The sequence below is a fragment of the Thamnophis elegans genome, chromosome 11, assembly GCF_009769535.1.
Source record: "Thamnophis elegans isolate rThaEle1 chromosome 11, rThaEle1.pri, whole genome shotgun sequence".
NCBI classification, from domain to species: domain Eukaryota; kingdom Metazoa; phylum Chordata; class Lepidosauria; order Squamata; family Colubridae; genus Thamnophis; species Thamnophis elegans.
In genome coordinates, this window is record NC_045551.1 from 40386556 (window position 1) to 40530734 (window position 144179).

Consider the following 144179-nt stretch of genomic DNA (forward strand, 5'->3'; position numbering starts at 1 on the left):
CTGGTCAGAACCTGCTAAATACCACCTCTGCTTTTCCAAATAATGAGATTGAAAAAAGGGTAGATAATAGCTCCGTAAAAATATTTGTTTTGCTTTCAATACATTATTTTGTTTCAACAATTAATCTTATTTCTAGTTGGATAGATCATATTGCATTAATATATAGTAATGCATGTGAAGATAGTTTTATTAAAGCCAATGGCCCATTCATTATTACAATACCCTTTTTATTTAGGTGCACTGCAACAAATTTAACAATCAACTTGCTTGTTAGACTGAGAAAAATACTGATATTAAAACATATTTGATGCCTCATTTAGCACAAGTAATAATACTTTGTGTCTAATGACCAACTTACAGTAGATTTTATTTCCATACTATCAATGAAAATGAAAGTACCATAATAATGACTATATTTGATCATTATTTAAATTATGGTTGTCAGGAAAAATATAATAAAAAGCCTAGTCTTTGTTCAAAACCTTTAGAGAGTTGACAGTTGTGATAACAAAGACACAATGATTTCAAAGGAACATAAAGAAATGAGAACACAGCATTGTGTTTAGACAAGTGTTTTTCAAACTTGACAACCACAAGTTGTGTAGATTTCAGCTTCCAGAATTCCCCAGCCATCAATTCTAAGAGTTGAAGTCTATACAACTTAAAATTACCACATGTAAAAAAAAACCCCACTGGTTTAGACAATACGTGCTAAAAACAATATGGAATCAAATATATTTACTGGAATAAAATCTACAAGAAATTGAACTTTACCAAACAAAAATTCTTTGTAAAAGGCAATGTCAGAAGAATTGCTGGCTTATCCACTGCGCAAGGAAAAAGACCAAAGAACAATTATTTCTATATAGAAATTCTTTATTGGACACCCAAAGAATTTGTCTTGGTGCATATGCTCTCAGTGTACATAAAAGATACATTCATTAAGAATAATAAGGTACAACACTTAATGATAATCATAGGATGCAAATAAGCAATCAAATCATATTAGGAAACAATCAGTATAAATCGTAAGGATACAGGCAACAAAGTTACACTCATATAGTCATAAGTGGGAGGAGATGGGTGATAGGAATGATGAGAAGATTAGTAGTAGTGCAGACTTAGTAAGTAGTTTGATAGTGTTGAGGGAATTATTTGTTTAGCACAGTGATGGCTTTTGGGGAGAAACTATTCTTGAGTCTAGTTCTTCTGGTGTGCAATGCTCTTTAGCATCATTTTGAGGGTAGGAGTTGAAACAGTTTATGAGATGGACCCAAACATCTTTCCACAATGAAATAAGTATAACCATTTGCCAGTTATTGTTCCAAATTACATAGTCAATAGAATACAGAAAAGACTGAAAAAGTTTGAGTAAAATCTTATTCACAAAATTTACAGGATGACAAAAGAAGTAGTTTATCAACACATAACTGAAGAGGAAATGGAAGATTCAAGATAAAAAGGATTCAATATAAAAAAACTGAAACTGATTGAAGCTGTAACTCTCACACATGTAATATACTACTCTATAAGACTTTCCAGGAAATTCTGGCTAAACTTTTATCTCAAGTAATGAATGAGATTCAGGAAGATGAAGAAGCTCCTATGTCAGGGAAAAGCAGTTTTGTTTCTTTGATTTGCTGTTTAAAGAAAGAAAAAATTCAACTTTCTCTGATTCACATAGTCCTATTTCTTTCTTTGAACACAGGAAACTGTTTATAGCAGTACTTGCTAAAAGAATAAATGTTTTTTTTAAAAAACTAGAATGATGCATCCTGATTAGTCTTCATTTATCCTGAAGAGATGAGAAACAATATTATACATATTTGGCATGTTATTGACAAGATCAGTTTAAAACATTAAAAGGGACTGTAATTGTACTTGATGCAGAAAAACCATTGATAATATGAACTGCTTCTTTATCTATATTTCTACAAATTCTGCCCATAGAAAAACCCATCCACACTCCCTGCGTAGCCTCCTCACTTATCTTGTTCATTTGTTCTTCAGGTCCCAAAGTCATATAATGAGAATAGATGGATCTAGAAAAGTCCGAACATTTCAGTGGTCTAAAATGCATTAAAATTGTACTGCAGGATGTTCAAAATGTCAGGTTTCTTCCTTCTTCCTTCACCACAGTTGAGAACTTGCAGGGATGGTCAGAACAAACAACCACACTCATAGACTCTGCTTGAATACTTGGATTGTTACTACATTTGGGGCTCATTGCAGTCTGAGAGTCATCTAAAATGTGCTGAAATGGTACAGTTAGTCCCTGTTGAACAACCGCTCATTCAACGACTCTTTGGAGTTACAGTGGTGTTCTCTCTGGTAACGCTATGCTGCTAACTAGGGCATACAAAACCTTTGCCAGATCTATCCTTGAATACTGCTCACGTGCCTGGAACCCACACTGCATTTCGAACATTAAAACATTAGAGAGGGTCCAGAGGTATTTTACAAGAAGAGAACTCTGCTCATAATAAAATTCCATATACCACCAGGCTTGAAATTTTAGGCTTGGAGAACCTTGAAATACGCCGTCTACATTCCAACCTGAGCTTAGTGCACAAGATAATCTGCCATAATGTCCTACCAGCTAATGGCTACTTTTACTTCAACTGCAATAACACAAGGGCTATCAACAGATACAAACTAAATATAGTTTGTTTTAATCTTGATTGCAGGAAAAACGATTTCATCAATAGAGTAGTAAATGTGTGGAATACCCTACCTGATCCTGTTGTTACTTCCTCTAACCCCCATACCTTTTGCCTTAAGCTGTCTACCGTGGACCTTACATATTTCTTAAGAGGTCCCTAAGGGGGCATGCATAAGCACACTAGCATGTCTATACCATCCTTATCCTACTCTCCCATTTATATGTACTCTTTTTATGTGTTTATGGCTATGCTTTACTTATTTATATCCATTTATTTGTGCCATTTTTTCATGTGTTTTCATAGTTGTTTCCTTGTACTTGTTGACAAATAAACAAACAATGGCATTGTACAAGGGGGTTTCATATCGAGTAGAACTCCTGTATTTTTACCAAGATAACCACCTGGATGAAAAATATAAAATAATTGCCAAGTGATGGGCCCCAGGCTGCTCAATATGCTGGTAAGGGAGAACAGATAATGTTTCAGAGCACTAAGGGTGTTTATGGCGTGGTTAGATTAAAGTCTTTGTGATGTCTAGTTGTTTATGTTGCCATAAGGAAAATCTGAAGCTGAATGTACAGAATTACCGTGGTAACACAGAACCTAGTAAGTATGAACATAGGAAAGCTCAACACAGTGTAATATAAAATGAAATGATTAGGATATTTCATTCAGAAGATCACAGTGTTTATTACTCAGGATATAGGACCACAGTGGCTTATGAGGTTAGAACCCTGGGCTGAAAATTGGCAGGCTCATGTTTGAGAGCCATTGCTGCCATGGGGCAGGGTGCACACCCATCACACACTACAGCTTCTGCCAACACAGCGGTTCGAAAACAGGCAACTGTGAGTTGATAAATGAGTACCACTTCAGTGGGCAACTTCAATCCTGGAATTATTAGTATTACTCTGGATATGAAAAACAAAGAAGTAACGGTATTGCTTTCAGAGTTAGAAGAGGTATAATAAGAACAATACTTGGCTACAATGCATTCAATACAGTAGTGAAATTCAATTTTTTTTACTACCGGTTCTGTGGGCATGGCTTGGTGGGCATGGCAGGGAAAGGATACTGTGAAATCTTCATTCCCATCCCACTCCAGGGGAAGGATACTGCAAAATCTTCATTCCCTCGAAAACTCCTGGAGGAAGGATATTGCAAAATCTCCATTCCCACCCCACTATGGGGCCAGCCAGAGGTGGTATTTGCTGGTTCTCCGAACTACTCAAAATTTCCGCTACCGGTTCTCCAGAACCTGTCAGAACCTGCTGAATTTCACCCCTGATTCAATAACTGAATATTGTCAATTAGAGTTAATAGACAACCCTTTAAAATAACCATCATTCAAGTTTATCTTCCAACTATAAACTCTAATGTTAGAAGAGGAGATTTATGAGCATTATGACCAAGTTCATAAAAATGCTCTCAAGATGGTCTGCTTGTGATTGGAGACTGGTATGCCAAAGCTGGAAATATGAAAGAGGAAAACGTAATTGGATTGTATGAAACAGAAGACCAGCAAAACAATTACTGCTATTCGCATTATTTTTGCAAGCTAACATTGGCTTCAGACAACCAAAACAATGCTTCTGTATGTGGACATTTCCAGATGGAGTATAAATCAAATTAACTATATTATTTCTAAAAGGAGGAGTTCAATTATAACATCAAAGGTACCAGCTGCTGGTATGGAACTTCTCATATGCAAACTCCAAGCTAGATTAAAGCAAAAGAAAACCATTCCCCCCAGTCTTGAGCAAATATGCACCATTTTCAAGAAGAACATTGGGAATTGATTTGAAATCCTGACACTCATTGACACAGATTTAGAGGAATTAGGAGCAGACTTAAATATATTGTGAAGGATGAATGTAAAAAGAGACTGCCCAAAAAGAGAGAGAGAGAGAGAGAGAAAGCCCAGAAGAAAGGAAACTGAATGTCAGAACAAACCATTCAAATCGCCAAGAAGAAAAAAAGAATCCATGGCCAAGAAAAACAAAAATCTCAGGAAGGAACTGAACAAAGAGTTTTGGAGAGCTGTTAGAAAAGACAAGAAGCAGTATTACAACAACATCTGTAAAAACATTGAAGATAAAAATAGACATAGAAGAACAAGGGACGTGTTTCAAAAGTTCTCTGAACTGTGAAGAGGCTCCAACCTTGAATTGATATGCTAAAGGAGGCCAACAGACAAATAGTAACCAATTCAAAAGAGATCAAGCAAAGGTAGAAGTATACTGAAACACTGTACAGTAAATATCCAAGATACCTTAGAGCAGGGATGGCGAACCTATGGCACGCATGCCACAGGGGGCATGCAGAGCCATTTGTCAGGGCACGCAAGGCGTTGCCCTGTCATCTGGCCAGCGTGCATGCGGAAGTTTGGGAATGGACTTCCGGTTTGCTCATAGGGCAGGTTTTAGCCTTCCAGAGCCTTCAGTGGCCTTCCAGGGGCTTCCCTGAAGGCTCTGGAGGGCAAAACCAAGCCTACAAGCAAACAAACTTCCGGTTTGTTCATAGGGCTGTTTTTAGTCCTCCAGAGCCTTCAGGGACCTTCAGGAGGCTTATAAAGCCTCTGGAGCCTGGGGAGGGTGAAAAAAGCATGCAAAAAAGGGGGGAGCGCTGGTCATGCATACATGCACACTGGGGGTCGTGCATTGCATGATGGGTGTGCCATCACTGCCTTAGAGGATATTCCCTTCTTATAAAAATCTCTAGTACTAGAAGATAAAGTTCTAACAGTTTTCACTAGAGGCTCAAGTGATTAGATTCAAATTATCATACTTCATAGACATTATGCAAAGACGTAGCTTTCTCTTAAGGCTCTATTGCTCAGTAAGGTGGAAGAAAAGAGAAGAAGAGGATGACCAGCAGTAAAATAAATTGACTTAGTTACAGTGGCAACAAGTGCACCATTGGAAAAACCTGAAAGAGCAAGGGTAGATGGTCACCGAGAAAATTTACATGGTTGCTAAAAGTTGACATTGCCATAATGACACATAATCAATCAATCAATCAATCAATCAATCAATCAATCATTTTCTTTGAAAAGTCCACAGATAGGATGCAGTACATTCATTTGCAGGAAGAAATTTCTGATGGACCGGAACTACTACTTTTAGGACAGGGCATGTAATTTACCGTATATACTCGAGTATAGGCCGACCCGAATATAAGCCGAGGCACCTAATTTTACCACAAAAAACTGGAAAAGTTATTGACTCGAGTATAAGCCTAGGTTGGGAAATGCAGCAGCTACCGGTAAATTTCAAAAATAAAAATAGATACCAATAATGTTTTTGAATATTTATTTCAAAGAAAAACAGTAAACTAGCGGTGTATTCAATGAAATACTTCACTCACCTCATGATGCTGATGTCCCGCTGTGATGATGATGTCCCATGCAGCCGCGGGAGCGATGTCCCGCCTCCTATGACACACAGCACAGTGATTCCTATCATTGGATCACTGTACCAGAGGAGGTGGGACATCGCTATGTGGCTGCTTGCCATAACAAGGAGGAGGTGGGACATCGTTGCAGAGCGGCAGGAGGGGGAGGAAGGGGAATCGTAAGACAGCCCTGCATTACATTAGAACGTGAGGAGGGGGGATGGTGCGGTGTGCGCTGCGCGGCAAACTGACACAGAGGGAGAGGAAACTCAAAGGGGCACCGGGCCATTCACGAGTGTCACCCAGCGGCATGGCCCCGCCCCTTTTTCTCCTCCATTTCGGGCAAATTTTTCACTGACTCGAGTATAAGCCGAGGCGGCTTTTTTCAGCCCAAAAAGTGGGCTGAAAAACTAGGCTTATACTTGAGTATATACAGTATAAGGGATTCGATGGCTCAGTGGCTAAGACGCTGAGCTTGTCGATCAGAAAGGTCGGCAGTTCGAATCCATAGAGCCATGTAATGGAGTGAGTTCCCGTTACTTGTCCCAGCTTCTGCCAACCTAGCAGTTCGAAAGCATGTAAAAATGCAAGTAGAAAAAACAGGGATCACCTTTGGTGGGAAGATAACGGTGTTCTGTGCGCCTTCGGCATTTAGTCATGCCGGTCACATGATCACAGAGGTCTTCTGACAGCGCTGGCTCTTCGGCTTTGAAATGGAGATGAGCACCAGCCCTAGAATTGGGAACGACGAGCACATATGTGCGAGGAGAACCTTTACCTATGTAATTTATGACTGGTTGAGTCTGCTGAAAGTTGTTCTTCATCAGGAGACTCACAGCTCCCCAATTCTGTGGCATGAGATGGCTGGTTCTGGATTAATGGAGGCAGTTCTCAGGAATACAGATAAGGTTAGAAAAACATTAACTGTGAGCTTATGAACTTTAATTACATAAGTTTTCCAGTATGGGGAAAAAAAACAGAAATTGCTATATTACCCATGAACTTTAAAAAGGGGAGGGGATCAGTGCAGAGGTCATAAGTAAGTTGTCATATTTATTAAAGGATTGGAGTTGTCTGCTTTTGTATCTTCTTTGTACCGTGTTATCTGGTTTCCCTCTTAACATGTCCTAACAACTTCAGTAAAGAAACTTGTAGTTTCTTCTACAAGAGGGTACTGAGTTAAAAGTTCTAAATGCATACCAGTAAGTTTTGAATGAGATGATATTTACATCCCTCAATGTTTTATGCAGTTTTGTTGTCTTCTATAATTCATGTTTTTGCTGCCGTGAAATTTTAACGGGCAATTACATGTATCCCTAATAAAGAGAAATAGAACATTAAGCATGACAACCCTTGATAAATTGTCAAGTGCCTGTGCCTCACATTCTCAAACAAACATGGTATTTTTAAAATTAGCTTGAACCTGAATTTATAAGCTACCCAATGAAAATCAGATTGCAAGTCAGATGATCTGATTTTGTTTATTAAGCCATGCATTCAGCCATGAAGTCTCCTAAGTGTGAAGAAGGTTACATACCAAAGGAAGACTGGGCCCCAGAGCTTCAAAAAAGTGTTGATGTGTTGCTGTTGTTTTTCAAGCGGTGGTGTCATATTTTGATTTCATCATACAAAAAACACTGGTCATTCCATATTTCAGTAACATGGTAAGCCTTAGCACTGATAAATAAACTTGCATAATAATGGATAAGGTAAAGGTAAAGATAAAGATTCCCCTTGCACATATGTGCTAGTTGTTCCCAACTCTAGGAGGATGGTGCTCATCTCCGTTTCAAAGCCAAAGAGCCAGCGCTGTCTGAAGGCTTCTCCGTGGTCATGTGGCCGGCATGATTAAATGCCGAAGGTGCATGGAACACTGTTACCTTCCCACCAAAGGGGGTCCTATTTTCTACTTGCATTTTTACATGCTTTTTAACTGCTAGGTTGGCAGAAGCTGGGACAAGTAATGAGAGCTCACTCCATTATGCGGCACTAGGGATTCGAACCTCCGAACTGCTGACCTTTTTGTTTGACAAGCTCAGTGTCTTAGTCAGTGAGCCACCACATACCCATAATGGATAAAGGATGGTATAAATATGCTAAAAAGCACTTTTCTATACTTGATTGCGTTTTGCTAAAACAGCTACAGCTACTTGACAAAAAGAGAAAATACTTAGATGGTCAATAGTGTCCTAACACAGCGATGAAACAATGGAGACTGGTTAATTTAGCTTGTGAGCGTTTGATTCCCAAAAGTGGTAGGTCCAAGTACAACTCAAAATCTCGTCACGGCAATTCATATTAGAGAAGATTTTCAATCCCACCTCTTTGCAATTGCTTCTGCTGTAATTTCCTAATTATGTGACTGTTGTGCTCTAGGATGTCTCCAACATATTGTCATAGATCAAATGTCATAGGATCCGTGTCAGCATAGCATATTCAGTACTGTGAGGGCTTTCCACCCCCTCACTATTAATGCAGGGCTGTTACTCTTTGTATATGGATAATGTTCTTGTTTACTCATTTCTTACAAACTCTCTAATAGAATCCATAGTCCACAGAATAGTATCCTGGTGAAACCATATACTTGTCACAGGGGCTTTTCCAGTGATGATCAAGTGTGTGTTTCTGTGGCTTTCTCAAAGCTTGCTGAGAACACCCACAAAGTTTATTGCTCTTGACCTGCAGTGCAGTGATTATAGGACTAATGGTAATATCTGTAGAGGTCAAATCCTTTTATTCCTAAGGTCAGTAACAAGAATGGTATAATACCATCAATTTATTTCAAAGGCAATGCAAATAAAAACTACTAAAATTGTATCAATAAAATAATGAGTTATTAGAAGAAATTTAAAAAGGCAACTAAGTTTTAAAAAACTATTAGGCAAATAGCTAGGAAATTGCTAAGATACAGATGCCATTTACATTGTTATGTTATTGTAATGTTAATCGTTTTTAAATTGTTTAAGAGTCAGTTGTAAGTAAATGTGCAAGTTTAAATCAAGACCATGCGCACAATTTTTCGGCTGCCCAACCGGTAGTAATGCAGGCAGGAACCCACCCCTGCCCTATGAGTGATATGTGTCTTCCTCAATTTCAGGTCGTCTATTAGAGACCTGGGAGTTTGAAGGTTCTGTGCAATATCTTCACTGTTTCTAGCACTGCACTCATGTGAACAGAGAGGTCTGATATTGTTCCTGGGTTCTGTCCGAGCAATTCCTCGACTTAAAAATCACTGCTCCAAGTGCTCTTACTATCATTGGGACCACTTTGATCTTCACATTCCACATTCTCTCCAGTTCCTCCTTCAGACTGATCATAGATAGGTAGTTGTGTGTGTGTGTGTATGTGTATTTAAAAGTGGATAAAATATTAATAATATAATAATGCAATCTCCTGGTGAATACCAATGATGATCAAGCAAAATTTAGTTATATTCCTGAAAGTTTTGAGGACTTTGGACATTGTATTTACAAAATTGGGAAAAATAGGATCAGCATCAATTTTGCGGTGCTTGGCAATTAAGAGAGATATGATTATATCTTTGCACCAATTAGAATAAGAAGAGTAATGAGGGAAACTGTATGCTACTGATTGGATTTCTCCCTGTGGACATAGATATAGACTGTCTTGTACGGGCATGCCACTTGCTGTTTAATTTTCTTCTAGAATTGCTAAAAGCAAGATATCAATTCTGACTAATCTAAAAGCTGATGTGTGTTTTGGACACGGGATGTTAAAGACCTACCTGGCTGCTTAGAATGGTCTCTCTGCATACCTACATGATAGATTTTTGAAGTAGAGGTTAGGTTCTTCTGTAGATCAAAATTGTAAATCCGCTGTTTGTCTCTGGCTGAATTTAGTCAATTGAGATCAAATACTGTGTCGAGTATATAAAATCCTAGATTGGAAAATATTTCAATTAGCATTAAAGGAATAGAATTATCCTGCTGGGTCAAGTCAAAGGGTTTTAAATAATAAAAAAAACAGAACAAAGAACAAATCCTGTATTTCATCTAGCAGAATTGCTTTTAGGCCAATAGCAAAATTAATTTTGCTACCAGTGTTAATAAGAAATTGGAAACGCATCTGAGCATGCACCGCAAGTACCTTTGGAATTTGATTGCGCAGTTACTACAATGAAATGCATCGGAGAAGGACGCTTTCCTGGATGGGCAGAGAACCAAAAGAGCATGAAGATAAAGAAAAACCTTAGTTGGCAAACATATAGAAGACTGTGATCCAAGGAATCAGGACAATGAAGAAACTTCAGTGCCAATGGAAACAGAACTCCACGACAGTCTGTTCCCATAGACCAGTGTTTCTTAACCTGAGCAACTTTGATAGGTGAGGACTTCAGCTCCCCAGAATTCCCAATATTGACGTTCACACCTCTTAAAGGGGCTGAGATTGAGAAACACTGTTCTAGAGAATGACTGCCAGTCACCTGAGAAAACCATGTCACAGAACATTGGAATGTTTGGAATGTTTGGAATGTTTATTTAATTTGTATGCCGCCCCACTCCCGAGGGACTCAGGGCGGCTAACAACCAAAAGGGGGGAGGGGATACAAATAAGACAAAAGACAGACAAAGTAAAAACAACAGTAGTCACAACATTTCAAGTGGGGCTGGAAATTCTTCAGCCCCAGGCCTGCCGGAACAACCAGATCTTTGTGGCTTTGCGGAAAGCCTGGAGGGTGGTGAGGGTCCGGATCTCCACGGGGAGATCGTTCCAGAGGGCCGGAGCAGCCACAGAGGATGCCCTCCCCCGGGGATTTGCCAGTCAGCACTGGCTGGCGGATGGAATTCGGAGGAGGCCTAATCTGTGGGATCTGATCGGTCGTAGGGAGGTAATTGGCGGGAGGCGGTCTCTCAAGTACCCAGGTCCGATACCATGTAGGGCTTTAAAAGTAACAACTAGCACCTTGAAGTGTCCGGAGTCCAATAGGCAGCCAGTGCAGCTCGCGGAGGATAGGTGTAACGTGGGTGTACCAAGGTGCACCCACTATCGCTCGCGCGGCTGCATTCTGGACAAGCTAAAGTCTCCGAATACTCTTCAAGGACAGCCCCATGTAGAGCCCGTTACAGTAGTCCAGTCTTGAGGTCACAAGGGCGTGAGAGACTATTCGAAGGGCCTCCCTGTCCAGGTAGGGTCGCAATTGGTGCACCAGGTGAACCTGGGCAAATGTCCCCCTGGTCACAGCCGACAGATGATGTTCTAAAGTCAGCTGTGGGTCCAGGAGGACTCCCAAATTGCGAACCCTTTCTTTTTTTTCTTTTTGTTTTGAGAATATTTTATTTCCATTTTCATTTTCATACACTCACATGTATACTATACATAGCCAACACCATACAGCATTAAGCAATAATTACATCAGTTCCTCTTGTCAACAATGCCCCAGAAAATAGAAACCCAATATAGCTCTTCCGCTCTCCATACACCTCTTTCTTCCACCACCCTCCAACTTTCTATCATCCCTCCATCATCCCCCTCTACCCTACTTCCCCTCCCCCTCTACCACTCCTCTCTCCACATCCACTCCCCCCCATCCTTCTCACCTTCCCCCCCACCCTCTCTCCCATCCCTCTCTGCCCATCTTTCTTATTTCCCACTCCTCCTCTCCTTGGTGTATTTCCGTTACATGTCAATATACTTGGCCTATCCTATTTTTAAAGAAAAATAAAAAAACAGTATACATGTGGAGTCACATTACATTGAAATCTAACACATCTTATCTAACCTGATATATATCCCTCCCCCCCGACCCCTCACAACCGTCCCCCACCCGACTTCCCAGAACCCGTACACGGTATAGATTTTTAACAAACACAGTCTAAAATATATTGAGAAAGAAAAGAATAAGAAATTAATAACATCTCTACATTGATCTTAGCTCCTCCTTGCTAAGCTAACTTTAAACAATTTAAATCATTCCTGATCTTAAGCATAGCTGGAATTTCTTAGTCCCGTATTTATTTTGTATATAATCAATCCATTTTTTCCAGTCTCATTTATATCTCTCATTTGAGTGGTCTTTAAGATATGCAGATATTTTAGCCATCTCGGCTAAATTTGTGACTTTCAATGTCCATTCTTGAATTGTAGGCAGGTCTTCCTTCTTCCAGTATTGCGCCACCAACAGTCTTGCTGCCGTTATTAAGTGCAAAATCAAGTTAATCTCTACCGCTGTAGAGTCAGTAATTATACCTAACAAGAATAACTGAGGAGTAAACTTTATCCTTCTTTTAAAAATATTTTGCATAATCCACCATATTTTTATCCAAAATGCCTTAACCTTTTGGCAAGTCCACCATATATGGAAATATGTAGCATCGAGAGAACCACATCTCCAACATTTGGGTTGTAAATTGTGAATCCTTTCGGAGGGGCGTAGAATTTCACCCCCCAGTCTGAGAGATGGAGTACATGGCCAATTTTTGGGAGGAAGCATCAATAGCCACTCAGTCTTGTCGGGATTGAGTGCAAGCTTGTTCATTCCCATCCAGACCCTGACAGCCTCCAGGCACTGACACATCACTTCAACCGCTTCACTGAGTTGGCACGGGGCGGACAGATAGAGCTGAGTATCGTCCGCATATTGATGGTATTTTATCCCGTGCCGACGTATGATCTCGCCCAGCGGCTTCATGTAGATATTAAATAGGAGGGGGGACAGGACCGAACCCTGCGGCACCCCATAATTGAGGGGCCTGGGGGTCGATCTCTGCCCTCCGACCAACACCGACTGTGACCTATCTGAGAGGTAGGAGGAGAACCACCGAAGAACGGTGCCTGGGTCAACAAAATAGAAGAACCAGAGAAAAAAGGGGTATGTGATGGTGTTAAATGTTCCTCTGTGAAGAGGAACTGAACAGCTCTATGTACTCAATATGGTGTTGTGCCTTTATAATGTATAGAATGACAGAAAGGGCACCAAGGCTATTCAAACCCACTGACAAGGATCTTTTCATTTGTCCATGTGAGAATGAATGACAAAAAATCCTGAAAGGAATCTCTGGAGACTATGAGACTTTGGACGTGAAAGTGAAGGAAATAGCAGCAAATAGATTTTTCATCAATGTTTCAACTTCAGGGTCATGGTGAAAGAAAACACAATCCTGGAAGTCAAAATCTGGCAACACAAAAGGTGTCACCGGGGATCTTGACAATGGTTTGTGCCAGTTTCTCAATCTCTGCAACGTTAATACACATCTTAATATTGGAAAAGTTGAGAAACAAGTGGTCTATGCCATTAAAGATTTTTAGAAGAAGCATCTTAGGGGGAAAAAAGCAAGGAAGGAAATATTTGGCAGCTGGTTCACAAACTTCATTAGAATAGTATAAAATTAGAACAGGGAGATTGCAAAAGCTCAGAATCAAATATGTGGCTACTGTATGGATGAATGCCAAGAAAGTAGAAGACAAAAGCAATGGGATGGGCAGAATGAAAACTTGGGAGTTTTGCAGAAAACAAGAGTGATAGGTGGTATTCAAAGTTTTAAATTATTGTGGGAAATAAACAGAGAACTAGAGATCTTAATTAAGATGATAAACATGTTAGAAGCAATCTTGAAACTTGATGGAATGATACTCATGAGTTGCCAAGTACTGAAAAATACAATTCAAAAGGATAATTTAATTGATCTATAGTGGTGGCCATCTCACAGTCCCAACAGACAGGTGCATATTCTTCTCAGAATCTAAAAATATGCTTAAAATTGAGAAATCAGAGCATGGCAACCATGCCGAGAATATAACAATAGCAATAGGATTTATATACCACTTCATAGTGCTTTAAAGACCTCTCTAAGCGATTTGCAAAGTCAGAATATTGCCCCCAACAATCTGGCTCCTCATTTTACCCACCTTGGAAGGATGGAAGGATGAGTCAACTTTGAGCCAGTGAGATTTGAACTGCTGAACTGCAGCTAGCAGTCAGCTGAAGTAGCCTACAGTACTGCACTCTAACCACTGCGCCACCTCAAGAAACAAAAGTCTCGTTCATTATAGTATCTTTCTGTATCAGATTATTAGTCTTTCAAAGAAATATACAATAATGAGGATTTCAGTTATGCTGACATCTGGTGGGGATGTAACTCTGGAAAGAGTCAGAAGTTTATGGTAATTCTTTTCTTACTGACAACTTTGTCAGAAGGCAGATGAAAGAACAAAGGGGTCTACTATCCTGAATCTAAACCCCATCAACAGGGAAGAACTGGTTGAAGAAATAAAGGTGATTACCTGGAGGAAAGTAATTGTGTCATCCTTGAATTTATATCTAGATAATGGATGTAGATTATGTTTTTATAGTCTACAAAAAGCCTCATGTCTGTTTGCAACCTTCAATTGGGTGAACTTGGAAGCCATAAGGCAATAATTATTGAAACAAGGTAACTCAAATAGGCAATCTTTTACAATGCTGAGACCCATGACATATCACATATGAGAAAGTTGTGGTCACTTTAGAGCCATGTGGTTGCACTCAGATTCTCAGGTTTCCATGCTCCCAGACAGCTTTCCGGAAATCAATGGGAAACCCATCAAGTACTGTGATTACAGACACTTCCTGCAACCTTCCCCATAGAAAGTCTTTGCTTGTAAGAAGCAAAGGGAGAAAGTCAATGGGGAAACTGGCAGGGAAGAGTCCCAAGTTGCCCATGTCTCCCCCACCCCTTCCCCAATCCTGTGCTCATGCCAGCCACTTGCACAACCCCTCATTCCCTCCCCCATTCAGCAGTAGCCAGTTATTACCTGCTGACTTCAGGCTTGTAACTTCTGGTTGACTTTGTGATCCTCATGGGAAAGTTGGTAGGAAGTCTAAACTCCGGATGTCACAGGAAGGGGGAGAGGGGGAAGGGAGGAAAAGAAACAAGACTTCCAATGCTTCCTGCCAGTTTCACAAAAGGAAACTCAATGGGGAATCTGATGGGAAGTCAGAAGTCACTCCTACTGGTTGTTTTTTCCCCTGCCCATGGTTTCTTTATTTAGGTAAGGAAATATCTCTGAAGTGACGACCCAATGGGTCATGGGTTGTCTATATGTATATGTGTCTAGGCAGAAAAAGCCTGATAGAAGAGGGTGGATGTGTATTCACTCTCAGAAATTAGTGCTGGATTATTTAATAAAATATGCACTCTTCTTTATAGGACTATATTGATCATTTATAAAACATTTACTTTTTTCTAAATGTGCAGAGATTAAAATATATGTTCAGAATCCAGTGCATTCAAGACTAAAGGAAAAACAAAAGGAATAGTAACACAGATGTAAACTGGATTATTCAATTTGTTTAATTTATTCCGTAATATCACAACTGTACAACTTTCATACATACATAAGGAAATGCATATCGACTACATCATGGCATGTAGATGCATTTCCAATTATAATACAATTAAGTGCAACTCCACTTGAAAATGTACATTTGTACAACTTATACAAAGTAAAGACTGCTACACTATTATTCTGTGACAGTATAAAGCCTTGATTTATGTTAAGTTTCACTACTAAACCATTTTCTGGTTAAATACAAAATATACTAAATCATTTTTAAAAGGCCTTTCTGGTAGTTGGCCAGTATATAAAATATGTTGTGTAAAATTTAACCGTCTGCATTTTAAAAAATAAGCTTGTAACATGTTGTCATTGAGAGCTATTAAGAGTGACACATTTAACAGGAGCCATGCTGTAACTTCTTTTCTTTTGCTATTGCATCAATCACCATCAGAAAAATTCACCCTGATATAAACATCTGTCTTAGAAACCAAAACCCACTGAAAGCAATGGTCTGTAAGATGTATTAATAGGGTGTATGGTGATCTCTCATAGTTTTAGAATTATTTTAACTGAAACAAAGAACACATACTTCCAAGTAAATAGCCATAAAACCAATTCAGAGTGAAGTGTGTCTAAACCAACTAAAATAAGGTGGTTTAAGCACTCTAGGCTCTTCATTTGATTGTACTTTTCATTGAACTTGCAAAGTAATGCTGCTTTATTCAAACTACAGAATAATTTTCTGGAAAAACAAGACCACATTCTTCTACAAGGAAGAATGGAAATGTTATTCACGTTTCCATCTACATTTTCACTGGTGAAGTCTTACCAGCTTGTGAAAATATGTTTTTTATAAGATGAACCTGAACATTATTACATGTTAACATTATTATTTTGCTCTATGCCTTGACCAACAGTTCATTTTTTGCTAACAACTGTATCAAAGGAAAAAAAACCAAACGTTTTTCCTACTGCCATTCCTATGACAAGAATGGTTTGATGTATAAATCCTTTAAAAATATACATTTTACAATCCTGCAACCTCAACAAAAAGGTGAGGCAGGAAATAAATATCAGTTCTCAGGGCTTTATTTGCTTCTGATCTATAAACTACCTGTTGTAAGCTCTTTCTTTTTTAGATTTCTCCAGGGCTTTGTCCATTGTTTTCTCATTTTCTCCTCTACATTTGGGACAGTACCACTTGCCTTTGGGTTTATGATTGAGTCCCACACAAGAGAAGTGAAACCATTCAATTGGGCATTCATCATTGTCACAGCCTATCATTTCTCCATAGGAGACCTGGTTACACAAACAATAGGTTGGTTCATTGGGATCAATGGGCAGGTCTGCAGGGGAAGCCTCCCTCTCTGCTTTGGTCTTAGACCTCTTCTTTTTCTTGGAAGTTTTTGCTTTCTTCTCCTTTGGTGTTCCTGAAGTGATGTCATCATGATCATGATTATTAGAAGCATTCTCACGGTTTTCATTATTTCTTTGCCTCCTAGATCGCTTATTGTTGGGCTTTTCTGCCTGAGTCAGTGTTTCATTCTTTGATTTATCTTGATTAGCCTTACCACTATTTCCAGTAATGTCATTGGTCTCTTGACAGGTTTCAAATAATTCTACATGACTATCAACTTGTCTAGTTCTGTTCTCGACGAGTTCTACCATTTGGCTGACAATCTGGATCTTTTCATCTCCCAGTTCTTGACTTCGTATCAGTGCCCTTTGAATACAATGCAATAATCTTCTCTTTTGTACTGCATCTGTTTCCCGTTTGAATTTTTCATAATAGTCATCGAGTTCTTTTAAGATCTCTGTAAAGAAAGAAAAAGGTTATTATTTGTCAGCTTTGTACACAACACAGATTTGATTAAGCGTCATCAAACAGGTTTGCTCAAATAAAAAACTCCCAAAACCTTTCATCATGTAACTTGCTCTACTTCTAAGCACCACTATTTGGAAAAAGAGATGTGTAATTTCTTCTAAATCGAGCTTGACTGCTGCTGATTTCATGAACATGTCTTTTTGGTTTTCCTGGCAACAGTACAGAAGTGGTTTCTTACTGCTTTCATCCAGAATGATTTTTTATGAATTTCATTATCTAGCCTATAGCTCTTTTACTGTATTACTTGGAAGTCTCATATCAGATTATTTATTATTAGCATATGGCATTGTTACATTAACCAGGACACCACAATATTATTGCAGAGTAATAGTTTGGGTGGCAAGGTATCAGATCTGTTGTAGGAAACAAGGTGCGCCACAGGAGGGCAAGCTGGCTTCACACAAGAAAGACAAGCAACTCTTCCTGCAGCATCACCTCTCCCTCCCCATAGCTGCCATGCAAACAGATGGTACAGCCGTGAAGATTCAGAGCCGGCAGGAATCTGGTGCACAGAGCATCAACTCGTCTCCCTACCAAAGTGGTACCTATTTATCTATATGTATAGAACATGCTTTTGAACTGTTAAGTGGACAGAAGCTGAGGCAAGTGACGGGAGCTTACCCCGACACGCAGTGCTAGGATTCGAACCGCTGGAGCAGAGACCATCTCCAGTGTCATTAAGCCAATGAGCCATGGCACCTCTTCACATTCAGATGCTAACCAAGCACAAACCTGTTTACTTTTCCATCCCAGACAAAATCATCCAGGGACTGTGGCATACTGAGATATAAACTGGAGCCTGGAGATAAAAATATTGGTGGTATAAATTGCTGGTAAGCAAACAAAAGAAGCATTCCCTTGTTTCTACTAAACTTGTTGCTTCAAGATTTTACTCAGCGGTTCTGCTTCAAGTCACCATAGTTTATTTTGCTCATTATTTAGATATACGCTTCTATTTGTATAAAGCAGTGTTTCCCAAAGTGTGGTATGCGTACCCCCAGGGGTACGGGAAGTTTGGTGGGGGTACGCATTAAGTCGAAAAAAAGGAACAGACTATTGGACGTGGAACCGCATCTCAGATTAAAATTAACAACCAGGGAACCAAATTATGATCTGTCATCTCAACATAAACAATTTCATCCTTCTCATTGAATCAAATAAATGTTCTTTATAATATAACTTTCGTTTATTTTGCGTATGTACCAAAAAAATAAAAAATAAATATATTTTGATTTTTATTAAAGCATGTTTTTTATGAGGGGTACTCAGCGTTACAAAAATTATAGAAGGGGTACACATATGTCAAAAGTTTGGGAAACACTGGTATAAAGTAAAAAAGGTAAAACTGACTTGAGCTTCTTGGTCACTCCATGGACATGTAGTTCTTTTAAAGCATCACAGTAATAGTTTACAACTGTCTTCTTTCATTTCTTTTTGGGGGGAGCAGGGGTTTTCCCAGTACTGGGAATTTCCTGGTGGCCTCCCATCTAATTTCTACTTATTAAGTAATTTAGCTTTTAAAATCAGCAAGGTTGTGAGGTACTGCCACCTAGCTGAGCCGTTAATGTATTATTCGCCTCTAAAATATAATATGTGATGTAATAATTCATACGATGTAAACACTGCATTTTATTATCTTTGCTTCTGTTGATTATATGCTGCGCAGATTTAGCCACCGTTTTTACTCTGAAATCCGAGCAGTCTTTTGAACTATTTGTAAGCCATCTTGAGGAAATCCATGGGGGTTTCCAAGGCCAGAATATGTCCGTCTCTTTTAAATCAAGAGGGGGCAAAACATAGGAAAAAAATATAATATCCATTTCGTGTAATTTACATGCAAAAATCTATCCTGCTGACTTTCGTTCTCAAACATAAAGCAGCGCCATTCTTGAAACTGAGGCGACCCCTCTCTCTCTCCCTCGTGAAGGCCGTTCGTTCCGTCCGTCCCCGTCTTTATTTTAGACCAGGGCTTCAAGGGGTCCTCTACGTATCAACCCAGCGAGCGAAACGAGACATACCATTGGGCAAAAGGGAAGAGAGCAAAAATAGATTTGCCCCTCTCTTGCTTCGGGAAAAAGAAAAAGCCGCCGCTGGCCAGCTTAGCGCGTCCCTTCCTCAACCGCCAAGTCCCGGCCGGAGCCTGAAGTAAATTAATGCGCGCGCGGGGGGGACGAAAGAGAGCAGACACCGCCCCCACCCCGCTTCCAGGGCAACAGCCAATTTCGCGGATAAAGGGGCGGGGCCATCCCAGAGCACAAGAGGCCTCCCCGCAGCCGCGGCGTCGCTGAGAGGGTGGAGCTGAACCAGCAGGGAGCGGGAAAACAAGGACCCTCAGGCCCCGCCCCGTCGCCGGGAGTGTGCGCTCGCGTCCGCTCCCACATTCGAAAAAGACCTTCTTCGTCCCAGCTGCTTCTCTTATCCTCAGCCAATCAGAAGCGCCTCCCTTGTCTCTCCCTCCCCCCCGTCTCCTTTTCAGGCAACGAAGCCACTCCCCTCCCCGTCCCTCCCACAGGATGCGATTTCGAGGACCATTGTTCTTAGAAGGGAAGTGGCGGTAGGCGTGAGTGCGTGTATGTCTGTTTTTCTCTTTACGTCTGTCTTTAATAGAACGTACGTGAAGAGCAGGAACCGTCCAACCGTCCAATCAAAGTTTGGCAACTCCCACCACAGCCCGCCTGTGTCGAAACCGTCCAATTAGAATAAGGAATTATACCAATAGCCCACCTTCCAGCTAAAAACTATTCCCACCAATCAGGAGGGAAAGCCCCAAACCAACCTCCACCTCCTTGAATGCCAATGTTCCAATCAGGTCCCGAGGGCGGGCAGACGACAGCCTTCATCTACCACATCAACCCATTAGTCACCGCACGCCTTCAACTCTGCCTTCAACTAAGCAAGCCAATCAATCGCAGAGAAGCAGCCGGGGCAGTTCGAACTATTAGAAGAAACCTCCGCCCTGCCGCTCCCCCCCTCGCCTCATCCTCCACCCTTCGGTCTGTCAGCGTCACTACGAAGCGAAGATCGGTAGAGGGGATACTAATCATTGAGCAACAGGGCGGGGCCAAAGCGGCTTCCTGAGGGAAGCTCCACCAATAATGGCAAAGGAGGCGTGGCGAGTACAATCGGGGAATGACGAGGAGCTATAAAAGCCCTGTGACGGCGCTTTTCACTCTCTTCTTTTAGAGCCCAAGCGCAGAGGCGTCTCCCTTTAGCGCAGTCGAGTGTGCACCGCGGGTTGAAATGCCCGCCCTTGTCCTTCAACCCTCCTCTCTTCCGTATTACCCCTCCTCAAACAGCCGTTCATACCCGCAAGTTGACGCTTGTCTCTTCCCCTTCTCTCTCGCCTTTCTTACACACTCTCGCCTGCCTTTTTGGCGCGTCTTACGGAGGGACGGCACATTATTAAGTCCTCACTACAAAACAAATACTTGCTGCTCCTATAGTACTCCTCCCTAAGCGCCGCAAACCCGACCCGGTTCCCCTCTCCTCCTCCAGTTCACCGGTGGAAAATGAGTTTGAACGTGCCAGGGGCACTCCGTTGTCACCTCCGCTAGCTGCCGTCGCACTCTTTTCGCCGCTCTCCACCCCTTTTACCTCTCACAGCACCCGGTGACAAAGGACTTCTCCAGCTCTTTAACTCCAACCACCATTTCCCGGGTTGCAGAGTGAGAGAGGGAGGGAAGGATCTAGCCTCCCCTCCGCAAGAGCTGCAAAACGCGGCAGGAGTTTGGGAAGGGGGAGGCCCTCCGCACATCCCCAGCCCACACGGGATTTATATAATCGGTTCCCATCACTTTCCACTCCTTCTCCCTGCAGAATTTGGGCGAGAGCAGCCCGTTTTTGAAAACAAATCATTGAAAAAAAGAAGAGGGAACGAAGGCTACAAGCCCGGCCCACCCCTCGCACACTCCAGCTAATCCGCCCGCCCGCCCTCTCTCTCTCTTACTAGCACCCTCTCCTACTACAGCCATTGCGAATACTAGAAATTCCTCAATGTGGTGCCCCGGTCAGTCTCTCTCGGCTTCTTCCTCGCCGCTGTCCCACCGTCCCCCAAAGCAGCCCCTCTTTGCCGGGGGAAGAGGAAGAAACAGCTGCCTCCGTGCCCCACGCGTCCGGATTTTCCTGCCCCTCCTCTGCCCCGCTTCGGTGCCGCCGCCTTTTTGTCCAGCATTTTTTACACCTAAAAAGCCAAGTCCTCGCTTCAGAGCGGAGGACCGAAAGGAAGACCTTTTGTTCCGCCCCGAGAGGGGGGAAAAGAACTGGGTATCCCTGCAGAGCAAACCCCCCTTCTCTACTCTCCTTGCTTTCCGCTCCTCTTCTCACTAATAAATAATCCTGATAATAAAAGCCACCCTCTGCTTCAAGCTCGGGGGGGACGCAGGGAAAAGGGACCCAAGAGACCATCTCTACAAACAAGGCAAGCCGAGGTGGCTTCTACAGACTCTCGTCCACCAACACATAAAGGAGAAAGCTCTTTACCTTGGTATTTGGCATCAATTTCCCTCATCAGGGAGACATTTCTCTGCAGATCGAAAGGCAGCGATTCGATCGAGTCCAGGTAATCCTCCACATAGTTTGCTAAATGGAGCTGCTCTCCGTTGGCAGGATTCAACATTTTCATCCGGCCGAAAATTGTGGGTATATGTATGTGTGTGTGTGTGTGTGTGTATCTCGTCCTCTCACCCCAATGGGCGAGAGTTTTCCTTTCCAGCACAGCAGCCCCAATGGCAGAGACTCAGTCCTCCGCCGCCTCGGTGCCTCTCTCCGGTTCCTCGATCCAACCGAGAAAAAAAAGAACCACCAGAAAAGCTACATCTGAATCTTTTCTTCCCCGAACAGGCAGTCCACACAGTCCGCGAGTCTCTCCAGCGGCAGTAGCAGCTGATTGAATGGCTGTCGTTGTCGGTAACTCACCAAGGAGGTGGTAGGAACAATCGGAGGGATGTGTGTGCGTCTCCGTGTGAGTGTGTGGACAAGAGAGGGGAGGGTGGAAAGGGAGAAGACGGGTCTAAAAAAAAAAAAATACACAGATCTCCCCCGGCAGACAAGTAAGATCCGCGCGGTAAAATTGCCTGGCAGAAGGAAGAAGCCGCGTCTCCCAGTGCGTGCCGCTGCTCCTGTGCACTGCCGGTGATCTTAATGCAGCTTGCTCTGTACGCCGCACTTGATCCAACGTGGAAAACCCAAATACCAGTTTCAAACACTTGGGAAACATTCAACCCCGCCAGCTAGTGCGCGTGCGCAGCACTCCCATTGCAACCCCCCCTCCCGCTCCGCAAGAGCGGCGGCGGCAGCAACACCCGGGACTCCTGCTCAATGCGCCGCTTTCTCTACAGTTGTGCTGGGCTCTCCCTCCTCCCCAGAAGGAAGTGAGACCGCGGGGGCGGGGGAGCTGCACGGGGATGGGGTTTTGTGCATGCCCAGCCAAATACAGCTTTCTGACGTAGTCATGTCTCGGAGCGGAGTGGGGGGGGGGTGTCGTAAACGCAATAGTCTTTCCTTCTCCCTTAAAAAAAAAAAAGATGGGGGGGGGGCTGCGCTGCGCCGCCTCCGCCGGAGCGGGAACTCGGGCCGCGTTGGCCATAAGGCAAAACAAGAGAGAGAGAGACGTCTGAAGTTGGTTGCCAGCTTTTGAACGCCTCCGCCGGAGCCTTTGGATCGCTCAGCACCGCCGACCAGACAACGAGCAATGCTGGTAAGAGTTGGGATGGTTGGTTTTGGGTTTGTCGGTTCCCATGGCATAAACTTGGCAGAACTTGCGGCAAAAAAGGGCTATGGTCCTTGTCAGCCTGGGCATCAAGCTGTATTGATGGCCAGAGAGGAAGGGATGTAGCCCTTGGCTCCCGTCCGCCTCTCCTCTGCATTGTTTCGTTTCTCCCAGTTTGCAGGAGTTTCCCGAGTTAAAAGGAGACCGTCTCCTTCCCTGCTTGAAGTTAGCCACGGCCTCTATTATTATAATCCCAACACTGACAACAGGATGGCCCAATCCGCCGCCAGGCTGTTTCCCACCCCTTTGCTTTCTAATCCAGTCACAGGCTGCGGGTTGCAGAGCCGGAAAAGAGGAGGCAAGTAAAAAATCGGTGCATGCGCAAATTGATGACTTGTGAATAAAATGGAGGGCGAAAAGATGCAAAAAAAGTACACTACATTTCGCTGTACCTGTTTCCTTTTTTAAAAAAATGCCTTTCCTTTTTTTGTGATGCCGCATGCGCTCGGATAATGGCTATTGGACTCCGTGGAGGGGTAGCCCCCGTGCTTTTTAAGATTGCCTAATCTGAAAATAAAAGCACTCAGCCGCAGAAAACAAGACTATCTAAGTGGAACAAGCTGGTTGCTTTCCTCAGCCCTGATGATACTTACTATTTGAATTTATCCAACTGCAGTACCCTCCTAAGCTCAAATCCATGTTCAGATCCCCAGGTAGTCCTGCTGTCTGGAAACTAGATTTAGGTTGATGTAAAGATAAAAATTGAACAAAGAGAGAAAACATCTGGAAACAGCTTTAAAGCCAATAGTTAACTCCAAAAATATATTTAGTTAGCAGTAAATGTAATTGTCAGATGCCTGCATAAAAACAACTGCCTTGAAAATGGTTGAGGATGTAAAACTGACAGGTGGAAGAAAAGGGATGCCTTGCTGAAATAGGCAGTATAGTGAAGAGTCATTCTTAAATTTTCAGATCATATTTGTTCACTGAATGTTGAAGGGATATTGAGTTGTTTTTACAATCATCATATTCACATATTACACCTTAAAAGTTAACTGTGTTTGTAGGCAAACAGGTGTGTGGTGGCAAATTTTTATTTTTTGACATATAGACTTAAAAATGTAAGATTTTGAATAGCTATACTGCAGATATATAGATTGCAATATAGATTGCAAAATGAAGATTTGAATAGATTCATTTTTAGACTGCCTTGATCACTTTATACATATCTCAAGGAGGCAAATTGACATTATACTCCTTCCTCTTCCACAACAACCATGTTAGGTGGATTGGATCTGAGGGAGAGTGACTGGCTCAAAGTCACCCAATTGATGTTCATGCCTAAGGCAAGACTACAACCCAGTCTCTTGGTTTCCAGATCAGTACATTAATCATTACACTGTAGTGTAGATAGTGACAAAGTGTTTATTTTACATTCTCATCACAGGTGAGAAATAGTATCCTCTCTGGTGCAGATGATCGTCACTGAAATAGCTACCCTTCAGTCCATAGAGAAAATAGCAGTCTATGTAAAAGAAAGAGGTGCATCACCTGCTTCTCTTGAATAGAGATTGTAAAAGTAACCTCCAGGAAATAAAAATACTATTTTTTTAAAAAAATCAAGGGAACCACTATTAATGACCTTGGAAGTCACTTCCCCTCAGCCCAGCTCACTTCACAGGGTTGTTGTTATGGGAAAAATAGGTGGAAGGTATGCTGGATATGTTCACTGTCTTGAATTATTTGTGAAAATAATAAAGGCAGGGTATAAACAAATGCTGAATCTCATGTCTGAATTTTTTTTGCCTGCTGCAGACAATCTGCACACAGATTCATGTGATATCTTTGCAGTGATTATGCTGTGGGTACCTAGCAGTTTGAAAGCATGCAAATGCAAGTAGATATATAGCTAGCACTTTGGTGGGAAGACAACAGCGTTGCGTGTGCCTTTGGCATATAGTCATGCATGCCACATGACCATGGAAGCATCTTCTGACAACACTGGCTCCATCTGCTAAGAAACTGAGATGGGCACAATCCACTAGAGTAGGACATGACTTGACAGGAGAAATCTTTACAAAAATTCACAGAAGCAATTGTCAACCATTTGACTGAAAACCTAGACCCATTTGGTGCTTTAAAAAAATTGAGATGCCAAAACAAGTAGCTGTAATCAATCAGCATGCAAAACCTGCAGACAAAAGGAATAAGCACAAGCAATTTTACTCTTTCTAAACTAGTTAATAGGGGAAAATAGCACAATTTTTTTCCCTAACATATAAGAACCAGAAAAAAGGAGTGGGGATAGAACTAGCCCTTTTTGTTTCATACCAAGTCTCAGAAGAGAAGGAATGGATTTGCCCTCGCCTAAGTAAGTATGTTTCTCAGTAGACACAATTTCACTCTGCTGCTTAAGCCACAACCATACATATGGTAACAGGAAGGGAGGAGTTTTTATAAATGATAAACCGCATGTGTTCAGTGTTTTCTATTGTAAGATTTGCTGCTTCTGAGTTTCCTATAAATAGTTGGTATAAAATCTTCTGAAAAATCATAAACCTTGAAAGCTTTAAATAGTGCTTACGGGTTTATAGGAACTTATTTTTGTGTGGGGCAATTAACTACAATATTTGTGTGACTTCAAGATAAAGATCGATAATTATTATATTGAATGAGACTTTTCTCAATTTGGGAAACTTTTTCTGACTAATCTGTAGACTTAGATATAATTTCCATTTCAAAGAAGAAAAGCAGACCTGCAAACTGGTATCTTAATTCAACTTGATTTGTTTAATCAGAAATAGATGTATAAGATGCTTTGTATTAATAGTTTTAATATACTTTATTAGCTACACTCAAGTCAATTTTAGTAAGATTTGTGTCTGTTCAGTACTTTAGACTATAGATGCATAGATGCACACATTCATACATATGATCTAGGATTAAAGATGCAGGATGGACTACAAACCACAGCTATTGTCTACAGGCTCAATAATTATTTGCTTCAAAGTTTTGGGATAATTCTGGGATATAAATGATTGCAATAAATATTTTCTTTTTGGTAATATTTTTTTATTTCTACAGATGCATAAATTGTTTTAACTGTAAACCATTCTGGCATGTCTAAATAAAATTAGAGAATATGAATAAAATTAAAGCACACTTCCAGTGTATTAGTAACTCAGTAACTTCAATGGTACTTATGATCATATATATATTGCGATTCATTCTGAATTACATCAAGCAAGGCATCACAAATGTGTGTGTGTGTGTGTACAGGTAGTCCTCGACTTACAACAGTCAATTAGTGACTTTAAATTTACAACTGCACTGAGAAAAGTGACTTATGACTGTTTTTCAGTTACGGCTTTTGCCTAGGCAGGGGGGTTGGACTAGAAGACCTCCAAGGTCCCTTCCAGCTCTGCTATTGTACTGTATTGTATTTGCATGATGTGATCAAAATTCAGATGCTTGGCAACTGGTTCATATTTATGACCAGTGCTGTGTCCCAAGGTCATGTGATCACCTTTAGCAGCCTTCTAACAAAAGTCAATGAGGGAACCAGATTCACTTAACAACCGGGTTATTAACTTATTAACTGCAACAGTCCGATAGGCATGACACGGCATTCTGGGTTCCTGCTGTTTAAACCCACAGTCTTAAGCTGCTGTTCAGAGCCTTTATTTCTCATATTCCTCGAAGAAGCTCACGGTGGCAGACGGTGGGATTCAACCATCACTTCCATCTCGCTAAAAGTCTGAGTAGCACTTAAAAGCCACGCTGTCCGAAATCATGCAGTAACCCCGAAACTGAATAGGGGCTGAAGCAGGATTTTCTCCTGCCAAGATTCCACCCAAGGAATTTTATCAGCGAGTATTATTTCCGAATAAAGCTGTGGAGATTTGCATTATATTTCAGATTTTAAAAGGGCGAATACCTACATCTGTGGTAGGTAACTACAACCACTTACCGCTTGCCCATACACATACACACACACACGTACGGTGTTTTCCCTCCCCTTGCAATTCAGGCTTACTCAGAAGCAATGCCCCGTGCGCTTAATCGGATGCCTTCCCTGGACAACGTTGCACCAGTTTTACTTTCAAGTCTCCGCGGGGGACTATTTCGCGAGTTAACACGGGAAGCCACGCAACTTTCAAGGTCACCGGCAAGTCTGGAAAGGGAGTTTAGGGGGAGAATCGTGTAATGTGTGAAAGCCATCATCCCGCTGTTGTCGACCGCTTCCTCCGCCTCTCCCTTACTAACGTAGGCAAAGAACCACGAAAGCTCCTCCTTTTCCTGCCGGACTCCGCCTGTAGCTACCGCTCTCCTCAGCGGCAAACAACCGGCGCCGGCTGTTCCTACCGCCGGAGTAGGCTGTGCGGCGCTTCCTTCTGCCGGAGAGCTGCGGCGCCGAGAGAGCCCCTCCCTCTGGCTGGGAGGAGGGAAGGGAGAGAGGGAGGAGGAGGAACAACGCGCCGGGGTCTCGCAGTTGTCTGGGCTGCGCGTGTCTGGATTGGCTTCGGTGCGAGCAATAGAAGAGGAGCCGGTGCCGCGGCGGCGTCCCCGCCGCAACGAGAGCATGTTTTGCGCTCCTTTGCTAGCCCGGCCTGGCGGGAGCTGCCTGAACGCCACCGCTTCTCCTTTGCAGCGGCTGGACGTGCGTCGGTGGTTGACTTCGGCGGCCATCGGGGCTCCGCCTGCCGCTCCAAGGAAGCGCCAGCCGCTGGGGGAAGGCTCCCGCAGGAGAAGGTGCACTGCGGGTACCCCGGAGGTCGGGACGAAGTGGATCAAGCCCAACGGCCAAGACACCGGGATCCAGATCTACAACAGCTTGAGCAGAAGCAAAGAGCCCCTTATCCTGGGAAATGCCAACGTGGTGACTTGGTAGAATAATTAGAAAATTGTCAAATCTGCCCTGGGCTACTGCTAAATTTTCAGATCATCTCTCCTCCTCTTGCAGCTTATAGAAGCAATGAAATAAACCTATTTTGTTGCTGATGGAGATGTAATAAATGGGCGGTGCGGGGCAGCCTCCCCTATTGAAGGTTTTTTTGACCCAGGGCTTGTAAAACTACAGGCCTTCTCAATGGGAAGCAAAAGCAGTACAGTAGTACAAAACTGGATTGGTCAATTAAAAAAAAAACAGAACAATTTATTTCTCCCACTTCTATAAAAAAAAGTTAGTAGAATAGATTTGGGCTCTTATTGGGGATTGCAGTTTAGGCCCTAAAATGGCAGCGTTTTGGCTTGTGGAATTTGGAATTTCATCTGTCCCCAAGACCTTAGTGGCCTTCTGCTGAACATGACCTTGTAGTGAAATAGGCATACAGTATCTACCTTCCAAATAAAAAAGAACCCTGTCAGATAATGGCCAAGCAGGTGGGTTAAGACCTGGAATATTAGCAGAGGCCAAGGAGTAGTTACAGATGAAAAAAAATTCATGTGCCAGCTTCTGGTAGAATAAAGTGTACCATATCTGACCTGAGAAATTAGGGACTGCAATTAGATGGCAGGAAATAATTTGAATGTCCATATCTACTGTCGTCTAGTGATCTTCCGAAGCTTTGCTCAGATATTCTATATTTAAAGCAGAAACAGAAAAGCAGAAAATGTAAAGATATCATTAAATAACATGTGCTAACAGATTTGTTGGCCTAGAAGTAAGTGATCAATTCCTGACCACTTTACAGATATATTAATATCATTTACTTGGCCAAAACAGAAAAATTGGTTTGTCATTGTCTTTATCCAGGGACCCCTAACTCACCTTCTACTTTATCATCTAAGATTGACTAGGTGGTACTATCTAATTTGTGGTGTAGTGATGTGTAGTATGCATAATTAGTTTTTTTTACCTACCATGATTGCGAATTATTTGGAAGACTTAATGTAAGGCTGGTTTAGACAAAGAAATGGGTAAAAATAAAAACCGAACTCTTGAGGCTTTCTGGAAGTACCTTATTGTTTGCATATCAAAGATGGTGATTCTTAAATCCTCCTGGGCTTGAAGCAAGCTCCCAATCTAGAAGTGATTTAGTTATTGCAGGTTGTCATTCTGCCTTTATAACCTCTCCTCTGGAAAATTGCTATTGTTCACAGGCCCTAATTAAGATGGTAAATTTTTAGCAGGTTTAGTGTGGCCAATAAGATATGACTCTTAAAATATATTTCTTAGTGAAGTTTCCCTAGCAAGATCACCATAACCAGATTATGTCATCATCCAGGGTCAGTCATTGTGGCTGATGTTGAACTTTTAAAAACTGTTCAGTGATGTAACTTTTCTACTTGTATCTCTGATTTTTGTCACTTTAATTTGATTTGCAGGTACAGCTGTGGACCTACTGTATATGATCATGCACATCTTGGGCATGCTTGGTGAGTTTTAATTTTATTTACATTTGCACCTCACAAACTTCTCTAAATATAGACTATAATTAGCAGCAGCATCCATAGCAAATTGTCTTGCATAGTAAAACGTTGACATTTGTGTGGTGCATGCAAATGCCATTGCAGCCTTTTTTTGTAACATCTGCTCAAATTGCAGATGTGCGACAATGTTGCCATTTTTTATTATTCATTTATTAGATATTTATCTTGTCCTTGATCTCCCCATAAATGACCATTTTATTGGATAAATTAGCATTGATTAGCTCTTTCAACAACAACAAAAAAAAACGGGAGTTAGTTGAGTTAACCCTGATATTTTATTTATTTATAATGAAAGACTCATTAGGTTCACTAATCTCAGGAAATTACATAGAGAATTGCCAAAGACATGTAAATGGATGAAGATGAGATATAGCATGATAGATGACTGATCAGGGAGGTTTGCAGAGTAGTGTCTATGACACATGATCAAAGCCCTGCCCCTTTTTATGTTTGTTGTGACGACACCTTGTCTTTTCTAACACCCACTTACATCCCCTTCACATTCATTACCTTTGCTCTAAAGCAAAGGAAAGCTGAAATAAGATCATAACACAGTTGTGTTTTCACTTAGCAATCACCTTACTTAATGACCAACTTGCTGGTTTAAATTGTAGTCACTAAATTAGGACTATCTGTATTTTCTAAGTTAGAAGTGATTGCCTTGTTTCAACAGTAATGGAACTTCAAGGAAAATTATAAAATTACTAAACTACTTATTTATCAGCAACTTAGGCCTGTTTATTTAGGGCTTAATCAAGATAAGGGGCTTGTCTTATGTTGCATGTTAAAGAAAGTTTACCATTCTGGTTATTGCATGTTAATAGTGGAGCTTATTTCAGAATTTATAGGTGTAAGATTGCTTTGTAAAGAAATTAAAAAAAACATCATATTTAATAATAGCTATAGTTAAAAATAGATGAAGTTTGTATAGAAATGCCACTGTCTCTTAAATTTTGTAGCCTGTTTGCCTAGAATTCCTTTCTGTGCATTTAACAGTTCAAACGTCAGATAAAGTTACGGAGGGGGTTAAAAAAAGTTGTTGTGGGATCTTATACAATCTGGAGGATTTGCTGTTGATTGACCTGATTCCCAATTGTTATCTGTATCTCCTCCTTTACCTAACAAATGAAATCTTAAGAACATAGGATAATAATTTTTGTGTCAAATGGATAAAATTTTTGCTCAGTTCCTGGCTTTATAATTATTTAATTTCAATTGTAGATGATTTTAAGCATCTATCAGAGACAGATGTGTGTTTATTGCACATTTGATATCTAATTAAAAAGCAGTATAGAATCCTGAAGCTTTCTTATTGCAAAAAAACCCCTACATTTTATGTCACAGTAAATCTTCCAATGTACCATAAGATTCGGTTGTTCTAATATATATTGGATATATTCAGAGAGCTGAAAATGATGATCAAACTTTATAAAACCTGTCCTGCCCTAACACATTCATGATTTTTCCCTTTGTATTTTAGTTCCTATGTAAAATTTGACATAATTCGAAGAGTAATGACAAAGATATTTGGAAAGGAAGTAGTGATGGTGATGGGGATTACAGATATAGATGATAAAATAATTAAAAGAGCAAATGAGGTAAGCGTATCAGTCTACTTTACACATATTTTAGAATGTATATCTACTTTGTATTGTGTATTACTTTATACATGTTTTATTACTTGGTATATAAAATCTGTCCTGAAATGTGTGTTCCTCTTGTATTGTGCTATTTACAACATATCCAAGTTAAATAGTAAAATACAATTGATCTGTTTGAATTGATTTTTACATAAGCTGAAAATACTTGAAACCCTTGAAATTTATTTGTTTATTTAGTGAACATATTGGTAGGTCACTGCAATCAAAAACTACTCAAAAACACAACATAAAACAAACCCCAAATAGAAACAAAAAATACAAGTACACTAGAGTACAAAAGTAGAAAGAGAATCAAATATGGCAATAACAAATCAAATTTGGAGGAAGCTCTCTGACAAAAGTCATATTTTAGAAGCTGGTAGAAAACTAACAAGGGGACGCGATGGTTCAGTGGCTAAAACACTGAGTTTGTCAATCAGAAAGGTTGGCAGTTCGAATCCCTAGCGCCAAGTAACGGAGTGAGCTCCTGTTACTTGTCCCACTTTCTGCCAACCTAGCAGTTCAAAATCATGTAAAAATGGAAGTAGAAAAATAGGAACCACCTTTGGTGGGAAGGTAACAGTGTTCTATACGCCTTTGGCATTTAATCATGCCAGCCACATGACCATGAGATTTCTTCAAACAGCCCTGACTCTTGAAACGAAGATGAGCACCAACCCCTAGAGTCAGGAACGACTAACACATATGTGCAAGGGGAACCATTACCTTTACCTAGAAAAGCAACAGAAAAGGAGCCAGCTTGATTTCCACAAGGAGGCTTTTCCAGACAATATTCAATATGTAGCACAGGGATGTCAAACGGGCGGCCCGTGGGCTGGATGTGTCATATGCAGGCCACATCAACCTCAGCTCTGCAAAGGGAAGAAATACCATGTGACGGCAATGTGATGCAGCATATTTGATACCTGTGCTGTAGTAGAAAAGCGTCCTCAGCTGCTTTATTTAATATTAATATTTATTTATAATAAATAAATCCTGATTTATTTATTACATTTATCTTTGTTGTTTTCCAATGAAACATTCTGCTTGGTTCAGAGAGACCATGATGGAGAAGTTTCTCTTAATTGCAGTTAAGAGATGGAATGGGATGCCATGAGGCAGAGTTTCGTGCCTGGCTTTATGCCTAAAGTGGGACTAGAACTTCCAATCTCCCAGTTTCTAGCCTGATAGCCTCAAGCACTACCCCAAACTATTTCTTTGCTTTTCCAATATAAGGCACACATAACATTCATGCTACAGAACCATAACATTCAAGACAGGCTACCAGTTTCCTGTTAGGAAACAATTCAATTAGTGTTGCTTGGTAAACAATGTATTTATTTATTTGTCTCTTACACAAGGGCATTTATCATGGTAGGTTTGGCATTAAGTGGCTGGGATATTTTATTTTCTGAAACAATGAATTCCAGAGATGAACTTGAAAAGTGGTGGTGTTTGTAGTTCCATTGTTTTAGGAATACTTCAGAAAGAAAGCCCAATCAACTAAAATTACATAAACAGTGGAAAGCCATCATAATGATCGTGGTGAGCAATCAGGCTTGAATTTGAAGTGAAAATCCTCACTTGAAATGACCTTCTCCTGGCTTGCAATGTCACAGTTGCTCTATCAAATGATTTGGAGAATCCTTCCAAGTAAGTGAGCAACCCCTACAACAATTGCAGGATGAGGAGGTCAAAGCTTAATGTCAGGGGAATATTTTTTGTCTGATTTATAGATCAGCACATTTTTAATTACTCCATATTATTACTTTAATTATGCTAGGTTACAACAATAATTGGGGCCAGGAACTCTGTTGCTAAGTGATGCAATCATAAAGCATGATATGGAATGACTGCATTACATAGCAAGGACAATTCTGGCAATCCCAGTTGCTATTGTGAAATGAGGACTGTGCAGGTCATTAAGCTAGGATCTCATGTCATCAGAAATTCCTGACTTTGCTCATAGGAAGCTAGTAGAGAATGCCAGAAATAATGATTATATGGCCAGGGGACCCTCTGATGACTAGAACTCCAAGGACCAGTCATATTATTTATGGCTTCATTCAGCAGCACTGAACACTTGCTGAATAAATGGTTATAGATCAAAGCCTACTTGTATATATTTCAAATATAAATACACTATATTGCCAAAAGTATTCGCTCACCCATCCACATAATCAGATTCAGTTGTGAGCGACTGAATCTGATTCAGATTCAATATAGTGTATATATACATACATACATATTGATTGATTGATTGATTGATGGACAACCCATGACTTGTTGGGTCATTGATTCAGAAATACTTCCTTATTGAGTGCCTTCAACAGTGGCAGAGTTTCTAATATAATGAAAAAGTTCTGCCTTGAAAGTAATCCGAGTTGAATTGTATAGCGCAGCCAGACAAGGAATTTCATGTTTATGACATTTTGGATTGCATCATAAAATACCTAATGGTCATCTTTATGTCATAAAATGTTTTATAACATTTGTCAAATTTCAATTCCATGAGAGTCATGGGTTCCGGATTTTGGATGCTTTCTATAAGTTAGTTCATTTGAGCTACCCTGGTTGAAAAAGTTTTGCCCTATTATGCATCAATTAACCTAAAGGTTAAGGAATCAGAGTATTAATATTATATAGATAGATGTATAAAATTAGTAATTATTAAATTACTAATAGTAATTTAATAATTACTAATAGTGTGCAGCAGCTGCCAAAAAAGCCAACACAGTTCTAGGCTGCATAAACAGGGGGATAGAATCAAGATCACATGAAATGTTAATATCACTTTATAATGCCTTGATAAGGCCACACTTGGATACTGCATTCAGCTTTGGTCACCATGATTTAGAAAAATGTGGAGACTCTAGAAAGAGCGCAGAAAAGAGCAACAAAGATGATTAGGGGACTGGAGACTAAAACATATGAAGAACGGTTGCAGGAACTGGGTATGTCTAGTTTAATAGAAGGATTAGGGGAGACATGATAGCAGTGTTCCAATATCTCAGGGGTTGGGTTGCCACAAAGAAGAGGGAGTCAAACTATTTTCCAAGGCACCTGAGGGTAGAACAAGAAGCAATGGGTGGAAACTAATCAAGGTGAGAAGCAACTTAGAACAGAGGATAAATTTCCTGACAGTTAGAAAAATTAATCAGTGGAACAACTTGCCTCTAGAAGTTGTGAATGCCCAAGACTGGAAGTCTTTAAGACGATGTTGGATAGCCATTTGTCTGAAACGGTATAGGGTTTCCTGCCTAGGCAGGGGGTTGGACTAGAAGACCTCCAAGGTCCCTTCCAACTCTGCTATTGTATTGTAAATCATAAAAGTCCTGTTGGAATGGATCTTGGAGATTCTCTAGGCCAGTATTTTTTAAACCTTTTAGAAGAACAGTTGGGGAGACCTCTTAGGCATACCTTGATTTCATAACTTCTGTGAGCTCTTGATACATGACTTAATCATTTGTTTTTTTTTTATAGATGGAGATCTCCCCAGAAACCCTTGCTCGTTTTTATGAGGAGGACTTTAAACAAGATATGGCTGCCTTAAAGGTATAAACATTTAATTGATATGCTTTAATGTTGAATATAAAATTTATTTTGTTGCAGAGCTGCTAGGACCAATAGGTGGAGAACTCCTTTTGGCTCATGGGATGCCTTAGTTGTAATAGCAGTTGTTGAACCCTCTTTATTTAGCTTTGTAACTATACTTTAAAACCTTTAAGAAAAAAATTATAGGTACAACAGTGGATAGGTTGTGGCTGATATCTGTTTCTGAGAACCTTAACAACAAAAGAAAAAAACAAAATAAGTGGAAGCAGCATCTGTATGGAATGCAGATGAAGTGGAGGGCAAGCAGCGAAGTAGGTAGAGTTGAAAAGAAAGACAATGTCTGCTGATTCAGAGAAAGGGACATTTAAGTTAGGGAAATGAGGGAAAAGCTAAAAGAGAGCAAACAATGCCAGGAGACAGACAAAGGAAAAGGGGCTAAGCAGGTGAACAGATACTAAAGTTGGAAAGATAAGAAGAAGGTGAGATTGAAGAAGAGAGGAAATAGTGGAGGGAAAATGAGGTGGAAATAATTGAATCATAGGCTTGGAAGAGAAGGCCTTGTAGTCCAAACTCTGCTCAGACCATCCCAGGCCTGGGAATCTGGAAGTGTTATCAAGTCTTTGCAACATTTAGATTGATTTGTTATTGTTGGGTTTGATTTTATCCCCAGTTACAGATGACATGTGCATTGTTGTATCTACACTTTCATGGTTTTTATGCTGTTTTAATTATTGTTAGCTGCCCAGAGTCATGAACTTGAGATTGTATCTTAAAAGATTAAATCATGGCAACGGGACCAAAGTTTATTAAAACTGAGTCTGTATGACAAGAGTTAATTCTTTCCAATGACTATCTGATTCTCTGCCTACCCAGATTTTCATTTTGACTGAAAAGGTTACATGAATGAGTAACAAAACGTCTCAGTTTTAATAAACTTTGGTCCAGTTGTCATGATTTAACCTTTTAATATACTCAGTTCCTAATCGATAATCTCCTTTAGAGATGGTCCGTTGCTCTTGTATCACTTTAATCATCTCCTTAATATATAGTTATTAATCATCTCCTTAATATATAGTTCTCTTTTTTTTTACATAGGTCCTTCCTCCCACAATTTATATGAGAGTAACTGAAAATGTTCCTCAGATAATTTCTTTTATACAACAACTTGTTACTAATGGATATGGTTATGCAACTCAACAAGGTAAGACTTCCCAATCTTAATGGTAGTCCTGTGATGTGTTTGCAGTTGTTAGTATGTTGCTTTGGAATTGCCTGGGGCATCCCTGGCCCACCTGTATAGATAAGGTGAGTGTTAGTAACACTGTTGCATTCGTGCATTCGTGCTAACTTTTTTATTGATGAGATTGTGATGCATGGCTTGTTGAAAGACAGTATCAAAGGAGGCAGTATAGGATAACAGGCTAAATTGCTAAATGAGGGCTTATCCACCCCTGCAGCCTTTCCTCTGGCTTCTCTATCACTTTGTACATTCCTTACCACCCACCACCCTTTCCTTCTTTCTCTTTGCTTGCAGCTTACTATTTTACTGGCAAGGCACTTTGGAAATAATTGGGTGTAGAAACATGGATAAACCATTTTTAAGAAACAAATTGACCTAACACCAGATTTATCATTGAACAAACAGTAACTGATTCTAATTTTTGCTTGTAGAATATGCTTCCCTTCACTGATCTCGGAGACTGAGAAATCTGCATCCTTGGCATGGTCTTTGCTTCAGTGTGTTTTGTCCCTTAATGTATTCTTGTCTCTTGGGTCTGCTATGAAATTTTTCCTGCTTTGGTACTGAAATGTGGGCAGCTTAGGCTACCTGCCATCATCTCCAGGGAACAGAATACCCAGGAACATTGCTTTGCATCTTGTGTATAATATGGGCTAGCCTGAATTGTTGCCAAAAGTAGAGGCATTGATCAATGATTCCCTTGAGCAATATACCAATTTTCCCCATCTTTATAATAAGATCAAATTGTTTATTTCCGACAGGTAATGTTTATTTTGATGTCCGTTCTAGGGGAGCCAGATACGGAAAGCTAACGAATATTTATCCTGAGACCCAAGAGGAATTTGGTATGTTATTGACGGTTACTGACGTTTGTACAAGTTTATTTATTTTCTTACTATACATACTTCTTCACTAAGATTCTAGAAAGTTTGCAAATGCCATAAAATAATCTTAACATTAACCAACCCAGGGTAAAGCAGTAACGGCAATATAGCAAAAATAAGAGGACTGACTACCTTAAAAAAACGTGTTTCCTGTAGCCTTTCCTAGAACTGTAGACTTGACCAGTTGTAGAACTATTTCCATAACGTAAGATTTCCCCACAAGTTAACTTTATAATTATCTTGGCAGATGCATAACTGAGATAAGACTATGTTTCCTATAGTTTGTGTCATGAAAATAATTTACATTTCTGTGAACTCATTGGATTCCATAAGAATTTTGATAGTAACTAAATTGCATAAATAAAATGAGTAGAACCAAATTGGAAACGATGAAAATTACAAACCAGCTTCATTATTATGAGCCGAGGCGGCTCAGTGGTTAGAGCAGTGATGGCTAACCTTTTTGTTGTTGGGTGCCAAAAATGCGAGGGCATATGGGTGCAATAGCGCACGCGTGTGCCAGCACCCATAATGCAACACCCCCCCTTACATGCGCATGCATGCACAACACCCCCCCACACACACTACTAGCCTCCAAGCTGAGCTTGGTATTTCCTCTGAGGGGCCAGGGAAAGCCTTCGGAGCCTGGGAAGGACAAAAATGGTTGTGGCCCAGTAGTTGGGAACCCCTGGAGTAATACTTTCTTTAATTATCCACTGCTGGATCAATAACTATTCTTTTACATTTACTATAACTTGATATTTTCAGCATTAGAGAACATATCCCAGCAATTTAAATGGGAAATTGGAAGACTCAAGAAAGATAAGGGTGTGTGTACCCCATTCAATCCTGATCTCTTATTCTTTTATTTTCATTCTTCAGTTTCATTCCAATGCACAATGCTAGCTACTGCTAATAATTCTATCTAAATTGAATTGACATTGAAAGTTTAATGCCTGAGTTAGCAGTAAGATAACCTGCACAGACAATAGGTGGTGCTCACAGATCTAGACTTTTTAAATTGTGGACATGTAGTTCTTAACTGACAACCACAATTGGGGCCAAAGTTTCTGTTATTAAGTGATTCACTGCAGTTGTTAAGGGGATCATGTCATTTATTGAATCTGACTTCCTTGATTGACTTGGCATGTCGGAAGCTGGCTGGAAAGGTCACAAATGATGATCACATGACTGATGCTGCAGCTGTCATAAATACATGCCAGTCAAAATGCCTGAATTTTGATCACGTTACCACAAGGATGCTGTGAATCATAAAGTCCTATGACTGGTCATAATTCCACCCCCCCAGTGCCATTGTAACTTTGAACAGTCACTAAATGAATGGTTGTAAATCGAGAACTCCCTGTATTTGGGATTCCTTCTTGTCATTCAGCTAAATGAGGCCCATGATGTCTTCACTACAAGTCCTGATGGATTTCTTTCAAACATTGAATTCTGAATTTTCTCTTTAATCATATCATCACTACTTGTTACTTGCAGGGTTTAGTGATAAGCGCTACAAGAAGGATTTTGCTCTCTGGAAGGCAGCCAGACCTCATGAGATATGCTGGGATTCCCCCTGGGGGAAAGGAAGACCTGGCTGGCACATTGAATGCTCTACAATATCAAGGTCAGCTCTTTTTCATTTCCTATTCTTGCTTCTGTTCAAGAACACGCTAAGCAGTGCTGGCAGAAACCCTACAGGCTCAGTGTGGGATGTCAGTTGTTTATTTTATTTACTTATTTAAAACATACAGCTGTTCATTTTATATCAAACGCTGGGTGGTTCCTAATCAGGAATGAAAACAATATGAGTAATAAAGCAACATAAAACAATGCTAATAACTATTAAAATCACAAACATGTTTTTATTTGTTAAAAACATAAATTAATAGGAATTGCAGATTGGGACAGTTCTAAATGCACACTTGGAAACAGACTCATCTGAATGGCATGATGGCTAACAAAAGCCAACAGCTTTTTGTCTCCTTTGCAGCTTGAAATCTAAACTAACTGCTGTGGTCCATAGCATTGTCATCCTGAATGTTGATTGATTGATTGTGACATACGTCTCTTGTGTTGAAGCCAAACTTGTGGATTATTGTGGGGACTGCAATAAAAGAATGGGAAGGTGTTGACAGACTTTTATGTGGGTTATGAAAATGAATGTTGAGTGGTGTTTCAGTAAAGAATTGATTTCATGTTTTATATGCCTTATGTCTTTGTACTGAACCCATCAAATTTGTTGAAAGTGGTGGGGGAAGGCAGTTTAGATATTTGCTGGATCCTCTCCCAGTTCAATTTCCTTGTGCCTGGTGAAAGGAAATGCCTCAAATAAGACAGCTTATAAAGGCAGAATTGTATATTTTGCAAATAGCTCTGTGTCCCCTTTTGTCTAGAAAAATCCCTTGCAGCAATTATGTTTATAAGGACCAAAGTGTTATTTGTCCTTCATAATGTAAAGAAGACATCAGAAAGCGTAGCTTTTCCAGGAACTGCTCAATTAAATTAATGTGAGGTAATGGATGAAGAGAAAATAGTTCCAATCCAGTTTAATATATAAGTAATATACAATCCAGGGACGCAGTGGCTAAGACACTGAACTTGTCGATCAGAAGGTTGGCAGTTCAGTGGTTTGAATCCCTAGCGCTATGTAACGAGGTGAGCTCCCTTTACTTGTCCCAGCTTCTGCCATCCTAGCAGTTCAAAAGCACGTAATAAATGCAAGTAGAAAAATAGGGACCACTTTGGTGGGAAGGTAACAGTGCTCCATGCGCATTTGGCGTTTAGTCATGCTGGCCACATGATCACAGAGATGTCTTTGGACAGCGCTGGCCCTTCGGCTTAGAAACAGAGATAAGCACCACCCCTAGAGCCAGAAACAACTAGCATGTATGTGCGGAGGAACCTTTACCTTTACCTTTATCTTAATATACAATCCATTAATATTCAGTATAATTAAATCTATATTAAAGTCTGTAAGGTTGAAAATGCTAATGTAAAAGTAATATTGATGTGAGCCAGATATTTCTTTACTGTATCATACATTTTAGCACAATCTGGGCCTTTAGAGGCAATCTAGCATTTCCTTTTGACAATTTGGATGCTAACAGTGAGGCTACACTTTTGAATTAAACATAAGGTTGTAGAAAATCAGATCTACCACAGTCTGGACATATTGCAACATCCAAGTAAATAGCTTTAAAAAAAGATGTGAATAATAAATTCCCAGGCTGGCTCCCAATTTTCTATTGATTTGAAGCAGAAGTTTGAATATCAATTTTTATTAATTTATTAACATTTCCTTAAATCTAATCATTGTTCATTTGTTTGTTTTAATTATTATTTTAATAGTCTAGTGTTTGGGGGTCATTTGGATATCCATACTGGTGGTATAGATCTGGCATTTCCTCATCATGAAAATGAAATAGCTCAATGCGAGGCTTATCATCAGTGTGAACAATGGGGAAATTACTTTCTACATTCTGGTAAGTCCTAGTTTAAATACACTTTTAAATTTTTTACTCCTTTTATTTAAATATCAGGATTCAGGAAATTATATGGCTATGAAGGACAGTTAACTTTGTGAAGAACACATTAAATAAATCAAGATAATACAGTGACTATCATAAAGTGTGCTTATTTCATGGCCTACAAGATGTTTCCTTGTTGGAACTATTGAGGTTGCTTATATCTCGTGATGTTCTACCATATGGGATACAAGTTTAGGCAGGTTTTATAGAATGGGTCACTTTAATAGCCTGGAGCTCTAGCTGTCCTTTCCAAGGATAAACAGTGCAGGGCTCATCCATCCATTTGGATGGTTAGCATTAGAATTTAAGACAAAAGTTTACTTGCACCCTGATTTCCAGAACTGATGGAAATTCATAAAAGTTAATTTTGCTGTCCCCTTTCTCTCTCAACATCCTTCAAGGCTTGTGGCATTTGGAGATTCTCTTAAAAATACGTAAGGACAAAGAGCTACTCAAAACAGAGCAGTAGCACTTTGCTAGAATGGAATTTTGTTACACAAGACACTTCTGCCCAGTTTTATACCTTACTACTGCATCCTCTTGTACTGCTGGCCACTTTGCTCAAGAGGGACTGTAAAATTCCTTGGAATCACTGAGTCGATAGGAACATACATGACGATGGATATTAGAAAGTGAGATAGGCAGTACCTAAATTTGATAAATAAATAATATTGAGATTCAAGCCATTATATTCTTGGAAATATTTACATAGAAATACTACAAGACATATTCTGAGTTCTGAGCAAAGAGGAAGGAAGGAAGGACTTATTTCTGAAAAAAATGGTAATATTTCTGCAAATATTTTCATTGTGTTTTTGTCCTCCATAAATGCCGTTAAATGATAAACTCTATCTTCAGACTGCCTGAGTCCCAGAAAATAAAAACGGTACTTGCCCTTTGCATTTGAGAGGGGGAAAATACAAAGCTAAAATTGAATAATAGGAAACACCTTGGGGAGGTAGGGGTAAACAATCTCATTCCTTTGTCCTTGCGGGAGATGGGTTTTTGCAATAGGCTATAGCCTCTTTGATAACCAATTTATGAATAGGAGCACCAAGCTATGGCAGCCATTTTGTGAGAGCTTCCATTATATTTTCCAAAATATTGAATGCATATGTCGGCCCCAAATCATGGCATATCCAGATTTGTAGAGGAAAATTGGTTATCTTTAAAAAAAGAAGATACCTACATTTGAGAATACACATACTCAGGGTAATTCTTTTAAATATTTGTTTAATTTAGATTTTGAATGTAATACTTCTGCAACAGTCCAAATGTCTAGGGCAGTTGATGTATATTTGATCACTTAATGACATCACACAAGTGACATATGTTTAACAGACATTAAATTTTGAATGGCTAATTTCCCCCAAGTCTTTTAAAAGTGTTCTGAGTTTTTCAGCATGTAGTTCTTACACATTGTTTTACTGTTCTTGTAGTAGTTTAGGAAATAGCAGACCTTTTAGTGTTACAATTGGTGAAAGATTCAGAATTTTACAAGAGAAAAGATTGGATGTTGGTTTAAATTGATATAGTAATTTTTAAATATTTAATGTCTTTAACTAATATGCATATCTTAATGTATGTTTGCCACCTTGAATTATTTATAAAAATAATAAAGACTAGGATGAAAATAACATTAAGATAATGCATATCTTAATGTATGTTTGTCACCCTGAGTTATTTATAAAAATAATAAAGACTGGGATGAAAATAAATAAACCAGGACAGAAGCTGCTATATTCATTAAATTGTATGGTTTTTAAAATTTCTACAAAGTTTCTATAACGGTGTGAATTAATAATTGGCTATAATTATTAGTTTGAGAAAATAAATGATCAGTGTTCTGTAACAGAATATAGAATTAAAGTAAACTTACTAATAATATCTTATAGCTGTTTTTACAATATTTATGAAATGTATTGATGGATAAAACATACCCTACTACATATTATCAAATGTTGGAATCAAACAATACTGAGACAACTGTAAGTTCTTGAACTATAGCCTATAAAATAAATTTGAATTGGTTTCTATCTCAGGAAGTGTGTTATTTTTCCCGACTAAACAATATACAAAATGTTTCATGGAATGTTATCTAAAGGAGTAACTTTTTTGCCATTAAATATATCCTATGATTAATGAATTGATAGAAAATGAGAAGTTTTATTATCTCTCTATTTGGCAGTATTTAATTACTTAAATTTTATCATAAAACACATCCTTAAGTCAATTACTAAAAATCTATTTTTATCTGTGGGAGATTTAGAATTTTTCTTACTATTTATTGGTACATAAAAACAATGGCTACATATTTAAATATGAGTGTTGAAGCAGTCACATTTTTTGTTTTCCTGTCTCCTATTAAGAAAAATAACTTTCTTTTGTCTTTCCTAATTCTGGAGCACTTTTTGTTTTTAAAACAAAGCAGCAATTTTCTTTTTCATTCCAGGGCATCTGCATATTAAAGGGAGTACAAAAATGTCAAAATCGTTAAAAAACTACATTACAATTAAGGTACAAGTAAACCTACGTTCTCTTTCTGGGCAAAACTGTACCTGCAAGGATTTGAACTGTGCAAAAGGTGGGTGGGAATTGGCTTGTGGAGGCTACTGTGAAGAGAGTTTGAACACAGGAGAATTGGGATCCTTTCTTGAACAAATTTGATGGGCATCTAAGACAAATATATATAAAGGCAGATAGAGTAATAAGAGCTTCCGGTTTCTGTTCTTTAAAGTTGGGCAGAATCCTTAAAAATGAACAGTACAGTCCTATGCATTATTATGCAGCATTTACTCTCTTGAGGCCACTGAGGCAAAGGGTCAAATTGTATGTTTAAAAAAGAGAGCATTGCTCTGTTTGCTGTGACTGCATGTCCCCTTTCTTGCAAATTCAAGATACAAAATATACCACAGTATCTGCAATTATTTGTCAGCAGTTTTCTGCCTTCAGCAGTTTTGGTAATTGCCTTCTACGTCTCTTACTTTCCTTACTATCCATCTCTTGTTCCTCTTATCCAAGAATAAGCTTTGTTCCCTGTTTGATTCTCTGAGCGATCCTATTAGACACAATATATAAAATAGCACTGGTCAGCTGACTTGCCACTAAATGGTGCTGGCCTTTTTCACTGAGGAAATTGTATCCCTTTCACTTTGGACTATAATAGAGTGAAATTAGTTACCATGCGCCAATATGATATATATTTTCAGTGTGCTTTATCCTGTGGTTGCTGAATAACTGTATGATGTTTAATGTATTTTACATTTCTAAAATGTTAATGTTTCTGAAAAGACGAGCAGACCCTCTTGTGGGAATGGAAAAGGGCATTCATAGTGACTGTATCATGATGGGCTTTTGCTGTCTTGCAATTCCACATCTCTGTACCCATAAGAAGTAGAACTATGCTTTGTTTTCAGCAACAGCCCCAAATGCTTTGTCAGATTTTATGCTTTGAGGTTTAAGGATGATTGTAGAAATGGAAGAGGAACTTTAAAAAGAGGAGAAAGAGTTGTGGAGGCAAAAGTCTTCCAGCTGAATCCCAGAAGCCTTTCCTGGGGTTAGAAACATAGTATGTATATGCATTATTTACCATGTGGGATGACACACACTCTTTTTGGCAGTGTGCCTAGCTCTCATTGTGCTTGTATTTGTCTTTCTTTGCTTTTGTCTATATCACAGGTGTCAAACTCAAGGCGTGTGGGTCAGATCCAGCCCGCAATGTGGTTGGATCTGGCCCACGGAGCCATCCTGGAAAATGTAAGGGGCCTGCTTGGGTCACCTTGGCTCAGTCTACTCACGTCACTTTGGCCCAGTCTAGTAGCGTCATACTGGCCACGGCCAACCAGCAAACCACACTCTGATGTGGCCCTCAATGAAATTGAGTTTGACACTCCTGAGATAGATAGATGATAGATAGATAGGCAGCCAGGCAGGCTGGCACACACACACACACACACACACACACGAAAAAATATCAGTTTTGCTAATTGGTGTGGACAGATTTGTTCCAGTTCAAAACCTGAATAATCATTAGATCTAAGAACAAATATTGGCATGCCTGCATGAACATGAAGTTGATAATGTGCTACTTTTTAATTTAGAGGTTGGGATGTGATGGAAAGCATTTGAATTCTGAAATGGGGTCCATAATCCATGCCTCACCAAATTCTTCATAATCTAACTCTCTTAACAGAATGAAGAATGAGTCTCTTTCCTCTCTCTTTTTGTTTGTTTCCTTAGGATTTTCTAAAAGAATTTTCATCCGATCAGTTCAGAATGTTTTGTTTGCGGACCAAATATGGCTCAGGTAAGAACACTTCTTGGACTAAAGATGATTTTACAAGATATATATTGTTTATGAAGTTGCAATTAGATGCTTATTTTATGTGCATGCCTCTGAAATAAATACTTTTGTTTTAAAATGTTTTCAGTGGAGAGTTTTAAATTTTCAGGTCATTTTATTTCATTCTTAATTTCAGCTAAACTTTAAAATGTATAATTTTTCCAGCTGGCAACTGAAGAGAAAGGCCCTGTTCTATTTTCATAGCGAAATTGATAAAGAGTTCAGGTTTTGACTGATGCACGAGTATTTGATGACTTCTTTGGTGAAGTTGGGGTTTAAATCTGTGTTCTGTTTACAATTCAAAAAATGGCCCATTTAATTTCATTGGCAGATTTCAGTAATGAAACACATTTTCAGTACCTTGGAAAAAATCTGCATATCATAGGATTGTTGTAGGAAGAAATTCAGCAAATGTCACTTAGAGCAGGGGTCCCCAATCTCCATCCTGGCCATGAAAAAGGTGGGCATGCGCGAAACTGCATTTGTGGAAGTGGTGTGTGTGTGTGCAAAACCATCTCCCACTGCCTGTGCCAGTCCGCCCAGCTGGAAAGGTTGGGGATAGCTGTCTTAGAGGCAAAGCAGGACATAGAATAAATCTAAGGATTTTTATTTTTTAACAGCAAGACTACAGTGTCACATTGATTGGCTATTTACTAAAATCTGAAATGGAACATCAGTGACATTGTTGCTTTTATTTGCAATAGATGCACATGGAGAGGCACATAAAAATATCTGATTGTATATTTGAAACGCACACCAAACATATCTCCTCATCTGTGTTCTTTGATCTAAAGCAGATATAACAAGCAAATCATGCCAAATCAGGAATGAGAACAAAGTGAAGTTTTTCAAGAATTTCTGTATGAGAGCTTTGTAAAATCTGTCAAAATAGGGCTTATCAATGGTGGCCCTGAAGCATTATTCCTTCTTCTTTGATCCAGAGTCAGCACAAAAATCCATTTGTATCTGAAAAAGGTGTCCCCCCAGCCCCCCATTATTATATGTGTTCTGTCTCTGACGCCTAATCACTATGTCTACTTACCCTATCTGTCTAATCACCATGCATACATTCACACAGCCTTTTTCTCTTGCTTGCTTGTTCAATCTCTGCTTTATTGTTGACTAACTGATAACTTGGAGTTGTCCGGGTATTTATTTATAGAGAGAAAATGTCTGGACCAAACGTAATTTTTAATGTAAGATTTTCCCCCTTACCAGAGGGAGCCCTTTTATGGAGTACTGTGAAGCCGTTTCCATGGCAACTCCACTGCGCTGTGCAGTAGAAGTCATTTTACAGCAGTATAGTAGAAGCCATTTGAAGGCACAACAGGCTGTATCGTAACAGAACACAGACCCTGAGGGGTGTTAGGGGTGTCTTACCCCCACAATATTTGTTTCCAGAGAGTAAGTCATCTGTGTACCAAGTTTGGTTGAAATTGCTTGAGGAGTTCCAGAGTTATGCTGGAACACACACACACACACACACACACACACACACACACACACACACACACACAAACAAACAAACAAACAAACAAACACAGAGCCATTTTTATATGTATATAGATTGTGTACTTAGTCTCACCCTCCCGCCTTGTGTCACCTATTCATTCACCATACAAAACCAGCCTCTCCCATTCAGACAAGCCATCTTTTTGGGTATGACAATAATGCTGCCTAATGCTTTTGGTCAGTCAAGCTCACGTCATATACCTTAGTTCCCCCCAAAGCCAGTATCATATAATTCACTTATTATAATATCATAATGGTAAGTTAATCAGTATCTTGAGAATAAGCAAGCTGAGATTGAGGGAAACACTTAGGATATGTTACCTAGGCAAAAAATTCTAAAATATTTTCAAGTCAAGATAACATTTATTTATATATTTTTATTTTTAAATGAACACAAACGGACAAAAACAAAAAACACAAAACCATCTTCCATTACAAATTGTAGAAAGTGTGATGGTTGGTTACAAAAACTTCCGTGCGTCCCTTCCATAGTCATCACCTATAATTCATATTGAATCACATATTTTTAAATCAAGTATGCAATATTTATATATATTGCTTTCATCATACCTCAACCTTCATTTGTCTGTAATTGTTTTTACATCCTTTTATATGAAATATTCCAATTTAAAGCAAAACTACATAATGACATTCCATTAACTCCTCCCAACATCCTACAATAAAATTGCATCTTTATAACATGTTCTAAATAAAAAAATGATTGTTTAATTTCTAAACTTCCTTTCATAGTCTCCATTTGCAATTTATATAGAATTTCCTCTTAACAAACCAATACATATATATGCATTATCACCATCAATCATTTATTTAACTATAACCATTATCACTTCATTTTATACATAATACTCTAAATTTAACTAAATTTTACTAAATTGTTATTATCAGCTTTCATTACATCAACCTGTGTCTTTCCAGTAATAGTGCAGGCTTATGTCTTTTGCCATTTGTAGCATTAGCATTCTGATTAATTTCTTGGTAAGTCTTATATAGACTTCTCTTCGCAAGTTATTGTTCATTTTATTTCTTATGTAAACTCGAAACCCTCCATTTGCTTCTTCAATCAGCTTATCTTTAGTTATCACTCGTGCGTCTGATAAAGTTTCTCTCCTTACTTCCATCAATTTTTCTCTCTTTTCTTCTTCTGTACTTTGAAGTCTGGGATAGAGTTCCAGACCATCTATCTCCCCTTTCCACTCTTTTCATTTCCAGCCAAGCTCAGTTTACTATAAATATCAACAGTTTTCTTGTTTCTTTGATTATTTTTCCCTTCAATTTTTAGAATTCTGTCCTCCACTTTTTCCATTTGATAAACATCCTCAATTTTTTCATCAAATTTTACTGTGCTGCGTTCTATATTCTCCAATCTCTTCTCAATTTTTTCTGTTACTGCTAAGGTCTTTTGAATTCCAAACATAATCATTTGCAATGTTAAGGTTTCTTTTTCTTGTTGCACAATTTTCCAATTTGTAAACACTGCCCCTATAACATTCGAAGCTTTTAGATTTGAAGCGAGTTATAATCTTTCAAAGTCAAGGTCTCTCCTCTCTCCACTCCAGCTATTGAAAGAGCTCCCAAAGAGCACCTGTATAAACAACCCGTGCTCTTCCCACTAACACTCACAGTAAACAAGCTGAGAGACCTTGAAGTGTAAAACAAATGATCAAAGGGGAAAAAAAAACAATATTTCCTGCCTCCAGTCTCCAAGTGGCAGTGTTACTTCCTTTCCTTCTAGTGTTACAGACCTCTTTGTATTCCTTTTAATATCTTCTTTATAATGCAAACTTACAGAGAAAAGAATAAAAAAACTTCTTAAATGGAGAAAAAAACCATCCAGTCCAGCATTGTAAAAGTAAAGGAAAAAATTCTTAATCCATTGGTATATAAAAAGAAATAAAAAGTAGTAGAAAAAAAACTAATCCATTCAGTTTAAAAAATAGGAAATATTTGCAAAAGTTCCATCCATGAAAAAAGATTTTAAAAAATAAGGATAATACACTGTCTAACGTAGCTTAATTTCGCCACTTTCTTCTGTTTTCAAATTTAATTTAACTTTGATTTTTTTGGGGGGTAATCTCTTGTCTAATAATAAAATTTCCTCACCAAATGGCACACTTTCTCTTTCCGCTTTCCTCCTGTCTGGAGCTGTCCCAACTTCAGCAGCTTCAGTGGCTGCCTTCTATCGCCGGCAAGAAGAATTGCAGAATTCTGTTGTTATAGCCAGTCTCAATAAAGTATGGTTTTAACCTTCCTATGGAGTTAATTTCCTGGTCAGGTCTATTTGGGGAGCTGATAATCTCTATTTCTCAGTCACATAGTTATTAGGAATGTGGAGACTTTCTCTGATTCGATCCAAGGCATTAGTACATTTTGTTTAGTGATCAGTGATTAATTGCTGCTTTGTGACACCTCCCCTCCTCCCCAGCTTCAGCAAATCAGTTTTTGGAGGAAAGCATTTCAAACACTAAAACAAAATAAGAAAATGTGGGATGCTCTTCCTATTTTTCAAAAGTAGTCTTGTCTACACCAGTGAATAGCTTTAAAAACTGTTTTAGAACAAGATGATTATTAGTTCCAGATTTCCCCAGTGACTTCCTCCTGAAAGCTAATGTTTTCCATTCTCTTTAAATAGGTCTGGTAGAGTTACAAGAAAGGTAATAGAAAGACTGAAGAAATTCCTTCAAAAACCATTGATTTGTTGGCTAATCCAGTTAATCCAGTCCAATTTATTAGTGGATAGTAATAAAGATTCCTCCATGCATTCACTCTATCTTTTGCGCCTAAGCAATAAACCTACTGTATATTTTAGTCAAAGCTATTAAATGCTGTGAAACATTTACATCTTTGACACTGGACTCAGTAGCATTACAGTACTTTTTCTTTGAGCCTACTGTGGAATCAGAGGTAGATTTCTGACGGTTCACCCCGGATCAGGTGGACCGGTAGTGACAGCAACGGGAAGCTCCGCCTGGACGCTTCTGCGCATGCACATGAGCAAACCGGTAGTAAAATAAATTGAAACCCACCACTGCCTGGAATGTGAGGAGGACCAAAAAATCTGTTTTATTGCACATCTTGTTTCCATTTATTCATGGAAATTGGGTGACGCTAAAATAGATGAAGTAACAAGGAAGGGACGTTTACAAATATTTTCTTTTAGTGCTACTTAGAGCAATCAATTTGCTAATAAGTGACCAGAAGAATAATTTGCAACATCTGGACTGTTAATTCTTTTATTACTATTTCGCCTATGTACCTTGAAGAATTTCCAAAGAAGGAAATCTGATGACACAGAATATTACTTGTTTTGATCTTATTTATGTATTGTATCTCTTTCAGGCATTTATATTTGTTTATTGTTCCAAATATTGTTAAAGATGCTGCTATTTTTTTTAGTTTAGTTCTAGTATTCTATAGAACAAATTCTACCAAAAATGGAATTAACGGGGAGATATATGTAATAACAAAAGATCTACTTTCTTTGACGGAATAAGATAGTGTTCTCATCTGTTTTGATAATTTTCGATATATGCCAAGAAATCCTCTAGTGAGAAATTTTGGATAGAGAAAGAGGCAGGAAAAGCACAGTATTGTTTTGTTCAATTTTGTTCTATTTTCTGATATTGCCACACACTCTATATTAATCCATATAATTAAATTTATTTTCTTAGGCGTGGAATATAGTAATGATACCATGAATGATGCAAAGAACATCCTTCACATAATACATTCTTTTATAAGCAGTGCCAATGCCTACATGAAAGGACAGTTTGACTGTGATGCCATTAGGGAAGATGAACTTTGGGAGAAGTAAGTGCTATATTCTCCTTTATAATTTGCATTTGTGATTGATTTGGTGCCTTATGGATAAAAACAACACCGTAGAGATCTGAAGAGAAGCTGCTTCAAGCAGCAGGCATAATTTTAAGATATTTCCTTGTAATTAACTTTGGCATGTAAAACTAATATATAAGGGTAACAATTTATTTAGTATAGCCTTTATTGTCATTGTACATCATGTATACATTGAAACTGGTTTAATTTGAGAATTTAGTATGAGTTGTCTGCTTGTTGGGTACCATAGACTGCAAGTGGGAAAGTAATGGACTCTATTTTTAGTTCATTTTCCTCTATGTATGTGGGCAGCATACATCTTCTGAAGGCTCACCTTTGTGCATTTTTGTGCAATGCCATGGATGCCCAAATATTAAAAGTAAATTAATAACAAATTTTAGTAAATCTCATGTGAAAGCACCAACAACTTGCATGATTCAGCCACTTCATTTTTTTTAAACAAAGAGCCATCTAGTGGTGGTTTGGGCATCTCAATGCTTACAAGTGCCAGGTTCTTAACGCTCTAGGTCTATGTTAACAATTCCAAAGTTATCTTGTCTAGATCTAAAATATGAGTGATGAAATAGCTTTTGTTTTGTGTCCGAATAAACAAAAGTAATTCTTCACTTTTGTTTATTTTTTAAGTAGGACACTATCATGAGTGAATTGGTGTATTGCTGAACAGCAACTTCTAGCATTCTTAGCCAGCGTGCATTTCATTCATCATAACACAGATATACACATTACACACGCATGCCTAGAAGAGGGATAATTGTAGAAAATCCCTGTGGTTTCCATTTAAAGCAGTTTTTCAGTTTGACATCTGAATCGAAGTATTTTTATGTGCTGACTGGCTTATAGCAATGAGACAAAGTTTTGTTTCCAGTATCTTACCTTCTCCATTTTTCTTCAAGACTAGATCTTACTAAGACAACAGTAGAGGCCGCATGTGCCGATGACTTCGACACTCCCAGGGCTATTCGTGCAATTTTGGACCTCATTCACTATGGCAACAGACAGCTTAAAACTGTCACTAAGGTAACCCATTATGATACAAAGATCAGAAAGCGACAGTTGTCTAATTCTATACTGACTGAAATCAGTGTATTATTTTTCTAGAATAAGTGATCAGGAAAAAAAAAACAGTAACACATTTCATTCTTATAACAGGCTTTATACGTACTGCATTTGCAGAAAGTCAAAATTAAATTTGCTATGCTTCAAATTGCTCAAATTTTATTTTGGTCATTACTGTGCTGGATTTGTAGCAGCTTAGAAAGGATTCTGTTTTCTTTGCTAATCATTGGATTTTATTATTTCTCATTCTGGAGAGGCCTTTCCTATCTCCCCCCTCCTCAAACGGTGGTTGATTGTGAAGGGTTTTTAAAAGCTTCCCCTGCATTTGTTGCACAGCTTTGTAAACCAGAGATCACAAAATTCTTCTGCTCGTTGACATCTTCATGAAGTTTCAGAGTGTTCATCAATACCCAAAAATGTATTATATGAAAATAATTTAAGAAATATTTTAAGTTAATCAGATTGTGAATAATATTAATAAAGTCGAGAGCTATACTGGTGGTAGTGTGTTCTACTGGGAGGGTCACTCATGCTAGGCATGGCTTCACGGGAGAGCGATGTATGTTTCAGTCTATTTAATATGGTGATAAAACAGGAAAGTATCCTATGCTGAATTGATCTTTACCCAAGTCAAAAAGGACTGCATCAGAATTTAAAAGAATAAATTTAACAGAATAACAGTTGGAAGGGGCCTTGGAGGTCTAGTCCAAACCCTGCTCAAGCAGGAGACCCTATACCATTTCAGACAAATGATTAATCCAGTCTGCTTTTAAAGTCTCTAGTGATTAAGCACCCACAAGTTCTGAAGCCATTCCACTAATTTATTGTTCTCACTGTTAGGAAATTTCTCCTTAGTTCTAGATTTCTTCTCTCCTTGATTGGTTTAGATTAGAACTCCCCTCTTCTTTATGGCAACCTTTTAGATATTGGAGCACTACTATCATGTCATCTCTAGTCCTTTTCACTAGACTAGACATATCAAATTCCTGCCACTGTTCTTCATATGTTTAGTCTCCAACCCCCTAATCATCTTTTTTGTTCTTCTCTGCACTTTTTCCAGTGTTTCAACATCTTTTTAATATTCCAGTGACCAAACTGGGTGCAGTATTTCAAGTGTGGTCCTACCAACGCACTATAAAGTGGTACTATCACTGCATGTGATCTTCATTCTATCCCTGGGTTAATGCAGCCTAGGATTGCATTGGCTTTTTTGACAGCTACAGCATACTGCTGGCTCATATTTAAGTGATGGCCATTAGGGCTCCAAGAGCCTTCTCGCAGTTAATGCTATTGAACCAATTTTCACCTAATCTGTACCTCTGCATTTGGTTTTTCTGGTAGTGTAAAAGCTTACTTTTCTCTCTATTGAATTTCATTTTGTTGGATAGGGCCCAATGTTCAGGTTTGTCAAGATCCAGATGGATCTTGAGCCTATCTTATGGGATGTTGGCTATTTCTTCTGAAAATTTGGACTTTGTCCATAGCATTTTGGTGGTCCACTGGTAGTCCACTTTGCTAAAGAATGAAATAAGATTTGTTTGGCATGCTGTTTGGCTTCTGGTTATAAATTTGCTTGCTTCTAGGCGTTCCAGATCCATTGCTTGATTATCTTTTCCAGGATCTTCCCAGATATTGATGGCAGGCAGATTGGTCTGTAATTTCCTGGATCTATTATTTTCCCTGCTGAAGATTGAAACCACATCAGCTCCTTTTCAATCCTCTGGTAGTTCCCCAATGTTCCAAGATTTCGAAAGATATGGTTCAATGGTTCCAAGATCACGTCTGCCAACTCCTTCAGAACTCTGGGATATAATCCATTATGTCCTGATGATTTGAACTTGTCTAGAGTGGAGAGATGTTCTCTTACAATTTTCTTGCCTATATTAATTTGAATTCCTAGTGTGTCTTTTAAGGTTCCGTCTTTGGTAGATTAGACTATTTTGTGTGTTTGTGTGTGTGTGTGAAGACAGATGCAAAGAAAGAATTAAGTAGCTCTGCTTTCTCCCTGCTGCCTGTCATTTCCTTGCCATCTTCTCCCATAAGTGGACTGATTGTTTCTTTGACTTTTTTCTTGGTTTTTATATGTTGAAAGATTTTTTAAAATTATTTTTGACATTTGTTGCAAGTCTTACTTCATTCTGAGCTTAGCTTTCCTGACTTCATTTTTGCAGATTCGGGCTATATGCTAGTATTGTGCCTTAGTTATGTGAGCCAAAGTCGAGGATTACCCATAGTTAGATATTTTTAAATATGGTTTTAAGAGAATTGCTTTTATGCATCTCGTGTTGTCCTATCTCCCTTATTATCGTAGCTCCCCTTGTTACCATTCAGAATTTTCCATTCTTGGATAAAGAGAGTTTAGGAAAGGTTTAAGATAACACAATTTCTGCAAAATTGCTTTCCAAACTGGTTGCAAAATGCTTCGTTTGCATCTTGAGTTCCTTTGCTGAAACCTTGGTCACCAAAGTAACTGGTTGCAGTTATTCCAGCTTTTTCTTTGTATCTATTTTGAAATCAGGAAACAAGTTCCCCTAGAAGTGCTATTGTGTTTGGGGCCATAGTCTCCTACCTGATGGAATTTTTTAACACGGTTGGAGTCACCTTTGCTGAAAGCCAGGTAAGACAACAGTCCACTTACAACACCTTTTGAACTTACAATGGCACTGAAAAAGGAGACTTGTGACCATTTTTCACCAGACCTTTGCAGCATCTCCATGATCACACAATCAAATTCAGATGCTTATCAACTGAGTCATATTTATGACAGTTGCAGTGTCCTAGAGCAGTGGTCTCCAATCTTGGCAACTTTAAGACCTTTAATTTAAAATTGGGATGATGCTTTGAGATTCAACACTCTTTCCTGTGGGAATGGGACAACTTGCCACAGCCAACTTGCTGTGGGCAACTCACCATGGACAACTCGCCACAGAGTAACTTGCTGGAGGACAACAATTCTACTTAATTATTTAAAATAATTTATTTTTTATTTTTACCCTTCACATTTCACCCTGTTGCTCTTTCTGCATCCTTTTTTAATGATTCTGTCCCACCAGCTCTTTGATATTAGTGTAACTCTTCCCGCAGCAAATTGTCCTGTGAGCAGAGGTGGGTTGCTGCCGGTTTGGTCGAACCGGTCGTGGAATTCAGGCCTGGGTCGCAGAACCAGCAGCTGCCACACCTCTAAACAGGTTCCCTCGCTGCTGCTTGGGCGCCGCCATATTGGATTTTAGTGACTGCGCATGCAGACTTCAGTGTAAATTGTTCTGTGTGCGCACGCACAACAATTTACATTGAACAGCGCATGTTGTGCCCGAGTTGTAAACCGGCAGTAATGCCATAATAACCTACCCCTGCCTGCAATTAATTGGCTGTAGCAAGTTGGCCGCAGTGAATTGTCATAGACTTCTTTCCTGTTGCATCATTGTAGTTATAACTGACTTTTATTGGCACATATACTGTATATTAGTGGTCTTGATTTTAACTTTACCATTATTATTATTTTCATTTTATATTGTGTTCCTCCAAAAGCACCCAGAATGCTGTACAATAACAGTGAAAATCAGTCTTTAATAAAAGCAAACTTGTGATTTATAGATTCTCCCTGAACACAAGCATTCAGCTTTGCTTTCCAGTGTGATAGATGAACTTGTGAGCTTCCGGATCAAAGTGCGCAATTTTGCCCTTGCTACCCCTGATGCTGAAGAAAGTCCATCTGCACCAAATGCTGATCTCTCAGAAGAAGCAAAACGGCAACAGAAAGAGAGAAGGCGGCAACAGTTGCAGGAGAGAATGCCTCTTCTGCTAGCATGTGATCGCCTGCGCCAAGACTTGGCTATATATGGCATCAACATAAAGGTTTGTCTCCGCATTGTCCAAACTCTGATCATTTTTATTTTCCTGACTGTCTAGGCAAGCCTAGAAATACAGCTCCAGCTGTACTTTTCCTTCACACTGAAAACAGGCAGTGCCCTTTTTTCTGCTCCATAAAGATAGATTCCCTTCGTGGCACGACAAAACCGCGCTCGACTAAAGCGCGCCTGATTAAACCGCGTCGCTGATGTCATCAACAGGGCGACAACAGCGAGCGCGGAGAAAGAAGGGCACTTTAAATAGCGCTTTGAAAGCAAGCCGATTCAAGTTAAGGTAAGGGTTAGGTTTAGGTTTAGGGTTAGGGTTAGGTTAAGGGTTAGGGTTAGGGTTAGGTTTAGGGTTAGGTTAAGGGTTAGGATTAGGTTTAGCGTTAGGTTTAGGGTTAGGTTAAGGGTTAGGATTAGGTTTAGGGGGTTAGGTTTAGGGGTTAATTTTAGGTTTAGCGTTTACAGCGTGCTTTTTTCTCCGCGCTGTTGTCGCGCTGTGATGACGTCAGCTACGCGGTTTCGTCGAGTGCCCTTTAGTCGAACGCGGTTTTGTGGTGGAACCGATTCCCTTCACACATACATGCTAGTCATTCCCGACTCTAGGGGGAGGTGCTCATCTGTTTCAAAGCTGAAGAGCCAGCGCAAACCGAAGACATCTCCGTGATCATGTGGCCGGCATGACTAAACGCTGAAGGCGCACGTAACACTGTTACCTTCCCACCAAAGGTGGTCCCTCTTTTTCTACTTGCATTTTTACATGCTTTTAAACTGCTAGGTTGGCAGAAGCTGGGACAAGTTAATGGGAGCTTGCTCAGTTACATGGCGCTAGGGATTTGAACCACTGAACTGCCAACCATTCTGATCGACAAGCTCAGCGTCTTAGCCACTGAGCCACCGCATCCCTGCTCCATACTGTAACATAAAAAATCTTAAGTGTAGGTCTGACCTGAATCCCTATGTTTGATTGAAGAATGTTGTCTCTCAGTAATGCTGAGCTAGCTGCTTTTGCAGCTGTTCTATCTGGGAACAGCATGGTTAAGATTAGAGGGGCTCCATTGTTTTGAAGGGTCATTGGGAAATTTTAAATATTTGCATAGCCCTGTAATTGCACAGAAAGAAAGGGCATAGGGTTCCACAAAACTACTTGTTCAAGCAGCTTTTTCTTTTCTTTATCTGCCTAGATACCAGAATGGGTGGCCAGGGGTCACTCAACATTTTTAGAGAGAAGCTCCTCCCGGCCACCAGATTTTTTTAAATTGAGGAATAAGCGCTTCTGAAAAATAAGGAGTGTTTATTCAGTCACATCACATATATATTTATTCAATTCCTGCTAAGGGAGAAAGCCAGAAAAAAGATGAACGTTGAGCAGTACATACTGTACAAGGAGGTCATCTGGTAGAAATAAAGATAACTGGTTTCAGAGTTATTCCAAGTGAAACGTATTATCTCTATTGATATTGCACTCTAGAAACTATTTAGCATATCAATTATTGGGAATTGTTTTGCTAAAGCCTGTAATGTTAAATTAAAAGCATCTAGTTAATGTTAATGTTAACCTGAAAGCACAGGGAAAGCAGAAGATTTGTAGATCTGGGGAAAGATAGGGTGTTTCTGGGGAAAAGTATAGCCCATCACTTAAGTTTGTTAAGCTATGGAAAACTTGAATGATGAAGTAAGGTTTATGTGAAGTCTAAAATGTTATCAGTAAAACATTACCCTCAAGACAGAAAATACCAGTCATACAAAATAACACAAGGGATCCAACATACTGCAGTCTAACAGGTTTTTATTTTTATTTTCAAAATAGCATTGTCAATAAGAAATTAAGCATTCTGAGTTTGTACTTTAAAGGCTACTTTCTACTTTCTTCATAGTCAACTTTAGTAATTAATTACCTGAACTAATATTGAGTCTTGTGGATCAGTGATCCTTTCCTGAAATATATAATTACACAAGTGGAAAAATACAATTGTTTCCATTATACTGGAATGATACAATCACATTAAAAATGTGGGATTTAATCTAAGCCATTTGTTAAAAGATTAAATGAAACATTAAAAGTCTGAAGTTTGGCCAAACCTGAATATTTAAAACTAATTTGATTTATTCAGCTGATATTTTTATAATTGAATTACAGCTGTCATAACCACTGTTTGACTTCTACAGATTAGATCTGCAAAAGTAATAATATGGGAAGCTGGTTTTCTCCATATTTGAATCTACATATTTGAAATGAGGGCTAAAATAAGTTTTGATATTTCTGGCTAAGCATCCTTGTATATAGTCTTCCAAATTCAGATGTGATTAATGCAATTCTCTGCCTTTTCTCTCTTATCTCCACCCCATCCCCCAAAATATTTATAGGATAGAAGTTCTACTTCTACATGGGAACATGAACAAAATCAATAATGAAGTGGAAAAGCACTGATAAAGACAGATGTACATTTGGAGTGATTATAATCATTTTTAAAGAAAAGCCAGACCAAAAGATAAAGACTATTGCCCCTGGATTGCTGGACTTTTATTCTAAAGCAATTTAAATAAAATATTGTCAAAAAGCCCTAGTTTGGTGATTTGAGAAATACAAGTGTTGATTTACTGATTGAGATCTGTTTTGTCTGCTTCACTGGCTGCGTGAGAATTTAGTTACTTCAAATGAGTCTTCTACAATAGTAGAAATTATCTAGTTAAATCTTTGTCAGCTCTAATGATTCAAGCTTATTCCCATCTGTTATAACAATATGGTTGAAATGACATAAAGTATGGTTTAGTTTAACATAACCAAAAGTACCAAATGAAGTGAATTTTTGAGAAGAGGGATGAATTATAGATTTTATATTTTAAAATCATGTCTACTTTGTCATCATTAACGGAATTTCACATTGGATTTTTCTTTGGCTGATACCAAACGAGCATTTCAAGAACTGAAGCACAGAGTATGGTCTGTGGAAGTTGAAGCTGTCCTCAGCAGGTGCCTTGTTCCCTACAGTGTTAAGAAACATCCAGGTGAAGAGAGGCAATGGCAAAGCAGATACATTTGGGCTTTTTGAAGACGGCATATTTTAAAAAAATTTTAAGAGTAGGTAGAAAAAGTCAAGTAACAAGCACGGCAGAGATGGGTTGCTCCCGGTTCAGCCCGGATCAGGCGAACAAGTAGTAGCAGTGGCGGCAGGCTCCACCCACCTTCCCCAACGCTTTTGTGCATGCACATGAGCTAACCAGTAGCGCTGGGATTTGCAACCATTTATTAAGTACGGGTTGGAAAGTGTAGGAGCAAGGGGCATTAAGAAAAGTTTCCCAAAATAGGCAGGTCCCTTAAAGTATCTGGGGTTCAGTGCTCTTCGTTGGTTCATTCCCTCAAAAAGAAGAAAGAATGTTTTCATGGAGTATGAAGGATACAATACTTGCCCAGAAAATGTTGGATGACACTTCTTTTCAGGAAGGCCCTTCTGCCTTAGCTGCTGTAGCCCCCCATGAATGACCATATGATACTGACTGACTGATTACATTGATCAGAAATAGAAAAGGTTTAGGTAGTGTTTCTGCAGAATTCCCTGAGCTTGAGTGTATCCGTTTCAAATGTTGCTACTATTTATAGACATTTCTGTTTAGGCTATTTTGATTCATGTTGCCTATAGAAAAGCAAGCAAAAGAAGGATGAAATCATAATAAACATTCTGTTTACAGAATTAGCAATTTTAGGGGTTTTCTCTCTGCTGTGTAACCTTTTCCCAATTCCTCAAAACAAAAACAAACAAACAAAAAAAAACCAACCCACACATATACAGTCATGTGAAAAAGTAAGTATATCCATGTAGGAGGGGTTTTTTTGGACATGTACGTGGACATAACATTTTCAGTATATAAAGTTGATGTCATCATCATCATTTTAGCCATTGTTTATCCACTGCAGGATGAAGGGCTATTCTGCATGTTTCCATCCAATATGGTCTGAGCTTTCTTTTGCCAATTGGGCCTGCAATACTTGCTGATGTTGTAGCTCCATCTTGTTTTAACATCCACGAAAGAGCCCTAAAACAAGATGGAGCTATGACATAAGCAAGTATTGCCCAATTGGCAAAAGAAAGCTGAAGATGCCTCATCCTGCAGTGGATAGACAATGGATAGAATGATGATACCAAGTTTATATACTGAAAATATGTCTACGTATACGTGAAAAAAAGCTGATGTAACTGAAAAATATGAAAAATAGATATTGCAATAGTTTATTCAATTCAAAAATTAACAAATATGCCATTTCTTTCTATTAAACCTTTAGCAGAAAACACTATCATTGTCTACCAATCTGTTTTTCCATTCCTCATCCAGAATTTTTTTCAGCTGTGCAATATTTGAAGGTTTCCTGTATGCATATCCCATTCAAGGACTTTCATTTTTTCTCTCCAACTATTTGGTAGATTCACAAGCAATAGCATTTAAGATTTATATACTGCTTCACAGTGCTTTACAGCTAAGCGGTTTACAGGCAGCCTATTGCCCCCAGCAATCTTGGTCTGCGTTTCACCAACCTCGGAAGGATGGAAGGCCGAGTCAACTTTGAGCCAGTGAGGATCGACTGTTTACGGTCATTGTCCAATTGCTTGGCCATTTTTTCAAATCCCCTCCCAGATTCATAGGCATCTATAACCTTATTTTCTGAATGCCTCAGAGTACTTGAAGAGCAAATAAAACGGAAAGCAGAATGAAATGTTGGTTTTAATAAGACAAGTTTCTCCCTGATCCAGTCATTATAAGTAGTCTTCAACTTATGACCGCTTGTTTAATGATCACTTACTGACTTACCACTGGTCCTTGCTGTTGCAGCATCCCCAAAGACACAATCAAAAACCAAGCCCTTGCCAATTGGCATGTATTTATGATAGTCACAGTATCCTAGTGTCAAATTATGAGTTTCCCAGCCAGCTTCCAACAAGCAAAATCAATCGGGGATGCAGATACACTTAACAATTGTATGATTCACTTAAAAACCAATTGATAACATAAAATGTGACTCGCTTAATGACCATCTCACTTAGCAGCAAATGTTCTAGTCCTAATTGTGGTTGCAAGTCAAGGCTTACCTTGTGTTCTAATCATTGTCCCCTACTCTCTTGTAACTAAAGTTTAATTTTGGAGCTTAATGTAGAAGTGTATTTACTTTTTCCACATGCAAAATTTGCATTCCTGTTAATATCAATTACACGTATCATTACTACAAATGCAAATGAGGCATATTTGTTATATCCCCTTTAGCAATATCATTGGAATAAAACTCAAATATCCATGTTGAAAAGGTTAAAAAAAATCGATGGGATGCATTTACTTGATTATGTGACCATAGGCATATTTATACAGGTAGTCCTCAACTTACCATAACGGAGCCCAAAATTTCTGTTGTTAAGTGAGACACTGTTTTGCCCCATTTTATGACTTTTCTTGCCACAGTTAAGTGAATCACTGCAGCTGACAAGTTAGTAATCTGGTTGTTAAATGAACCTGACTTCCTCATTGACTTTGCCTGTAAGAAGGTCACAAAAGGTGATCACATGACCTTGGGACACAGCAATGGTCATAAGTATGAACCAATTGCCAAGCATCTGAATTTTGATCACATGATCATGGGGACGCTGCAAAGGTCGTAACTCGGGGGAATGTCGTAAGTCCCAGTTTTCAGTGCCTTTATAACTTTGAAAAGTCACTAAACAAACTACTGTAAGTTGAGGACTACCTGTATTATCTACACTTTTGGCACCCTGGAAATTGCACATTATTGGTTTCTCTTGCAGTTTTCAAAAAATGGATAGTTAACAAATGTTATGAGAAAAGGATCCGATTTGCATTGCAACTTCAACAGAAAATGAGCAGCATACTGTCCACTTTTAACTTGTGAGTTGTCAAGTACAGCCACTGTAATTTCAATGCCTTCTTGCAAACTAAAGAGACTATTGTGTCTGCATGCTTATATGTGAAAGGAGAAAGAATGCACGTATATGAACACTCAAATGGGGTTGCTGGTTTTGTCCATGCCCTTCAGTCTCAGGCTTGAATAAGGGAAATCAACAGGTTTTTTTATATGCCTTCCTGCAGCACAGAAAGGAGGTGGTTTTATCTCTAGAGGGCGCTCCTTCCACAGCTCCATGATTATTTCTGCTAACAATTTTGATCTTTAAATCTATTACAGTGGTTCATTCCCCTTTCATGTTCTTTTTCTGTTCCTTTCATGGAATAGACAGTTAAGTTTACTGAAGTGAAGAAAAGTGTTGCTTGTCCCCGCTGTCACCTATGTCACTCTGCGGGAATCTGACAAATGAGCTTGTTCCAAGTACCAATCTTACTGGCGGTTTATGGGAATTACAACCGTGGTTGAGGTAACCAGAGTCAGTGCCCAGCATGCAACTCAGTTTCACAAATTCCCCTTCTCTTGCAAAAGCTAGAAATTGCCCATCTGTTTAATCCCGTGACTCTTGAATTCAGAACTGTGGAGAGCAGTGTTTTTCAAATTTGGCAATTTAAGATATGTGTAGAGGAATTTAAAAAATTAGCTGCCGTTGTCCTGGATCAGAAGGAGAGAGCAATAGAAAAGTGTACTTTCCCCCCTTTTGCTTTATATGAAAAGATTTGGCTACACAGAACCAGAAGCGCTAGTACATGTGAAAATACTATTTTAGCTACCAATAAAGCTTCCTGATTTTTTAATACATATTTTCTTTATTAAAATAATAGTAAACTGGCATGCTGCAGAACAAGTGTCTTGACTTGACATCTTTATTTTCAAGAATGCTTCTAAGTTCCAAATGAGCCCCATCATACAGAAAAAATGCTTATTATGTAACAGGATGCATCCTTGTGGAGCTAACATTCTCATAACCAGTTGCTTTGTATTGGTTCCATCACCAGGGCAGCTATTTTCTGAATGAAAACAACAACCCAAAATCCATTTTGAAGGAAAGTTTGCAAAATAATCCAAATGTTCTTATCAATTCAAAAAGTTTGGGACCTATTCATTAACAGGTCTTAAGATACTGATTGGAGAATGTCAGTTGGTCTTACCTGAACTGCATGTCTCGAAGGTGGCATGGGAGTAGTCTCAACTGGGTATTAACAAGGCTTTGCTTAATTCCTTGTGACATCCACATGGAAATAAATCTCTAACTGAATACTATTGTACACAGGTACAGGCAGTTGATGGAATAAATGAATTCTTATTTATTTTTCTGCAGGGAGAAATGAAAATTACTGCAATGATGAGGCAAGTAAATGCAGCTTAAAAAGGAAACACCAGTCAGTCCAATGACTTGTCACAGATTCATTAGCCAGGGTCAGGATGAACAAATACTCACTATAGTTATTTCAATTTGTCATTTTTATTTCCTCAAAAGAAACTTCTACAGTTTCAGAAAATTTCAAATGTAAATCTTTATACACTAGTGAACAACATAAAAAAACAGGCAGATTTAATGTAGTTTATTCATCGGAGCCACCTGAAAAATTGGACATTTGGTTTCCCTACAAATTTAACTTAAATGTTCATCTTTCCCATTGCTCAGCTCTACTGATGGTATCACTTTTATGGGAGAACTCTGGTACATGTTAACTGAAAACAACATATACTGTATGATTAACATCTTCCTTTTATAAAGACCTTGCTGTGACTTCAACAATACAGGGAATCCATTCCACTTTATGGGTCTAACACCCACAAATGAAGTATCTTGATTGGTTGACTTGCTTCTCATCCTTTTGTACCTCAAATAACTTCAGATTGTATAATGCAACAGACATGGGAGATATAGAGTTTAGACACAACTTGCCTGTCCTACTGTAGATTCCCTTCAGCATGCAAGAAATAAAAATTTCCACTAAGTGGTTTATATGTGGATGCTAGTCATGTAAAACTTCTGTGTACTATAACATCCTAGTCACCTACACAGATAGGAAGAATAATGATTATGTTCTACTGCAATTTTCTGGAAATAGAAGGTCAACATGGGATCTGCTTCAGGCAGATTCTAGTTTTGAAATATTTTTGGTTCCAGAGAAACAGGCTCTTATTTAGAGTCAATTCAGAAAGAAAAACCATGTCAATCTGTACAATTGGAAGCAAGGCCCATTGGTACTTTCTTCCTTGCTGTCCTATTCTTCCACATACAGTAGAGCAATCCCTCATCCATACTTCCAAGGAGCAGAACCTGTACCATAATTCTTTTTAATGAGCTGTGCTCTGAACTTTGATAGAACCAAAGAAAAGAAGACTCTTAATATAAAGAAAACAAATGTATTGTTCTGAGGTAGAAATCTCAGTGCATTGAAATATTAACCATAAGCACTGAATTTATACAGAGCAATTTCCTGCTTGCACAAAGAAAGTTGCCATTAAATGTTGTTTAACTACTGTACCATGTAACAAACCCCAACAGCAACTGTCCGTACAAAGGAGTGCTAATTTAGCACTAGAAAGTATACACTAAGGCTTACGTTATCCACATATATACTTTGAAATAAGCTCCACTGAATTGTTGGGACATTATTTCTGAGTAAATACGCATAGTAGCAAGTTATTAATCATTCAAGTAAACCAATTACGTCCCATCATCTTTCTATGCAGTCTTTTGAAAACCATTACGACGAGATGAAACTGCCGAAATTATAATATTTAGTTCATCAATCATACCAAATTAAGCTTTTTTTTCATTCAGTAAAGCTAACAGGATACACTTAGGGCAGCTGAATGCTCTTGGATGGTTCTATAGCCTTTCTTACAATGAAGCTGAATATTAAGAATAAATTGCTACTGAGCTTTGAACTATCTTCTCTCTATGTTGCAGTCTGCTGTAGGCTGAGTGATCTTATTGTGCAATTAAGGTTAATCCTTCACTTTATTTTTGAATCAACTTCAATGCTGGTGATTCCCCCCCTCCCCCTTAAAAAACACGTCCACATGCAGTAGTATGTTACAAGGTGATTTTTAATGCTAGTATAAAAGCATGAAGGGCACTTTCTATTGACAGCTATCTCTGTGCAAAGACTATGCAAGAATTGCTTATGGTGAACTGTTTCTAAAACATTCCTCCCTTTTGTAATATAACCTGCTGAACCCCTAATTCCAAGTGTGCCTGATTTCTCTGCAAACGACTTGGTTTTATGTTCTAAACTAGCACTGAATAATAGATGAAGCTTTAATACATTCAGCTAAACAAACTCTATTTTCACATGCCATGATTTACAGCTTCTTGGTGCTGCTTTACAACAAAAACTGGCAATGCATTTCCAACCCTCCCGCCTCCTTTCCTTTTAAAAAGGAACAAAAATTAGTCTCTTTACAGACCAAGGAGTCAAAGGCAATTTGCATGCAGTCTCTGCTCAAAGATGGCACTTATCAAAAGTGGCATACAGAACTGAGCCTCTGCAATTGTTACGAGAACAAAACAAATTAATTCTTGCAAATCAATTTAGCAAGCTGAGCTGGTGGAAGAATATTGTTAATACAAGCCACCAAAGTCAAGTACTTTAAAATCCCATTTATTTCAACAGGAGAGCTTCACATATAGTTAATTTTCCTTCCATTGAAATTAGTACGTCCAGCGCCATGAACATTTAAATAATTATCTCAAAAGTGCTTTTTCAAAAGGCAACTGAACTTGTGTTTTTTTTCCCTTGAGGAAGATGACATTTTGCTTATCTTCCAAGAAGCTTCATCAGTTCTAACTGGATGATGGGGGTGGGGATAGGAGTGGAAGGATCATATTTATTTTCAGTCATCCAGTCGTTAGCACTCTCTTTGAGAGCCACAGAGTCTCAGAGAGGGTGTGAAAGACCAGATGAGGGCAAAGAAATATGATCCTTCCATCCCCCCTCCTCCAAACCATCATCCTGTCAGAATTGATGAAGCTTCTTGGGTGAGAAGTGAAACTCATCTTCCTCAAGGAACAAACATAGCCCAGTCTGCCTTTTGAAAAAGCACCTTTGAGACAACCATGCGTGGATGACTGGGAATCTTCACAGACCTTTAAGTACTTACTAGAAAATAAGCCCTGCTGAATTCAAATTACATATATATATGGGGCTTATGAATCCACAGTTGGCTGATCTTTATGTTGCCTGTCATGTGAATATTTTTTGCTACTAGTAATTATTGCTCAAAAAACAACCTGTAAGATAGAACAGAGGAAATATTTTCAGTTTTGTTTTATTGTAACATCTGCAACTACAGCTTATTCATCCCAAAAAAGGCAAAGAAAAAAAAATATTCCAAACCCTTTAAAAATGCCTACACTTTTTATTTTAAAAAATAAAAACTACCTAGTATACCATTACTGCTAACAGCACTTGAAAAAGGGTGCATTGTACAAGGACATCCTACTGTAACTTTCGTGGCTGCAAGACCTGTTCTTCTTCTTCCTCTTCTGCTGCTTTGGTCTTAGGTTTCAAAGAGTTTATTAAAGGCTGTTCCAATTTCTAAAACCATGTCAGAGGCTGTCATGGACCGTCCAAATTTCTGAAATGCTTGGTTGTTGCACTGCCTTGTAAGTGAACATGCTCCAAATGCAGCCACTAGAAAGGGATTTTGACTAAAACAGAAACAAGAATCACAATTAAATCTGAAATGAGCATCACTGTGCCCCACCCCCGAGCACAAACCCACCAACAAATCTTTACTAATCTTTTAATCTTTGCTCTTAGGCCAGTGCAAATAGGACAGTAAGAACACTGAAAAGACTAAGAATGATGGATCTCATTTGCCCACCAGATCAGAGTTAAAATATGCTAAATAGATGGCGCAGTGGTTAGGGTGCAGTACTGCAGGCCACTTCAGCTGACTGTGATCTGCAGTTCAGCGGTTCTAATCTCACCGGCTCAGGGTTGACTCAGCCTTCCATCCTTCTGAGGTGGGTGAAATGAGGACCCAGACTGTGGGAGCAAGTTGCTGACTCAATTTGCTAAAAAATTTGTAAACCGCTTAGAGAGGGCTGAAAGCCCTATGAAGCGGTATATAAGTCAAATAAATAAATAAATAAATAAATAAATATCCCAGACATGTATGTCCAACTGTGGGCTAAAATGCAAGTAACAATAAAAAAACATCCAGAACCAGGTGAGAATTTCTCAAAGGGAAAAGGACTAAAATCGATACAGTAACATAAGAAAAAAGCAAGTATAAAATTAATGTATTTAACAGTTGTATTTTCAGTTCATGCCTGATGAAGTTTGCAAACAGTTGCACCAAACATTTCAATATTAGCCATGATGCTGGGTCTATCAGCCACTAATAGAAATTTATTCATTTGTTTATATATCAAATTTAGAAACCTCCTATTTTCTTCACAGAGCGGCTCTGGACGGTGTAATTTGGACATGTGCTGAATTGTTCTATAAAGCAGGGGTGGTATTCACTTCCTTTCCGGTTCGCAAATGTGAGTGCATGCGCTTGGCCTTTCACACATGTGCTTTGATCGCGCGCGGCTTGCATACATGTGCGTGACTTGAAAATGTGCCTAACTAGGATGGCATAGAGCCGGGGTGGGTGGGCAGGCCCACCCGTGATTTCCACTACTGGTTCAGGTGAGCCGGTCCAAACCGGCTGAATAGCACCTCTGCTATAAAGGTACCTTCAAAAGAAGCTGATCAGAATGCATGAACATGGCTTACCCATTTGTTTTTTCTGGTCCCGCAAGAAAGGCCCAGTGTGCTAGGACTCCTAGGGACCCAGAGAGGATGTCTCCTTGACCCCCACACCTCCTGCTGCTTCCTTCATGGCTACATACAAGCACTGTAACACAAAAAATGAAAGGAACTGAAAACACTCGATCCTTATTGAACAGAGCTGTAGGAGAATTGAAAAAAATGTAGATTTGAAATGGAGCAGACTTTGTACTTACAAAGTTCATTTTTTAAAGTATGACCAGAACTGAATGTAACTAATTTGTTAACAGAAAACTGTGGTATTTTATAAGATTAATATTTAAACAGCTATATTTTTATTTTTGCATTATTGCATTAACTTCAAAGGTTTAAGATAAGAACATCTTTAGCAACAATTTTTATTTAATATTTTCATTATACATTTTCAAACAGCTCTGATGGGTAATCAGTCTATATGCTAAGATCATAAAAATATGGTGCTAATGTTGGAATAGTGACATTTTTGATGTAATACAATAGTCAACTTTTGAACAATGACTAGCAAAATAACCTGCTAGTACTTCCTTTAATTTTGATATATTAGATGCATGTACCTGCATTTGGTTTTATTTTCCCATAGCATCTATCCATATAGTGGAAAAATGTTTACATTTATAAAATATTTGCTCTGTGTTTCTTTCGTATACCTTTTTCTCCATCTGAAATGAGGTCTCGTTCGCCTTTCTGAACAATTGTCAAGTTCCCCAAGGCTTGGCTAAGCCTTAACAAACAGCCATGATAATCATTGTTGTCTACAGGATCTCTAAGCTAGAGAAGAGCAAAGGGGGAAATCATACAGAATTAAGTGTAGCACGTAATGAGGAAAAGGGTTAACTTTCATTCATATCATTTTAAAACTTTTATGTTATGAAATGTTAGCTACCTGCTCAACTAGTCTCCATCAGCCATACAGCAGATATTACCATATTTGTAACAAGTCTTACTATGTCTCGCTTGATTTGTTTACAAGCAATCTGCACTTATTTGTGCAAAAGTAAATGGAGATATATAAAAGAAGGGGTACAAAAAATCCACTCAAATCAAGTCCCAGACCTTGGAAGGGTTTGTTTTGGAAGATTTTAACTTATGGAACTTATGGAACAATGGCTGATAACCTCTTTTTATCTGTCTACCATAGAAAGTGTCCTCACATATTGCATTATAGTATGGTATGCTAGTTTAATAGCCACGGACAGAAAGGCACTACAGAGAGGGATCAGTTCAGCACAAGAAACCACTGGTTGCCCTCTAACATCACTGGATGACATTGCCAGGTCTCACTGCTTTAGCAGAGTAAGGAAGATACTCAGAGATGATTCACACCCTGGTCAGTGTCTCTTTGCACTTCTACCATTGGGCAGAAGACATCAAAGTATAGCCAGCACAACAAATAGGTCTAGAAATAGTTTCTATCCTTGGGCTATCAGACTTTTAAATACAACCACAATCCATGCACACGCAGAAATGTATGACTAGTTTTTTTCTTTTTCTTTCTTTTTTCGTTTCCGCTATAATTTTGCACCAGTGAGGCTAAAACCAATTTCGTTGCATTTATTTTGTACAATGACAATAAAAACTATATTACTATGTAATCTTAAGAAATGAAAGTAAAATCTCCCCGGATAATAAGCCCTATCAGGCTTTTGAGCGCATGCACTGAAAATAAACCCTCCTCTAAAATATTTAAATGCATGTGCAGCCGGTCCCCATTTCCTGGGGAGGAAGGGGGGAAACATGCCCCATGCACCCCTTATGAATCTGCCATCCATATGGAACGGCCTCATGGAGGCCACTCCCACAAACCTTAGCTACCGCATCCCTTCTCTTTACGGCGGCCACAAAAAGAGCAGCAGGCCCAGAAACAGAGACAGAACTTCCAGTCCTCTCTGGATCAGCTGAACTGTGGGCGAGATTAAGGGGCCTCCTGCACCTCAAAAATAATAAGACCTCCCTGAAAATAAGGCCAAGCGTTTATTTTGGGGGTCAAAAGAAAATAAGACCCCGTCTTATTTTCTGGAAAACACGGTAGCATTTCTAAGATACAAGCAATGATTTTAAAACATAAAAGTCATTCTCAAACAAGAGACAGTTGTATTTGACCTTGATGAGATAATGCTAATCATCATGTAGGAAAGTATGAAGAAGTGCTAGAACAGGGGTGTCAAACTCAAATCGTCATGGTGGCGTCACATGATGTATTGTGACTTTTTTCTCCATCACTGAATTGGGCTTGGGTGTGGCCAGTGCATGACACATCTGGACCGAGTGACAGCCCTGTGCTAGAAGATTGACCAAACTACTTGAAGATGGATAGTAACTTAGGTTTTTTTTATCCTATTGCACATAATGCATTGGGTGCATGGAGGAATCTTGTCTCAATTCTTATCAAACTCAAACTTAACCTAGCCAGTTAGGTTTGTGATCTATTACCTCTACAGTTAGTTCTCACTTACTGACTGCCTCATTCAGTTACTGTTCAGTTAAAATGCTGCTGAAAAAATAATTTTACAGCTAATGACCACATTTATGACTGAACAGTATCCCTCAGACTGTGATCACCACTATAGTCAGCACACATTGCCCTGTGCTTGACCTCGTTTTCCTTTTTTTCATAACACAGAGATTGGAGAGGAAGGGATTACAAGAGGATAAGGCGGCACACAATAAGGCATATATAGGCTGTTTGTGAACTGTTCTCGGGGCTGCTTGCACCACTGCATTCCTTTCAATGTGTATTCTCAACTGTGTGCCTGCCTACTCTCTTAATCCCTTCTTTTTCAATAAATTTAAATACAAACATTAATTCCCTTCTTGTTGATTATCCAATGTCCAGATGAATGTCCCAAAGGGCAGGGGAATGGGAAAAGGAATGTGAAAAAGGAAAGCACAGTTATGGACACACAATTTCCCACTTAGCGTCAGCTTTGCTTAACAAGAGATCTGCCCATCCCAATTATGGCCATTAAATGAGGACTACTTGTGTATCTATAGGGACTGTAGATATCTATAGGTAGACAAATAACTACAAATATAATATATATGGACTTTGTCAAAAGCTGCCTTTTCAATGTTCACTACATATGTGTTTATTAAATAAAGAAGCACTGTATATATTGTATGCACTGATAATTGCTGATAATTGTATTATTGTACTGATAATGTACTGATGTATTGATAATTGCATTATTCTTTGGGTGTCATTACAGTGTGGTGAACTCTTGATCCCTCACCTGGTTGACAGCCTAGTAATCTAGGTTTAAAAAGCCTAAATTGGGCTAAAATCACACATATTGAATTAATTATTGAAGTTCTACATTAGTAATATTAAATGTAATTTGGACTTGGGGTACCTTCCCTCATGGAACTATAATTAAGAACTGTATGGACTCACCATTGCCTCATAGAGTCTGCTAAATTCCATAGCATTTGGAGTAAGAATAGCTCGAGGATAACCCTGAATAAGAGAAGGCTGTTGGGCAATGAGCCATAAACCATCCTGCATGGGACAATAAGAGGAAACATTTAATGACAGGTACAAAATTGTTTAACCAAATCAATATGATTACCATACTTACAGCATCAATTACAATAGGAATTCCTTTGACCTTGGATTTTTCTATAATGCCCTATTTGTGAAAAAAAATTAAAAACTTTTAAATCAAACATAACATTCATGCTTTCCCAACTAACGTTAGTGTAACAAGAAAAATATATTCGAAATAGATACTTAACACCATAGCATGCACGTGAGTATAAATTTCATGCTTATTTTATAGAAACCATTAACTATGAATTGTTCCCCAGAAATTAGCCAGTGCCTGGGTTTCAAACATGTGTAACAGCATGCTTGTAGAAGCCACAAATAAATACAGGTTGTTTTAACAATTTCTTTTTCAATTATTCTGCTTTTACAACTTGCAAGTTATGCAACTTTGGTTACATTTCCGAAATAGCATAAAATATTAGAAATAAATAGTAATCAAGCTGACACTCTCTTTTTAAAAATAATAATAACAGTAGCCAGACAATGTACCAGTAATACCTTAAGAAATCCAAGTTACCTTGGCATGTTCAAGTAATAAATCATCTCTTCCCAAACCTGGTCCAATGACAACTGAGTGAAGTCGTGGTAACCAGTTTTCTACCTCACGCACAGCATCAGGGCTGTCACTAAAAAGTAACAGCAAACAGTGCAAATTAAAAAACCAGTCTTCCAGTTTACCACTATACCTTTTTTCTTCCTATGCATCTACTAGTAGCATATACAGAATTTTTTTCCCTGAGAATACAGATTATCACATTCATATGATTAAAAATGTTAACTTTTGAAAAACAATTGGGATATCAATTTATTCCTATGGAGGAAGCATGATGCACTGCAATAGAATAAGAGAGGTGGGGATGGAGAATACATTCTGCATCTCATAAGAACCGCTCCCAATATTACACTTGTAAAGAACTATATTCTAGTTAACAGTATTGATTTTCGCATGAAAACTGAACCCTTCACAGTACATTTCACAATTTAAAATGCTGGTTATTATCTATCAAGTCCTTCAAAACAGAGGATCTGGTTATCTGAGTGACAATTTGTCTTTCTTAGTTTGTACCCATCCCGTACAATTAACCTCCAAGTTCATTTAATATTTACAATGTAAGCCACATACATTTAAAAGGTAAAGGTTCCCCTTGCATATATGTGCTAGTCGTTACTGACTCTAGGGGGTGGTGCTCAAACCGAAGAGCCAGCGCTGTCCGAAGACGTCTCTGTTGTCATGTGGCTGGCATGACTAAACACCAAAGGTGCATGGAACGCTGTTACCTTCCCACCAAAGTCGTCCCTACTTTTCTAATTGCATTTTTGCATACTTTCGAACTGCTAGGTTGGCAGAAGCTGGGACAAATAATGGGAGCTCACTCCATTACGCAGCCCTAGGGATTCAAACCGCTGAACTGCTGACCTTTCTGATCGACAAGCTCAGTGTCTTAGCCACTGAGCCACCGCTTTGCTAAATCCCACATGCATTTAGCTATGCTTAATTTTTGAAATTTTCAGGCATTGCTGAAAATTTTTTACAGCACTATTGTTAAAGCATTATATTTTGCTTTAACAAATAGGGGTGGGGGTGTATGTGATTTATAGCTTGAATTCAGCCTGAACAAAAATCCAAGTAGTGCTGGGTTTTTATATTGAGTTATCACCGTTTGTGGGAGAAGAGAGTTACCCTGTTTTGGGTACCATTTTTCAGGGTTTAACAGAGTTTCTCAAATTTAGAAACTTTAAGATGTGTGGCCCAAGTCCTATAATTCCCCAACCAACCAATGCTAACTGGGCCATTCTGGGAGTTGGTCTATACCAGTGGTGAGATTCAAAAGTTTTTACTACCAGTTTTGTGGGCATGGCTTTATGGGCATCACGTAAAAATCTCCATTTCCTCCCGATCAGCTGGGACTCGGGAAGCAGAGAATAGATGGGGGCAGGGCCAGTCAGAGGTGGTATTTACTGAAGTACTTCTCCGAAGTATTCAAAATTTCCGCTACCAGTTCTCCAGAACTGGTTAGAACCTGCTTAATACCACCTCTGATCTATACATTTTAAATTGTCAAGTTTGAGGACACTATTTTAAGTGACTTCAGAGAGCAACCTCTAGTTTCTGAAGCAATCAAACGTCTACATGCCTTTAAGAAACTGTGTGAAAGGGAAAAATATATATCTCAATATAATTTTCTGAAATGATCCTAATTTCAGCAAGATAAAACTTATTGTTGTTAAAAATGAAGGCATGCATGTGACACATAAAGAACACTTGCGTAAATAATTTTGAATATTACTCTATTAATTCTAGGCACAAAGATTTCATCTCACCAACCTGAAGGTCTTTAGACAGACGCAAAAGACAATTGTCTGGTATGATATGAACATGTCACTAAAAAAATATGAGTTGGAATTAACTTTTTTCAGTTAAGACCCTGAGTTATATAGCAGCTGGCTAAGTACGTACTTTTTCACATCCAAAGAAAGACAGAATACTTACAGAACTGGATGAACTATAAGCTCTGGACTGTAAGATTTTATTACAGTTGCTGCATCTTTGGTACAAAATACGTGTGATAGGTCTGCCCCCTAAAAAAATAAACATATTTGCAATCATTAATAACATTTAACATTTCTGAAAATTACATTTTTCTCTCTTGGTTTCATGCTGAAATTCAATATTCTCAAGTTTCTCTTTCCTTTCTATTTCCCAATCTTAAATAAAAGAAGTAAATCTCACTAATTTTAATTTAAAAAAAAACCTCTATTCCAGATTAGAAATAAACATACTTTCTATATTTAAAAGCCAATGTCTAAAACTCCTTTACTTTATTAATAATAAAAGAATATATTGAAGTTAGGTGTAAATATAGAAGGGCAGTTTCTCTCTATGAAGTTTGCAATGCAGCCAATAAAAATGAAATACACTCCTGAACGAACTTGTTATAAATACAGGTCCTAGACTTATGACGAGAACTGAGCCCCAAATTTTTGTTGTTAAGTAAATTTTGCCCCATTCTCGTTACAGGTGTTAACTGAATTACGGCAGTTGTTAAATAAATCTGGTTTCGCTTGTGAAAAGGTTGAAAAAGTTGATCATGTGGCCCACAACACCACAAATATCATAAATATGAGTCAGTTGCCAAATGTCTGAATTTTTACCATGGGACAATGGAATGCTCCAATGGTTATAACTGTGAAAAAAACCAGTCATAAGTCACTCTTTTCAGTGCCATTGTAATTTTTGAATGGTCACTAAATGAACTAAACTGAACTGAATCAAGCATCCAATTATAGTCCAACTGTATGGTCCAATTATATGACTCTTCTGATTTAATTGATAACTAAATCCAATACTTATCCCTCTCCTGTGCATGGTGTTTTATGTAAATGTCAAAAGCTTTCTTCTTCTTCTTGGCATAGTGCTCCTGGACCACTTGCCAAATTTATGAAGTAACCAGTCAGGGCCAGAACTTCACCAAGTAATCAAATGTGAAACCCAATAGGTTAGAATAACGAGTTCATCTTGAATAAATCAAATCCTCCAATCCAGCAAGAAATTCAAGCTTCATTCATGATTAATGAGCAACTTTAGTCATTACTATTTCCAAAATTTCCAATAGCATTGTACACACTATGTAACCAACATCTACATCTGATGATCCAAATGGATATTAAAATTTATAGATGCAATGAACTACATAAAAAGGTAAAGGTTCCCCTCGCACGTATGTGCTAGTGGTTCCTGATTCTAGGGCGTGGTGCTCATCTCCGTTTCAGAGCCAAAGAGCCAGCAATGCCCAAAGATGTCTCCATGGTTCTGTGGCTGGCATAACTAAACGCTGAAGGTGCATGGAACGCCTTCCCACCAAAGTGGTCCCTATTTTTCTACCTGCATTTTTACATGCTTTTGAACTACTAGGTTGGCAGAAGCTGGGACAAGTAACGGAGCTACCTCTGTTATGCGGCGCTAAGGATTCAGACTGCAAACCTTTTTGATCAACAAGCTCAACGTCTTAACCACTGAGATACTGCGTCCCTAATGACCTACATAGTTACTATCAACACACTGAAATCTGTTTGCTGAATAAATTAGACATTTAACCAATACAAAACTATCATTTTTGTCTATTATTGGGAACAGAGTTCAGCACCCTTTTTAAATAGTTCAACTATGTGTTTAACTCTATGGAATAAAGAACATTATCTTTAATTGTACTCCATGCAAATGGTCAGAAGAAACATACCACTTTGAGAGCAGAAATTGCAGCAAAATATGGTGCTCCTGTATACCTGCATATAAAAAAAAAACACACCAGGAAATATATACTTCATTAAAATGTGATGATGAACTTGTACCACAATGTGTTCATGTGATATATGAAAGTAGAAACATCACATCACTTTAATCAATATATTTCTACTGATATTTTCTTGACCTAATACTTTTGCCAACTATAGTAAATCTAACCTTGCACTGCCTTTTCACCCTATTAACATTGTACAATATGCAGTCATTTTAACATAAATTATTTATATTCACTTTTGAACATCAAATGTAGAATGCGATAAGAACACCCTAAATTACTGATTATTATATATTTTTAGTGAATATACACACAAGATAGAATCTAATTAATAAAAGTTCATGTACCATACAATTTTAAACTAAATTTTTAGTAAATTTTAATATTTCATAATACTTTCCCTTTGTTTGTGCTATCATGATACATACCTCAAAAACATTTCTGCATTTTCTTAACAATATTGCTTTTATGCAACAATATTGCTTTTATGAGATACTAATTTACATAATAAATTTCAGAATTGCAGTCAGATGATGACTCTTAAAGATCCAAACAGAACTCTTATGAAGCTTTCACTGATTTAATTGGCTAACATTGTATTAATTATAGATAGGATACACATTTATCACTCTATTTTGTTTGTGTGTTCCAATATTTCTTTTAATGAACTTCATGAAAATCACCACTTACACAGATTAAAAAGGGCCATTATTAAAATTATCACTCTAATTTTCTAGTGATTAAAAATGGAGTCATATTCCAACAGTGAAAAAATATGGAAGCGATCGCCAATGTATTTTTAACTTGTCATTTTCTACAGACTAAAATGTAACATTTAATTAAAGCAATAACCTTTCTAGTTAGACTCAAGCTACATTTACAACATATTGCTTGACAGTAATATCTACTGTATATTTGGGACATACAAAAGAAAGGTGCCCTTGATATACCTCTAAATCAGTGGTAGTCAACCTGGTCCCTACCGCCCACTAGTGGGCGCTCCAGCTTTCATGGTGGGTGGTAACTCTGCTTTATAAATTTTATAAAGTAAAGTCACTTCCCTACTTTATAAATCACCATTACTGTGGAACCGGTGGGCAGTTAGAAAATTTTACTACTAACAGAGATACAAAAGTGGATGGTAGGTATAAAAAGGTTGACTACCCATGCTCTAAATGATAAAGCATGAATTCGCTATGATACCTTAACTGAACATTAACATCATGGCTATGCCACACAGGTGTGTAATAGCAATATTTGTTGTTTTATTTGAAGACTACTTCCATGCAAGAAAAAAACCTGTAAAATTGAAAAATAATTAATTTTCTGTGGAAATGGCACAAATAACTAAGAAGGGTAAAATGATTGATATTAAAGTGATACAAGTAAAAAACAAAGATAAACACTAATGTCTGAGATAGAATACATATTTGTACATTTTTATTTAACTTACTCTTGGCATCCTCCAACAATTCCTATTCTTCCATCTTGGCCTTTGTGTTTTTTGGCAGTTAAAGGTGGAATAACATTTCGCACCAATTGAAATATATTTTCCATCTCCTTTATGGAATGTGTTTTGTGAACTGAAAAAGATCTCTCTATAACTGAAAAAAATAAGGACATCTAAATAAATATTACAAATATAAACTTTTAAGATTAGTATGTTAAAAGTATGTATTCACATATCAGAATTTGTTTCTAAAGAAATTGCCGTGCTAAAGTATTTGTATTGTAAACATATTTTAACAAACCAAATTCCACATAATCTGATTCACAAACAACAATGTACAATGCATGTTTTGTTTATTAGCCTGAATAAACCACACGTATTCCCCACTCCCCAAAACAAATAAAATCACCAATCTTCTAACAGATACAAAAACATTTCTAGTTCAGTTCGGCAAATCAATTGTTTGTCTTCCACATCTAGGCACCAGTTTCCCAATTCTTTACTTGGGTCTGGTCACACATACTTGGAAGCACAACAAATCTCTTAAGAAAAGACATATATTTTATCCTGAGACATATATTTTATCCTGACTATGAAACAGAGGTGTGCAAAATGTACTGCATACTCTAAACATATTAATCTAAGTATTTCATGTTGAACAATCAAGTTCCCGCTTGTTTTTTTTCAACTTGTCTATTAATGATTTCCAAGATGTAGTATGCAGTATATTGGGAGGAAATGCTAATGAGAAAAAAATGGAGTTGTCTTAACTGTAACCTAAACATTCTCTTATAAAGAGCTCCAGGCAGCTGATTTCACATAAATCAATTTATGAAGCCAAATTTACTTGTTGCATGCCAACTACCTGAAATAACACTGTCGCTCCGAAGAACCCAGACTAACCAGATGTACAATATGTATTGACTTCTATCTTATGCATGAGACTGCAAAGAGAAAATGATACAACTGACTAAAAACATTCCTTAAGAGATAAATGCTAATTCAATAGTTAGGCTCACAAATCATGTTAACTTTTCTTGTACTGAATAAGTAATGATGGTGTGGTTCACATGTGAATTGGTGAATCTGTGAAGTGAGCTGGGTTGAGAGAACAACTGGCCCAAAGTCATCCAACTGGCTTTTATGCCTAAGGCAAGACTAGAAACCTAGTTTCCAGACCACTATCTTAATCACTACAGCAAACTAGTATTTTACATTGTACTTGTACGATGAAGCTTACTAACAAATCATAAGGCATTCTACAAGTTCAGAATGAAACTGAACCTTATTGGAGGGAAAGAGAATATATATATAGGGTTGAACTGTAGAGTCCTATAAGTTTGATTGTTTCCATGTAGACATTTCAGGACGCAGCTAGATAACATCATCAGTGCAAATAAGTGTGGGGTTTGCTTCCTCTTCACCCCACCAAAACTGGCAGGGCAACTGACTATATATAAACAGTGAATAAAGCCCATATTAACTCACAATGATGATTCTACCTAATATCAAGGTACTGAAACATCTGCAAGCAAACAAACAAAATCAGAGAACAACAAAAGCTCCACAATTAATGCAGGCTCAAAATTGATTTATATCAAATACACAGAGCTGGATTCAGTTGCAGTTACCTCTAGTCCTGAAGAACATCGGCACAGTGAGCTATGAGAGTTGTTCTAAAACCAGTTTTCAAATTCTGTTCCATAGCAGGTTGGAATAAGATGGTAAGTAACTTGTGCACTGCCAAAAATCTTCTAGACCTCTATGGGTGGAAATATTAAGCATATCCTAACATGCACAATTTCCAAGGGTAACAACTAAATACAATAGGATTTGCAAGCATCCTTTTCACGTTTCCTCCATTCAATCTCCAGCAAACCCTGTGATATGCAAGGTCCCACAGGGAATGTGCTTGGGGAAGGGAGGGATTCCTGACACTGCAAGCTACAAATTCCATATTCCCCTACTTAAAACTTTGTTCACTGTATTACCATGCAACTATGCAAAACTTATTGTGCATGAAAGCAGCTTTTGGAGCACCGTAACAGCTGCTTTATCATGTAAATTTAGTAACCAGGAAGTGCTTTCAGAGTTACCTAAATAACTGTGCAATTCTTCCAGCACTAATAACCATGTATGGCTGGAAGAGCATCAAATTTGCCAAGGCAAATTCTGACAATCAGTGCTAATAGTTTATATGAAACAATTAATCTGAAAGATTTTAATGCTTAATGAAATCACAAAGCCCTCAAATGAAGAATAGGATATTTGGGGGAGGCAGAACTGAGGAAGTTAAGTGAAAGAAATGTCCTATTGGTTGCTATTGCCAGGTGTTGCTATTTATGAACAAGAAACATTCTTCTCCCATCTAATACTGGGAAGGGTTCTGTCTGCTATAAGCCATGATTTTTTAAGTTTTAAACAAGTCACTTTTTAATAGGTCACTGTATTCTGCAATTACTTATACCCGTGATGGCAAACCTATGGCACACAAATGCTAGAGGCGGCACGCAGAGCCCTCTCTGTGGGCATGCACACTGTCGCCATCTGGTCTTCTGGTTTCCAGCATGCACAGGCGCGCTGGCCAGCTGATCATGCGTGCTGCAGCCCCAGAAACCCGAAGACCAGCTGGCTGGTGCGACATACCAGTTGGCCTTTGAGTTTCCAGGGCTCTGGGGCACACATGCACATTCCAGTTTGGGCACTCAGCGCCAAAATGGTTCATCATCACTGACTTACACAGTACGCTTATAGTTTTTAAGTAGTCAATTTTGATTCTAATAAAGATATGTCAAATTATTTTAAATATTTAATTCCAGAAATTTACGAGCACCTACATGGATTTTACTATCAGCATATAGAATGTCATTTTAAACATCTAAAATTATAACTTACTGTTCTACATCTTTAAAAATGCTGAACTATGTGAGCTGCACATTACAATGATGTATTCCAAAGCAATGCTCAAGAAAAGCATAACTTTGAATAAACTCCGTGTCTACAGAAACATTTTTATTCTCTGAGCATGATTCATTTTTTATACCAAGTATAATTTCTCTGATTTTTAGAAAGATGCACAATTATGTGCACAAAACTTAATTAGTACTGTAGATTCATGTATCATGAATGCAAGAGAATGAAATACCTATGGGTGGAGATAATGTTGTTGTCATAGAATTATAGTTAAAATTTTCTCCATACGATCGGTGATTTGATCTTTGCGAAGGATTACTTGGTACAAACTGGGATCTTTGTGATACTGTGGAAGAGATTCCTGCTAACATCTGTCCCAACATCTGCAACATCTGAAGCTCCCTGGCATGCTCTGCTTCACGTCGTTTGTCTTCAATTTTAAGCCGTTGTTCTTCATATTTATAAAACTTCTCTTCAGTATCCATACTTTGTTGCAAAAACTTTTCCATCATTTTGTCCAGTGTTAAATTTGCATGTCGCTTTTTTGATCTTTTAGCCTGAGATAATAATGGTGTTTCATTGGTGTGAGCATTAATTTGTTTAAAACCTAAAAACAAAAGCAAGGTAATTTTAATAAAGAATCGAAGTAATAAAAAGTATCCCTAAAATTTACAACACAACTCTAATAGCACCTCCACTGCAAATAATTACCACCAGTTTATTTCCTGCTTTTAGAGATATATTAGGAATGTAACTATACATTTTGTCTTTGATATAACTTCTGTGTAAAAAAACGTGTGAACTATCAGACTTAAATCTGTCAATTTATGAAGCCAGAATTAGGTAAAATAAAAAACACCGAGTAGAACACCACTGTTGCTTTGTATGAATAATTTTCTAAAAATGTTTGCAGAAAAGAGCATTAATAAATATACAATACTGTTCCTTTTACACAGAATTTGTCTAAAAGAACTATCAAAAATTAACCTGAGGGGTAAATGGGTATTAAAACTGACGATAAAGAATATGCTTTTATATTGGGGATTTCCCATCCTCCAATAAAAGAAATGGATCAAAGGTTCACTGGGATCCCAAGACATGTCTGATTTCTTCATGGATAATGAATGTGACAGTGACCTCAGGAATATGAAGCGTATTGTTTAGAGAATTCAAGACAGATATTTCCAAGGTGTCACATCATTTTTTGACTCCCTGCTGTTGCTGGGTAACATTTTAATATGCAGTTGGCTTATACAGGGCAAGGATTCTTTCTGGTTAAGTTAAATGAAGCACTTATATGGTTAATAGGGATTCATTTTAAAATGAAGTGCAGTTATTATAAAAATGAAATTTACTAACATTTACTAATGTTAACCAGCCTCTGTGTAGGAGGTTAATTAAAACCTTTTCAGTGAAAAGAAAGGGATTATCTGAATGATTCATGTTCTAAGTTGTGTGATTAGATAAGGCTCCTTATCTTCTTCTAGATTTCTTCAACATATTGCACCATATCTACTACCTCTCTCAATGTGATAAGTGGGGGCAGAAATGACAGCTTTGAAATGCTAATTTAATCAAGAACTTGAGAGAAAGGTGACAAGAGTTGTGCTGAGCCTTTTTCTTAAGGTCTCTGATAGACAAAGGTGAGACTCAGAATATAACAGAGAAAATATGTTTATGGAGTGCAGTCTTTGGCATATTTCACTTTTAAGGCAACCTCACAGAGCACAACAGAGGTTTCTGTAATCCCTGGCAACTTTTAAGATTTGTGGATTTTAACTGTCCGAATTCCCAGCCAGCATTAACTTCACCCTCTTAAAGTTGCAAAGTTTGAGAAACATTGCTCTCAATGGAAATCCATAATGACCTATATATGCCCATCTATAAATAACCAGTGGTGGGATTCAGCCAGTTCGCATCACTTCGGGAGAACTGCTTGTTAACTTTCCGAGTAGTTTGGTGAACTGTTGGAAGAAATCATTAGGGCAGAGAACCAGTTGTTAAATTACTTGAATCCCACCACTGTATATAACTATATACTATATATATAAGTATATAGATATGTATGTATGTAAACCCACACACACAATCCATACATGCCCATGCTTCGGGTCAAGCAGCAAAAGATTGCAGCCTCACAGTCTGCAGTCAGCAAACACAAGAGTGAGGTGCAAGACCTTAACTAAGGGAGGGGAAACATCTCACCCACAACCAACTACCAGCTGGAAATATAAGAGACATAAGAATACAAAGTCAAAGATCCTTCCCCCTCCCCTTCCTTTTTTTAAGCGTAGTAACTCACTTTCGGCAGGTGGTATCGGGATGGCGAAGGGGGGGCATTCCACTTTGATGGCGTGGTCGGCGTAAGAAGAGCACTCGCCCGAGTCGTCCTGGAAGTTGTCCGGCGGGGAAGACTCCAGCTCGCCACCATCCTCATCTTCCTCCTTGTCTTCGTCGTCGTCTTCGTCGTCCTGCTCCTCCGGGTCCGCCTGGCGGCTGTTGCGGAAGCCGCTCTGTCTGGCGGAAGGGGGCGCGGCGAGCACCATGGCGGGCTGGAGGTGGCTTTCGTCTCCGACCGCCGCCGTCGCCGCCACCACCATCACCCCCGCGGGGGTCAGAGGCCGCTCGGCCACCCCGTGCCCATCCAGGCCGTGCCCGCCTTGCCTGCAGCTGAGAATGCGGTCCATCTCTTCGTAGTATTTGCAGATCTTGCGGGCGTGACCGTTCTTCTTGAGCCCTTCGCGGGCCTGGTAGTACTGGCGCTTGAGGCCCTTGATGCGGATGCGGCACTGCTCCGGGGTGCGTTCAAAGCCCAGCTCGGCCAAGCGGCAGGCCACGTCCCGGTACACATGGCTGTTGCGAAAGTTGCCGTCCAGCGCGCTCTGCACGTCCGCCTCCCCCCAGATCTCCAGCAGCGCCCGCGTCTCCAGGTCCGACCAAAGGAAGCCCCGCGTGTTCGTGATCATCCTCCTGCTCACCCAGCCGGGGGCCGCAATGGCCGCGCCCGCCCGGGCAGGGAGGCGAGGAGCGCGGCCGGCCGGCAGAGAAACGGGCGGGGGAGTGGGAGGGGGCGGCGGAGACCGCGAGCGAGAGGGGGGGATCAACGCCCACCGCGCCGCCCGGCCACTCCACCCTCTGCGCGGCTTGCCGGCGGCGGCAGAGACCCCGGCGTTGCGCCGGGCCCCCTCCTCATCCCTTCGCGGCCGCCCCCGCCCCCGCCCGCTCGGCCCCGAGCAAAACTTTCCCCACGCCGCCGGGCTGCTGCCGGACCCCGCCGTCGCGGCTTCGGTTGGAGGCGGCTGGCGCAGGCCTGGCCTTTCAGCCGCCGATGCGGTGGCCGCTCCCTCGCTTCGGGCTGCGGGAGCACGGGAGCAGCGGCGGTGGCGGCGCTTGGAGGGCCGATTGCCGGTTCATCGCCTCACTTGCCCGGCGGCTTAGGGGATGACCCGGTGGCGGTATGAGGTCGGCGCCGAAGAGAAGCTCTGAGCCGGCCTCCTCCTCCCCCGCTCAGGAGGGCCCAAGCCAGCCCGGCGTCACCGCGCATTGCACTCGGTCCCCCTCCCCTCCGTGCGCGCACACCAGTCAGTCACCAAGTTCACGCACAAAGCGGCGGAGTCTCGGGGGTCACAACTTCAACCGCGGAGACGGAGCGGGCGAAGACAATGCGCCTCGCGCGAGGCCTCGCCCCCTAACACTCCTCCATCCCCAAAACAAGGATGGCTCCCTCGGGGTCCGGTTCCGACCGACGGATCTAAACCCTACGGCGGTAAGGAAGAAAATGGAATTTGGGACCCAGATCCACCAAGAATCCCGCAGGAGTCCTTAAACCCTGCCTCCCTCGACCAGACTGCCTTTCTGCAAATAAAGGGGGCGTGCAACGTGTGGCTACAGAATAAAAAGGGGGGGGGTGTACAGATACTCCACTAACGTGCCCCAAACAAGGTCGATCCGCTCCAAAAGAAAACACGCCATTTAGATCTACGGTAGTTTTCCGAATAAAAGCTGGTTTTCAACCAAAGTCCAAATGATTGTGTTATTTTTGCGGGCTTTTTTCATCAGGACTGCTTATAAAGAACAACACACCATAGAAATACCGTTCCCTTTAAAAAAAATACTGGATAGAATTGCTTAAACCGCAGTTCAGTGAACAAATCACCACTGAAGTCATGCATATACGCCAAAGCCTAAATTGTGTTTTGCAAAGCACGTCGGCTGAGACCGCAGAAGGCACTACAACCAAAGGCAAACAATACATATTTTGGTTCCAAGGGTTATGCAATCCGAACGATGGATCTCAGGCGAATTTGCCACGCCTCCGCCGAAAGCAGTTATAGAGATGGTCCATCTGGCTTCTCTCACCATTCTACTTGCGCATAAATTATTCGGGATAAGCGGCGCTAGAAAACATCTCAAGCATCTAAAATGTGGGTCTGCCCTTGAAAAGCCAATTCACTGTCGGCGAAATGTCATATGGCACAATGTTCATTTCAGCAAATCAGGGCACAGGTACTAAAAAAACAAAACAAACTACGCCTAACGTAAAACCAAGATAAATTTAATCCCATTGCTACCGAGTGGCCCTTTCATGACCTCGAAACAAATCGGTTTTTACTTTGTAGCTTCAAGTTTTCATTTCAAGTGTAACTAAGGCTAAGAACTTTTTTTTTTTTGCCGTAAAAATTTCTCCGCGATTTTGCAGAGGAAAGATTGTGGGGTGGCCTTCATCCCTTAATGGGGACATTTGCTTTTTTTTTTTAACTCTGCCTTTAAATAATGCCCAAATGGATCCACTTCTCACCGAATCGGTGCGCTCCGCTGTAAAACTCCACGCACGGTCTACATACCGCTGAGTAATCATCACTGAACTCAATGGCGCTTACTTCTGAGTAAACACGAGGTGTCAAAGCAAGTTTCTTCCTCACATACACAGACCGCCTCCCATTCTTTTAAGGGTGCTCTATAAAGCAAAGGAGGGGAGATGTAGACAGTTCGAGAATGCAAGCTGTCCCAGACAACCTCGTACAACATGATTCCAGGTGACTAATTGGAAACGGGCAATGTTTTCGGCGTGCTATGCATCCATTGCTTGCAGCAGCCGACGCGTAAAAGGTACGCGTTACGCAGGTGAGATAAACACTCCAAAAACGCTTCGTACCTTTTCCATATTGCAGCCAGAATAGAATCAGCGCCGAGGCCAATGCTACGGTTACGTAAGCGCCCCTTCCCAAAATCATTCCCGCGGAGAAAAGCGCCAACTGGGTCCTCCTCGGCTATCCCGCGCCCCCTCCAGGTTTGCTGGCTCTGCGCTCCGCTCCTTCTTACCTCGCCACCAAGCGGGGCTCGCACCACCTCCTGCCAACCACACAAGCGAGCGGCTGACAAAAACCATCGGCGCTCCTTCCGGGTGGACAGCCCAGCCGCGGTAATGGGAATGCACAGGCCGCCCTCTTCCCGCCCTCTCCTTCCGCAAGAGCGCCGCCCACTGAAAAGCCAATCGTAGGTCCTTTCTTTCATTGATTGACATCCCCAGAAAGTTGATGGGTAAAGCAGCGCGATTTTAGGTGCAGGATTATTATTATTATTATTTTTAGATCTGAACCAAGCTGTTTATTTTAAAAGATATGGCGTTAAAACATAAAAAGGAGTACGTTGAACAATATATGCTCTGCTCCTCCTCTTTTCTATTTAAAGGGAAGAGATACAATATGGATCACCAGTTAGGATCACCTAACTCTTTAATACTTTTTTAAAAAATATATTTTTTGTTCATAAAGAATTGAGCTTTTATATGCTCACTAATGCTAACTCCATTTCCTTGCTTTAGATTTTAATGGCAAGTTATTTCCAATTAATTTTGCTTGCAATTCCAATCCTTTAAAGCAGAATTTAGCTCCAGTACAGGAATAACTGGTTTATAATGACATAGTTATGAACTATAATAGCTTAATAATAACTATTTTAATAATGCGACTGACCTATATTGTAATTAAATTACTAGGTTCAGACACACACAGATCCAATTGGGGTTGGTCACCTGGCCAGAGGTTTAATCTTACAAGCTTTTGGGCTCCTTTTGGAGCCTATCCCCACGGAACCTCTTTCTAGCACAGTGGTCACCAACTGGTAATCGGTGGGGCGCTGGTGGTCTGTTAGAAAATTTTGGTGGTCCGCAGAATTTTTTTAATATTGCACTAAATCCTTTGGAACGATCTCCCCGTGGAGATCCGTACCCTCACCACCCTCCAGACCTTCCGCACAGCCCTTAAGATCTGGCTATCCCGTCAGGCCTGGGGTTAGATTGTAATCCGTCCCCTCCCGAATGATGAATGTTGTGTTCTATTTTTAATTATGTATTGTTTTATGTCTTACTGTTTGTATTCCCCTCCCCATGAATTGTAAGCCGCCCTGAGTCCCCCCAGGGAAAAGGGCGGCCTATAAATAAACTTTCCAATTTCCAATTTCCAATCAGGGGTCCTCAAACTATGCCCCCGGAGCCGGATACATGCAATGAACATTTGTGTTGCTGCAGAGACTCTTTCCCTTCAGGGTCTTTTTTTGTCGGTTGGAGGCGGGGAGAAATTCCGAGTTGGGGTCTGCTTCAGCCTCCTGGTCTGGGGCTTTAGGCGAAGGCTGGAGGGAAGTGCAGCTGGTGACAAAGAGCCGAAGAGCCGGAGGGCCTTGTTCCAGTGGAACTGGCTAACCATCTCAGCTTGCTGAGCCTCCAGGCGCCGGTACCTGGCCTTGTACTCCCACAGGTCTTCCCTCTGCTTGGAAAGCCTATGCTCATAGTCCTCAGTGAGATGCTTCAGCTGAGTCTCCTTCTCAGTCAGAACCAATTTGAACTGAGCTGTTTTGCCAACTCTCTTGTGGTAACTACTTAGCTCCAACAGCTGCTTCCTGTTGAGGCCCTACAGAGCCTATGTGGGGAGGCGAGGTGTGGCTGGGAGGGGAGGGGCGAGTAGAGGCCGACAAGGCGCCCCTTCATGTGAGAGACATCAAGTTGGCTACACCTACCCAGTCACATGACCACCTAGCCACACCCACCCAGCTGGTCATTAGGCAGATCATATTAGTTGTCTGTGGGATTTAAAATTATGAATTTTGTGGTCCCTGAGATCCAAATATTGGTGACCCCTGTTCTAGCAGAATGTTTCCTGAGGATGGGCTCCAGCACAATTCTGAAAGCTCAGAAGACTAAACCTCTGATCACGGTAACCGACCCAGATTAGATCCTGCAACATTATTCTGGGAGGTATATATTTTCCTTCATTCGTGACAAACACAGATGTTCACCATGGCTTGACACAAGGCTGTGGGAAATTTGGTCATGAGGTTAATTATGATTGAGCATTGCCCAGAATCATATTTTTGAGATAAGTGACTATATAAATATAATAAACAAACAAACAAACAAACAAACAAACAAACTGTAAAGCACAGTTATTCTGGCTTTTTTTGTATGTTTCCCACTGTTTGTTTAAAAAAAGGAAGATTGAAGCAAGCCATGGCTTGTCATTAATGAACCAGGTGAACATTTTCCTTAAAAAACGTCCAGGTCTTTTACTAGAACTTTGAGGAAGCCAAGGAAATCCTGGGGGGTGGGGTGGGGGGGTGGAATCCTTAATAATATCAATACATAATTTAAATTGGATCTTCCCCCATAGTTCTGGTGAGTTTTTAATTAGTGTAATACAAAATATTTAAGAGATCCCGCGGAATCAATTTGAGTAATTAAATTTGACTCAGTTTCTGAATTGCTTTCTAATGATGCTTAAGTAATTTGATAGAAAGTTAGGATAAAAAGGTCTTTCTTTCAAAGGGTTTTTCTTGAACTGTTATAATATCTTTGAGTTATGTGCCCCAGAGTGAGAAGCTGATATTGATTTGATTTTTTTTAAAAAATCTGTCTCTTCCCACTCATTCCATGTCTAATATTCTTAGGCGTCTTCTGCAACCCTAACATTCAAAACTGTAAATTCTCTTTCTATCCTGTTCATTCAAAGTCCAATTTTCATTTCCACAGACTGTCATAGGAAAAATTATTGCATTATTCTAATCTTTGTAGGTATAGCACCTGAGCATCCCAGCACCTGAGTATCTTTTCCAGGCCTTCATTGCTATTTTACAATTGTTTATGGTGTATTTCTTGATTTCTTTACTGTTGATAATCAGCCTAAAATGCAAACATTGTCGACCACTTTAATGTTGTAATATGGCAAGGAATAATATTCAAAGAACAGATAAAGAATGGCTGGGAGAGATTTTTTTTATTAGGAAAAGCAGACTAATTGTAATTTTTATATTATTAGTCGCTGCAAGTTATTGTCTTAGGTTACTTTGTAAGAGCAAGCAAGAATAATAACCGATTAGTCCAAGATGTGGAAGAGGCCTTCATCCTGCAGTGGGTAGATAATAGCTAAAATGATGATGCTGATGCTGATGCTGAATATGTGTTTGTATGTCTCTGTGTGTATACATACAAACATACGCACTCACACACATACATACATACATACATACATACAGTAAAAGGAGGAAAAATTAAAAGGAAAAAAAAGAATACTCTTCTTTTTATCACCTAATTGCCTTCTTACTTCTTTAGCCCTTTATAATCCCCAAATCTATAAATCATCAATTCTGGTTTTTCTTCTTTTAGAAAAGCCCATATAAGGTTTCCAGTCTTTTAAAAAACATTTTATTTTCTCTTTGTGTTTCCATGTGCTCTGTTGAGTTTATAAACCAATCTTCTTTTGTGGGTATTTTATTATTGTTCTATTTTTGTAATCTTACTGCAGTTACCATATACAATATTAATATTAGTTTTCCATATTTATTTTCTAGTTGAGCATCCACATAATTTACCGTATTTTTCAGAGTACAAGAGGAACGTTTTTTCCTCAGAAAAGAGGCTGAAAATCTGGGTGCGTCTTATACACTGAATACAGCATTTTTTTGCCTCCCCAAACCCCGTCCCCTTCACCAAATGGCCATGCATAGCTTATAGGAGGCTTTAAGAGAGCTCCTGGGGGCTGGGGAGGGCAGAAATGAGCAAAAAATGAGATGTTTTTTGTTCAATTCCCCCCCCTTCAGCCCCCAGGAGCACTCTATAAGCTTTCTAAAGGCTATCCATGCCCTCTTTTTTTGACAAAAAACGGGCCCGTTTTCACGAAAATGGGCCATTTTTGCTCTTTTTTCCCCCTCCTACCCCCTCCCTGTAGAACACTCTAGAAGCCTCCTAAGGGCTATTCATGCCCTTTTTTGAAAAAAAAAATAAGCCTGTTTTTGTAAAAAACGGGCCGTTTTGGGGAGGTTTGGAGCGGAGTGCAAAAACTTAATTTGCCTCTTCAAAACCTTGGTGCGTCTTATGCTCTGAAAAATACGGTAATACAAATAATTCTGGTTTCATTCTAATATTAATCCACAGTATCTTTTGCATCATTGTATGAATTTGCACCACAATTTTTTGTTTTTCACAAGTTCATTATGCATGATAAAAAGCCTTATATGAAAATTTATAAATAACAAGATAATTTTCTTGTATATCCATCCTACAGTATATGTCAAAATATTAATTAAGTTGTGTAATGTACTAGTTATTCTTATCATTTTATGATGAAACATGCCTGTGATCTTTCACTGATGCTTATCTAGGCTACTTACAATAGATTGAAAGTCTTGCAGGTTCACTGGAGTTCATTTTTCAATATGTTTTTATCTATTTATTTTGTCAAGCATGTATAAAATACAGATATAAGTTTAAACATTATTATGAATACAGGAAATGGGCATGAGTAAGTGGGGACAGTAGGACAGAGACGGTAGGCACGATGGTGCGCTTATGCACTCCCCTTACAGACCTCTTAGGAATGGGGTGGGCTCCACAGTAGACAGTTTAAGGTTAAAGTTATAGGGGTTTGAGGATGAAATCACAGAGTCAGGTAGTTCATTCTAGGCATTGACCACTCTGTTGCTGAAGTCATAATTTCTGCAATCAAGTTTGGAGTGGTTTACCTTAAGTTTGAATCTATTGTGTGCTCGTGCGGTTGAAGCTGAAGTAGTCATTGACAGGTAGGACATTGTAGCAGATAATTTTGTATACTACGCTCAGGTCAGACCGAAGGGGGCGTAGTTCTAAGTTGTCTAAGCCCAAAATTTCAAGCCTGGTGGTGTAAGGTATTCTGTTGTGAGCAGAGGATTGGAGGACTCTTCTCGTGAAATATCTCTGGAATTGTTCGATTGTATTATTGTCTGATATGCAGTGCGGGTTCCAGACAAATGAGCTGTATTTGAGAATAGGCCTAGCAAAGGTTTTATATGCTCTAGTTTGCAATACAATATTATCGGAGAAGAAGCTTTGCAAGATTACGTTAACAACTCTTAATGGCTTTTTAGCAATGCTGTTACAATGAGCTCTGGCACTTAGATCATTAAAAATGAGTATTCCCAGGTTTTTGACAGAGTGAGGGTCATATCCATCCAGCTTTTATTTGGTGTCCTGATTTTTTTGCCAATGTGTAAGACAAAACGATTGTTGGTTGAGATTTGGAGTTACAGTAACATAAGCACCAACAAAAATTCTGCCCAACTGCCTTTTATTAGATAAGCAGAAAAAACCTATTGCCAACCAGTGGGATCATTTTAAAAGCCTCTTCAATCTTGCCTTATTTCTGAAGTCAGAAAGGCAGTAAGAAGAAAGCAGAGAACCAATAGCAACAAACTAGTTACAGTGAATCTGTGCAAAGGCAAAAGTTGCTGAACAGGTTAGCTATTTTCTTGGGAAGATTTCAGGTTTCATAAGCACAAAGCAAAATAAGTTCATCGCAGCATACAAAGCTGAACTTAAAAACTCTCTGACTAATGCAAATTTGACACACCCATGAATTAGTATATCTTAATTTCGGCAACTTTTCAGATGTGTACGACACTTGGCTTGGGAAAATCTGGAGTTGTAGTCCACACATCTGAAACTCACCAAGATTTCATTCATTCTTTCGCCAAGATTGAGAAACACTGCTCTAAATGCTGCATTGAAAGGCTGCTACAATATCAGAAATATCAGCAATGATGTTTATATCAGTGGATAGATTATGTATAAAGATGTTAAAATCGATTTAGAAATACTAGATAATAAAAAAGTGTGGAATTTTTTAGTATAGAAAATAAAGTTAAAGCTTTGAAAACCAAAGAATGATCCTGATAAGGATTTTTACTGGAAGCACAAAAGAAACTGCTTAAAATTTTGAAAATCAAAGGGGAAATGCAAAAAGTATAAATTACAAAATAGAAAAGGCAGTGTAAATTGGGATTACAAATTTGATTTGATTTTGATTTTATTTTATTAGTATTTATAGGCCGCCCTTTTCCCTGAGGGGACTCAGGGCGGCTTACATAAAATAAGGAAGGGAGGGTACAAGACAATAAACACAAAACAATACATAAAAGTAAAATAGTAAACAACATTCATTCATCATTCGGGTGGGGACAGATTATCTTTATCCCCAGGCCTGATGGGCTAGCCAGGTCTTAAGGGCTGTGCGGAAGGTCTGGACGGTGGTGAGGGTACGAATCTCCACGGGGAGATCGTTCCAAAGGGTCGGAGCTACTACTGAAAAGGCTCTCCTCCGTGTGGTTGCCAGTCGACACTGACTGGCAGATGGAACTCGGAGGAGGCCTAATCTATGCGATCTAATTGGTCGCAAGGAGGTAATTGGCAGGAGGCGGTCTCTCAAGTACGCAGATCCACTACCATGGAGGGCTTTATGAGTGACAAGTAGCACCTTGAAGCGCACCCGGAGATCAACAGGTAGCCAGCGCAGCTCGCGGAGGATAGGTGTTATGTGGGCGAACCGAGGTGCACCCACAATCGCTCGTGCGGCCGCGTTCTGGACTAGCTGAAGTCGCCGGATGCTCTTCAAGGGCAGCCCCATGTAGAGCACATTGCAGTATTCCAGCCTAGAGGTCACAAGGGCCCAAGTGACTGTTGTGAGGGCCTCCCGGTTCAGGTAGGGTTGCAACTGGCGTACCAGGTGAACCTGGGCAAATGCCCCCCTGGTCACAGCCGTCAGATGGTGGTCGAAAGTCAGCTGTGGGTCCAGGAGGACTCCCAAGTTGCGAACCCTCTCTGAGGGGTATAAAATTTGACCCCCCAGCCTGAGCGATGGAACACTGGTCGAATTATTGGGAGGGAAACACAACAGCCACTCGGTCTTCTCTGGGTTGAGTACAAGCTTGTTAGCCCTCATCCAGTCCATAACGGCCTCAAGACCCCGGTTCATCACGTCCACAGCTTCATTGAGTTGGCACGGGGCGGACAGATACAACTGAGTATCGTCCACGTATTGATGGTATCTTATCCCGTGCCTCCGAATGATCTCACCCAGCGGTTTCATGTAGATGTTAAATAGTAGGGGGGATAAGACCGAACCCTGTGGCACCCCATATGTTAGGGGCCTAGGGGTCGATCTCTGCCCCCCCACTAACACCGACTGCGACCTGTCCAAGAGGTAGGAGGAGAACCACTGCAAAACAGTGCCTCCCACCCCCACCTCCCGCAGTCGTTGCAGAAGGATACCATGTTCGATGGTATCGAAAGCCGCCGAGAGGTCAAGGAGAACCAGGATGGAGGCATGGCCTCCGTCTCTGGCTCTCCAGAGATCATCGGTCAATGCGACCAAAGCGGTTTCTGTGCTGTAACCGGGTCTGAAGCCCGACTGGAAGGGGTCGAGATAACTTGCTTCCTCCAAGGACCGTTGAAGCTGGAAGGCCACCACCTTCTCGACAACCTTCCCCACAAAGGGGAGGTTGGAGACTGGACGGTAATTGTTAAGGACAGCTGGATCCAAAGATGGCTTCTTCAGGAGGGGTCTCACCACCGCCGCTTTAAGTGCGGCGGGGAAGTGCCCCTCCCGAAGAGAGGCGGTAACAACCGCCTGGATCCAGCCTCGTGTCACCTCACTGCTGTTGGCAACCAGCCATGAGGGACACGGGTCCAGTACACAGGTGGAGGCACTCACAGCTCTCATGGCCTTGTCCACATCCCCAGGGGCAACATCCTGAAACTCAACCCAGAGGTGGTCTACCGATTCATCCTCTTGTGCCTCGGCTGGAACTGCAGGGATGGAGTCCAAATCCGATCGAAACCGAGCAATTTTGTCCGCTAAGAATTGGGCATAATCCTCAGCTCTACCCTGCAAGGGTTCCCCCGTATCCCTCCTATTTAGGAGGGAGCGGGTTATCCTAAACAGGGCGGCTGGGCGGGACTCAGCAGACGCAACCAAGGTGGCAATATGAGATCTTTTTGCTGCCCTGAGTGCCCTGATGTACTCCTTGGTGCTGGTTGTTAGGAGTGCTCGGTTCGATTCGGATTTATCGGACCTCCATAGGTGCTCTAGGCGTCTCCTCCGGCGCTTCATCTCCCGGAGCTCCTCGGTAAACCAAAGAGGCCTCCGGGATCCGCCGCCTCGGAGGGGCCGTAGTGGCGCGATCCGGTCAAGGGTCTCCGATGCTGCCGAGTGCCAGGCAGCAACCAGAGTCTCCACCGGACCGTGGGCGAGAGTATCAGGAATAACCCCAAGCTCCGTCTGGAACCTCAAAGGCTCCATAAGTCGCCTGGGGCGGAACCACTTGGTCGGTTCCTCCTCCCTACAGTGGGGGTTTGGTCTCCGAAAGTCGAGCCTCAGTAGGCAGTGGTCTGACCACGACAGGGGTATGATCTCATTACCCCTCAGACCAAGATCACAAGTCCACTGCTCCGAGAGAAATACGAGGTCGAGCATGTGACCCGCTGAGTGTGTTGGGCCCCGGATTACCTGGGTCAAGCCCATGGCCGTCATGGAAGCCATGAACTCCTGCGCCCCATCAGAGTGTTCACCGAGCGAAGGCAAATTGAAGTCCCCCAAGACCATAAGTCTAGGGAACTCAATTGCTAGCTCGGCTACCAACTCGAGGAGCGAGGGGAGGGCTGCTGCAACGCTGTTGGGAGGCAGGTACGTTAACAGCAAACCCACTTGACCCTTGAGGTCCAACTTTACCAGCAGAGACTCACACCCGACAAGATCCGGAGCAGGGATCCTACGAGGTGCTAACGACTCCTGGATAACGATAGCCACACCCCCACCCCTTCCCTGGGCTCTCGGCTGATGCAGCACCTGAAATCCTTCTGGGCACATCTCTACGAGGGGGACTCCTCCCTCCGGGCCCAGCCAGGTTTCAGTAATACATGCCAGGTCTGCCCTCTCGTCTACAATTAAGTCCCGGATGAGGGGAGCCTTGTGAACAACAGACCTGGCATTTAGCGACAACAGCCTGAGACCAGGGTCCTGATTACTCGCGCCATCTGGCCTCGGAGTGGGACTCATAGGGCCGGAAGGAGGGATCTCTGTAACGTAGCGAACCCTCCTTCCTCGGTAATGGCCAGCCCTAAAGTCCCCGCCATATCTGCCCCTCCCTGTTACGACCGTAATGCTCCGGCCCTCTCCCGTGTCCCTGGTCCCCCCAACCACCTCAGTGCCTCCCGCGTTCCTCGGCAGGTCCTCCAAATCATACATACTCATTCACTCACTCAGACACTCCCCATGTGGCAATTAAAAAACACAGAAATTACAACAATAATAGTGATAAAAGTGGGATCATTCATTCAATTACACATATACCCCTAGCATATCCCATACAAAGTAAGAGAAAAAGAAGTAGAAAAAGAAAGAAAAAAAGATAACTTGCACAGTTGTTAGGGTACGAGTCCAGGCAGAGCCAAATGGCTCTCAGTGATCAGGATGGTTAAAATAATTACAGTAATTAGCATCCAGTTATAGTCCAAAGAAGATATACAGGGGCGTAGTTTGTGTCCCCCTCTTCTACAGGTTCGAATAAGTCCAAAGGGTCCGGAACAGTTGAGAAAGGCAGGGGGCTTTCTTCTACAGGTGTTGTCCCTAATAAAGTCCCAAAGATAGTGGCAGATAATATTGTTGATAGTATTCAAAGCCAGATGTAACTGAGCTAACAGGTCTGGAACCAAATGACGTGCCAAGAGAATAACCCTAATAAGGACTTTTTACTGGATGTGCAAAAAAAGCTGGTAAAAGCTTTCAAAATCAAAGTGGACATACAAATGATAAACCAAGACAATGATCTTAGATCATGACTTTTTATTGGATTTACAAAAGAGAAGAATCCTCTGAGATGGAAAAAAGAAAAATTGAAAAGACAAATCCTGCAACATCTGAATTGTTGGAAGTGAAAGGAATATGAAGTTGGATTGTTTGATCAAAATTAAAATAAGGCATTTGTTTTTATAAAGCTCTGATAACTCTTTACAGACTTTTTGCTGACATCAGGATTGAAAAATTGAAGATTTATAGATTTACATACAGATAAGGAATGGCCTTTATTATCTATATTCCTTATGTAGGAAAGGGAAAAATGTGTTAAAATACAGCAGGGATTAGGGTAAATCTGCCTTCACCCAGTCAGTTAACTTTTTAAAATAAGAATCAAATTAAAAAAAGAAAAAACTCTGAATGCAGCTAAAAGCCAAGACATGATTAAAAAAAACCAAACAGCTAAGCAGAAAGATGGGGACACAGATTCTCTGACCACTTTTACCAGGAATTGCAACCTCCAGGATTCCTCTTCTTGGGAGTGTCCATGGTGGCCAGAGAGTCATCTTGGGTCATTCCTAGTGGCCCCCACTCAGTCTAGGGAGGTAGCTGCCAAGAAGCCCACTTTGGCAGCAAAATGAGTTGTTTGTCAGCAGTGAAGCAAATCCCCTCCACTGCTCAGCACTTTATCTTGAAGGATACTGTCTATGACAGATATTATCTGATTAAACACAAAAGCAATCAGTAGTGCTGCAGTAGTGCCTAGATTTGTAAATACAATGGGTTCTGTTTCTTGGCAGAAAAATATGCCATATATTCTATTATTGTTATTATTGATTGAAATAAGGATGCATATGATCTTGTATTCTTGAATGATTACTTTGGGTTTCCTATATACGGTGCAATTCTTGCAGAATCACTGAGGTTACTTCTAGACGTTTTAGTAAAGCAAGAAGTAAGGGGAAAAACCATTTTTTTTGCCTCTAGTGCAGTAATTTTCCAAACTTGGCAACATTAAAACATACGTTCTTCAACTCCCAGAATTCCCCACCCATTTTTTGTTGTTGTTGGACAGTAGAAACTGGATGAATTGGGAGATAATAAATAAGCAGAAGACCCAAAAGCATTTTGTGGAACAGTTCACATTTCTTCTTTATTTGTATGATATATTAAGAAATATATTGCCACTACAATATTATGCTTTAAATTATTGATCTAACCTTTTGATATTAGGCTGTATCTGATTCATGGTTTTCATTGAAAATGGAGGAAGATACTCAGGGAATTATTTCTCAGGGAATAATTTGAAGATAAATTGATATGGGCCTCAGATCCCAGGAGATTAATCTTTTAAAATTTGATGTTATTAGGATTTAAGCATCCTTTAGAATTCTCAAGGAGTCCCATGACTGTTAAGCTAATGACATAGCTAAGGCACATTAAGAGATGTTTGATGGAATAGCAATAATTCAGAATCTGAAACACTGGCAAGTACAGCATATGACTAAGCATTTGCATTTAGTCTGTCTTAATTACATTCTGTTTTGATACAGTACTTGAGACTCAGTTGTTTTATAACTTATAATTATCACTGTTTACATTTTGCTTTTCTTTTTTGCAAATCTCAATTGATGCACACATCTTTAATCTCTGTGTGTGTGTGTGTGTCTGTGTCTGTGTGTATACCTATATGAATCTCCCTTATGTCCGTGTTCCATGTCTCAGATTCAATAGTTGCAGCTCTGCAAGACCTTAACCTATAAGCAATGTAGTCTTCAAATACAGTAAAGCTATAAGAATAATAATTTGTATAGCAATGTCATTCACAAAATAAAATTTATTTTCTTGATGATTTTATTCAAATATTTATCAACAATAGGGATACCTCTTTTTTTTCTGTTTGGAGAACAGTGGCTAGTTCTACAATACAAAATTATAGCTGCCACCTTGTGGTAATTTGACTGAACTGAAATCAATTCCAGTAGCATTTTCTCTACACTTTGACTCAACAAATACCACAGATATTTGATAAACCATGTAACAGATTATCTAAATTGAACTTAAATCATTTCCAGTAGCATTTTCTCCTATGGTTACTTTGGCATTCATTCTTGTTCAGTGAATTGTGATCCTCATTTCTTGCAAACCATTCAGTCAATCAGTTTTCTGTTGTTGTATTATAATCATTTCATGATTACTTTCGAATTTGTTTCTCCAAATTAGCAATTGTCACTATATGCATCCACAGTCACACGCATTAGTTAAAAAACTGTGCAGCATTCAAATGTTTGGCTTACAATCACGTGGAGTAGGGCTAACATGAAAATTATTAGTCTATTTTACATGCAAAAAGTCAAAATGAAGTTTGTTTCAATTTGCCTTAACATGTTGTATGAATACAGTTGTATGAATATGGCTTACGGCTTAGCAGAATATATAAAACCATATGTTAACTGATTCTAATTCATCTACTAAGCCGCATTTGAATTTATTTTGATCCAGATTCATCTGTATTTATTGCACCATTTATATCTCTGTTGCAAGCTTAGCCTTAATTTTTAACCTTATAATTCTTTTGCACCTTCTAATACAAAATTCTGTTTATTCTTTCTTTTACCAGTTGCATTACATTTTAGTGTTGATTTTAGTACCTAATGCCAAAGAGAAATCCATTAATGCTTTATATTAACACAAATCAGTACACATAGTCTTACAACAGTTACAACAGTCAACTTACAACAGTTCATTTAGTGGCCATTCAAAGTTACAACAGCACTGAAAAAAGTGACTTATGACCATTTTTCACACTTATGATTGCAGCATTCCCATGGTCAAGTGATCGAAATTCAGATGCTTGGCAATTGGCTCATATTTATGATGGTTGCAGTATCCCAGGATCTTGTCATCACCTTTTGCAACCTTCTGACCAGTGGTGGGTTTCAATTTATTTTACTACCAGTTTGTTTGTGTGCGCGCGCAATGCTTCTACACATGTGCAGAAGCGTCTGGGTGAATGGGTGGAGCCTCCTACCGCTGCGACTACCGGTTTACCCGATCCAGGGCGAACCGGCAGAAACCCACCTCTGCTTCTGACAAGTAAAGTCAATGGGGAAAACTGATTCACTTAATAACTGCAGTGATTCATTTAACAACTATAGTAAAATGGGGCAAAATTCCCTAATAAATATCTCACTTAGCAACATAAATTTTGGGCTCAATTATGGTCATGAGTTGAGGACTACTATATTTGTTTTCATATGTCCATATATTATACGGTGTCCTTATCTCCTCAATATCATTTCTGTAGCTCTGTATTGAAATAAAGAATCTGACGGTGGAAAACAAACCTGCAGTCTAAAGTTATACAATATATGTTAGCAGTGATGGTGAGGTTGCTGACAATGGCTAGGTTCATCATGCTAAGCCATCATATGGCTTACTTGGTTTTGTTTTGCTAGGTTATGTGGTTGAGCAATTATGGTCTGTAGCCAGCCTGGACAACTTATAAAGGGAAATGAGCACATTGATGAGTTAAAAAATATTTGTGAGCTGCCAAAAAATAATAATTATCTGGTTGCTAAAATGAAGGCAGTGCTGGAGCTTGTGGTGCTGGAGCTTGTGAGACATGGAGGCATTGGAGGTGCTTGGCAATGTGCCTTTTGGGGCAGTAGCAACAACATATCCTTCCTGGCCATGGTAATGTGAATTTTAAGAAAATACCAGTAGACACAAGACTGCTTGGCAGACTCAGTGTTGTACAACCAGAGGTGGGATTGTACCGGTTCAGGCGAACCAGTAGCTCCAACGATCAGCTGGGAACGAACCGGTTTGCTCCGATGATTAGGTGGGCCCACCCGCCTGCCCCTGCGCTTTACTGCCATATATCTCTCTCAGCTGATTAGTGTGTGAGAGCAGATTGCTGAGCTTCAACTGTGTTACTCCCCAGCAGTAATGCGGAAAGTAAGTTTTCTTTAAACTGAGTCACCAAACCAGTTGTTAAACCAGTAGGATCCCACCACTGTATACAATCCTAGTATATAGCGTATTTTTCGGCATATAAGACGCCCCAGAATATAAGACACACCAAGATTTTAAGAGGCAATTTTTAAAAAAGGTGTTTGCACTCTGCAGACCTCCCAAAACCAGCCCATTTTTCACAAAAATGGACCCATTGTTTTGTCAAAAAAGGGCTTGAATAGCTTGAAATAGATCTATACTAGTCTCCCTTTATTTATTTATCAGCACAAATACAACAAATGTAACAAAAAGGCAACAGTAAAAATATTGGGTTTCTGCCTGGATGGTCTCTTGTGACGAGTCGAAGGACAGAGAATGGAAGTAGTGATCTTCCTCCCATATTTGGGCATACCGGGGGTTGTAAAAAAGCTACATACATACATACATACATACATACATACATACACACACACACACACACACACACACACACACACATTATCATTATCATTATCAATCATTTATTTGACTATGTCCATTATCATAACATTTTTTTGACCTAATACTCAAAGTTTAACTAGATTTAATTTAATTTTTTATTATTAGCTTTTATGTCATAACAAAATTTCTAATCTTCCTTTCATAGTCACCATTTACCATTCATATCCAATTAATTCTTATCAAACCACTACATATGTATACATTATCATTATCAATTATTATTTAACCATATCCATTATCACTTCATTTTTTACATAATGCTCTAAATTTAACTAATTTTTTGTTATAAACTTTCATATATCAACCTGTATCTTTCCAGTAATAATGCAATCTTATGTCTTTTGCCATTTGTGGAATTAATCTTCTGATTATTTCTTGATAATATTTGTGCGGATTTCTCTTCTCAGCTCATTGCTTGTTGCATCTCTTATATAATCTTGATACCATCCATCTGTTTCTTTAATCAGCAAATCTTTGGTCATCAACAGGGCTTCTGATAAGATTTCTCTCCTTCTTCTCTTTCTTCTTCTTCTATACCTTGCCATCTGGGGTAGAGTTTCTGGCCATCTAGCTCCCCTTTCCATATTCCACTCTCTCCATTTCCAACCACACTCCATTCACTGTAGATGTCAACAGATTTCTTGTCTTTGTGCTCATTTTTCTCTTCAGTTTTTAGGACTCTAGCCTCCACTTTTTCCAATTGAAATTCTCCATCATATTTTGTTGTTATGTGCTCTATGTTTTCCAGTTTCTCCTCAATTCTCTCTGATACTTCTAATAATTTTTGAATTTCAAACATTATCTCTTGCAATCTTAAAGTTTCTTTTTGATGTTGATATTGTGCCATTCATTCAACTGGTAAACACTGCCACTCTGGCTTTCAAAGCTTTTTATTAGATTAACCACAAATTCATTTATAATCTCTCACAATAAGACCTTGTTTTTACTTTTCTCAGCTGGCAATAAGGTTCAAAGGAGCACTTGCATAAACGCTCCATGCTCTTCTTATCATTCTCTGTAAACAAGTTGCAAGGTCTTAAAGCGCAAAATCAAAATGATCAAAGAGAGAAGTGAAAGTACAATGTTTCCAAACCTCCAGCCCCCAAGTGGCAGTGTTGCTTCCTTTCCCTCTAATGTTACAAACCTCTTTGTACTCCTTTTGTATCTTTTTTGTACTCCAGGTTTAAAAGAAGTAAAATTCTTAAATGAGGCAAAATAGAAAAAAGGAAAAAACTCATATAGAAATGAAAAAAAGTTTCAATCCATAGGTTACAAAAATTAAAAAGTAGAAGAAAAACTAATCCATTCACTTTAAAAAGCTTTGTGCAAATTCCATCCATAAAATAGCATTTAAAAAGAAAGATAACACACTGTCCAATGCAATCCAATGTAGCTTAATTTCGCCGCTTATTTCTTCTGTTCTCAAATGTAATTTAGCTTTAAGTTTTTTGGGGCAGTCTCTTTTAAAACAGTAAAATTTCCTCACCAGTTGTACACATTTTGTCTTAACGTTTCCTTCCGTTCCAGAGCTGTCCCAACTTCATCAGCTTGTGGCTGTGCTTTTGTCGCCGGCTAGAAGAACTTCTCTTGGATCAATCAGGGACTTTGCAGGGTTCCTGGGATCAGCAAGACGTATTCTTCCCAATCACCATCTCTGTGGGACAGTTTAGGTCCATACAGACCGTCCAAACTGGCAAAAGTATTGACTGCGATCTCGGGACTGTGAGATCGCAGGTCGTGTCATCGTGACATCAGCTCCTCCTCCCAAGAGCAGCATAACTTGTCCCCATTATCCAGTTCAGGTAAAGGAGAATTTTGAAAATGTAGGGAAGTGGTGAAAGTTTCACTCAATGTGTGATACAAGAAGCAAATTTAAACTCAGATGCTGTTCAGCTGTCTGTGAACGTGCGCTGAAGGCCTGCCTATTCACTACATCTTTGAAGCTGTTCTACCTTTGAAGCTATCCTTACCACACACAGGTTTCATACTACACAAACATATATTCTCTTTCATGATTATCCATGATTCATGCACCTATTGAAACTGTCCTTTCTGATCTTATTTCAAATTAAATTTTCCTTACATCAAAATGGCTGGGATCGGAAGTGGATTTGTTTCCATACCACTGTAGAAATAAATGATTTTGTGCCATCCCAAAAATATACCGCCTGAAAGCAGTGGTGAAGTTCATTTTTTTTTACTACCTGTTCTGTGGGCATGGCTTGGTGGGCGTGGCAGGGGAAGGATACTGCAAAATCTCCATTCCCACCCCACTCTGGGGCCAGCCAGAAGTAGCATTTGCTGGTTCTCTGAACTACTCAAAATTTCCGCTACCGATTCTCCAGAACCTGTCAGAACCTGCTGAATTTCACCCCTGCCTGAAAGGACATGCAGCTCAGTAGTTACAACTCATGGAGTGGTAATACCTTTTGTTGTCCTAGGAACAGGAAGTTCACATCTTTTAGCTGGATAATGAAAATGTAATACTTCAGCCCCACTTGAATAGTTTAGCCTAATTTTTCCATCAGTTGAAACGCCCCTCGAAAAACAAACACACAAAAAACTCACTGGGGAAACGGGATCATTTGAGGAAGAGATTAAAACAGTATTACACAAATGATTTGGATGTAGATTGTTCTGGAGAAGAGAGTTTGCAATGATGTCCTTCTCCAGGTCTTGGTGGTCAGAAAAATTGTGCTAGAGTGTAATATGCACAAAAAGACTATGGTGTATCATCTTCTCTATACCCTCTTCTTTAACACAAACATGAAGATAGGACAGGAGGAGAAACATTTCTGAATCAAACCTGGACCTCTGAGGCCTCTGAAGGTTATTCTTGTATGTTTGAAATGCAAATAATTACAAAAAAGACATCAATGTGATGTCTTGATATAAATAAAATGAATCTTATCTTACAGGTACCTTCTTTCTAACTATATTGAACTCAGGATAGTAAATCAGTGCCATTTCTGAAAATTAAAACTCACAGGTCTGACTAATTAGCTTTCTTATGGGATTCCAGAACTGATTAATGGAGAGGATAAATGACTGTAGAACTCAACTCCAGCGGATCAGAATGACTGCACTAAGCTATAGTCCATATGTTTGGTGCTGGGTTTGACTCAGCAATTACCCAATTTTCAAAGAAAGTATAGTTGAAAGTGTAAACTATAGGCAACTCTGGAAAAAGGCTGTGGCCAGTTTTCCTCCTAATTGTAAGCAAGATAAAATATATAATAATGACAGGTGAATTCTAAAAAAGGCAGAAAACCTGCAGAGAAATGTTACTGAGAGAACAGTAATTCTAGATCTCGGATAGACTTCTGAATTCAATCAAGCAATGTACCATTAAAGCTTTCTTGCAACTCTCATTATTACATATGTCTATTTCCTAGAAAGGACAGGACCTAGGAGAAATTCTGCAATAGTTTGGTACATGGAAAACAAATAAACATAGGAGCCACTAGGCAAATGTTTCAGGAAAGTTCAGCTTATGCAATCACATTATTTATATGAAAATTTAGTAATTTATATAAAATGTTTGATGTCATATACTAATAGATCTGAAGTATAAATGATATGGTAACTGGAGACACCTAGTCTTGGAATATACCTTGAGCCTGAAATCAGAAGAAAAAACATGCAGTGATGACCTTGGGAGATGGGGAAGAGCTATAGCTGGGGCAATGAGCTGAGAATAAAAGAATGAAACTTAATAAAGAAAATTACTATTATTATTTAGAATAAAGAAATGCACAAGTTAAGCCACCCACTACTTGCCAGTATACAGTAGTTCAAAATGCAGTTCAATAAAAATCGGAACTATTAAAATGTCACCCCAATCTTACGACACCCAACAAAATAAGACAAACCAAAGCTATTTCAAGAAAATGAAAGTATAAGTATGCTATACAAAACTATAGATCTTTAAAGAAACAGGCATGCAAAAATCAACTGGAGCCAGATTGAATTTCATCATCTTCCTGAATAGTCTGAGATGGTCTGGAAAACTCTCTGCTACCCAAGCGCAAGCCACACATTCAGGAAGACTCCAGATTGCAGGGCTGCTTCTTCTGGAAGAGAACATCCTGTTCCTGAGCTAAAGATGAGCTTGTCCTGGAATTGGAAGGCTTCTGAACCAACAACTATTCTGTCTTGAAGCTGAGCAATTGTTGATTGTTGACATGACTAACATCCCTGCTTTAAGAACTATTGGCTGTCTAATACATTACATTTCATATCTTTGAAAAGGCTACTATTTTGTCATTTGAAAAGCCCTTTACATGTTGTTTAAGAGACTGTTAAAAGTTGGTTAATGTAGAATGTATTTGCTGGGGACGAAGGGAGGAAATTATTTCCTGTTTTTCTTGTTTTGTGAAAAGGGGGTTTCTGACTTTTTAAGTCATCTTTTTTTGTATGTGTTTTTGTATTACGTTTTTGATTCTCTTTATGTGTTTAATATGATGCTTAACAAAAAAAATGGTGGGGGAAGTACTGTACTTAAGGAGACTAAGTCAAGCTCAAGCAACAAGCTGTTCAGACAATTCCTGTTGCAGTCAATATATCAACACTAGATCTGAAAAAATAGTAGATTCTGTACTTGTGGGGAAATTCTAAGAAGCAGCAGCGCAAGTTAAGGCTCTTGTATGGAACGTTATCGTATTTTTTGGATGCTCTGAAGTATAAGATGCACCTAACTTTTGGAGAGGAAAACAAGGGAGAAAAAATCTGCCTGTGCCTCCCAGTAATTTGCCTTCTTGCACCAAACAGCAAACAGCACAGAAGATATACACTGGTGTTGCTTTTCAGATGCTGTTAAAATTGATGTGGCTTTCTGGAAGTATACATTATTATCTGCTATTTAAAAGAAGATACAATAGCACTGGGCCACTTCAGATCAAGCATTTGTTTTAAAAAGCTTCTTCATTTTAAGTTGGCTAGAACAATAATAAAGCAGTCTTTAAAAAATAATTAGAACATTCTATAGGCCAGTGCTGGTGAACCTTTTCTGGCTTGCGTGCCAAAAGTGGGGGGAGCACAGGGGGGTCATGCATGGGCCTGCCACACCCATAATGCTATGCACATGACCCCAGCGTGCATGTGTGCACAACCAGCACTCCCCCCATTTTGTTTTGCTTTTTTCACCCTCCCCAGCTTCAGAGGCTTTATAGGAGGCAGGGGATGGTGAAAACAGCTGCCCCCCCACTGCCCCGGAGGCCCTCTGGAGGCTTCAGGAGCTTCCCTGAAGCCTCCGGAGTACAAAAAACTGGCCCTATGGGCAAACCGGAAGTTTGGGAATGGAGTTCCAGTTTGCTCGTAGGGCTGGTTTTAGCCCTCTGGAGCCTTCAGGGAAGCCTCCTGAAGGCCTCTGAAGGGCTTGGAGGGCTAAAACTGGCCCTACATTCTCGAACTTCTGATTTGCCTGTAGGGCCGGTTTTTCGTGCTCCGGAGGCTTCAGGGAAGCTCCTGAAGTCTCCAGAGGATGAAAAATGGCCTCAAAAGAAGGCCGGTCAGCTGGCCAGTGTGTGCATGCACACTGACCAGCTGACAGGGCAACGCCTCGCGTGCCTGGACAAATAGCTCTGCGTGCCACCTGTGGCAGGCGTGCCATAGGTTCGCCATCGTGGCTATAGGCATTTATAATTATTGACTTACCTCCTTGCAGCAAACAGCAGACAGCCTGTTTCAGTTTAGCCTGATTAGAAGAAAAAAAAATCTTCCCCTGTCTCCCAACAATTTGCCCCTTACAGCAAACAGCAAGTTTCACTTTTAATTTGAGCACCATCCTCCAATTGCCGCCACCGCAAGCCCCATTTTCTCAGTTTGCTGCAAGGAGGTAAATTGCTGGGAGGCAGGGGCCAAAGGGTGGGGGGCAGTGGGTAGGTGGGGCTACATTCAGTGTATAAGACGCACTTAAATTTTCACCCTCTTTTTTGGGGGGGGAAGGTGTGTCTTATACTCCGAAAAATATGGTAATTTAAATGGAGAAAATTTGGCTTTGTCAGGTAGATGTGTTGTTTCTGCCCCACATCAACATATCATAGATCTTCAACCAGTTCTGCTGGCAAGATTTTCATGTGGTTTTTCTTTGAGAGAGACTGACCCCATTTTGCCTGCTCTAATATGATTATGCATACTTTAGGATATTTCTGGATGCTGCCAACAGTGAACTTGTTGCAGCACTGCCATTATCTCATAACACTTAGACTACTGATTAGGATTTTGTGCATACTGAAGTGAAACTGACAAAAAGTAACACTGCTCAGTTTCTCCTTGTAGCCCAGGTGATAGGTTGCAGATGAACCAAAGGGTATAGTTAGATAGAAAGGATGGATGCTTTTTACAATGCCTACCGTGCCCAAGACCCGTCTCTCTATTTCTGAACATGGGCCAGCCAATTTTCTGGTTTATAATAAAACTGGAAACCTGGCTATTAAATATTCTAATGGATGAGCGGGTGGCACATAGGAAAGTTTAGCGACAATAGGAGGGAGTTATCTTGGCCTACTGTCTAAGCTTACTTCTGCTTAACTCCATATTCTCCTTATATTTACATGTCAGCCAGGATATTTTTGGACAAGGGATTACCAGTGATCCAGAAAAATCAATAGATCCATATTCAGAAGCAGCTGGATGACTGGGCATTGGCACTGGGCATTGACTGGGCATTGGCACATCTGTGCAGCTGACACCTCATCCAGAGAGCTTGAAAAGTGACTCCAGTTCCCTTCCCTGGCTTTTCCCCTCAGTTGCCCAAGATTGCTTTAGTATATATAGGAGAGCAGCACTTGTGATTTTTGCAATGGCTCGTGATTCTGTGGGAGACAGAACACAGCAACAGGAACCTTCCATCATGTTTCTTAACTTCTTGTACATTAAAACTAAATTGCAAGAATCACTCCCTGATCTCACTACAGAAGCAGAATGAAGCATAAGGACTGCGGGAATGTATTTTAATGTAATGTGAAAAGAAGCCTTCTGTCTTTGTGTATATGTGTGATGAAAAGCACTGAATTAATGTGGGATAACTATATCAGAAGGATCAAGATCTCCCTATCAGCTTTTGGATATTCACAGATTTAAAATTCTGAACAGCAGGGAACAGAGTAATCAGATGTTAGGGTACTAACAAGCATAAGATGCCATATTTAAAACTAGCTTCTTGTTATCTTTTCTTCACTCATCATTCAGTATGTTTATCACACATTATTCCTTCCCTCATACCTCAGCAGTATTACTCTGCCTCATTTTCTCTGTTTCCTTAGATTTGTGTAACATCACCTTAAACTATTGCTGACATAAATCACTATCCCATAACAGTAGAAGTCAATCTGATTGCTTTAAAAAAACCTTTTATACAACAGTAGACATTTGTGGGAATTGGATTTCAGAAAGGAAACATATTTTGAAGTAGCAATAAAACAATGTTGTGCTGATTGTTGTGCTTAATATCTGGGAAGATCCTGGAAAAGATAATAAGCAGCAGATCTGCAAAGACCTAAAATCAAGCAAAGTTATAACCAGAAGACAACATGGATTTGCCAAAAACAGATCATGCCAAACAAATCTTATTTCACTCTTTGACAAAGTGATTAAATTAGTGGACCAATGAAATGCTGTGGATGTAGTATACTTGGATTTCAGTAGGCATCTGATAAAGTATATCACAACCTATTTCTTTCTCAGCAAGCTAGAAAAATCCACCAGATGGATTTGCAATTGGCTGACCAATTGAACTCTCTGTGTAGTTCTCAATGGATCTACATCTACATGGAGGGACATAACAATGGGGTACCCCACGGTTCTGTTTTAGTCCCAGTACCCTTAAATATTTTAATAAATGATTTAGATGAAGGAATGGAAGGGGAACTCATCCAATTTGCAGATGACACCAAGCTGGCAGAAATAGCCAACACTCCAGAAGATAGGTTCAAGATCCAGATGGACAGACTTGAACACTGAGCCCTATCTAACAAAATCAAATTCAATGTTGAGAAAAGTAAGGTTTTACACTTAGGCAAGAAACACCAAATGTACAGATTAGGTGAAATGTGGCTCAATAGAAGTAACTATGACCAGGATCTTAGAGTACTCGTGTACGATCACTTAAATATGATCCAGCAGTGTGTAGCAGCAGCCAAAAAAGCCAATACAATTCTAGATTGCATTAACAGAGTGATAGAATCAAGATCACATGAACTATTAGTTGTGATCTATAAAGCCTTAGTAAGACCACACTTCAAATATTGTATCCAGTTTTGGTCACCATATTATAAAAAAGATGTTAAAACTCTAGAAAAAGTGTAGAAAAGAGCAACAAAAGGACTCTGGTGGCTAATACATATGAAAAACACTTGCAGGAATTGAGTATGTCTAGTCTAGTGAAAAGAAGGACTAGGGGTGACATGATAGCAGTGTTCCAATATTTGAGGGGTTGTCACGAAGAAGAGAGGGTCAACCTACTTTCCAAAGCACCAAGAAGGCAAGTCAAGAAACAAGGAGAGAAGCAACTTAGAACTAAGGAGAAATTTCCTAACAGTGAGAAAAAATAACCAGTGAAATGGGTTGCCTTCAGAAATTGTATGTGCTTTATCACTGGAGGTTTTAAGAAGATATTGAACAACTACTTGTCTGAAATAGTATAGGGTCTCCTGCTTGTGTTGGCATGACTAGAAGACCTCCATGGTCCCTTCCAACTCTGTTATTCTGTTCTGTTCTGTTTATAACAGAGATTGGCAACTTGCTGCTTCTCCTATCTTTGGACATATAGGCAAGAACTTATAGTAACTGCTGTTGTGGTGTGTAGTAATAAATCTATAATTCTGACGATATCTCTACAGATAGACTTTGACTTAGAACTGGATACCATTTCATTTATTTCATTTCATTTATTAAATTTATAGGCTGCCCAATCCCGGAGGACTCCAGTTACCATTCATGTAACAATGGACCTCCTAAGGGCTACTTATCAATTTCAGAGTTCAGATAGCCATCCTTCCATGACTGCATTTCAGATGCTTGGCAACTGACCTGCATTTATGGCCATTTGCAGCATCCAGTGGTCATGTGACCATGATTTATTACTTTTTTAACCAGAAACTGGCATTTACTTCCAGTTTCTGGCAAAAAACATCCATTATGGGCAATGGATTTGCTTAATCACCACAGTGCTTAATAATTGCCATCTTTGCTTTATGAGTGCAACGTTCACTTAACAACCATCACAAATTGGGCACAATCACATGGTGACATGCTTAGCAACCAGCACAATTTAGGAGTGTAATTCTGGACTTAGTTGCCATCATAGGTTGAGGATGCCTCTGCAGATGGTAGGTGTTAGTGGAGTATGGTTTTCTATTGCTCTACATTTCTATCCTTTCAAAATGGAAAAAAGGTATGGCTAGAAAGTAAGATAAACATAAAAATGAGCAATGTGTCAGATAAAAGTAAGCCTCAGTCAGGAATATAACTTTGATTAAATGATTTTTTTAAATGTAACCCTTATCATAATAACAGGATTAGCTTTATTTATGGGGCAGGAGCAAGGTGTCACACCTATTCATTTATCACTTTAGGAGCATAGGGTATCACAAAATTTGAAAAACATCATATGGCATATGAATTCAATGTACTACGGTCAAACATGAATTTCTTTCACAAACTCCTATTTATTTATTTAGCGTATGGCATATCATAACATAGCAATAGCAAACTCCTATATTCAATTCTTTTTCCAATTCTATTTTTTTAATCATTAGGCATTAACACACTGTTGATGTATTAGCAATGAAAAATTATCTTGACAATTGTTACTTTTGGAGATTATTTCCAAAATAAGCAATCCAGTACAGGAACAGATTGCAGATGTCAGAAATTATCATCTCAAAGAATGTCAATTGCCTAAACATTATTTTTCTCAAGCAAACATTCATGATGACACAATAAACAGATTACTACTATACATAGCAACTTAAGACAATAGTAGTTACCAGTGGGAAGGTCTCCTCCAGTCAGTTTTTTGGAGATAGTCCCTCCTATGAAAAAACTCATTATCCTTCAAGATAATGATAGGTTCTCCACATTTTGTCTCCTCTTTCTTCCTTGAGAAATTACTTTAAACACAGCATCCAAGCATTGTCAGCCTCCTGCAGTGAGCTATGTGGAAGAACAGCAGGTTGTGAATTTCTGAAATGCAGAAATCAAATGGCCTCTGTATCTAAATATCTAATTTCTATTTCGAGCAGCATAACTGTTCAGGGAGGAGGAGTAAGGAATAGTATGGTTTTTTTTGGGGGGGGGGAATACTCTTGGAACAATACTTAGCTAGCAGTCATTTTTAGATCCCATCAAGGAAGGTAGCAAGAATATTCAATGTAAAGAATTATTTATACCATTAATAATCAGAGGATGAAAGCTAACTGGGTGACTTTGGGGCAGTCATTTTCTCTTAGCCCAACCCATCTTATAAAGCTGGAGAAAATAGAAGGTGGGAGCACTGTGTAAACTTCCCTAAGCTGTACAAAATAAAGATATAATAATAGTAATGAAAGAAAAAGAACTGGAGAAGTTAACAAAATGCAAAGACCTAACATCAAATGTTAAGGTTGACGTTAGTGTTAGGCAGCAAAAGAAACCTCTGAGACTTTTTTTTTTAACCAAGAGTATAACTTTACTAAAGATTCCATATGCGTGCAAAGGAAAACGTTCCCTCCCCCCTGGACCTCCCACTCCCCATTGTTCACCAATCACTTGCACTCATTTTGCTTTTGGAATGGTTTGTCTACCTTGAACATTCCCAGCTGGTGTTGGGTCCATTTCAGGCTTCCAGTCAGCACAATTGCATTCCAAATTTCCCTTCCAAGCCTCTCTTGTATTCCATTGCCTTCCCTTCCCCCTCCCATTACGGTTGTCTGATTACGAGTGGGGCTGAGTAGGAGTCAACCATGACACCTGCAAATAGAAAGACTATGGCAAAAGAAAACAAAGGTAGTACCGATAGTAATAGATACTTTGACTACAATATCAAAACAACTGGAGCACCATTAAACACCATTATCGCTCAGAAATTCAGTCAATTGCAAAAGGCAGCTTTACCTGAATAGCTTACATCCTGTGACGATACCTCTAACACCATCAAACATCAACACCTGCCTTTCCCAGACCCTTGGGAAGGACTCAATAGGTGGATAATAATAATAAATCCAGACTGAATATCGGGCTGACTGTATGATAATCATATTTCAGATTGATGAAATCTCTAGGGTTAGGTTTAAAGTTAAAGGCAAAAAATTGAAGGTTGGTATATTCATTTGTCTTTCCAGGAGAATAGAAGAAGAGGGTGTAGGAAGGGAGATGGAAACAAAATGTAATCAACATTACATTTCTGAGACTATAATCTAAATTTTTAGACGAAAGGGATGCTTTTATAAGAAAGGCTGCATTTCACAGAGTGAGAAAAATGGATTTCTTTGAAGCCTGGTGATCTTGCTCAGAAGAGCTTTAAATTGGATCCTGAAGGGATTGGAAATAAGTACAGGGAATCACAGTTTCAGGTAAATATTTTTGCATTGTAAGAATTCTGGCAATTGAAGCTCTCACATCTTAAAATTGTTGAGATTGAGAAACACTGGTTTAGATAATTATCATTTGAATCCCACTAGCCAGAAAACTAATCTTTGTAAAAAAAAAACTAAATACACAATTACAAATAGTTCCAAGAGAAAAAAAAAGAAGATGATATCATGTTGATTGTTTGAAGAAAAATGTTCTTGGCTGGTTAGAGAAATGAGCTGAGATTAAAAGAAGGAAAGAAAAGTACTATTATTATTATTTAGAATAAAGAAATGCACAAGTTAAGCCACCCAATTCCATACAGAGTCTGAGCAGTATACAGTTGTTCAAAAGCAGTGCAATAAAAATCAAAACTATTAAAATAATGTCATCCCAAACTTCTGACTCTCAACAAAATAAGACAAGCCAAAGCTATTTCAAGAAAATAAAATCATAAGTAAAGTTACAACAAAACTATAGATCTTTAAAGAAACAGGTGTGGACCAATCAACTGGAGCCAGATTGAATTTCATCATCTTCCTGAATAGTCTGAGATGGTCTGGAAAACTTCTCTCTGCTACCCTAGTCATGCATTCAGGAAGACTCCAGTTTGCAGGGCTGCTTCTTCTGGAAGAGAACATCTTGTTCCTGAGCTAAAGATGAGCGTGTTCTGGAATTGGAAGGCTTCTGAACCAACAACCATTCTGTCATGAAGATGAACAGTTGTTGATTGTTGACATGACTAACATCCCTACTTTAAGAACTATTGGCTCTCTTATACATTATATTTCATATCTTTGAAAAAAACTGCTTGTTGTCTTTCTCAGTCTATCTTCTATCACTTTGTAAGATCTTCCTGCATTATTATGTTTTCCTTCTAAAGTATTCCCACCATATTGTGAAAGCCCTTATTTAGCATGTGTCTATAAAGAAAAGCTGTGCTGAATCTCATACAGCCATAGCTATTACCTGGTAGGTTTGTATACAAAGATCTCTGGAGAAGCCATTTAGGTAAACATGCCTTTTAGGTTCCTAAACAGCAATGGAACAAATAAATGACTTGGGTTCAAAGCAGGGGTGAAATTCAGCAGGTTGTGACATGTTCTGAAGAACCGGTAGTGGAAATGTTGAGTAGTTCAGAGAACTGGCAAATACCACCTCTGGCTGGCCCCAGAGTGAGGTGGCAATGGAGATTTTGCAATATCCTTTCCCCAGGAGTGGGGAGGGAATGGGGATTTTACAGTATCCTTCCCCTGCCACACCCACAGAATCTGTAGTAAAAAAAAATGAATTTCACAACTGGTTCAAGGAGTGAGATGTCTAAATGAACAGTAGAGTTGACTGGGTTGACAGAAACTCCGTATCTTTTCTCTTTCATAGAACCATCTTTTCCATTTTCAAACACTTATTTTTCGTATCCCTGGGAAGTTTCCATAGAGTAGAATTTTGTAGTCAATACACATTTCAGAGCTCTCAACCAAGCTCTTTATTCTATCTGGGAAAATAGCTAACACTAGAATAGGATGATTGAAAAGCCCAAGGGATATGCACAGAGTTTCCCCATTACAGATTGCTAGTTAATTTCAAGCAGTGTGATATCCAACTGGAAAATTGGGTTGACTGCTAGGTGTAATGGAGGCCATATACTTTGTCTTCCAGCATGGAATCAAATGCTTGCAAATAAAAATAAGATACTACATCAAAGTCTACTAACATAGCATGTTAAATAATCTTATTTGTAAAGCACTTACTTCCCATTAAGGGTCAAAATGAAATAAGAGAAAGCAGAGAAAGGGTAAAAAACAAAATCTGTAGTGTTTTTTAATATAAGAAATCAATTTGAGAAGAAGTTAACATTAAATAATTCTCTTTTGTTTTCAAAAAATGTTCAAGCACCCTAATTTCCAGGATCCTAATCTAACCTATCTCTAAATGTATCAGGGCTTTATTCCAAATATTCTCAGGAATTTATTTGCCTCCATAAGGGTTACAAAGTATTGGTTTCATGCAAAAGTAAAATGATGGTTCTTCATTTTATATTTATATATATATATATATATATATATATATATATATATATATATATATATATATATATATATATATATATATATATATATATACACACACACACACACACACACACACACACATGGTTATATACAATTTTACCGAAGGTGTGAATCACTTAATTTTATTTTTAAAAGCAATTTAGCATCAAACAGAAGGGCTTGCAAGAGTGTAAAAGAAGTAGCAACAGGGTGCACAAATGGTCATTTTTTCTTTAACCTTCTGGGAGCACTTATGAATAGGGCTGAGGCTATACTATTATCTACTCTGAATATCTAAAATTATGCTTTTCTTTACATAAAGTTTACTGATGGAGGGTCGGTTAGTTATGTAAGGCTCTTCCCAAATAGAAAGAAAATGTAGCAAACTCTACATCAGCTCCTTATAGGCTAAAAATGTCTTTTGAGCCGCTCGAAGTTTCAGAATTAAGTACGTTAATCTGTGTGAGTTTAAACCAATTCATCCATTTTCTCAGTGAAATTTCTATATTTTTGTTAGAGCACAATATAAATGAATAATCTTTTGCTTAGCCCTGTAGTACAAAGAATATTGGGGCTTGCTCCGAAATGCTTCATATTTAAAAATTCAAAGGTCATCCCTCCAGAAAGTGAACGAACTATAATAATCATTATCTGCATCTTTGCACAGACACAAGATGTGAAACTGAGTAATAAGAAAAAAAAATCAGAATGTATTAAATCTGGAACAAAAATGATACAAAGATCTTGTAGGAAAACAAGGTACCATCTTCCCTTGTTAATGATAAGATTTAACAATACAGAAAGCTTTATATTGTAGACCTAAAAGCACAAGAAATAACCACAGGGAATTTTGTTTTACTCAGGATAACTCCTACTACAATATTTAATTGGCGTTGAATAAAGATACTTATGGTTGATTGCTTAATGATCATTTAAAATTATGATGAACCTACATAGGAAATATTTATGACCCAATTTGAAGTTTCAAAGATTGGTCCTTTCCCGACATCATATAATTGAACTTCAGCCATTTACAACATTATGGGGTCATGTGACCACATTGAACAATGATTTTACTGAAAAGTAAAATCTAAAAAAAACTAAAAATATTTTTAGTTGTTTCATGTAATGTGTCTGCATAGCTTCTGCCAAGTTCAGAACTGATTTATTCATCCCCCAGAAGTGCATAATTCCATCAGCTCAAGGGTAGCACCAGGCTTTCATGTCATGTTGGGACTGATGCTCCAAAACTGGATAGCACACTTGTCTTTTTCTTATTTTTTATTTTTTTAAATTCTTTTCTTGTTTTTTCTTTTAGCTTTTTATTATTTTAAGTGAGTTTCCTGGAAATAGCAAAGAATCCTCATCTCTGAAAAATAAATGCAGTTCTGTACTTAATAGGAAGAGGGCATGGTGACACTGAGTCCTTTTTTCCTAGTCTCTCTGTCAATAAGGAAGAAAAACGGCAATTTTTTAACAAATGGAAGATCAAGTGGAAGAAGGAATGGACCATACTAGGTGGGACTTCTATGCTTTAGAGGGTTTGAGGTTTGAAGGAGAAAATTAAAATAGCAGTAGAATACTTCCACCACCACTTACAATTTTTGTCATTTTGTTTTTTAAATGGTGGTAAACTTAAATAATCCCTTGTGTGTAATATTCTGTCACAATGTAGTTAACTCCTGATATTTATAAATAAAAGTTTTCTTAAGATGTAACAGGGAAGTCCAATAAGTGGACAATAAGTTTTAGCTTAGCTGAAACGTGTTGATCTTCTATGGCATTTCAATTAATATAAAACTTAACATTATCTACTTATATGAGTTGCCTGGTTCTTTTTTTGTCCAAAATTCTCTGAATCTCTTGCATAGACACCTAGTTTACCAATTCTGAAGCCTAGAACATTGAAACTGCCAACCATTGCTGTTATCTCATTGTTCACCTTAAATCCTCTGGGTTTTCAGTATCTTTGTTTTGTTGATGTTCAAAGAAAAAACATTGTTTTTCTTTTATGTTTTTCTTTTTGGAACAATTGTCCTTACTTTTCTTTTTTTCCTATTTCTGCAATCATGGCATTCACATCAAAGATTTGTGAATACAGTGGTAGAATAATGATAAAATCCATCCTGACTCCTTTTTCAGTTAAACCATTTGATGCAACCAATACTGTATTCTCAACTGCTTCCTGGTTATTGTAGAGACTTCTTAACAGATGAATCAGGTGCTTGGGACATACCCAGATCATTGAGAGACTTATTCAAGTGATACCATTAACGCTTCTCGAATAGTTTATAAATAGTTCTTTATGTTGTTCTCTTGCTATTTTCATTGCATAATCCACCATCCAATTATAACCATTTGTATAATTTCTTTCTAATGTTCTTTCTAAAGACTGCCAGTTCCTCCATCCCTATACCTACCTATTTTCTAGCCCATTTAACATTCTCCTAAAGCAGGGGTGTCAAACATGGGCTGGATGCGCGACGTGCAGGCCATGCCCACCCCAACTCCGCAAATGGGAAAAACATTGTGAAATGTCATGTGATGGCAACATGACACCACGAGTTTGACATCTGTGTCCTAAAGCAACCATGAGCTCATCATCAAATTCTTGAATATTGTTTCATCCAAATTTGTCTTGTAAAAGCTTCCATGTGTTGCTTCTTTCTTTTGAAAACATTATGCTCAAGCTTTAAAATCTTAGTGTTCATAATCCTTTGAATTTTCCCATTTCTCTAATTTTCCAAAATAGACTCTTTAGTATATTTTTTAGAATTTTCTTCTATTTATATTATATGTTTGAGCTGAAACAATTTTCATTTTACTTTTTTCTTGGACTTTTGGCAATAGCAAGCAACCTGGTCCAAATGATAGTTAAACATTAGTGGAATGTGGAAAGAACAAGTTTAAGAGCATCCATGAATGCAAGAATGGGGTCTGCAGCTGTGTACATACCAGAGGTGGGTTGCTCCTGGTTTTACTACTGGCTCACTTCACGCTAGCGTGCACAGTTTAATGGAAATTGTTCTTCCTGCATGAACAGAACAATTTACAGTGAACTGTGCATGTGCGCACACTACTACACAACATGCTGGCAAGGGCAGTGCTCACTGGAGAACCGATTCGGGAGTGTGGCCAACCTGGGTCACTGCTGGTTCTGCGACCCAGGCCTAAATTCCCCTACCGGTTTGGCTGAACTGGGCCAAACCAGGAGCAATTCACCTCTGGTACACACGTTTTTGCGTTGTATGAAACCAGGAAGACCTTTGCATCCATACTGCAAAGAATGAGAAGTGTTTGCATATAATAAATATATAATACACCTTTTATAATAGCAGCTTGCAAAACAAAAATATATCAGTTTACATTTACTAAATAGAGCATATCAGAAGTAATTGAATTAGTAATAATATAGTTATATCAAAATGAGTTTAGATAAATATAGGATCCTGTATTGCAGATTTATACTTTTGCTTGTATCCATCATCAAAATCTGAAGCATTTGTTATTTTTTTAACTTTATAATCAGCATGTTATGGAATAAACATGTCAATATACACATTTGTTTATTTTGTTTATATAGAGCTATGAAATTGATTCACTGAAGGAAGTATCAAAATCTCACAAACATCCAGATAGTTTGTTTTCCTAGACTTCATGTGAACAGCTTATACAAATATCTTTAAGTATTTCCTGAGGAAAAAAAATTCTTATTATAACCGGGGTTTTTGTTGATGAATATATAACCTAGTTTAAACGACTCAAGGAGGAACAGACATCCTCCTGGAAAGATGATCTAATTTACATAATGATTGTCAATGCACTCATTATGTGAAGGAGACTTAAAGCAAACAGAAGGAAAGATAGTGAACCTGTTTTCATTTAGCTCTCTATCTTTTATTTTAATGCACTCCTAATCTACTCTTGGTGGGGGGACTCTATCTTGTATTTCATTGTATTTGGTATGTTCCAAACTCTCTGGAGCAATGGTGGTTTTTACATCTCAGTATTTGTGGATATACATGTTTACTTGGAGAAAGTAACTCAATTATATATGTGGAGTTGTAATAATATGGTAAAAAGTGTAATAGCATTGAGGCTGGTCCAAGTTATTTTTGCTGTTTAAGAGGGCAAATAGGAGGCATACTATAAACAAATGGTAACTGAATCACTTATGCTTTCAGGGTTGGGTGTGTGTACTAAAATGGTTACTGTTGGGACAGCACATGGTCATGAAGATAGCTAACAGCTTGCATGCACATGAGTGTTTTCTTGTAGATATGCTGCTTGTACGTAAGCAATCAAATAACAATAAACAGAAAAAAGAGGTACAATTAAATGATTAAGATTTAGTGATTAAAATTAGAGGATTAAAGTTACATTTATACAGTCTTGGAATAGGCAATATTGGAACAGTGGATCTTACTTCTCAGTAGATCTTCAGTGATGCTCATCTTTTGCCCCTGTTGCTCCTCAGTGTCAAGGGAAAAGATGATTTCCCCTTAGCACTGAGAAACATCAGGGATCTACCGGTATTTTTCATATGGACGAATAGAAACACCAGGGATCTATTTTTTATATGGGCCAATAGAAACATCAAAGATCTATTTTTAATGTGGGCCAATAGAAACATCAGTGATCTATTGTTTATATGGGCCAATAGAAACATCAGGGTGTGTTGTTTCAAGAAAGTTAAGCTTTTTAAATTGTTTTGGTATTAGATTGTTTATTTATATTATAGAGTTGTTTTACAGTTTTAATTATGTTTAGTCCTGGAAAGGTAGAATGTACTGTATGTGTATGTAGAAAGGGAATCAGTTTTTACTGTTCTTTCTTATCAGCACCTGATATTCAACGACGTATGGAGGTTTAGTTTAATGTCCATTGTTAACTGCCAGTAATATGTCAATCATAATTAATTTTAAAAATAAACTTAAACGTTTAATGCCTGTCATGATAGTAAATTTTCACAGCTAATTATGTGGTGTGTGAAGAAGTATATCATGCATAGATAGACGTGTTCTTCTGTAAAGAAAGGTTTATATTTTTTTACAGGACAGTATTAATTTTTATGCGATAGGAAATTTGGAAATATCAGATAAAATGTAGTATCCTCTGACCGCAGAATGATTAATTCTGGAAAAAGCATTTCTAATGACCTGATCTCTAATTTAGCTAGGTTGTTGCTATTATATTTGATGAGCAGAACTGAAACCATTTCCTCAGCATTGAAGCAAATTAGCACTCGCCTTATGGTTTTAATAAGGAGAAGTAGCTAAGGCCCATCTGTTGCTATGTTATTTCAAGATGCTACAACACATTCAGCATATTCTAGATTTTTAAAAAAACTAATGGTTTGCAAAACTTAATTTTGGACTATCTCTGTTACACCCAAATATATTGCCTTAATTTCACCTGTGGTGTAGAGACCTTTTACTAAGCGTTTTTGTAGATCAGTAACAGAGATCAGACTTCCTGGAAGACAGTTGTAGGTGGGATTCAATTTTTTTTACTACTGGTTCTGTGGGCAGGTTCCGTGAGTGTGGCTTGGTAGGCATGGCAGGGGACGGATACTGCAAAATCCCCATTCCCTCCCCACTCCTGGGGGAAGGATATTGCAAAATCTCCATTCTCACTCTACCCCACTAACCTGCTTTCCAGCTCTGTTCTCCTGTGCAGGGTAACAAAAGAAGACCAAGCTAATCAGCTGGGACATGGGAAGTAGTGAAAAGATCGAGGGTGGGGCCAACCAGAGGTGGTATTTGCCAGTTCTTTGAACTACTCAAAATTTCCACTACTGGTCCTCCAGAATTGGTCAGTACCTGCTGAATACCACCTCTGATTGTGACCCCCTAGAATGTACAATGGTAGCAAAGTATATTACAGAGGATTCTTGTTGAGGGTTAATAAGATCTGGCTCCAACAGGAATGTGGAGCAGAAATGTTGTTATGAAAAGGATTTCCTTGAGATTGGAAGTCTGACACTTAAAATATTTATAATTGACCAACACCTATCTGTGGCCTACAGCACCATCTTTGTCCAAAGCAGGAGTCTTTGCATTCTTTGAGCTTCCTTTCTCTCCCACAAGCTGGAAAATTCTGTTGGTTCACATTAAAGCCAATTAACACACCTCTAATACTATACTGCATATTCAATTACACTGAGCCACTGACTTCACGGCACACAAAAGCAGGGCAAAAAATGAAAGGAGACAGAATGCAATGAGAAGAAAGTGATTTTAAGACTTTTGCACCTGGGTCTCTTCAAAAGTGCCTTGCTATGAATCTAAATCTACTTGAAAGTTCTTGGATATGATTTTGCCAGTTCCCTGTATTTAGCAATTTAGGACAGATGATTTAGCACACCATACTCTGTAAACATATGTGGTAAAAGCAAGCAATGTATCTTGCAGATAACTTCATAGAAATACCCTCAACCTTATATGCAACTTTTTCGTGTTCTATTTTAATTTAAATTATTTAATTAAATTGAATTAAATAATTTAATTTAATAATTTTAAATATTTTTTTAAAGAGTTTGGGTATTTCATTAAAGTTCCATGAAATTCAATTGACACATCAGATATAATCCTCCAATTCGATAGAACTATATACTAATTAAGAGGCTAAACGGGAAAACACGGTAAAGATAGTCCTTGATTTATAACCATTTTAAAAATAACTGTTCAAAGTTACAATGGCATTGAAAAAGTGACTTATGACTAGTTGTCACACTTATCACCATTGTAGCATTCCCAGTTATGTAATCAAACTTTGTGTGTCTTGGCAATTGGCATATATTTATGATGGTTGTACCATCCCAGTGTCCTGGGATTGTCATTTGAATGTTCATGCAGCAGCCATGGTTAGAATGCAGTATTGAAGACAAATTATGCCATATGCCAGCAGTTTGATCCTGACCAGCTAAAAATTGACTCAGACTTCCATCCTTCTGAGGTCAGTAAAATGAGGAGGTGCAATATGCTGATTCTCTAAACGGCTTAGAGAGGGCTGAAAAGCATTATGAAATGTTATATAAGTGCTACTGCTATTCCTATTCCTAGAAAGCTTCTGACAAGCAAAGTCAATGCGGGAAGTCAGATTTACTTAACAATCACATGAGTCGCTTAACCATGGCATAAAAGTCATAAAATGGGAAACATGAAATAGGAAATAACAGAGCAATATCTCCTAGTGTTCATCTCTGACCATAAATATGCAGAATTCTGGAAATGCAGGAATGGGAAATATTCTTCTGAGGCAAAAAATGTGTGTGTGTGTGTGTGTGTGGCAAAATTAATAGCTGTGTGCAGAATGGATGTTAGATCTGATTTTGTCTCAGTTTTGTTCTCAGATTGTGTTACCCATTCAGAAATGTCTTTCTATTAAAAATGTCACATTGATATTTAGGATAGCATCTGCATTATTTTTTTCTATACCTAATGTCTTTATTTAGATCTCTTTTATTAATAGTGTAGAAAATCATTTTTCTTAGTTCCAAGAATCAATGAAACATAAAAATGTTACAACCCTCCTAGGAGGAGCCAATGTCGCAATGATACGGATGTGTGATCTCGATACTCCGAGACTGAAGCCGATAATTTTGCCACTGGGTGGTCCAATCAGACCTAAACTGTCCCGCAGAGACGGTGAACAGAAAGAATGTGTCTTGCTGATCTCAGGGACATCACAAAGTCCCTGATCGATGCAAGAGAAGTTCTTCAAGCTGACAACAAAAAAATCCAGCTAAGGCTGATGAAGTTGGGGCAGCTCCAAAATGGAAGGATATGGAAAGAGAAAGTGTTTCCAGCTGGTGAGGAATTTTTACAGTTTTAAAAAGAAGAAAAAGTTCTTCTAACTCATTGAAGAATCGGACATTTTTTAAACTTGAAATACAAAAAAGATACAAGCAAAGAAAATTGCAGCAATAACACTGCTACTCGGAGGCTGGAAGGTTTGTGTATTGGAAATGAAACACTCTTGTTTTTCTCACTGTTTATCCTGGCTTGGCACTCCAAGGTCTTGCTGCTTGTTTATAGAGAGTGGTAAGAAGAAAAGCATACAGATGTCCCTTTGAAGTATATCTTTAACCAGAGAAAAGTGAAAATAAAATGTTATTGCGAATCTATGCTTAATCCTATTAACCTTCCAAGCTAGAGCAGCAGTGTTTGTTACCTGGATATAATGGTACAATTTCAATAGCAGAAAGAAACTTTAAGTCTGCAAAATATATTCTCAGAAATACAGAAATTATCAAATACATATGAGAGGATAGAGAAGAATCTGGAAGACTTAGAGCATCTAATAGCAAAATATGATGAAGAAGTTGAGGATGTTTATCAAGTGGAAAAAGTGGTGGTTAAAACCCTAAAAATCAAAGAGGAAAATGAATATAAAGAAATTAAATTTGCTGATATTTATGGTGATTGGTTTGTTTCTGAAAATGGAAAGAGTGGAATACTGAAAAAGGAACTAAATGGAGGGGAAATCTACCCCAGATGGCAAGATACAGAAGAAGAATTTATGGTTTTAAAGAGAAAAAATTTATTAGCAATATCATTGCTAACACTACTGACAATCAAAGATAAGCTGATTAAGGAAACAGAAGAAGGGCATCGAAATTACATGACAGATTTTATAAGCAAGAAGTTGCTAAGAGGAGTCCATACAAAGTTGATTAAGGAGATGATTAGAGGGCTGACACCACAAATGGCAGAAGATATGAGACTGTTTTGCTACTGGAAAGATACAGGTTGATAGATGGAAGAGCACAATTTAAAACTAGTTAAACTTAGTGAAATTTAGTGACAATAGATATAGTTAAATAAATAATTGATAATGTTACTAATGTATACCATGTGTAGTGTTATGATAAGTAATAATTGTATTTGCATATTGAATGGTACCCATGAAAGGAAGATTAGAAATCCTTTTGGATTATATATAAAGGTTAATAAAAAAGAAGTAAGTTAGATACATTTAAAGTCTTAATTATTGGGGGAAAATGTCATGATAAAGGATATAGTTAAATAAAGGAGGGATAAGGATAACAACGTATATATAGGTATGGGTACAACATAAGGAAACTGTATGCAAATTGTAAACAGTGATTTGGAAAGGAGGATTAGAAAATTTTGTTATTAAATATTATGGATGTTTAGCTAGAATAGGACATAAAGATTCAATGTTAGTGGAGGATTTTAGAAATAGTAAATGAAATGCCAGTATATGTTTATGTATTAAATCTTGGTATATTTTATGATGAAGGACGTTTAAACAATTATAGTCAAATGAAAATGGAGGTATGATAATGGTAATATGTATAAATATCTGAGTTAAAATACTTGAGTTAATATAAATTATGTTTGTTCACTGTGGAAGAGATGCACGAAAGTCTTTTTGTAACCAACTGATACACTTTCTATAGTATATAAAGAAGGATATGTTGTGTCTGTTTTGAAAATAAAAAATACAAAAAAATATTTAAAAAATGTTACAACCCTCCTGTTACAAGAGGGTTGTAACAACAGGAGGAAAAGGAGTTACACTGCCACTTAGAGGCTGGAGGCTGGATACATTGCTTTTTCTTCTTTCTCTTTGATCACTTGAGATTCAAGGTTCTTTCAGTTTGTTTATTGACAGTGATAGTAGGAAGAGCACAAGTTGTTTATACAGGTGCCTTTTGGAAGTTCTATCACCAGCTATTGGAGGGAAGACAACATTTTGACTTGAAAGATAATAAATGAACCTGTTTGAAGTTTATTAAAATAGCCTTGAACCCTATAGTGGCAGTGTCTGCAAAATTGAAAGAATGGCTCAGCAGGAAAAAGAAACTGTAATATTGCAAATGATTATGTTTGAAATTCACAATCTATTACTTGTGATAGAGAGAATTGAAAAGAGATTGGAGAATATGGAATACAGAACAGAAAAATCTGATGGAGAAACTGAGGATGATTACCAAATGAAGAAAGTGGAGGACAGAGTTCAAAAGATGGAAGAAAAAAATGAGCAAAGAGATAAGAAAACTGTGGATACTGACAACAAAATGAGTGTGGTTGGTAATAGCAAGAGCGGAATATGGAAAGGGGAGATAGATGGATTGGAACTCTACCCCAGACTTCAAAGGAAGAAGAAGGAAAAGAGTGAAAAATTAAAGAAGAGAAGGAGAAAAATCTTGACAGAAGCACTAGTGATAACCAAAGATAAGCTGATGGAAAGAACAGATGTTGGGTTTCAAGCTTTTATGAGATACGAAAGGAATAACATGTTGCCAAGAGAGGTTTATACAAGTTTTATTAAGAAAGTAACTAGAACATTAATGCTACAAATGGCAAGAGATATAAGACCGTACTATTACTGGAAAGATACAGGTTGATGCAATGAAAATATATAATAAAAAATTAAGCTTAATTTAGTTTACTAGTAGTATGTATAAAATGAAGCAACAACAGCTATAGTTAAATAATGATTAATAATGCTAACAATACATATAGATATATTAGTTTGATAATATGAAATTTTATATAAACAAAACATGGAGATTATGAAAGGAGGTTTAAAAGTTTTATATAGAATATGTTATAAAGATGCATTGTGATTGGATGATTTTAGGATGATTTAATGGAATGTTATCATATAATCTTATTCTAGATTTTGAATATTATATATAAAAGGATGTAAAAACAATTATAGTCAAATTAAGGTTGAGATATAATATTGTGATATACATGAATATAGGTGAATTTAAAATATGCAATTTGATATGAAAAGCAGGTGGTGACTATGGAAGAGATGCATGGAAATACTGAAACCAACTGACACACTTTCTACAATTTGTAACGGAAGATGGTTTTTTAATTTTTATTGTTATGTTTATTTGTCCTTGTTCAAAAACAAATAAAAATTGTTTTTTAAAAAACATAAAAATGTGTTAAATTTCCCCACTCTCACTCTTAATGTCAGCAGTAGTTCCTCATTTAAATGAAGAGCTCCTGAGGACACCTTTTAAAGCTTTAAACAACATCATTTTTTTTTTTTATTTTAGTTTGTCAAACATGTACAAGATAACAGGTATAAGTATAAACATGGACAAGAACAAGGGAAATGAGTACAAATAGATGGGGACAGTAGGACAGGGATGGAAGGCATGCTGGTGCACGCCCCCTTATAGACCTTGTGTGAGGTCCATAGTAGACAGTTTAAAGTTGAAGCTGTGGTGGTTAGAGGGTGCTCTCTGAACTTGGTTGTTTTCTTGAAGACCTTTCATTACCAGAACTAGGTAACATTATCAGTGCTAATAAGGAAAATGTCTTTAACAAAAAATTCTAAAGTCAAATCTTTAGAGAGCTGTCCACCTGCATTTTTAAAATAAGCGTTCTGAGTAAGAACCAATGCTTTAAACTTGAAGATTGCTGGTCCTCACACCATCATCAACAAAAGCCGTTTACTGTTTTTTATAAAGCCAACGTATGGTTGAAAAAGCAGTATAAATAAGAATAGCTATTTGGGGTATATGAGATGGGGGGGAAAAGTTCCTATTCCAAGCAAGCAACTTTCCTGTAGCTATGAAAGAAGATTAAAAACAAAGCTGGAGAATTGCCTAATTGTTGATCTTCCTTTGCAAATCAGATCACTGGCTCTGTATGAATCACTTAGCTTAATAGTCGCTGAGGATTTCATTTGGCTGTATGAGCCTGCAGGATAGTGCCTTTGAGTTTTAGAGAATTAAATGCCCAATCGAATCAGGGAGATTTTCCCATTGCAATTCCACTTTGTTAATTATATCTTAAAAAGAGGTTGAAGAAATTCCCTATGGTGGATCATGCGGAAAGGAAGCCAATTTCAATCCTGGATTTTCCTCATATTGATTTTTTTTTTTTTAAATCCCACTCTCAATAGGAGCTGCCTTCTTCCTAAAGGTGCTATTTAGTGTTTCTACTTTTTTGAGGCAACCCCCTCCTTTTTTTGTGCCTTCCGTGAGTTTTGATAAGATTTGAATGTTAGATTTCTGAATACTGGATTTCAGTACTCATACACAAATCCTCCTTGCCAGCCTTGTCCTCAAATTTCCACTGACCTTTCCATCCACAATCCACATTAAGTCACACTGATCTATTCACACTGCTTCCTTTTCTTCCTTCAGGCCACCCTTTGAGCCATGTCTCACTGTCTTTCATCCTTGTGTTTCTTCCATTGTGCTCTGCTTACCTCAGCTTCCATCTTTGTTACTTATCCTGCCTTCTTTTGTTGCATACATTATTCATGATGATTTTCTGAAGGTACAAACACAGTAAGATGTAGGCTACATCATTTACTTACCTAATACCTATCTATCCCATATCTTTATTAATCAGGATGTACTTTAGTCTGACTGACTGACTGACTGCCCACCTGCCTCTATATCTAATTTTTTTTACTTGTTTTGTCTTTTCAATTGAGGAATATAATGAATGCCAGATCAGTCAATTACAAGATTGTTCCTCCTTTCCAGTGCTACTTTAGAAACTAACATTAAACTTTTTACACTTAAGAACTAGGTAGTCAATTTATTTGTAATTCAGCAAATGCTTAGTTCTCATCATTATGGCAAAAAATCTGAAAAGGGAACAAACTAATTTGAAAACACTAATGGCAATTTCTTTTTACCCCTTGTTATTGGGAATGAGGTTAGAGAAAACCAGTTACATGTAAAGTTCAATAACTAAACAATAGGATACATATACTGTAATCTAAACTAGACATTATTTATCAGAATAGTCCCATATCTAGATTTCTTTTTTATGGTTTAAAATAACTGAAATGCAGCTTGCTGATAGTTTGCTAGACTGCAATATTTAATCAGTCTGCATAATGAACACTTCTAATTGGCTAAAACATATGCCTACTTAACTGTCAGCAGATTTCATAATTTTGCATACTATTTTTAACACAAGGGCTTGAAAACTGCTGATGGAGAGCATCCCCTTAAAAACACATTTTTCCTCTTTCACATGCCAGAGGAATGCTCGTTCTATGATTGTGCATGATTAAAAAAAATGTCTGCAACCTCCCCATCAGAATTGTTTTATTCTACAAATGAATCGAGAGTTGAATCACTTAAACACTTATGGCTGATAAGGTTATTTAGTACCATGTTTCCCTGAAAATAAAATATGGCTTGGGCCTTATTATGAGGGGAGGGTTTGCTGTTTTGGGGTTGCCAGGCGGCCGCTCTCTTGCGAGCGGGCTCCCAAAGAGCCGGGCACAGCATCATGGGCGACTGGTTGTGTTGCGCTGTCGCAGCAGCGCAACACAGCAGCCATGAAGCGACCACACTCATGAGCAGCCAACCGGCAAACCCCCTTTCCAGCTGGGCATAACGCCATTCACTGACCTAGGGGTATCGCCAAGCTGCGTGAGCGCCTGTTCACCGCTGCCCGGCTCCCGTGGCTTGGCGCCTTTGAAGTGCCAGTGAATGGCGCTCTGCACGGCTGGAGAAGGGGGTTACATGAGCGGCTGTTCCTCTCTCGTGTCTCCAAGCCTCACAATGTCCTGGCCCAGCTCTACCCACAGAGCCAGGGCACCTCCACCACATGGCTTTTTTTGCGGCTTCCAAACCAAGTCTTTGGCAGTGGCCGCCTGGCAACCCCTCTGGGCACAGAGCCACTCACCAACCTAGTGGTATCCCGAAGGCACCAAGCAACATGATCACCTTTGCCTCCCCCTCTGTTCCTGTGGCTTGGCACCTTCGGGATACTGTTAGGTTGGTGAGCAGTGCTCCGTCTGGCTGGAGGGGGGTGTTGTTCAGGGGGCTTATTTTTAGGGGGAGGGGCTTATATTTTTGCCCACCAGAAAAATGTGGCAAGTCTTTAGTTTCAGGACATGGTGTATTTTTGGGGAAACACAGTAGGGCTGGAGTCAGGGGTGAAATCAACTTACCTTCACTACTGGTTCACAAATGGGAGTATGTGTGGAATGCGTGCGGGGTGGGGTGGACAGGACCAGCCAGTCCTTGCAACTTCTGATTTGGCAAACCAGATGTAAAATTAACATCTGGTTCACCTGAACCGGTGCGAACCGGATGAATCCCACTCCTGATATAATATATTAATAACATGAAATGTTCAAATATAGACCACCAATAATGATTGTGTCTGCCATTTAAATCATATTAGTATGGTACTCTTTTTAATGAAAGTACTTTGTAGAATAGAAGTCTCTTAATAATAAATAACAGATAATAGTTTATAAATTAAGTTTGATGCACGCTCTCTTGGAGCAATTATATACACCTTCATTTTAATTTGATGCAAATTCTACCTCAAATAAGAACAGTGAAAATGGATTCAACAGAAGTGCACTGATAAGGCAACTGAAATTGTTTTTTTAACCATCATATATCCTCCTGCATAGATGCACTGGCTCTTTATTGATCAATTCTTACTTTCAAGCAGGAATGAGGGATATCTACATATAATATGTTTGGGCATAGTTCTTGAGGAATATGCTCGTTTTACAGCAGATTCACCCTCAGAAAGCATATTCAACATAAACAATTTATCACTGTCTCTTAAATTACAACCAGATATATCTTCATTCCACACCTCACCCCATTTTCTATAGCTCATCTCTTCAGCAATCCTAGATCTATAAAGATCCAGGAAAAATTAACAAAAATACTTACCAACATAAGTATATAATCCCCTTTTCATTTAGTATATATCCCCCCCATCCTTTTCTTAACAATTAGACATTATAATACCTACAGAAGCAACAATATTATTAATAAAATTGGAAACTATTAAACATTACCACAAATAAATAAATAAATAAAAGACTTATGCTAACAAATTAAAGTTTTTATTGACTCAGTGAAAAATATGGCTCTCTAGCCATATAGCATCATCTCAGGAGATTGACTTTCAACCTGACACTGCTTGAATATATTTCAGAAAGTGAGCTTCTGTTGAATAAAGTGGTTCAGATTAATGTTTTATGTTTAATGTTAATGTTTAATAAATTTATATGCCACCCAATCCCAAAGGATTATATTTCTATTCATGCAGCAAGGGCCAATGATGCAATATTTTTAGGACATATATTTTTATTTGTATTTATTTTTCATATATTTTATTATATTTATATGCCGCCCTTTTCCCCCGAAGGGGACTCAGGGTGGCTAACAAATCAAATCAGGGAAGGGGGGGTACAGACAAAAAATAAAAAACGAAACATAACAATACATAATTTAAAAACACACAACAGTCATACCATTCGAGACGGGGGCAACAGCTCTTTAGCCCCAGGCCTGTCGGAACAGCCAGGTTTTAACGGCTTTGCGGAAGGCCTGGAGGGTGGTGAGGGTTCGAATCTCCACGGGGAGTTCGTTCCAAAGGGTTGGAGCAGCCACAGAGAAGGCTCTCCTCCGGGTAGTCGCCAGTCAACACTGGCCGGCGGATGGAATTCGGAGGAGGCCTAATCTGTGGGATCTAATCGGTCTAGTGGAGGTAATTGGCAGCAGGCGGTCTCTCAAGTACCCAGGTCCAATACCATGAAGGGCTTTATAAGTGAAGACTAGCGCCTTGAAACGTATCCGGAGACCAATAGGCAGCCAGTGCAGCTCGCGGAGGATAGGTGTTACGTGGGTGAACCGAGGTGCACCCACGATCGCTCACACGGCTGCATTCTGGACAAGCTGAAGTCTCCGAATGCTCTTCAAGGGCTGCCCCATGTAGAGCACATTGCAGTAGTCCAGTCTAGAGGTCACAAGGGCACGAGTGACTGTTGTGAGGGCCTCCCGGTTCAGGTAGGGACGCAACTGGTGCACCAGGCGAACCTGGGCAAATGCCCCCCTGGTCACAGCTGACAAGTGGTGTTCAAAAGTCAGCTGTGGGTACAGGAGGACTCCCAAATTGCGAACCCTGTCTGAGGGGCGTACTGTTTGACTCCCCAGCCTGAGAGATGGAAAACTTGGCCAATTAGTAGGAGGGAAACACACCAGCCACTCGGTCTTATCCGGATTGAGAACAAGCTTGTTAACCCCCATCCAGTCCCTAACAGCCTTGAGGCACTGGCACATCACGTCAACTGCTTCATTCAGTTGGCACAGGGCAGACAGATACAGCTGCGTATCGTCCGCATACTGATGGTATTTTATCCCGTCCTGTCGAATGATCTCACCCAGCGGCTTCATGTAGATATTAAACAGGAGGGGGGACAGGACCGAACCCTGCGGCACCCCATAATTCAGGGGCCTAGGGGTCGATCTCTACCCTCCGACCAACACCGACTGCGACCTGTCCGAGAAGTAAGAGGAGAACCACCGTAGGACAGTGCCTCCCACCCCCACCTCCCGCAGTCGTCGCAGAAGGATACCATGGTCAATGGTATCGAAGGCCGCTGAGAGGTCAAGGAGCACTAGGACGGAGGCATAACCTCCATCCCTGGCTCTCCAGAGATCATCGATCAATGCGACCAAAGTAGTTTCCGTGCTGTAGCCAGGCCTAAATCCCGACTGGAAGGGATCTAGATAATCGGTTTCCTCCAAGGACCGCCAGAGCTGAAAGGCCACCACTTTCTCAACAACCTTCCCTACAAAGGGGAGGTTGGAGACTGGACGATAGTTGTTTAACACGGCTGGATCCAAAGATGGCTTCTTCAGAAGGGGTCTCACCACCGCCGCCTTTAGAGCGGGGGGAAAGAACCCCTCCCGAAGGGAGGCGGTAACAACCACCTGGATCCAGCCCCGTGTCACCTCCCTGCTGTTAGCAACCAGCCACGAGGGGCACGGGTCCAGTACACATGTGGAGGCACTTACAGCTCCCATGGCCTTGTCCACGTCCTCAGGGGTAACAGCTTGAAAATCAATCCAGTGATGTCCTTCCAGATTCTCCCCTGGTGCCTCGGCTGGCTCTGCGCAATTGGAGTCCAGGTCCGTCCGAAGCCGAGCAACTTTATCCGCGAGGAATTGGACGTAATCCTCAGCTCTGCCTTGCAAAGGATCGCTCGTATCCCTCCTGTTTAGGTTTCAGTAATACATGCCAGGTCTGCCCTCTCATCTAAAATTAGGTCCCGGATGAGGTAAGCCTTGTGAACTACAGACCTGGCATTTAGCAACAGCAGCCTGAGACCAGGGTCCTGATTACTTGCGCCATCTGGCCTTGGAGTGGGACTCATAGGGCCGGAAGGAGGGATATCTGTAACGTAGCGAGCCCTCCTTCCCCGGTAATGGCCAGCCCTAAAGTCCCCGCCATATCTGCTCCTCCCTGTTAAGACCGTGATGCTCTGGCCCACTCCCGTGTCCATAATCCCTCCACCCACCCCCATAGCCCCCGTGTTTCCCGACAGGCCCATCGAATCAATCATCCTACGGCTGGGATTAAGCCCAGGCCCCCCTGACACATCTGCAGAGCAATCAGTGCAGGGGGTACTCGGTTGCGGTCCCAACCTGCTCAAACAACACAGTCACATCAGCAATCACTCCCCACTAACAGTTTAAAAACACAAAAGTTACAATAATGATAGGAATTTAAAAAGTGGGCACACCCATCTACAATCATACCATACACACCACATTCATAAAATGCGGAGAAACTAAAAAGTGTGCAGATCTTAAGTGAAACAAACAAAGATGGAGGGGGGGGAGAGGTACAGTCATATAATGACTGTACGGAATCATTATCAAATCAGATGTGCTAAATATAACTCCTCTTTTTTAATATTTATTTCTGTAGATCAGGGATCTCCAATCTTGACATCTTTAAGACTTGTAGACTTCAACTTCCAGAATTCTTCCTCTGACCATGCCGAATGAAGAATTCTGGGCGTTGAAGCCCACAAGTCTTTTGTTTCCAATTTGGAGAACTCTTCTGTAAATATACTGGAATACCTATTTCTAGAATTCTCAACCCAAAATAGCAATTGCTAGCTTTACATTTAACAGTCCTAGCTTCTGGGCGGTGCTAAATTGAGAAAAGGTGTTGTGTTTTATGAGTATTCATGTGTATTTCCTTATTGCCTTTTTAAGAGTTCACATGGCAGTTATTTACCCAAGCTTACTATAAATTGCTGTAAAACTAAAACTATTGGGACAATAAAATTCAAGCAGCATGAAAAAATAACAAGCAGCATAAAGCAATAAAGATTAAAAGATCTTGTTTGATGCTGAAATGTTAATAGAATATAGGCAGAAAAGATGCAATGCAGGGCAGAATTCTATAATTGGGGTCTACCACTGAGAAGGCAGTTGACATACAGTTTGGATTCCTACAAAAAGTCAGATAATGGAATTAGGAGGCTTCAAATATCTGTCCTAAAGTCAAAAAGATGGTAAAGATCCAAGTCAGCATGGATACCATGTGTAGATGTTCATATTTCTGATTCATATCTAGGGAGTTTTACAATCTGAAACCGTGTCTTTTTTCAACTACAGGCAATCATATTTAGTTAATATCTGAGAGAAGTAGGCCCCTCATACTTTGTGGAGAAAAGCCTTTAGCCTTTTCATGCATGTGGGCCATCAATCCATGCTGTCTATTCATCTATTCATAATGATTCCGACTCAGAGGGGAAATCTTTCTCGTTCTTCATCGTTCGTTGTTCTGAAAACAAAACCAATTTTAGAACTGGGATATTTCCCTTTTCAAATCCTAAATCTGTTGCTAGATCCTTCAGTTGCCATGGTGAATGGGTGTAAGCTATCCTTCCAGTTAGGTGAAAGGAGACACCACATGAAGTGAATGCTAATATGTAAGAAACGCAAAGCCTGGTTTTAACATTGCAGATTTGAAAATAAAAATGACTTTATAATATATCCAGTATTCATTAACTAATTCAGGAAAATACCTAATAATGACAACAACAAAGCAAGTCATTTTCTGTAAATCTGTGATGAAAATAAAATAAAGGAAAGGATCTAAGAAACTCAGAATCTTGTGTTCTAGTTTATAGTTACTCTTTGATTTGAATAAATAACGAGAGATACCTAAATGGAGCAAAAATCTAGGAAAGTCTAAAACCTTGACATAAAGCATGGAGGAGCAAAAGATCCCACCTAAACATCACAAAACTTTCCCCCTTGCTTGTCACTTATCTCTTTATTTTATTTTGGAGGTATATGTTATCCTTTTCACTTTGCCTGCCAAAGTAATTAAATGAATAGTAATGGAACATTCTGTTCCATGTGGTTAAGTTCACACAATAAAAATACACAAGTTAACAGCCACATATGGCAGTTATGTGATCTCGAATCCCAAGACACCTTGCAACTGTTTGTTTTGTTTGTGATAGGAAGAAAAGCTAAGTTGTCTTTTTCCTTTGCTTGCTCTGATCTTTGTGAGACCAAAGGAAAGGATTTATGCCCAGCCATGCAGAGGAGTTTCCTTCATCATGTTCTGCAATCCCAACTGCATATTCTAAAGGGCAATATATTGATTATGAAGAATTACAGTTGTGTCTATGTTTGCAGGAGGCTTTTAATTTAAAGACTGATCAAACAATGCTCATCGTCTGAGATCAATGTCTTAAAAACTATGGTAGAAAGGAACTTCAATCACCCTTGGTTAGAAAATGTAGCCCTATAAAAGGCACCTTTTGAACATTAGCCAATGAATAAAATTAACTGGTGAATTCTGGATTCTACTCTAGGGAGTCATATCTCTAATCTCAGGCTACATACAACTTAAGAGTCAGAAAAAGGCTTCTTACCTGAACTATACTTGCTCAAATGGAACAAAATGGGGATCATATCCCAAGAACCTCATATAATAATTGTGCAGCAGATCTTGCAATGAAATCTTGTATTACTATGAGGGAATGACCTTGGGAGATAGAAGGGAAAAATGCAGACTGGACAAGTAGTGTGTAAAAGGTGTCTCAGCCCACAGAAGGGGGGATGGCATCAGAAATGTTTCAACAGGGAGCCTGTTTTTGCAGAATAAAAGAAAAAGTGGGGAGAAACACTTTTAGACTTTCAAGATTCTGTTAATGTAACATAACAATAAAGTTAGAGCTAGTATACCTAGTTGTGTTTCATATCTGAACTATCTTGCAGAGCTAATATCTCTTCCCATATATAAACTACATATATATGCACATATACTACATATCCATGTGTATTGGAAATAATGTAGTTTAAAATTGTTTTTTTAAATCAATCAGAGTACAGCTGGAAGGGAACCCACCCCTGTAACATTCCTTATGTTAATTCATTATAGCAAGCCTGACTTATAATGCATATTTTCTAATAGAGACAGCTATAGAACTAAAATAGCACTGAATAATGAAAGCATTATGAAAAATAGAGAATATTCAATGTATGCATTGTTTAGCATGCCCCAAAGCACTGTAGTAGCAAGGATAGAGCATTCCATTTTTTTTCTTGAGTGTGACATATATAAGTTGAAAATATTTCTGGATACAGTTATATGCTCAATCGTTCTGCAGAAATGCTTCTATAGAAATCCACTGTATCAAATGAGATATGGATCTATCCATCTTGCAATGCTTCTGTTATTCAGTGGAAATGACCTCATTATTAAGTTGGCTGTGTGGTCCACATAGTAGATTCTAATTCCTTGGGAGGATATGCAAACTAGATAGGACTCCATCCATGCATTGCTGATTCTCCTTAGACTTCAAGGTGTTTGCCTTGTTATGATTAGGAAAAGCAATTAAAAGTACTACAATTGTACTACAACAGTACTATTTGTTGGTACATTTCATAAACATATATTTGAAAGGACTTTACTGATTTAAATGAAGAGAGAGAGATGCTCAAGGAACAGAATAGGCGCAGGAGACACAGTAACAACCGACTGCATTATGATAATACTACCAAATGGGCATTTAGCAATTATATGCTCATCTTGATCTTAATATGTCATCTAAAAATAACTGTGGAAGAAGATAAATTTCTGTCTTCTAGTAGTCTGATACAATTTAGTATTAATCAACAAAATTTAATTGGGGGGTTTATTTATTTACAACTATAAATAAATACAGCAAAAAATCTCTGGCAATCTCACAATGAAAATGCACAGGCATCATAGTCCCTGCCACCTGACCTTTGTTTAGCAGGTTCATTGAATAGTACCCTGGGTCAAATAAATAGAATTGACCATCCAATAATTGATTATAATGTTGAGATTCATCAAAGTACATTAAAAGCCTGAGAGAACGTCGTGAGCAGAATGTCAGAAAATGAAAAATGGCTAGAGATTATTTCCAAATAAGTATGAATAGGATTTCAGTTATGTTGATCTGAATAAACTGATACACTGCTCTGTATTGCCCAACTTTGATGTAAGGGTATTTGTGCTCATATATTTTCATTTTAAATTTCACCAAGATGAGGATATAGGCACTCAGAGTATGTCTTTGGGAAAGGGAATATTTGCATTGGAAGTAGCCTTGAGAATCTGCAACTCTTAAGTTCATGTTAATATTTTGGCAGAGGCAGAGATTTAGGAACTTGAAATAGTGCCTATTCCCAAGAAAGGAGCATAAATCTATCAAAATGAGGCAATGCTGCACTGAAGCACACTCCATCTACGGTTGTATTTGTTTTTGCACTAATGAAAAATCTTTTCAAATCTGATATATTGTGCACTATGAACAACAAAATGCCACCCAAATAATTGCTCCCTGCTGAAAACATTGCATGTCGGAATTGCATTACAATGAAGTAGATCATGCACACTAGTTTAAAATATCTGCTCACCTGGCTTACTCTGGAGAAAGTCTTGAAGGAATTCCTATCCTATCAATCCTTATAGATTAGGGCAGTGATGGCTAACCTTTTTGTTGTTGGTTGCCAAAAATGCGAGAGCACGCACATGGTAGCACACACGTGTGCCGGCACCCATAACGCAGACAGCCCCCCCTACATGTGCCTCCCCCCCACGCGCGCTGCACTACTTGCCTCCAAGCTGAGCTTAGTATTTCCTTTGGGGAGCTGGGGGAACCAGAGGTTTCGTTGGCCTGTTGGGCCTGTTTTTCACCCTCCTGAAGCCTGGGGAGGGCAAAAAACAGCCTCCCCCAGCCCTTTGGAGGGCCAAAAATCAGCTGGTCGGTGTACGCATGCATGCTGCAGCTGACAGTTCACATGCCAGCAGATATGGCTCCACGTGCCACCTCTGGCACCCGTGTCATAGGTTCGCCATCACAGGATAGAGGAGTTATAAATACATTTAATATATAAAGTTTTCTATGATTTAGTAATAGGAAATTTTAGGCTAAAATAAGAAAAAAATGCATTCCTGAAAATGCATTCTGCCAAACTGTATGACAGGGGTCCTCAAACTTTTTAAACAGGGGGCCAATTCACAGTTCCTCGGATTGTTGGGGGAGGTGCTCGGTCTAGCTGAGTGGGCGTGGCTACATGGGCATGTGATTAGGTGGGTATGGCCAATTTAGCAGTCCATTAAATAATATACAATTTTGGCCTCCCTCCCTCCCTCCCTTCCAGTAGCATTCTGCATTCTCCAGGGCATCTGTGCACCGCATTTTTGACCCCCCCCACCTCCAGTAGAATTCTGCAGGCCAAAAAGTTGGCCTTACCTTCCAGTTCCAGCCCATGAAGGTAAGTCCTGCACTCAACCAAAGGGTAGGAGCTGGTGGGTAGGCAGGGCAACGTGGGTGGGGACAGCCTCATGGTCCCATGCAGGCCGGATTAATGGCTTCGCCAGGCCATATGCAGCCCACGGGCTGTAGTTTAAGAACTTCTGCCTTAAGAGATAATGTATTTGCTTCCCTAACAATAATTCAGCTTTGAATGTATATTTAGAAATTAGTTCAAGTAACAGACATTTATCCATGTTGAATAAGCTTAGGATTGTGCCCTAGTAATTTCTCTAACCATTATTTCCAAGTTAATAAAGTTTGAGTTGAATTTAAACCATGAGTATGAACCAGAGACTAAGAATATTTCTGAATCATAAATTATCATCAGCTTTGGCTGGAATTGATAGTACTTGGATTCCAATACATGAACAATTACAGGTTATTTGGCCTTACATTAATGTACAAAGATTGAACAAGTGACATTATACTGTAATACTGTCTCCATATTTAGTTAGTTTAATGGAATACTGGTAAGATAGCTTAGAGTTGTTATAGAATATTTTTTATATAAATTTTTTGTATAAATATTTTTATATAAAACTACTAAGGCCTGGCTGTTCCGGCAGGCCTGGGGCTGTTGAAGTATCCAGCCCCACTTTAATTGTGAATGTTGTTGCATTTTAAATTGTTGTTTTGTCTTATTTATCCCCCTTCCCTTTTTATTGTAAGCCGCCCCGAGTCCTTCGGGAGTGGGCGGCATACAAAACCAATAAAACCAACCAACCAACCAACCAATATTCACCCAATGCTTTCTCACAGTTGCTGTCTAAAATATTTCTCCTCACTTTAAATCATGTATGGGTAACGGACCTTTCTTTACACATTGTTTGTCAGGATAGGCTTAAATGTTGGGAAAATTAAAACCACCGTTGTACATTTGTTAGCCTTCAAGATGCAAGCCACTTGTTTTTGTGGCAACTAATACTTTGCTACCAAAGGATTCAGCAAAGGCCTGTGAAGGTTTTAAGAGAAAGAATCTCAAGGCTTTTTAGTGATAGTGTTACTGTATTAATGGAATCAAACAACAGGCAATCAATATCCATTGTATGCAAACCTTCCCTGGAAAGTGTAAATTCATATCTTGTTCTAAGCTTCTCTCAAGCAACTGTTTTATTGTTGTAGAATAGAATCCTAGACTAACTAGGCCTCTTGTTAACGGGTTGTACCTAACCCTGTAGAAATAGGCCTATGTTTGTGTGCATTTTACTTATCACATCATGCAATGTTTATAAAAAGTTTTCAAAATAGGAGTGTTTGTTTTCAGCCAAAAAGAAAGGTAGTTACGTAATAGTAATGCATTTCCAAATGAATAAATATATGGGAAATGTGATTTCTGATATGCAAAAATTTTACAGGACTTTGGAAGGTCAATATTAATACTATGAACTGTGCACAGAAAACAGATGATCAACGTAGTTTGGACACATGGAAGATATTCTGTTACAAGGCAAAAATGTAGCAGGTACATCAAGCTGAGCCAGAGGAAAACACTCTGGTTCTTATAAGGAGCAAAATAATTGCCACACATATTTTCAAAAGCCAGACCTTTGCTTTTCATGTAACCGCGATTTTATTTTGAAAAGGGCATCCATCTGCATTTTGAACAAGGGTTTCTGCAGCTGTCAACGTGTTTGCATTGTGCTGATGAGTCCTGTAATTCACTGGAATATCTTCTGCAAGTCACTGTTGATTCATTAAGAACCAAAGAATCAAAAGGAAGTAAGGTTTGCAGACTATTTTAACAATTATAAATAATTAACAGGGGGAGTCAAATTATCTGAGTGAAGGCTGAATGGACTTCTGGTGGTCACAAAATGCAGTCTGTGAAAAGGCTGAAAAGGAAATATAATTAAAGAGAGAGAAAAATGAAAATTGAGTATCTTGAACAATGACTTAGTTGACAATTTAGAACCTGGAGTGGCTGGATCACTTCACGCTGCAATGTTTTGTTACAGGTTCAGGGATGGTTAAGATGGACATGGAGTTGTGATTGATTTTTGTTGGAGGGAAATGGGAAACTGGAAAGGGACAGTAATGAAATTGAAAGTTTCGAAATTTCAACAGGACAGTGTACTACATAACACAAATAAGAGACCTGCCTTCTATTGAGGATCTGTATACGTCAAAAGAGGGCTGTGAAAATATCTATAGACCCTCATATCCTGAACACAAATTGTTTCAACTTCTACCCTCAAAACACCAGAACTGGACACAAGGACAGTTTTCCTGTATGCCATCACTCTGCTAAACAACTAATTCCCACAACACTGTCAAACTATTTACTAAGACTGTATTACTATTCTTCTCGCCCTTCCCATTACCTATCTCCTTCTATTTATGACTATAACCTTGTTGCTTGAATCTTTATGATTTAGATTGTTTTATTCAGTTTCCTAGTATGCTTATTTATTTTCCTATGACTATCACTAAGTATTGTATCTTATGATTCTTGATGAAGGTATTTTTAATGGGAGCTTAAGTACCGAAGACAAATTCCTTATGTGTCCAATCACACTTGGTCAATAAAGATTTCAATTTAATTAAAAAAATCTTTACTGGGGAGAGAGTTAAATATTTACCATATGGTGCTTCCTATTTACACAACTCATCTGCCAGGCAGAAATGATATTAATACCAAACAGTTAACATAAAAGAATTGACAATTATTTATACATATAACATTGCTGGATTCTATATTGATGTGCTTCACTTCCCCATGATGTTAACCAAAATCTCTCTCCAACCTTGCACCATATCACTGATTACTCTTTAGACTTCTAGGCTAACACTAGGGGGCGCTGGGTACTAGAATTGCACCTATTCCAATGTAGCAGAATCTGCTTATGTGCTGCAGTTGAGAATCAGAATTTAAAGCCTTTGCAAACCATATTTGCCGAGGCTGAGGAGAACAGCATTGGGACTTCGCAAATATTTGCAGGAGATGAAATGCTTTATCAACATAGAGTTTGCCTAGTGTCATTTCTGGACCAAAAAAAGAGAAAATGTACATATTACAAGAGTTAAATCATTTGCTTTTGTTTTACTAAATGTCACTTGAACAATCAGAGTTTATTTCCAAAAAATAGAAAACACATCACTATTTATTTTGTAATAAATATTTTAGAAAATCAATTACCATGTGCCTAGCTGCTATTAATTAAAGGTCATTGTCATATATCAGGTATAGACTATTGATTAATGATCACCTATTTTCCTTCTAGTAAAACGTATTCCAGTTGAGAGTTTGAAGCTCTATCCTATACAGTATTTTCACATTATTTTTCATTTTCGCATCTGCAAATCAAAGCAATACAAATCGATATTCCACATAGTGTCAAATGATAGCTTGAGAGTTGCTGAACTGTATCACAGCAGTTATACAACTACTAGCATTTTGAAAATGGTCAATAAAAAATTCCCACAAGAATAGATTTTGTTCAGAATCTGTAAAGTGGTCTTAAATTGCAGGAAGGCAGATTCTGGTTGGATGTTAGAAAATCATCCTGAAGGCAAGAACAGTTATAGAAATTAATTATCCAAAGAGTAAATGGTCTTTCTCTCTCCTTCAATGGATCGCTTCAGGAAGAGGCTGGATGCTTGTCTCGGAAGCTTTAATTTGGATTTCTACAGTCAAGATTCCTATATTAAACTGCTTATTTGAATGATAGACTAGATTTGAAAGAGGCGCTTGGAACTCATAGGAGCAATAATAGACCACTTGTTAACAACCTATTAAAGCACCTTGTCTTCTTCCAGGATTGTACCGATTCTGTAAGGTAGCTTCCACTGCAGACCTATTTTCTTTAAAACAATGCACAGTAGTCTTATTTAGCTTCATTTCTGAAGCTAACCCTAGATTGTTGGATGTGGACAGAGTATAGATCTAGTATATAAAATATATGAATAGTGCAGTAAAAGTTAAGTTGTGAGTGCCTGCACCAGTATTTCTTTCTGCCCCCCCCAATCTAATTTAACTTCCTATCTGTTTTGGCAATATGGGACCCCTGCCCCTAAATCGAATTAAAAATAGCCCTTGGAGATTATTTTAATAAAATAAGTGGCCTACGGGAAAGAGATGAGTCACCTCCTATGCTTGTTAACTGCATTTTAATTAAAAAAACTCATTACAGAAATGAACACTAAATACAGGACTCCTATGTCAGTGATCTCCAACCTTGGCAACTTTAAGACCTGTGGACTTCAACACCCAGCAAACTGGCTGAGGAATCTGGGAGTTGAAGTTCACAAGTCTAAAGTTTGCCAAGGTTGGAGACCACTGTCTTATGTCATACTTAGTTTGGGCCAACTTGGAAAACATAGTTTTGGCCTAATAAGCTTGTTACTTAACTGACAGTACTTCCAGATAGTACTTCCAGCCATTCTATCGCCTAAGTCTTGTATTTTTAGGATTGAAATTAAGCACGTCTTGAGTGGCCCCTTCGCACAAGATGCTACAGGCACTTCTATTCTGTAAGTCTCCAATGCTCATCAAAAACCAGAAGCCAATCAGAATGTGATTTCTGGCCAATCAGGAATCGCGTTTAATGTCTTGTTTTTCTTCTCATCTTCTGCAATAAGGCAATATTTCCCCACTCTGGAAAGGAATAAAAGGAACTAGAATAAAAGTGCTTCACCTGCTCACCATAGTGCATACTACTGGTATGACAGACTATACCCAACCTGTCCCTCTAGTGCCAGAAGTCTGGAACTGGGGCTGGTTTCTGTATTTCCTCCAGGTTCACATGTACACACTTTGTAATTTTCATAATAAAACCTAGGCACTCTACACTGCAGATAAGAAGACCCCAATTCCATCCTACAATTGCAACAAAGAAATGGCACTAAACATAGTGAAGCAATTAAACTTAGTGGAGAAGACAGAGGGAAAATAGTAATTCATTTCCAAAAGGCTTATCCATGCCACCTGAATACTTATGAACCCACCCTGAAAATGCTACTATAGACACCTATTAAAGTAATTGCATGTTGATATGTATACACTTTTTAAGTCTGTAAGATTCTCTGAAATGGCCAAATAAATCAAAATTTAAATTTGATAGGACCTCACTTTGTTGCTTCTTAAAACTGTTGTTTCCTGTTTTCTGTAATTCTGATACATATAGGTCTTTCACTATAACATGCATGACATGTATGGAACCATTAACCCATTCCTGTATGGAAATGCAGTTAATGCATATAATTTAACATACCTTGCAAATTTTATTAATCTTAATACCGAAATAGCAAAATTCAAACATATTATGTAACTGGTCCTGTGATTTCTCTTGTAACATTAACTGAATATCTCCACGGCTTCATTTTTTTTCTTCCATTTAATTGTGTCAGATTCTCTGAAATTATTTGGACAACACAATACTATAACAATGGAATTTTCTTTATGTATATGCTTCTCATTTACTAGGCAATACTTTAATGACACGGCATAAAAGAGACACACTTGGATTGAAATTAGATTGGGTCAAGATACCTGTCTAGCTTCTGTGGGAAACAAACTACTCAGTAGCATAACTTAGCATATGAAATGGTTCAGATTGAGGCCATCATTCTTTGAAAGAAAAGATCACATATCTTTTTAAAGCACTATAGAGATGCATTTAAAAGTTGATTATCTGTATTACATCTAGATATCTAAATATTTTAAACCAATAGTTTCTATATTGTTAAAAACCCACCTCATAATACTAGAAATCTGTAACACCATTATACCTAAGGATTAAGTAACATAGAACTTCATTTCCACATGAAAGTCTAACTTCTAATTGGTATTATAACACTGGCACAACTGATGCTGTAATTTTATGGACTCCTTTTCAGAAGCACATCCTATCACACCTTGCTGGCATTTGCTTTGTGTACTTGGGCATCAGATTGGGATGTGGCCTACTGCCAGAATATTCTGCTGCAATCCTTTTGGTGGTGCTGTAGCTGTTCTTGAAACCGGGCCATCAAAATATAGAAGGAAGATGGAGAGTTGCTGCACTAATAGCAGCAGCATAGTGAATATTGTATGAATAGTCTTGGAGGTATTCTGGATGGGGGTGGATAGGCATTAAATGCTGCCTGATCTTCCCCTAAATTCACCTGCCAGTTTTTTCCTCCCTTCAAGAAGAGAGCAAGAAACCTATTTTAAAGGCTAAACTAGACTATCCCCCACCCCTCTGATTAGCTACTTTAATAAGGAGTGCAGCAGGACAAAACAGACTGGCTTGTTATCTCCAACTCCAGCCCCTCAAACACCAACACTTCTCTCTATAGTAGACGCAATAAGCTTCAGAATTGGAAGGAATGTCCTTACCATCAAGTTCCGTTAGGAAGGCAAAATCTGTATCACTCCAAAGCCTTACCTGCACAGGTACATATAATGCATATCGTAGCAGTGTCCTTGTATTAAATGCAGTTAACGCGAAAAGTCCCCCCCCCCTCTAGCCCTGTGAAAAAGAACTTGCTTCAATCAAATTCTGAACTAAGAGAACAGCGCGAAAGGCTGATTTTCGGCAAAACGGGATTGAGCGCTTTTTGCTCCTCTTCGGCAAAAGGACTCGGTCAGACTCCAGCGCACAGCTTCTCTTCTTTAAAAATAAATAATAAAAAGGAACCGCAAAAAGCAGAAGAGAAAGTTCTATGCAACTGCGTGCCTTCTTGCACTACGAAGTGGCTCGGGAAGAGCTGGCGGCTGCCCTGTATGTGAAAGAGGCCGCTAGACGCGCCCATAGGTTAGAGCTTGGGGCAAAGGGGCGCGCAGGTCCAAATGGAAACTGGGTCTTCCGCAAACCGATGCCTAAATCGATGCAAGGGACACGACGCGAGGCACTCACCACTGAGGATCCCCGGTGCATCCATCTTCCTTGAAGGCGAGGGAGGAGAGTGGGAGATTTCCCCTCGAGCCAGAACGTCAGCGGTGGGGATCCTAAAAGCGGCGAGAAATGAACCACAAGAGTGGAGGCAATTCCCAAAATCTCTCCCCTTCCCTCGTCTCTCTCCTCTCCTCCACCCCCCTCCCCAGTCGAAAGAAAGCAGAGCACGCCGCGCCGCCGCTGCCAATGCGCCAGGCTGGCGGCGCAGGAGGAGATGACGCAAAGGGCCGTGCGCTCCCCACCAAAAAAGTGCTTCTCCCGGACGAACATGGCGGCAACTTAGCGCAGGGCCCGAAGATGAGGGTGGCCCCCGGGCGGCAGGAGGCAACCAAATCCGTGCCGCGAGCCGGGAGGGATCGTGCCCGGCGGGAGCTTCAGCGAGAGCCACAGCAACCGCAGCGCAGTGGCACCAACGCTCCTAGCAGCCGCTGCAGCGGCAGCAGCAACAGCAGCGAGAGCAGAGCCAGCCGCAGCGAGAGCCACAGCAGCAGAAGCCGCCACCTCCAAAGCGGCAGGAACTGCAGCAGCCTCAGCCCCGGCGCTCCGGCATCTCCCCAGCAGCCCCGGCAACCTGTCGAGCCGCAGCCAGCCCAGCGCCGGGAGCTCGTCTGGGGCTAGCGGGGGCACAGTCCGCGGGCTTCCCCGGGTGGCTCTCCAGGGCGCCGGGGTGGGGGGTGGGGGCGGTGGAGCGCGGCATGAGGCGACGGGCGGGAAGCGGGGGACTGGCGGGGTTGGCGCCAAAATGGGGGCCTGTGCTCTGACCATGCCCGGGTGACAGGAAAGGCGAGGGAGGCAGGGGACGGCTACCGGCCCGGCCCAGCCCAGCGCGCAGGAGCACCAGCACCATCGCCACCATTCGCACCAACAACGCCGCCGCGGCCATCCCCACCCCCGTCGTCACCCTTCGCTGAGGGGGGAGCCCGGCGCCCCGCCGCCCAGTGTCCATGCCCGTGGGGCCGTCGAGCCCGGCTGCGGAGCCCCCGTCGCCGTGGAGCCGGCCGGGGCTGCGCGCTCCCGAAATATGAGCACGGGAGGATCCGGCTCGGGCGTGTGCTTCGGCCCGCGGGACACCGACAAGCCCTTCGCCGACTCGGAGCGGGCACAGAAATGGCGCCTGTCGTTGGCCTCCCTGCTCTTCTTCACCGTCCTGCTCTCCGACCACCTGTGGCTCTGCGTTGAGGCCAGGCAAGTCGCCGCTGGGCGCCATCGGGACCGGGAGCGCCGCGCGGAGCCGGGCATGGAGCACGACGAAGGGGGGACGGCCCCCAGCAGCAGCCCCGCGGCACCGGCCGCCGGCCAGTGCTTCAGCTTGCTGGGCGACGCCGAGGCTGCCTGTCGCCGTTTGCAGCCGGGGGGTTCGGCCCAGGCGGAGCTCTACCTTCCTTTTGTAATTCCTATACGCTGCGCGAGCTCTTCGCCGGGCTTTCTCGGCCGGACATGCTGAACTGCACTGTGGACCGCGGCGACGACGACGACGACGGGGCGCTGGGGAAGGGGATCGGCGCAGCGGGGAGGAGGAGGATTGGCTTCGCTCCTGCCGCCGCTGCGTCCTGGTTTACCAGAGGTACGATCGGCAAGCTCAGGACCGCTACCGGGAGTTCGAGCTCGTGCTCCAGAAATACCTGCAGGCGGAGGAGTACTCGGTGAAATCCGGTCCGGAGGATTGCAAGGTAGGAGCCTCGCTTGCTTTCCGGCAGCGGCTGTGTTTTGTTTTACCCTTGGGCTCTGTGGCTACCGTGCTGGCCTGCGATCTTCGAGGAAGCGCGTGGTCGAGGCGTGTAAGGGGGGGGGCGGCGGCAGCGGGCGGGAGGGCCGTCCTCGGTCTCCTGGGAGGGCAGAGGTAGGTTCCTTCCGAGAACCGCGAGGCACTGTTGATTCCCCTGGCCCGTTTCGCCTGGGGCTGGAATGCGGCTTGGCAGGGGAAAAAGCGGCGGCGTGCCAGCCAGCGAGCAGGATCCAAGGTGAAGAATGTGCATGGGCTGAAGCTGGGGGAAGGGGGGGGGGAGTTGGGTTGAAGCATAGTTGGGAAGGGGTTTTCCCACGTCGTCCTTACCTGATTTGCGATTTCGGTTGTTTCCCGGAGTTGGCAAGGAAGAGGCGTCATTCAGAGGTCAGCGAGCCAGAGTGGTTGCTTTTTGCAGAAGTTCATTTTGAAGTTGCTGTGTTTGTGGGGTTGAATAGATGACGGAGACTGGATATATGCGTTCTTTTGGGTTTTGTGTAAGTGTATTAAGAGCAGTTCAAATGCCACCTAAGATAACGTGCTTGGTGTTACTCTTTTCTAATACCTCCGGATTGTCGAGAATAAAAGGCAGAGAGATAATAGTACTTACAGCGTCTCTCTGAAGGACGGTCTTGTCCAAATTCATTGTGGAAGCTTTGCTTGCGGGGCTTTAAAGTGCTCCTAGACCTTTGGGAATCAAAGCTCAGTGATTATCTGAGGAGCACTAGAGAGGAATGGTAATTGAGTCATAGAGGAAAGGAAGTAGTCCCAGGTGGGCTTTCTTTTCTTGGCACATGTGTATGCTTCAAATCTTCTCCATCAACTCTCTGGAGTTAAGATTAGCTCCAGTTTTATTAATTGCTAATACATTCTGCAGTGATTCTGGGTAGACAGCACTGATGATAGAATTGTGGTGTCTGCTTTGTCGTTATGTATGCTTGATTATTTTCTCATTCTACTCAAGACACAATTGCATGTGTAGCAAAAAAAATGTTGTGTAGTGACTGTTGTAGTAGTGAATCTCTTTTACAGTTGTGGTCCCAGGTGGATTCATATGGAAATAATTTTCTCTAAAGCTAATGTTATGGTTTTG

The 144179-nt window shown here is 39.5% G+C and overlaps 4 protein-coding genes across 14 annotated transcripts in view; 2 read left to right on the forward strand and 2 right to left on the reverse strand.

Annotated features, from left to right (window-relative positions):
• Positions 1–15323: 15323 nt before the first annotated feature.
• ING1 (inhibitor of growth family member 1) lies at positions 15324–22448 on the reverse strand. Of its 5 annotated transcripts, none has more exons than XM_032226319.1 (2): positions 21697–22448; positions 15324–17146 (listed from the first exon to the last, which is right to left on the reverse strand). In XM_032226319.1, exons 1-2 carry the CDS (start codon positions 21836–21838, stop codon positions 16443–16445), a joined length of 846 nt encoding a protein of 281 aa, XP_032082210.1. In that variant the 5' UTR covers positions 21839–22448; the 3' UTR covers positions 15324–16442. The 5 variants fall into 5 exon arrangements, with proteins under 5 accessions (XP_032082210.1, XP_032082209.1, XP_032082213.1 ...); XM_032226318.1 differs by lacking the exon at positions 21697–22448 and adding an exon at positions 20812–21687; XM_032226322.1 differs by lacking the exon at positions 21697–22448 and adding an exon at positions 19994–20805.
• Positions 22449–22475: 27 nt separating this feature from the next.
• On the forward strand, positions 22476–57694 carry CARS2 (cysteinyl-tRNA synthetase 2, mitochondrial). Of its 2 annotated transcripts, none has more exons than XM_032226317.1 (15): positions 22476–22912; positions 29252–29302; positions 30837–30954; positions 34480–34551; positions 35647–35752; positions 36553–36636; positions 38176–38305; positions 40030–40163; positions 42661–42725; positions 44448–44514; positions 49752–49890; positions 50829–50952; positions 53510–53608; positions 54586–54846; positions 57213–57694. In XM_032226317.1, the coding sequence occupies exons 3-15, from the start codon at positions 30871–30873 to the stop codon at positions 57255–57257; spliced, it is 1410 nt and encodes a 469-aa protein (XP_032082208.1). In that variant the 5' UTR covers positions 22476–22912; positions 29252–29302; positions 30837–30870; the 3' UTR covers positions 57258–57694. The 2 variants fall into 2 exon arrangements, with proteins under 2 accessions (XP_032082208.1, XP_032082207.1); XM_032226316.1 differs by lacking the exon at positions 22476–22912 and adding an exon at positions 27308–27811.
• A 4796-nt stretch (positions 57695–62490) lies between these two features.
• Positions 62491–84149, reverse strand: NAXD (NAD(P)HX dehydratase). 6 transcript variants are annotated; one of them, XM_032226309.1, is made up of 11 exons: positions 83888–84146; positions 78965–79339; positions 75823–75973; positions 74310–74355; positions 72563–72651; positions 70589–70697; positions 70103–70153; positions 69919–70023; positions 67175–67295; positions 66495–66615; positions 62491–65416 (listed from the first exon to the last, which is right to left on the reverse strand). In XM_032226309.1, exons 1-11 carry the CDS (start codon positions 83964–83966, stop codon positions 65266–65268), a joined length of 1398 nt encoding a protein of 465 aa, XP_032082200.1. In that variant the 5' UTR covers positions 83967–84146; the 3' UTR covers positions 62491–65265. The 6 variants fall into 6 exon arrangements, with proteins under 6 accessions (XP_032082200.1, XP_032082199.1, XP_032082202.1 ...); XM_032226308.1 differs by having other exon boundaries at positions 81035–84146; XM_032226311.1 differs by having other exon boundaries at positions 84055–84136.
• A 58235-nt stretch (positions 84150–142384) lies between these two features.
• FAM155A (family with sequence similarity 155 member A) overlaps positions 142385–144179 on the forward strand; it is a 441603-nt gene continuing 439808 nt past the window's right edge. Inside the window, exons 1-3 of the mRNA XM_032226252.1 lie at positions 142385–142598; positions 142730–142822; positions 142858–143033. Coding sequence (XP_032082143.1) covers positions 142385–142598; positions 142730–142822; positions 142858–143033 — 483 coding nt within the window. The remainder of the gene's footprint in view (positions 142599–142729; positions 142823–142857; positions 143034–144179) is intronic.

Excerpts from the sequence above, each read along its gene's own strand:
- ING1 (XM_032226318.1), bottom strand. The coding sequence starts at position 20,971 with ATGTGCGGAGGGCCTCCCCCTTCCCAAACTCCTGCCGCGTTTTGCAGC. Across the intron at positions 17,147-20,811 it reads GTCACCGGGTGCTGTGAGAG|AGATCTTAAAAGAACTCGAT; the intron begins GTAAAAGGGGTG and ends CTTTCTTTACAG.
- CARS2 (XM_032226316.1), top strand. The coding sequence starts at position 27,507 with ATGTTTTGCGCTCCTTTGCTAGCCCGGCCTGGCGGGAGCTGCCTGAAC. Across the intron at positions 29,303-30,836 it reads GCACATCTTGGGCATGCTTG|TTCCTATGTAAAATTTGACA; the intron begins GTGAGTTTTAAT and ends TTTGTATTTTAG. Across the intron at positions 54,847-57,212 it reads TATATGGCATCAACATAAAG|GATAGAAGTTCTACTTCTAC; the intron begins GTTTGTCTCCGC and ends AAATATTTATAG.
- NAXD (XM_032226308.1), bottom strand. The coding sequence starts at position 81,698 with ATGATCACGAACACGCGGGGCTTCCTTTGGTCGGACCTGGAGACGCGG. Across the intron at positions 70,154-70,588 it reads TATTACTTGAACATGCCAAG|GGCATTATAGAAAAATCCAA; the intron begins GTAACTTGGATT and ends TTTCACAAATAG. Across the intron at positions 65,417-66,494 it reads GGACCAGAAAAAACAAATGG|TCAAAATCCCTTTCTAGTGG; the intron begins GTAAGCCATGTT and ends TTTCTGTTTTAG.